This window comes from Pipistrellus kuhlii, unplaced genomic scaffold (assembly GCF_014108245.1).
Source record: "Pipistrellus kuhlii isolate mPipKuh1 unplaced genomic scaffold, mPipKuh1.p scaffold_m20_p_5, whole genome shotgun sequence".
NCBI classification, from domain to species: Eukaryota; Metazoa; Chordata; class Mammalia; order Chiroptera; family Vespertilionidae; genus Pipistrellus; species Pipistrellus kuhlii.
This window is the reverse complement of record NW_023425551.1, coordinates 81,699,866-81,836,420: the sequence shown is the minus strand read 5'-3', so window position 1 is coordinate 81,836,420 and position 136,555 is coordinate 81,699,866. Positions and strand designations below refer to the sequence as shown.

Sequence of the window (136,555 nt, the reverse complement as noted above, 5' to 3'; positions counted from 1 at the left end):
TCAGGCAGCAATGGGTGTGCACGCAGGGGCGCCAGGGCAGGCGGACCAGGGGCGGGGCGGCCTGACAGCGGGAGCTCGGCCTGGGCCAACGCCCTGCGGGGGAGCACCTGGGGCTGGGGACCAGGCGGGAGCACCTGGGGCTGGGGACCAGGCGGGAGCACCTGGGGCTGGGGACCAGGCAGGAGGACCTGGGGCTGGGGACCAGGCGGGAGCACCTGGGGCTGGGGACCAGGCGGGAGGATCTGGGGCTGGGGACCAGGCGGGAGGACCTGGGGGCTGAGGACCAGGCGGGAGCACCTGGGGCTGGGGACCAGGCAGGAGGACCTGGGGCTGGGGACCAGGCGGGAGCACCTGGGGCTGGGGACCAGGCGGGAGGACCTGGGGGCTGAGGACCAGGCGGGAGCACCTGGGGGCTGAGGACCAGGCGGGAGCACCTGGGGCTGGGGACCAGGCGGGAGGACCTGGGGCTGGGGACCAGGCGGGAGGACCTGGGGCTGGGGACCAGGTGGGAGGACCTGGGGGCTGAGGACCAGGCGGGAGCACCTGGGGCTGGGGACCAGGCAGGAGCACCTGGGGCTGGGGACCAGGCGGGAGGACCTGGGGCTGGGGACCAGGTGGGAGGACCTGGGGGCTGAGGACCAGGCGGGAGCACCTGGGGCTGGGGACCAGGCGGGAGCACCTGGGGCTGGTTACCAGGTGGGAGGACCTGGGGGCTGAGGACCAGGTGGGAGCACCTGGGGCTGGGGACCAGGCGGGAGCACCTGGGGCTGGGGACCAGGTGGGAGGACCTGGGGCTGGGGACCAGGTGGGAGGACCTGGGGGCTGAGGACCAGGTGGGAGCACCTGGGGCTGGGGACCAGGTGGGAGCACCTGGGGCTGGGGACCAGGTGGGAGGACCTGGGGGCTGAGGACCAGGCTGGAGCACCTGGGGGCTGGGGACCAGGCGGGAGGACCTGGGGGCTGAGGACCAGGCTGGAGCACCTGGGGCTGGGGACCAGGCGGGAGCACCTGGGGCTGGGGACCAGGTGGGAGCACCTGTGGCTGGGGACCAGGCGGGAGCACCTGTGGCTGGGGACCAGGCGAGAGCACCTGGGGGCTGGGGACCAGGCGGGAGCACCTGTGGCTGGGGACCAGGCGAGAGCACCTGGGGGCTGGGGACCAGGCGGGAGCACCTGGGGCTGGGGACCAGGCGGGAGCACCTGGGGCTGGGGACCAGGCGGGAGCACCTGGGGGCTGGGAGGGAGTGGGCGGGAGACTGGGAAGGAGGGGAAACGGGGTACTGGGCTGAGCTGACGTTTTATCAGTGACAAGTGACGAGACGTGGTTGACCTTCTGAAGGTCCCCCTGGGCCCTGGCCCGCAGCTCAGCTGGTCAGAGTGTCGCCCTGGTGGGTTGTGGGTTCCATCCCATCAGGCACGTGCAGGCAGCAGCCAGTGCATCATCAATAAGTGGAACAACGGCCGAGACCAGTTTGGCTCAGTGGATAGAGCGTCGGCTTAGGGACTGAAGGGTCCCGGGTTCGATTCCGGTCAAGGGCATGTACCTTGGTTGCGGGCATATCCCCAGTAGGGGGTGTGCAAGAGGCAGCTAATCGATGACACTCTCCCATCGATGTTTCTAGCTCTCTATCTCTCTCCCTTCCTCTCTGTACAAAATCAATAAAAAAATAAAAATAAGTGGAACAACGAACGGATGCTCCCCGCCCCCCTCAAAAATAAATAAATAAATAAATAAATAAATAAATAAATAAACAAATTTATAAATTTTTAAAAACTCTCTCCCTGCCCTGGCTGGTTTGGCTCAGTGGATAGAACGTTGTCCTGTGGACTGAAGGGTCCCGGGTTCGGTTCCAGTCAAGGGCATATGCCTGGGTTGCAGGTTCAATCCCTGATAGGGGGGCGTGCAGGAGGCAACTGATCAATGATTCTCATGATTGATATTTCTCTCTCTCTGTCTCTCCCTCTCTGGAATAAATAAAAACATTAAAAAACAAACAAACAAACAAACAAATTCTCCCCTGAGTGGAGAAGAGGTTGCGGGGGAGGGGGCGGGGACGGGGGCGGGGACGGGGGGGGGGGTGGAGCAGGGAGGCCCCTGGGGAGGCTGGGGCTGCGGGGGAGGAGGGACGCACCACTGTCTCCAGCACTAGGAGCACCTCTGCACCTTGTGCAGTGGAATACCCGCCCTGCCCCAGAGGCTGGAGAGGAAGAGGGTGACCTTGGGGTGTGGGGCCCCAGAAGGTCCCATTGAAGGCAAGTGGGCAGCTGATCATATATGTGAGGGCAACTTCAGCGTGTGTGTGTGTGTGTGTGTGTGTGTGTGTGTGTGGAGGGGGGACTTTGGCGTGTGTGCATGTGTGTGTGTGTGTGAGAGAGAGAGAGAGAGAGAGACCTGTGTGGGGGAGCGGGAGGCTGCAGGGGCGGTTGGCACCAGGCTGTGTGCTCGCTGAGGCGCAGCAAATGCGTCCCCGGAGGATGGGATGGGCTGGGCCAACGTGGGAGCCAGTGAGCCCTGTGCTTCCGCTCCCTGTGGCCCTGACCCTGACCCGGGCGGCCCAGGCTGGAGCCGGGTCGTCTGCTGAGTTAACCTGCCATCGACCAAGGATCAGCCACCTCTCCCTCCGTGAATTCACAGCCGGGGGGCGGGGCAGGCAGGAGTAACAACAGACCCCAACCACAAAGATCGGGTGATGTAACAGGTTTGGAGACTGAGCAGGGAGGAGGCTTGTGGTTTGGGCCGCAGGAGGAGAGGGGGGATTTGACAGGCGAAAGGAAGAGGCAGGCTTGTCCACCCCTCCACCTGAGCCAGTCCACCTGCTCCCCCCTTTGTTCAGGCCACCCCCTCACCTTTAACCCTTTGCTCCCTGCGGTCCACCCCTCTTCACACTTGCATTCTCAGTGCTTTGCTGGGCCCCAAGCCCAGCCACAGCTTTCCGATCCTCTCAGCTCTGCCCATCACTGCCCGGCTTCCCCGCTGCCCTCGGCCGCCCCCACCCACTCTGTAAAGCCCAGCTCCCAGGGCTTCCGGAGTCTCACCGCTCCCAGGCTCCTGGACAGAAGACACGTGTGAGGGCCAGCGGGGGACTTGTCCCTGTCTGAGATGCCCAGCATGCGGCTCAGCATGGAATGAGGGGGGGGGGGGCACACTGCCCAGATGGGAGGCAGCAGGGCTTGGCATTTACCCTCAGGCCCACAGAGGGCGGTAAAGCTGGGGGGGGTGGCATGGTAGGTGTGCCTGGAGGATGGAGTAGGGCAGGGGCTTCAGGACGCTGTCACAAATGTCCCAGTGAGAGGGGCTGAGCCTGTGCTGGGGCGGGGGGCTGGGGGGAGGGGGTAGGGACAGGAGGGCCCTCGGGCAGTGGATCTCAGCGGAGCAGTTCTGTCTGCCAGGCAGCATCTGGAGACATTATTGGTTTGTCACACTTGGGGGGGGTGGTTGCTGCCAGCATCTTGTGGGTAGAGGCCTCTATTGAGCTACTGTGACTTTAAAACATCAATCCTCTGTTCGAAGTTCTGCACTGGCTCCCCATCGCCCAGGTGAGACTAAAGCCCTGCTGAGGTCTGAGAGGACCCCCGTCCTGCTCCTTCCCCACATCCTGCTCCCCTCCCCGCCCCCTCCCTGCGTCCCGCCCCCTCTCCACCTCCTGCTCTCTCTCATCCCCACCTCCTGCTTCCCCCCTTCACCCCCCCCACATCCCGCTCCCTCTCCACCTCCACCTCCCTCTCATCCCCACCTCCTGCTCCCTCCCACCCCCTTCATCCCCCCCTGCATCCCGCTCCCTCTCTACCTCCCGCTCCCTCTCATCCCCACCTCCTGCTCCCCCCCACCCCCTTCACCCCCCCTGCATCCCGCTCCCTCTCCACCTCCCGCTCCCTCTCCATCCCCACCTCCTGCTCCCCCCCACCCCCTTCACCCCCCCTGCATCCCGCTCCCTCTCCACCTCCCGCTCCCTCTCCATCCCCACCTCCTGCTGCCCCCTTGCTCTGTGTGCTGGGGCCAAAGACCACACTCAGCCTACTCCTGCCGCAGGGCCTTTGCACCTACTGTGGCCGCCACCTGGAGGCTCTGCCCCAGGAATCCCTGTGATCCCCTCCTCACCTCCTTGAGGTCTTTGTTTAGCTGTCACTTTTTTTGGGGGGGGAGTAGTTATTAACCACTTGTATTTAAAAAATCCCACATTCCCTCTCCCCCCAACCAGCCGTCTTCCTGTGCCCCTGCGCTGCCGCCTGGCCCCGGACATGGCACCACTGGCCAGGCAGTGGCCAGGCCGGAACAAAGTGTCCTTCACTGGCAGTAGCTGCCCCTTCCAGAAAGTGCCTGAGGGCGGGGGCTCTGGAGGGGCGCAGGCTGCTGGGCAGTGACCCCTCAGAGGAGCAGGAGGCAGGGCCAGAGGCCGGCAGGCTCCCGCCCACCCCAGTTCCAGCACACACCACTCCTCACTCACCCACCGAGAGCCTGCGAGGGGGCAGCTGTGCAGGGGCCCCACCCTGGTGGGGAAGAGGGAGACCGGGGTGGGCTGCCACACGGGGACCGGCCACCGTGGGCGCTTGGCCTGGGGCGCTGTGGGCCGGGCTGGAAGCCTAGAGCCGCTTCTGAGACCATGGGGACAGGCGGGGCACCAAGGGGGCATCTCGCCTCCTGGCTTCAGGGAGGGTTTGGGGGGCCATGGGTTTATTCAGGCTTCTCTGACACCCCCATCCCCTTCTCCACCCCACCCCACCCCCATCCACAGTTCTTTCCATGGCTGACTGTGCTGCTTGGAAGCTGTCAATGGTTCCTATTGATTGGCCACAGCTCATCTTCTCAAGAGGCCTGAACCCCAAGGCCCCAGAACCAGAGTCCAGCCCCTCCCACCCCCACAGGACCCCTTCTTGCTCAAGACACACTCTTGACTTGGCCCCGCCCTCCCGAAGCCCTTTCCTCCCCGTGGTCCTGCCTCAACTTTCCCATGGTGCCTGCCAAGCCTGTGTCCTAGGTCACGGAGCGTAATACTTTCACAGGGTACAGAGGCCTCACACACACACACACACACACACACACACTCAAATACCCTGGGGCACGTCCCCAGACCCACCCCAGACCACCCCACCCCACGCTGCTGCCCGGCCCTGCCTTGGGCCTGCGGACGCCTGGCCTTCGCTGTGACGGGCGGGCATGAGGGCAGAGGCAGGTGCTGAGTGCAGAGCTCTCGATCCTCAGGGCTGTGTTCAGATCTGTAGAGCGGGTGCTGGCTTGAGGCCTCTTGGTGTCTCCCGGGGCCCGTGATCTACAAGGTCCCGGTTAGCACAGGGAGAGCCCCGGTCTGAGATGTCACACAGTTTAAAAACACGGCCAGCATCCTTGGACACACGTCCGGGAAGCAATGGGCTTTGTCCTTCTCCCTGGAGTCTGGGAGGGCTGCCACTGCCTCCATCTACGAAGGACAGTGGCAGTGACACTGGGTGACTGTGGAGGCCACGTTATCAAAGGCCACAAGGCCCTAACCGGTTTGGCTCAGTAGATAGAGCATTGCCTGTGGACTCAAGGGTCCTGGGTTCGATTCTCGTCAGAGGCATGTACCTTGGTTGTGGGCGCATCCCCAGTTGGGGGTGTGCAGGAGGCAGCTGATCGATGTTTCTCTCTCATCAATGTTTCTCTCTATCCCTCTCCCATCCTCTCTGTGAAAAAAATCAATAAAATATGTATTTTTTTAAAAAGGCCACACAGGTCCCACCTGCTTCTTTTGGAACCCTTGCTCTGGGATGAGCCCACCCCGTAGGGAGTCAGACCGCCCTGAGACCCAGCTGCAGGCGCCCAGCGCAGCTCTTCTCCACAGCCCCGCCCCCAGAGCCACGGCCCCGCCCCTGGTTCCTCAGCCCCGCCCCCAGCGCTACGACCCCGCCCCCAGCTCCGCAGCCCCGCTTCCAGCTCCACAGCCCGCCCACGACTCCACAGTACCACCCCCAGCTTCATAGCCCCACCCAGCTCCATCCCACCCCTAGCTCAATAGCCCCGCCCCCAGCATCAAGGCCCCGCCCCCAACTTCCACCGAGCCGGCCTGCCAGCCAGGAGGCAGCGCCAGCCTTCCAGAGGTTTCCAACTCCAGCCAACATCTGAGAGCAATCACAGGAGACCCCAGCGGGAGCTGCCAGCCAGGCCCCTCCCCAGTTAAAACAAGGAGTAAAATAAAATGGCTATTGTTTCACTCCACTAAGTTTTGTAGCCACAGCAATCAGAACACTGCTCCACCTTTCCTGCTGCTTCTATGGGTCCCCTTCCCACCTGGAGTCCAAGGCGAAGGCCTCCTGGACAGGGAGGGTCCGGGGCCTGGAGCTGGCCCACCTGCCCCCGAAGGGCCGGCTGACCCTGGGGGTGGCCAGCCAAGCCTCTGTTAACATAAAAAGGAATTCAAACCTGTAAAGAATCTCTGTGAGTTTACTTGGGCCAAACTGTCGACATATGCCGGGAAGCAGAACCTCAACGAATTGAGATAATGCTCAGAGGAATGGCAGGCTACATCTGTATTTATACACTGCAATCAAAGGAAAGGGACATAGGTGAGTTACATGAAATCCATTGGTGATGGACTAGAGAAGGGGGGTGGGGAGGGGTAACCCGGGGATTGGATAAAAGGTAAAATGATAGACACATACTTATGTGGGTGCAGGAACAATTAACATGGTAATGAAGGAATTTATGGTCTCTGTGGTGGTGCCCAGCACATTAGGATGTGCCCCAAGGGCTCCAGAGAAAGGGAAGTTACAAGTTACCCTGACATTTTAAGGGTGTGCTATCACAGGTGCAAAAAGACAGATGGGCTCAGTTAAGGGAAAGGTTGACCTTGTCAGTGAAGATACCGGCCTAGGAAGTAGCTACCCACCACCACTGCGTTTAAAGTTTAATTTCAGACCATCCTTTGTGGTTCCTTTAGGTCTCTGAGTTTGCAAGACTGTCATGCAGGCCTCCCCTGAGCCTGTCAGGTCAGCATGTGGCCCCTTTCCTTTCGCCTCACTCCCCATCCCCGAATCTCCAGTCCTGGACAGCCTGGCAGTCCTCCTGCCCTCTAACCGCTTTCCCTCCTGCTGTGCGATGTCTGTGGGGCAGAGAAGGTGCTAACGAATCCGGGGCATTGGAGTCCCGGCAGCACAGCTTCCTGTGGCCCACAGGCCGCGCCCACAGCTCAGGGTGGGGGAGCCGGGAGGACAGACGCAGAGGAAAGGTCTCTGAGGCCGCTGATGGCGGAGGCTGGAGGCACAGGCCTGGGTGCAGTCGCTGTCCCACCTGGAGGCTCCTCCCAGCCACCGCTGAGGAGGGGCGGGGCAGGGTCTCCGAGGGCACAGGACCAGCCTCTGACCTAACTCTGAGAATCGGACCCTCCCAGGTCCCTGCGGGGACCTCTGCAGAGTGAAGGTTGGGCCTCCAGGCTCTGTTTGAGTCCCCCTGTCACTTACTGGCCGTGTGACAGGGTCCCTCCCCCCATGAGCTTTCCTTATCTGCGAAACAGGGACGGAGGTGTGGGATGGCTGAGTTTGCTCCCGGGAGGGAGCGACCCATTTGCTGTCCCCTCAGCCATGGGAGCCTCAGTCTCCTCATCTGTAAAATGGCAGGAAGGGGGCCAGACGAATGCCCTAATGCAGCCACAGCACCGCCTAGGGGTGGGCGGCAGGTGCGGGCGACGGCTGATGGCTGCTTCCCCTCCTGGCTCCAGCGCAGTGCCTGCCCTGGGGACCCTGCTCTGAGGGCCGGCTGCTGTGCCTGGGCGGCTCTGGGAGTGGCTACATTTAGAAAGAGGGTGTAGAATGACGGCAATGCCGACCAATGGAAGGAGCTGCTGAGGGACAGGGGCGGGGCCTCGGGGAGCCCTCACCCCACTGCCCTGGCAGGGCCCTGCACACAGCACAGACTCTCAAGATTTGTCCAGGGCTGGATGCTGACCTGCTCCCCAGGCAGCTTGCCCCCCAAGGCCTCAGGCTGGGTTTGTTCCCTTTACCACATGTGTCAAACACAAGGCCCGCGGGCCAAATCCGTCCCACCAGGCCTTGCAATGTGGCCCGCACCGCGCTGTCATCACTGCACTCCGCTGCGTTTCCATCACAATGACAGTTTATGACTGTTCAGTAAACCATTCGGCCCGCGATTTAGGCTGGGTTTTAGATTTTGGCCCCTTCTCTGATTGAGTTCGACACCCCTACTTTAAACCAACGCGCTCCTTCCAGAGCGAAGCGGGCCCAGCGCTGAGGGCCCAGACCCAGGGGCTCCCGCAGCCCAGGCCTCGGGAGGGCAGCGCCCGCTCAGCACGTCGGTGCCCCTGAGCCCCCAAGGTGCCTGCCGTCTGTGGCCTGGGGCCTGGGCGGAGGGGGCTGCACCTCCAGGCCTCAGCACGGCTCAGTCTTCCTCTCAGGCTGGCCAGAAGCAGGGGTGGGGGTGGGGGTGGGGGTGGGCGGGGGAGAGGCTGATGCGCAGCCCAGGAATCCCTCTCCCCGGCCGCTCTCCATCTGGCCAGTGGCCTCCCCCGCTGCCGCCTTCCCGGACAAGGGCTCCAGTGTCTGCTCCGCTCCGGGGCACACAGCAGCCCTTTCTCTCCTGCCCTGTGAGCGCCTGGGCCGTGACCCCTCCCTGCCCTCGGGAAGGACACGGCACACCCACTGCCGCGTGACCTCTTCCTCCTGAGCCTTCCAGAGACTGGGGCAAACCCGGTGTGGGAGCGAGCCTGCGTGCAGGCTGCACCCCTTCATTCTGGCCGTTCCGAGCTGTGGCTGGCAGCTGGACAAAGGCAGTTCGCAGGCCTGGGTCCTGCCCAGGTGGGCGTGGGCGCAGCTGGCAGCCAGGGTGCCCTCGGCGGGCGTCATCCACGGCTCCTGCCAGACAAAGCTGCGCCAGCCTGGCCCTGGCCTCGGGGAGGGTTTTCACGCTGGCCCCTTTCCCGAAAGGATCACGGGCGGCCTGCTGACAGGTGAGCGGAGAGGCCTGGGCCGCTTCCCCTCGAGGTGCAGGGCCCCTTTCCTGAGTCTGGAAAGAGGAGGACGTGCCTGAGGCCCCGCTCTTCACAGGGGCTCCTTCAAGCCTCACAGGCAACTGGAAACTGGATGAAACAGCCTCCATGTAACCTCCTCCGCTTCCCAATTCAGGTGCAGAACTCAGGGGGTGGGGAGACTGGGTGCCGCCCGGCCCAGCCCCTGTACCCTCACAGCCAGGGCCCCTAATGGTCACAGACCGGATTGCTCTTTGGGGAGGGGACTCGAGGACTGATTTGTGGAGAACTAACTCAATAACACCTTGTCTCACACCTGTCCCCTGCTTGGTCATCCTATAAAACAAGCCCCACGGTCAGGCTGCCATGTTTTAGAAGCTCAAGCACTTCTCTTTAAAAAAAAAAACGTTTGTATTGCCGAAACCGGTTTGGCTCAGTGGATAGAGCGACAGCCTGCGGACTGAAAGGTCCCAGGTTCGATTCCGGTCAAGGGCATGTACCCTGGTTGTGGGCACATCCCCGGTAGGGGGTGTGCAAGAGCAGCTGATCGATGACTCTCTCTCATCGATGTTTCTAACTCTCCATCTCTCTTTTCCTCTCTGTAAAAAAGTCAATAAAATATATTTTTAAAAATGTTTGTATTGATTGTAGAACGGGAGGAGCGAGAGGGAGATTGGCTGCCTCGTGCACTCCCCCTGTCGGAGGGAGCTGCCGCCCAGGCAGATGGCGGGACCGGAAACAGAACTGGCTACCTTTTGGTGCTCAACCAATTGGGCCACACCGGCCAGGGCTCCGCTTCTCTTTCCTGAGAACCCTGAGGACCAGGAAAATGAAGACAATGAAGAGAGTGCTTGCTGACCGAGCTGAGTGTTTTACAAAGTGGTTTCCGCTAGACGGTCTCCATCCAGCCCCCAGGCCCTCTGACCTCTCTCCTGAGCGGGCTGTGTCCTGGGAGCCGCCCTGAATTCCCCGGGCTCCCGTGCCCTCTGGGCCAGTGGGGGGCACTGGTGAGAGGCGGAGAGAGCGTGCGGTGTGGGCTCTGCTGATCCTTGTCTGGCTGGGGGCACCACCCTGCAGTCGCTGGCTCCAGCGCCCTTCCCCTGCCCACACCTCTGCCAGCCCTCCCTTCACCCTCCCTTCAGCAGCCCGTGTGTGTGTGTGTGTGTGTGTGTGTACAGCTCCGTATTCTTATTGTTCACACCGAGTGAGCGAGCGCCAAGGCCGAGCCGGCGAGTGCCCTGCACATCCGGCGGGTGGCTGAGCAGACTCGTGGCCTCGTTCTAGGACTCGGCATCGCTGACTGTGGAGGTGCCCGGGGCAGGGCCACCCCTCACCTGCCAGCGGCCCCTCAGGGCAGAGGAGGGGCGAGGACAGAAGGCCTCGGCCTCAGGACTCCACACCAGGGGCTTCTCCTCAGAGGCCAGAGGCAGAGGGGAGGGGATGGCGCCTTCTTCTGTGAAGGAAGGAATCCCAGCACAGGGTTCTTTATCTCTTTCCCACCAGCCCGGGCCGCGTGTGGGCTCAGCTGGCCGCTTCCTGCTTGGCTCCTCTTTGTCCCCACATGTGGTGGGGTCAGCACCGTGTGGAATGAATGCTATGGCACCGAGGACTGGCGCCAACAGAAAAGGCTGCCTCCCTCCAGGTTCCTGAGAGTGTGTGAGTGAGAGTGTGTGTGAGTGTGTGAGTGAGAGTGTGAGTGTGTGTGAGTGAGTGTGTGAGAGTGTGTGAGTGAGAGTGTGTGAGTGAGAGTGTGTGTGAGTGAGAGTGTGAGTGTGTGAGTGAGAGTGTGAGTGTGTGTGAGTGAGTGTGTGAGAGTGTGTGAGTGAGAGTGTGTGAGTGAGAGTGTGTGTGAGTGAGAGTGTGTGTGTGTGAGTGAGAGTGTGTGAGTGAGTGTGTGTGAGTGTGTGAGTGAGAGTGTGTGAGTGTGTGAGTGAGAGTGTGTGAGTGAGAGTGTGTGAGTGTGTGAGTGAGAGTGTGTGAGTGAGTGTGTGTGAGTGTGTGAGTGAGAGTGTGTGAGTGAGTGTGTGTGTGAGTGTGTGAGTGAGAGTGTGTGAGTGAGTGTGTGTGAGTGTGTGAGTGAGAGTGTGTGAGAGTGTGTGAGTGAGAGTGTGTGAGTGTGTGAGTGTGTGTGAGTGAGAGTGTGTGAGTGAGAGTGTGTGAGTGAGAGAGTGAGAGTGTGTGAGAGTGTGTGAGTGAGAGTGTGTGAGAGTGTGTGAGTGAGAGTGTGTGAGAGTGTGTGAGTGAGAGTGTGAGAGTGAGAGTGTGTGAGTGTGTGAGTGAGAGTGTGTGAGAGTGTGTGAGTGAGAGTATGTGAGAGTGTGTGAGTGAGAGTGTGTGAGTGTGTGAGTGAGAGTGTGTGAGAGTGTGTGAGTGAGAGTGTGAGAGTGAGAGTGTGTGAGTGAGAGAGTGTGAGAGTGAGAGTGTGTGAGTGTGTGAGTGAGAGTGTGAGAGTGAGTATGTGAGTGAGAGTGTGTGAGTGCGAGTGTGTGAGTGTGTGAGTGAGAGAGTGTGAGTGCGAGTGTGTGAGTGTGTGAGTGAGTGTGTGAGAGTGAGTGAGAGTGTGTGAGTGTGTGAGTGAGTGTGTGAGAGTGAGTGAGAGTGTGTGAGTGTGTGAGTGAGAATGTGTGAGTGTGTGTGTGTGTGTGTGTGTGAGAATGTATGAGTGTGTGAGAGTGTGTGAATGAATATCGGAAGGAGAGAGAGAGTGTGTGAGTGTGTGTGCGTGAGTGTGTGAGTGAGAGTGAGTATAGGAAGCAGAGGGAGAGTGTGTGAGTGAGTGAGAGTGAGTAGGAGGTAGAGTGAGGATAGGAGGCGGAGGGAGAGTGTGTGAGTGAGAGTGAATATAGGAGGGAGAAGGAGAGTGTGTGAGGGAGAGTGAGTAGGAGGGAGAGTGTGTGAGGGAGAGTGAAGGCTCCTGGGTGGCACCCTGGCTTGGTACGGGCTTACTGTGGGCCCGTGGCCGCCCAGCCGCTTATGGCATGGGGAAGGAATTCTCTGGGAGCCCAGCGGGCCTGGGCGGGCCCCACCCCCACCCACAGGGTGACGGGCTGGGTGGCTGCTGCCCTGAGTCAGTCCTGTGGCCTGGCCGCCCCACCCACCCGGCTCTGCCGCCCAGCCCGCAGGGAGCGAGGGGCAGAGGCTGGAGAGCTCCCTTTGCTGTTGCCCCAACACGCGGTGGCACTCGGGGTCGGCCCTGCCTCCCTCACAGGCCAGGCGGCGCCTAAAGGGCCCTCAGAGCCTCACCTGAGGGGATGCGGACGCTGTGCGAGAGGAGCCTGCTGAGCAACACAGTGTAACAGGGAACCGGGCCCGGAGGCAGCTGCGTGGAGTGGGGCCTGTGTGTGGGGGGGCCAGGCCACGCTGCCCTCCCCCGCAGCCCTGGCTCTCACAGGTGCCCCGCCGTCCACTCGCTGTGCTTTCCTCTGAGCCCAGGGACAGGGTCTGAGCAGCACCCTCCCCACCTGCCCCGCCAGGGCTATGGAGACAGCAGGCGGGGCCCCTGCAGGCCTTCCTGGGGGCTCCTGGAGCCTGGGGTGATGCTGTGACATCTTTACTCTTACTCCTTTGGGTTAGAGGTTGTACATCCATACAGTCCAAAACTCCAATGTTTAAGTAAGAGATGTGGTAAAAAGCACTCCCCTCACCCCGCCCCGCCCTCAGTTCCCCGTCTGGGAGCCCTGCAGCACGGGCTCCCCTGGGTCCTGTGGGACACCCCCCATGCTTCAGGGCTGGCCTGGACCAGGCTGACTGTTTGCCATGGGGATGGTGGTAGCCTCATTCTGGGGCCTTAACAATATGCCACCAAGCTATGCAGGAGGTTTCTCCTCTCCAACTGCTTAACACACTTCTGGCTGCTCCCCACTTCCCACTTGGGGGGCCCAGGCGCCTGGCACCCCAAGCTGGCACTCAGCAGTCACCCTTTATCTCTGATATAATCTGCACACTTTCCCCACCGCTTTCTCCTCGACAGCTCACATCTACCCAGATCGCTCAGCACCGGTGACAGGCCCCGCCTGGCTGGCGACAGAGGGCAGGGACACAGCCTCCCGTCCAGAGGGAGGACCGAGGGCGGAGAGGCCGTCACAGGCCCCGGTAAACTGGAGGTTTATCAAACTGCAGTTTGCTTGTGGGCGTGGGACATCCCACGTTCAGGGCGTGGCTCAGGGGCACGCTCCTGGAGGCCGGCCCGAGGGGAGCTAGAAGGGCCACTGGGGGAGAGTATTTGTTGATTCTAGGAAGCTGAGCCAGCAATCCCGCTCTCAAGTCCTCAGGGCAGAAGAGAGGTTTTCAAACAGTTGACAGGTACCCTCAGTAGCACACACGGTTCCGGAACACACGCACCACTTTCTCCCGAATATCGCCCTCACCGTGCGTGATGCACCTGATATTTTCTAATCGATTCCGAGTGTTAAAAATGCTGATCTTGCCGGGACCGGTTTGGCTCAGTGGATAGAGCATCGGCCTGCGGACTGAAAGGTCCTGGGTTCAATTCCGGTCAATGGCATGTACCTTGGTTGCAAGCACATCCCCAGTAGGGGGTGTGCAAGAGGCAGCTGATCGATGATTCTCTCTCATCGATGTTTCTAACTCTCTATCTCTCTCTCTTCCTCTCTGTGAAAAATCAATAAAATATGTTAAAAAAATAAAAATAAAAAATAAAAATGCTGATCTTGCCCAGTGGTCAAGTATCAATCTGTGAACCAGGAGGTCCAGGAGGTCATGGTTTGATTCTCGGTTCTCAGGTTGGGGCCTGGGTTGTGGGCTCGGTCCCCAGTGTGCGGGAGCCAGCCGATCGATGATTCTCTCATTGTTGATGTTTTTCTCTCTCTCCTCCCTTCCTTTCTGATATCGATAAAAAAATACATTAAAAAAAAAAGCTGGTCTTCACCCACTAACTTAATTTCATGACTCATTAGTGCATCTTAATCCATAGTTTGAACAATGCTGCCCTAGAGATACTCATGTGTAGGAACAAAGAGACAAGAATGGTTCCTGCAACACTGAGAGAGAAAAAACTTAGGGCTTTGATGGTTACCAACAAAGTGGGCCAGCAAATGGTGATGTGGTCAGGAAGTGGCTGCCCCAGGGTAGCATGTCTGGAGACTGAACGCAGAGTGGCACCATGCGTGTGGAACGGAGAGCCTGCGGGTGATGGCGCACACCGCTAGGGGTACACAGCACTGCATGAAAGACTCCATCCAAGTCAGGGCAGTGGTTAGTGCTGGGGCAGTTAGGGAGGAGGGCGTAAGGAACTTAACTGAATTTTAAGGTTTCATTTAAAAAAAAAAATATATATATATATATACACATATATATATATATTTTATTGATTTTAGAGAGGAAGGGAGAGGGAGAGAGAGATAGAAACATCAATGATGAGAGAGAATCATTGACTGGCTGCCTCCTGCATGCCCTCTCCTGGGGAGTAAGCCCACAACCCAGGCATGTGCCCTTGGCCGGAATCGAACCTGGGACCCTTCAGTCCGCAGGCCAATGCTCTATCCATTAAGCCAAACCAGCCAGGGCTAAGGTTTCATTTCTTAAAAATATGTTGAGCCTTAGCCAATTTGGCTCAGCTTGTGGACTGAAGGGTCCCAGGTTTGAATCTGGTCAGGGCGCATGCCTGGGTTGCAGGCTTGATTCCCAGTAGGGGGCGTGCAGGAGGCAGGGGCTTGGGGGTGAGAGAGTGTGTGGTGTCAAGGAGCAGGCGAGACACGTTGGAGGTTTATCAAACTGCAGTTTGCATCAATTCTCTCTCATCATTGATGTTTCTGGCTCTTGCTCCCTCTCCATTCCTCCCTGAAATAAATAAAAATATATTTAAAAAATGTGTTGAAACAAAATTTGAAAAACATTAAAATTTGACAAAACTGGAGGGAAGATACAGGGCACTCACTATATTTTAAATACATTATTTTTATTTAATATTGTTACTTGTTTGAATATTTCATCAAGACTTTTGAAGGTGGCGCTCCATTACATCAGGGAAGGAGACTTGACCCTGACCATGGGGACCGGGGGGGGGGGGCGGCGGGGAGGGCACACAGGAGCCAGGGCCGGGCAGGGGCAGCTGAGCGCCTGGGGAAATGGGTGAACACGCCCGTCCTTCCTGCCTGGGATGCTGACTGACGGCTGGTCCACTTCCTCCCATGCTGGTACCACACTCTGCTCCTCTGACCTGTGAGGACACAGACGAGGACTGTGGCTGGAAAGCGGCAGGGCTGGGACTTGACCCTAGACCTACGAGAGTCAGCGCCTGCATGTTTTGAGCTGTTGACGGTGTAAACAATAATGTAAAGTTTATATTATAGACCATGCCACTTTATTATTTATGTATTTATTTATTTTTAAAGGAAGCCGCCGTAGAATGGAGTCACCGCCCCCGAGGAACTGCGCTGAGCGTCCTCGGAGGTTAAAGCAGCACAACAGCCTCTGCACGGCATTGAGCAGCCTTGCTCCCAAAGGACCCTGCAAAGATAACAAGGAAGCAAACTTCAGACTCCCGGACTGAAACTTAAACACATTGTTTAGGACTAATGCCACTATGTTCGCTTATCTGAGCCAATAGAAACATCTTCTTCTATGGATGTAATTATTTCCTTTTTCTTTTTAAAAATATACTAAGGGCCTGGTGCAGGAAATTCATGCAGGGGAAGGGGGTCTCAAGCCTGGCTTGCTCCCTCTCACAATCGGTGACTCCTTGGGGGATGTCTGACTGCCAGTTTAGACCCGATCCCCGTAGTCGGACACCCCTCTCGCAATCTGGGGCTGCTGACTCCTAACGGCTCACCTGCCTGCCTGATCACCCCTAACTGCCTCTGCCTCAGCTTTGTCTGGAAGGACATCCAGAATGATGTCCAGAAGGTTGTTCAGCAGTCTGGTTTAATTAGCATATTAGCCTTTTATTATTATAGATTTTTTATTTGTTTATTAAAAATATATTTTATTGATTTTTTACAGAGAGGAAGGAAGAGCGACAGAGAGCCAGAAACATCAATGAGAGAGAAACATCGCTCAGCTGCCTTCTACACACTCCCTACTGGGGATATGCCCGCAACCAAGGTACATGCCCCCGACCGGAATCGAACCTGGGACCTTTCAATCCCAGACCAAAGCTCTATCCACTGAGTCAAACCAGTTTCGGCCAGATTTTTTAAAAACTGATTTCAGAGATGAAGGGAGAGGGAGAGAGAAAAATCAATGAGGAGAGAGAATGGATAGGCTGCCTCCTGCCCACCCCTTGCTGGGGATCAAGCCCAGGGAACGAGACCACAACCCGGGCAATGTGCCCGTGACCGTAATCGATCCCGGGACCCTACAGTCTGCAGGCCGACACTCTAGCCATTGAGCCACACTAGCCAGGGCCCTTTCCCTTTTTCGTAAATGCCTTTGTCTCCTAATCAGAACACTACTTGGGCTTCTGCCTGAGTCACTGCATCCTGAATAGCTCTTCTTACTGACCTCAACTACATGCTGCTGCTTCTCACTTGAAAGCCTTTATTTTTAGGTGAACATGTCTGCGGAGGGAGCAGGGGGAAGGCGGGGCGGGTGGGGCCTGGAGTGCAGAGGGAGGGCGTGTAGGCTACTCTGCGGGGGATGCGGAGGTACAGGAGGGGTTCGAGCAGGGGAGCAGGGAGTGAACTGTTTGGAGCTGTCATCTGTTTAATTTTTTAACCCACTGAACCTTTTTTTATTTTCTTTCTTTTTAAAATATGTTTTTATTGATTTCAGAGAGGAAGGGAGAGGGAGAGAGAGATAGAAACATCAGTGGAGAGAGAGAATCATTGGCTATCTCCTGCACACCACCTATTGGGGATCCAACCAGCGTCCTCGGCATGTGCCTTTGACCAGAATCGAACCTGGGACCCCTAAGTCCATAGGTTGACGCTCTATCCAGTGTGCCAAACCGGCTAGGGCTGCTTCTTTTTTTTTTTTTTTCTTTTTCTTTTAATATTGAATCTTTCTTTAAACAAAATCTCTCTCAGAACCCAGTCATACAAAGGAGCTTCAGTGAAGCTGAGTTGGCAGAAGCAGTGACCAGGGCCTGGAGCGGAGGGGTGGCTCCTCTGGGAACACAGCGCAGACGCCATGTTCTGGAAAGATACCCGGGAGCCGTGGGGGGCTGGCGGGGAGGCCCTGCTGGCGGCTTCTCGGTCAGTGGGAGTTGTGCTCCCCGCTGGCTCCTGCTGCGGGTGGAGGGATGGAGGGTCAGGGACTCCCAGGCGGGGGTGGAGGGAGAAGCCGTGGTGTGAGAGGCCACAGCTGATAGGCTACTGGCTGAGAGACCTTGGCTGGTTCTGGAACCTTCTTTTGAGACCCAGGAAAGGCAGGATGTGGGGCCTGGATGCAGCTGGGACTAGGACAGCACATGACCTGCGTGCAGCCCGGGGAGAGAGTGCTTCCAGAACCTTCCTCTTCATCCTCGATGTCAGGATCAGAGTCCGGTGCCCCGCAGAGGCCTGGCACACAGTAGGCCCTCACTATATGCTTATGGAACAAATGCATAGGCTCCTTGAGGAGGCCAGTGGAGGCCTGACTCTGGGAGCGGGCGAGTCCTTCCCAGCAGGGCCCAGGGGCGGAAGGCGGCAGTCCAGGGCCGTGTGGGGTCCTGGAGAGGAGACTGGGGGCCGGGAGTCGGGCACTGGGCTTCAGGCTCCAGTGGCCATGAACCCACCCTGTGCCCTGTGTGACCTTGACCTTGGTTCGCCTTCCGTGGGCTTTGGGCCATTTCTTTTTGGCAGAAGGGTCTGGATGGGGTTTATCAAACTGCAGTTTGCAACCCCTTTGGCACATGTGAAAAAGCAATCGGTATTAAAAAACAAAACAAACCCAGAACAAGAACAGAAACTATCAGAGCCCATCGCAGGTCACAAGGGTAAGTATTGTTTTGAGGAACCATTGTTTTGCTTATGTATAGATGGAGGTGTGGGCTGTCTGATGTGAAATTTATTTGATACCGTGGTGCTGGTGAAAAGCTGTAAGCCACGGAGCCAGCGGCCCGGGAGGGGTCCTTCCCCCCCACATTCTGGGGGCCTTCCCGAGGTCACACACCCGGGGACTCCTCTCCCTCCCCGAGGCAGCAGCTGCCTCGCGCTCCCGGCCGCCTCGGCCCTCCCGCCTCGCCTCTTCCTGCTGGAGCCACTCGTCCCTCCTTCCTTTCTCCCTGGGACAAGCCTCCTGCTTCCCAGGAAGTCGGATGGGGGTTCCGAGGGAAGTCAGTGTGATCAAATGCGGGTGGCACCGGGCGCTCCGGGCCGGGAGTTCACATAGAAGTACCAGGAAGCAGACGCCCGAACGCCGGGCGCGGAAGAGAAAGCGGCGAGCGGGGCAGGACCGGGGGCCGGAGCCTGGCGGGGACCAACGCGCGGGGCCGCCGGCCTGTCCCCCTGGCAAGGTGCGCTGTGCACAGCGAAGCGCTTCCTCCCGCCCCTCCCCTCCCCCCTTTGGAAAGAGAAAACCCAGAAGTTTGAGCCAATTCTGGAGAGGGAGCGGCTGCACTGATTCGGAAGTTGGATCTCTCTGTGCACAGGAATGCGGAGAGAAAAAAACAAAACCCACCCATTGCTTCATTTCCCCTCCAGCCAGCGCTCTCTGTTGTGCAATGGGAGGGCTTTCCACGTGGAGGAAAATGAAGCCCGGTCTGCGCCGCGCGGAACGAGGCGCCTCGGGGCTCCGCCGGGGACGAGGGCAGCGCGGGGCGGGAGGCGGCCGAGGGCCCCGGGTCCCCCCGCGGCTCCGCGGGCTCTCCGCCGCCCGGGGACCGGACAGGAGGTGATGCAGGGAGCCCGGGGGCAGGCCGCCCGCCGAGGCCGGCCTCCCGGAGCGGCGGTCCGCCGCGGGCTCTGGCGCTGGAGCGCCGTCCGGGGAGGCGGCGGGGACCGCTCTCCCCCGCGTTCCCCGGGCGGGCGCCCCGCTCGGCGTCCGGAGGCCGAGCCCGGGCGCTCGGGGGGCGCGGGCGGGGAGGCGGGCCGCGCACGTGGGCGCCGGGGCGGGCCGCGGGGCGGGGGGGCCGGGCGTGGTCTCCCCGCCTCCCGGGCGGGATTTGCATGTGAGCGCGGCGGCCCGACCGACTTCCTGCTCCTTCTACGCGGCAGGTACGCGCCGGCGGGTCGGCGGGCGGCGGGCGGCGGGCGCGCCCAGACGCGGGCACCTCCTCACCCGGACGCCACCGCTGCTCCCGGCCGCGCCGCGCCGCCTTCCGCCGGGGCCGCCGGCCCTCCCGCCGCGCCCGGCTCCGAGGTGGGGTCGCGCCCCTGCCGCCCGCGGTCCCCTCGGTCCCCGGCGCCCAGCCCGCCTGAGCCCCGCGCACCGCCGCCGCCGGGCTGCCCCGAGGGCCGGAGCCATGAGCGAGATGTCCAGCTTCCTGCACATCGGGGACATCGTCTCCCTGTACGCCGAGGGCTCCGTCAACGGCTTCATCAGCACTTTGGGGTGAGTGCTCCGGGCGCCGCGGGGCCTGCCCCCGCCCCCCAGGCCCGGCGCCCCCGCCCGGGAGCGGCCCGCCCGCGGGGAGAGGAAGTTCAGTGTTTGCCCAGGTGGAGCGGTGCCCGCCGGAGCCGGCAGGAGCGCCCTCCTCCGCGAGCCTCCGCCCGACGGGCGCGGGGACTTCCTCGCAGGTGGTCCCGGGGGCGGGGTGCCGGGCCGGGCTGGGACCGGCGTCCGGCGGACCGGCCCGGCCCCGGAGGCGGGCGGAGCTGAGCGCCGGAGCGCCATCGGGGACCCGGGCACCTGTGCGAGGTCGCGCCTCCCCGCGCAGCTCTCCGGACCTGCCCGGGCAGTAGGGGCGTCTTCCCTTCCGGCGCCCCGGCCCTGGCCCGCCGCCCCTCCTCCCCGGCTCCCCGTCAATTTCCTGCGCAGCTCACCTGGCGCCCCTGGGTCTCTGGTCCCAGGATCTCTGAAGCGCTTGACAAATATTAATTAATTCTGGCCGCCACCCCCCAGGGTGTGGGCTGGATAAGCAGGGAATCGATTCAGGTCCCTGGAGAGGCCAGGCCTGAGGCTGGCACAGGGCGGGAGGAGGAGGCAGAGGGAAGGGCTCTCTCCAGGGAGCAGTTGGGTGAGTCTGGGGGTGGGGTGGGGTGCGGTGGGGTGGACTCCCCACTTCTGCAGCCAGGCCTGGGCAGGGCCTGCTCCCTTGGCCCCATTTTCAGGATGGGGACCTGCTAGGTTTGCCACTGATAGATGAAATAGAGAAGGCCGGAGACGGGGATGCCAGGACACAGGCTTTATTGAAGACAAGAGTACCACTGCCGGCTGCTTCCAGAGAGAGAGCGAGGGCCGTGTACAAGCACTTTTTAAGGGGAGGAAAGAGAGGGGATGGGGCTTAGGGCACTCAGCACACACTGATTGGTGGTTCCATGTAAGGCCTATGATTAGGGACCTAGGGACTTAGGAATCGGGGGCTTAGGGTATTGGCAGGTGCTGATTGGTGGTTCAGTGCTCAGGAATGTCTGGCCGCAGGTGGAGTTTACCATCTATCACGTCCTCTGCTGACCCTCCTCCGCAGGCGACCAGCCACCAGGCCCTCTGCGCTGGGAGTGGAGGACAGCCCAGCCCCTCAGCCCCGGCTCTCCCCGGCCTGGCTCACCCCGAGAGGGAGAGGGCTCACCTGTCCCCTTGCTGTCTCCCAGGGCTGATGGGAGTTTAGCTTTCTTTTGGTAGCGAAGGGAATCTAACAGGACGGGTGTGTGTGTGTGTGTGTGTGGGGGGGTGGCTGGGAGTTCCAGCAGACCCTGCTCTCTTACCTCAGCATCCTATCCCCCCTCCCCCAATCTCACTTCTTTTGCTCAGGCCCCTGAGGATGGGATAAAGGCACATCTGGGTGGCACCCCCAGCCCCCCAGCAATGACCAGGCTCTGGCTGCCCCTCAGGTCAGGCGCACAGCACACACCTCTGACAGGCTGAGGGGAGCAGAGGGGGTGGGCTGTGGGGGCAGCTGGTGGCAGCCCCCAACTCCTGTCTGAACAGCACTGGAGGCTTTAGGGAAATGACCGTCTTCTCTGATGCCTTGTGCCTGCTCCAGCCACAGCGGGCCTCGCACACGGCGGGCCTCGCACACGGCGGGCCACGCACAGGGCGGGCCACACACACAGCAGGCCACGCACACGGCGGGCCACACACACGGCGGGCCACGCACACGGCGGGCCACGCACAGAGCGGGCCTGGCACAGGGCTGGCCACGCACACGGCGGGCCACGCACACAGCGGGCCTCGCACACGGCGGGCCTCGCACACGGCGGGCCACGCACAGGGCGGGCCACGCACAGGGCTGGCCACGCACACAGCGGGCCACGCACAGGGCTGGCCACACACACAGCAGGCCACGCACACGGCGGGCCACACACACGGCGGGCCACGCACACGGCGGGCCACGCACAGAGCGGGCCTGGCACAGGGCTGGCCACGCACACGGCGGGCCACGCACACAGCGGGCCTCGCACACGGCGGGCCTCGCACAGGGCTGGCCACACACACAGCAGGCCACGCACACGGCGGGCCACGCTCAGGGCTGGCCACGCACACGGCGGGCCACGCACACGGCGGGCCTCGCACAGGGTTGGCCACGCACAGGGCGGGCCACGCACACGGCGGGCCACGCACACGGCGGGCCACGCACACGGCGGGCCACGCACAGGGCGGGCCACGCACACGGCGGGCCACGCACAGGGCTGGCCACGCACACGGCGGGCCTGGCACAGGGCTGGCCACGCACAGAGCGGGCCACGCACACAGCGGGCCACGCACACGGCGGGCCACGCACACAGTGGGCCACGCACACGGCGGACCACGCACACGGCGGGCCACGCACACGGCGGGCCACGCACACGGCGGGCCTCGCACACGGCGGGCCACGCACACGGCGGGCCACGCACACGGCGGGCCACGCACACGGCGGGCCACGCACACGGCGGGCCACGCACACGGCGGGCCACGCACAGAGCGGGCCACGCTCACGGCGGGCCACGCACACGGCGGGCCACGCACACGGCGGGCCACGCTCACGGCGGGCCACGCACACGGCGGGCCACGCACACGGCGGGCCACGCACAGGGCTGGCCACGCACACGGCGGGCCACGCACACGGCGGGCCACGCACACGGCGGGCCACGCACACGGCGGGCCATGCACACAGTGGCCCGTGAGATCTAGCAAATCAAGGGAAACACCTGCCCCCCACAGGCCTCAGCCCCTCGCAGGGATCCTCTGTTGCTGCCTCTCACTGGGCCCAGCGGGCTGCTTCCTCCGTCCACGCTGAGCCCTGAGGACAGGTGACTCCGAGAGCCTGCTCTCAGGCCGCCAGTCCCCGTGCAAACACCGCCCGCAGCTCCGACTCCCGCTGGTGGGCCCACCCTCCTCGCCTGGCATTCCAGCACCAGCACCTGCTGGCCTCAACTTCTTAATTTTGGGGCTTTGCCACCTCCCCCCCCAACCACCCCCCAACCACCCTGCTCCCAGTTCCTGGAACCTGCCCACCCCCAGGTCTCTTCACCGCTGCCCTCGCTGCCCGCCCGGCAGCCAGGCTCCGCCTGGGTAGCCCTGACCCCTCGCCCAGACCTACTGCGAACGGCCCCAACCCAGCAAAATCACCCCCTTTCCTCTGCTTCGCGCTGCTCTGTGCAGACTCCTCTCTGGCGTTCGTTGTGCTGTTTTACAATTAGTCGGAGGTTCTTTGTGTGGCCACCAGTGCTGGCACCTCGCCAGGATTAACTGCTTCCTGACACGTCCGTGCACGCAGCACGGCGCCCGGCGCGGGGCGCTTGGTGTCGGATGAGGGGCCGAGTGTCGCAGCTTCTCAGGCCTTGGAGTCCGTGAGAGGATGTTTCTAAGCACCGAGTCGTTGCTACTCAACGTCTAGTGCCTGTGGAGCCTCGTCAGCACACCTGGAAGCTTTAGAAAACAGATCTCGGACCTGCCGCCCCGCGGAGGCGGAAGCTGCACGCTGGTCCAGGGGACTGGGTGCCTTACAGCAGGGCGGGGTGTGTGTGTGGGGGTCCCCGAGGTCTGAAAGGTTGGCGGCCGCTGCCTTGCAGCGTGAAAGCATTTCTCTCTGGTTCTCTGCTCTGTCCTCACCGGGCCTTCCTGGCTCTCCTCGACCCTGGCCCCTTCCCCCAGCCCGGCTGCGGGTGCCCCTGTCTGGGAGCCAGGAGGCTGATGCACTGAGCTCCCAGGCTCGCCCGGCTGGAGGGAACAATGTGCTGGAGACAGGAGTGGCCTGGAGGGCAGGGGCTGGCTCCGCTGGCGGGTGGGAGGGGCAGCGGTAGAGGAGGGAGTCAGCAGCTTCCAGAATGCATCCAGCTCTGCAGGCCGGGCAGAGGGGCCGTTGGGTCTGCCTGGATAGTTAGGGCTCCCACTGAAGGTGGTCCATGAACTTTTGGAGGGGGGTTGTGGGGGGGGGGTCTGGGTGCAGGTGCTGGAGGGAAGCAGGCCGCCTGGTCTTGGCCGGAGAGTGGTCAGGGTGCCTCTGCCCGCCCACTCCTGGGTGTTGGGGCGCCATCTGCTCCCAGACCCGCCCAGCCTCCCTCCCAAAAGCTCATGTACAGTCTTCAGTGGGAACCCCCTAGTTACCACCCGGGCCTCGGGGAGCGCAGGGCAGGTCGTAAGGCTCCCCACTCGGGGCTCCCTGCCCACCTCGTAGCCGGATCCCCTCCCCAGGAAGGCTGGCATGGAGGTCAGGACCTGAACGTGTGGCAGAGGCAGGGTTCGTGGGAAAGAAAAGAACAGAACGTGGGGAAAAGCAGAAGTCGAGGGAAAAGAGGAAGACGGAATACGTGGTGGCTGACTCCTACCAGCCCCGAGCGGAGCCGGCCGGGCGGAGCAGGACTGCAAGGACAGGACTGTGTGAACATCTCCCTCGCAGCGTTGTGGGGTCGGAGTGGACTTGGTGGCAGGGGGCATCACGTGTGGAAGAGGCCCGTTAACTCTGGTGACCTTGGCAAGGCCCTGCTTCCTTCAGCCCAGCGCCCTCCGTGGCGCGCAGCTGGTGCCTGAGAATTCCCTGGGGGATCGAAAAAGCCCAGCTCCTAAGTCCTGTGTCAGACCAACTGTGTCAACATTTCCAGGGCTGGGTCTGAGGTTGGATTGCTTTTTTAAAAAAAATATATTTTATTGATTTTGTACAGAGAGGAAGGGAGAGAGATAGTTAGAAACATCGATGAGGGAGAGTCATCGACCAGCTGCCTCTTGCACACCCCCTACTGGGGATGTGCCCGCAACCAAGGTACATGCCCTTGACCGGAATCGAACCCGGGACCTTTCAGTTCCCAAGCCGACGCTCTATCCACTGAGCCAAACCGATCTCGGCCTGAGGTTGGATTGCTTTAAGCTCCTCGGGGGATGTTAATGGGTACCGGGACCAGGATCTCCAGTCTGAGAGCCCGCAGGCTGACAGGCAGGGAGGACGTCTGTCTGTGGAGTCTGTTTGCCTCTCGATCTGGAGAGTCCACCTCTCAGCCTTTGTCAGACCTCATTAAGTCATTCAACAAACATTTACTGAACACCTACCCTCTGCTGGGCGCTCAGTAGTGACTGAGACAGCACAGACTGCTCTAGTCCGCACAGCAGGGGCGGAGAGATGGTCCCTAGGAGCCTGTGAGCCTCTCGTCCGGACCTCGTAATTCCGGGAGGGGCCCCGCCCGCCCTGCAGCCACATCCCTCTGGGCGGATTGCAGACCTGCCCTGGGCTTTCACGTAATTGTGGTTTCCCTGGCCTGTGCCCCGAGGCAGGGCTTGGCCTCAGCTGGGCCAACCCTTGCCACTAATACACACTTGAGTGGCCAGATTATTATGCGTTCAGAGACCATCATCATCTGGCCACTCCGTGTGTACCTGATGGAGTAAATCTGAAAAACTCAAAAGTTACCTGTGACACCACTGGGACCCTTTGGCCTTCTCACCTACACACATAGGCACTCCCGCCCACAGGCCTTCGCCTCCTGGCTGTTGGGGGACATGCATTCCCGTGCCAGCACCCCGTGGCCAGGCTGCACAGCGTCCCGGGTGCGAGCACCCAGGTCTGTCTGCGCTGGGCACTCGGGTTGCTCCTCAGGTTTTGCCATGGCAGACAGCGGGCCCGGAGCACCTGATTCCGGACGTACCCGGACACTCACCCAGTTACTCTCTCAGGATAATTCCTGGAAGTGGAATTCCGAGGCCCAAGGGAAGGCACACTGGCCCCCCACAGGCTCTCTAACCCCCGCGTTTCTCTGGCAGCGGGAATGGGGACCCTGTGCCAGGGGCATGACCCAGTTCACGTGCAGCTGGAGTCTCGTACCGGGGATGTGGGGTGTAAGACCAGCCTCTGCTCTGGAGGTTGGGTGTGCGATCGGGGGAGGGGGGAGGAGGGAGGAGGGAGGCGGGTGGGGGGGGGGGGGGGAGGGCCTGGCGGGGCCGGAGTCAGCCCCGGGTTCCGCTGTGGGCTGGGGATCCAGGCTGTGGTGCGCTCCTGGCTCTGCCGCCTGAAGAATCTGCTGGAGCCACTTGCTCGCTCTGCCCTGCCCTGCATTCCTGACCCCACGTCCCCCTGGGCGGGTGGGGCAGTGGCTGGGGTGGGGGTGGAGTGATGAGCTGAGTTTAGGGTGGGGCCACCAGCTTTCTGCTCTCGGGGGAGGTTTCCGGGTTTCGATTAACCCCTGAGCACAGGCCTGATGGCCCTGCCTCACCCCGCGGGGGGCGGGAGGAGGGCAGAGGCCACACCTCTGGGTGTCCGTCAGGGGAGCCCTGAGCCCCCAGGGTCCCGCTGGCCCTCCGGCAGTGCCAGTGGCACCGGTATTTGCCGGGAGGGCCCGGCTCGGGGAGGCGGTGAGCAGGGCCGCAGCGCAGGGTCTGAGGGCTGCGGCCTTTCACTCCAGGGACCGTGGGCACAGCACTGAGCCTGGGCCCTGGCCACACAGAGCCGGGCGGGGCACAGTGCAGAGCGTGTCCACTTGGGCACAGGCTGGAGGCGCTCCTTGAGGGGCTGCGGGGGGGTGGGTGGGCTGCAGGGGGGTGGGGGGATGATCACAGTGGGGGGTGTGCGCTGGCAGGTGGGCAGAGCCAGGAGAGGCGGGGACCCTAAATCTCAGCCTGGGGGCAGCTGCAGGTGCTGGGGACACCTGTGCACATTTGGTTCGCAAATCACGGTCAGCCAGCCAACCGCCCCCGCCCCCAGCCGCAGGAGCGCCGGCTCCAGGGTGTGGGCCTAGACGTGGGGGCATGGGCACGGGAGGGGAGCCAGTCTGGTCCCGGACGCCGGCTCTGGCAGCGCTTTTCCAGCTGGCTCTGGCTCCGACCGCCACCTCGGCCCCTCACCGCCCGCCTGAGGCGTGAACATGACTCAGGAAAGGTAGAGCCATTTAGAGCACCACATGCCCACATCTTAGACTTAACAACTGTCTACAGTTTGGCGTGTTTTCTGCACCTCCTTTTCACTGAAGTATTTTCTGGTATTACACACCTCGTATGTCTTCACCTGTAAATACTTCATTATACATCTCTAAGAAGCCCCCTCTGGTTTAGCTCAGTGGCTAGAGCATTGGCCCAAGGACTGAAGGGTATCAGGTTCGATTCCGGTCAAGGGCATGTACCTTGGTTGTGGGCACATCCTCAGTAGAGGGTGTGCAAGAGGCAGCTGATCCATGACTCTCTCATCGATGTTTCTCTCTATCCCTCTCTCTTCCTCTCTGTAAAAAATCAATAAAATACTTTAAACAAACAAACTAAACTTTAATTAAAAAAAACATGGAAAAATACCCTCAGGTGAGGATTGACAAAATAAATAAATAAAAACGGCATCTCTGAGCGGTAAGGTTGTGTTCCTGTGTTTCCATGATGCTGTTATCGCACCAGTTCCTAGGTCTCAGCGGCATCGATGCCCGTCACAGCCGAAGGCCCCTCTGTCCTCTGTCTGTGACCACTGGTGTCTTTAATTCCGGACCCAGTCAAGGTACACGTGTGAATTGGATTCTTAGCCTCTTAAATGCCTTTCTTCTAAAACAGTGCCCCCCCCCCCCCGGCTGCCCCCACCGCGCTCCCACACAGGCTGGCGGCTGCGGACCGGGCACTCTCTGGGTTTGCTTTGCCCGGAGCTCCAGGGCGCCTGGAGTGGGCAGGGCGCGCCTCTGTGGGCCGGGCGGGCAGGCTGGGGCCGACTCCGGGTGATGGAGGGCAGGAGAGAGGCTGTGTGAGGCCAGGGCTGGCTGGAAGGCCCCTGTCTGCACCCCTTCTCTGCCTCAGCTTCCCCTCCGTCTCCCCTGCTCCCTGTCCTGCTCCTCGCCGGCCTGACAGATGCACCTTCCCATCCCGGCGGCCCTGCCAGACCCCGGACTCCCAGCGGCCACCCGATCCCGAGCCAGAAATGCAGGCTGGGGCCCGGCTCTGTCGGGCCTTTATCTCTGTGGGGCCACGGCTCGTCCTTGGCGCCCTCCATTCCTCACGGCGAACCTTCCGGGTCTCTCAGTCCTTTCAGGCATGAGCTCTGCAGAGCTGAGGCGGAGTGACCGTGCACACACAGCCTGGCGGCCGGGGGCCCGGTGGGTCCCGGTGAGAAGGATGGACCGCCCGGGCATGGCTGTCCGCGCAGGACTGCTGAGGTTCTCTGAGGAGCCAGGGACCCAGCCATGAAGCTGGGTTCCTATCCCTGCATCCCCCCACCCCACCTAGTGGGTGTGCCGTGGGGTGTTTGGGGAAGGGACCCCAAGTGCCCACCTACCACCAGCCAATCCCAGTTCTGACAGTGCCGGGTGCCGGAGCGGGTGGTGGCCAGTGCTCTGGGCCGAGGTCCGGAGACGGGTCTGGAGCTGGCTGCTCCTCTCCTCCCGGTCTCCCCCCCCCCCCCGCCCCCCCATTCTGCGTCTCAGGCTCTGAGCTGGATTGGGGGGACGGGATGTCTAGGGTCCCTTGGCATTTGCCCAATCTGTGATTCCTGCTCCTGTGACTGCTCCGCTGGGGGCCTGGCAGGGCAGGCTCTGTCCAGGCCCCCTGATCAGATGGTCACCCACCCCACTCCTAGCTCCTCCCCCTCCTTATCTAATCTTCCTGACCCCACTGGCCCGCCCGCCTTGGCTCCTCCTGGGTTTCAAAGTCCATCCCGGGCAGAGTGGGGCCAGTCAGGCCCTGGCACACCGCTCCCGTTCTCTCCCTCCCACCGAGGCGCAGACCCCAGGGCAGCCGGCACAGCGCCCTCCTTCATGCCCGTCCACCAGCTCCTCTGAGGGTCCTCGGGCGGGGGCAGGCACCTGGCGCGGGGGCCGGAGCTTCGGGGGTGGGCCCGCGCCCGCACATCGCCCGCTCCTGCAGGGAGGCTGGTCCCTCTGCTCTGAGCCTCACTGGGCGTGGTGAGAACGGCGTGGAGTCCTGGGTGCAGAAACGATCCGTAAAGCAGGACGTGCTCCCCGCCTCGGAGGAGCAGCCCTCCTGTGACCGAGGCTGGGGTGCCGCCGGCCTTAGAGGAGGTGGGGGTGGGGTGGGGGATCTCTGAGCAGCTAAGCCAGGCTTGAAGGTGGCCGCAGGACGGGCATCAGCAGAGGTGGGACGGCCGGGTCCGTGGCTGGCAGATGGGAGGAGCCCTCCCAGGACCTTGGGCGGAGGGGGTGCCCTGCAGGGGGTGGAAGTGGGGCCACCTCCCCGGGTGGAGAGCTCGGCTCTGGTTACGGCGCCAGGCGCCTAAGCAGCCGAGGCCGAGCGCCTGGGACGAGTCAGTTTCATAAACACAGATGCCCAGGAGCAGGGAGCTACTGCCCGGGACACGGGTGCCACCAGGCGGGGAGGGTCCCGGCGACCCTCTGCAGGCGGCACGGTGCCCACTCAGGTCAAGGGCGCGCGCCTGGCCACGGCCCGGCGTCCGGGCTGCGACTGGCCGTCCAGGCAGGCCTGGCCCCGGCTGCGCTGGGCGTGTGGGGAGGCGGTCGTTGGGGCACTGGGTGGGGTGTATGTGACTGAGTACGTGTGAGTGAGTGTGTGTGTGTGACTGAGTGTGTGTGTGTGTGTGTGACTGAGTGTGTGTGACTGAGTGTGTGTGAATGTGAGTGTGTGTGTGTGAGTGAGTGTGTGTGAGTGTGTGTGTGTGAGAGCGTATGTGACTGAGTACGTGTGAGTGTGTGTGTGTGACTGAGTATGTGTGAATGTGAGTGTGTGTGTGTGTGACTGAGTGTGTGTGAATGTGTGTGTGAGTACGTGTGTGTGAGTGTGTGTGTGAGTGTGTGTGTGTGTGACTGAGTGTGTGTGAATGTGAGTGTGTGTGTGTGTGAGTGAGTGTGTGTGTGACTGTGTGTGTGTGACTGAGTGTGTGTGAATGTGAGTGTGTGTGTGTGTGTGTGACTGTGTGTGTGTGACAGTGTGTGTGACTGAGTGTGTGTGTGTGAGAGCGTATGTGACTGAGTACGTGTGTGTATGTGTATGACTGTGAGTGTGTGTGTGTGGTGACTGTGAGTGTGTGTGTGTGAGTGAGTGTGTGTGTGACTGTGTTTGTGAGTGAGAGTGTGTGTGACTGTGAGTGTGTGTGTGTGTGTGACTGTGTGTGTGTGACTGAGTGTGTGTGAGTGTGTGTGTGTGTGACTGTGTGTGACTAAGTGTGTGTGTGAATGTGAGTGTGTGTGTGTGAGTGAGTGTGTGTGTGTGTGTGTGTGACTGAGTGTGTGAGTGTGTGTGTGACTGAGTGTGTGTGACTGAGTGTGTGTGTGTGTGTGTGAGAGCGTATGTGACTGAGTACGTGTGTGACTGAGTGTGTGTGTGTGTGTGTGAGAGCGTATGTGACTGAGTACGTGTGTGTATGTGTATGACTGTGAGTGTGTGTGTGTGGTGACTGTGAGTGTGTGTGTGTGAGTGAGAGTGTGTGTGTGACTGTGTGAGTGAGAGTGTGTGTGACTGTGAGTGTGTGTGTGTGTGTGTGACTGTGTGTGTGTGACTGAGTGTGTGTGAGTGTGTGTGTGTGTGTGAGAGCGTATGTGACTGAGTACGTGTGTGTATGTGTATGACTGTGAGTGTGTGTGTGTGGTGACTGTGAGTGTGTGTGTGTGAGTGAGAGTGTGTGTGTGACTGTGTGAGTGAGAGTGTGTGTGACTGTGAGTGTGTGTGTGTGTGTGTGACTGTGTGTGTGTGACTGAGTGTGTGTGAGTGTGTGTGTGTGTGTGAGAGCGTATGTGACTGAGTACGTGTGTGTATGTGTATGACAGTGAGTGTGTGTGTGTGGTGACTGTGTGTGTGTGAGTGAGAGTGTGTGTGTGACTGTGAGTGAGAGTGTGTGTGACTGAGTGTGTGACTGTGTGTGTGTGTGACTGTGAGTGTGTGTGTGTGAGTGTGTGTGGTTGTGTGTGTGTGTGACTGTGTGTGCGTGTGTGTGACTGTGACTGTGAGTGTGTGTGTGTGTGTGAGTGGGGGGATCTGGGTGGGAGCGGCGTGCTAGGCGACCACAATGCTGCTCTCCGAACCTGGTCCACCTGGGACAGAAGTCCTGGTCTTGCCCTCCGAGGCTCCCCTTCATCAAACTTACCCATCTGGCCCTGACTGGTTTGGCTCAGTGGATAGAGCTTCGGTCTGCGGACTGAAAGGTCCCAGGTTCGATTCCAGTCAAGAGCATGTATGTTGGTTGCGGGCACATTCCCAGTAGGGGGTGTGCAGGAGGCAGCTGGTCGATGTTTCTCTCTCATCGATGTTTCTAACTCTATCCCTTTCCCTTCCTCTCTGTCAAAAATCAATAAGATATATTAAAAAAAATAAAATAAAATAAAAAAACAAAAAAAACCCCAAAAAACTTACCCATCTGGCCCTGGCTGGTTTGGCTCAGTGGATAGAGTGTCAGCCTGTGGACTGAAAGGTCCTGGGTTCGATTCTGGTCAAGGGCACATGCCTGGGTTGCGGGCTCGATCCTCAGTAGCGGACATGCAGGAGGCAGCCCATCAGTGATTCTCTTTCATCATTGATGTTTCTGTCTCTCCCTCTCCCTTCCTCTCCGAAATGAATAAAAATGTATTAAAAAAACACACACACACAACAAAAAAACCAGTCTGGTGTCCTCTGCTCTCGGCTCCCTGGACTGCCCATCTGATAAGGACTTTCTTGCTTCTAGTGAAAGGCTCATGCAACACCCCTCCGCCCACTCCACCCTCCCACTCCACCCCTGCCCACTCCACCCTGCCCCATAGCACCTTCCTGGGAAGCCCAGCCCCAGGGAGCCGGGAGGCTGGAGGGAGGAGGCCGGGCTGCGGAGGGACCTCTGGGCTCCCGGCCTGCTGCCCACGGCTGCCTTCTCTGCCTGCAGGCCGGTCAGGGTTGCCCTAGCACCAAGTGGGAAATAAAAAGACAAAGGTGCAAGGTGCCACCCCAGAGGCCCCTGGGAAGATGCAGACGCAGCCCGGGGCTCCCAGGCCATGCTGAGGCTGCTGGTCCGGCCGGGAGAATGGGGTGTGGGGTGTCCGAGCCCGAGGAACCACTGCCAGTCCCACTGCTGACCTTGTCCTGATGCCTGGGGAGCCCCACGGCTCCTCCGTCCCCCTCCTACACCCCCATTCCCTCCTACACCCCCATCCCCTCCTACACCCCCATCCCCTCTACACCCCCATCCCCTCCTACACCCCCATCCCCTCCTATACCCCCCCATCCCCTCCTACACCCCCATCCCCTCCTACACCTCCTCATCCCCTCCTACACCCCCATCCCCTCCTACACCCCCATCCCCTCCTACACCCCCCACCCCCTCCTACACCCCCATCCCCTCCTACACCCCTCATCTCCTCCTACACCCCATCCCCTCCTACACCCCCCATCCCCTCCTACACCCCCCATCCCCTCCTACACCCCATCCCCTCTACACCCCCATCCCCTCCTACACCCCCATCCCCTCCTACACCCCCATCCCCTCCTACACCCCACATCCCCTCCTACACCCCCACCCCCTCCTATACCCCCCATCCCCTCCTACACCCCCATCCCCTCCTACACCCCCCCATCCCCTCCTACAGGCCATGTCTGTCCCCTCTGGGCTCCCAACCTCATTTGAAATTCTCTCTGCCCAGTACCCCCCTTTCTAAGTGGCCTTTGCTCCGCCTGCCAAGTGCTCTCCAGACCCCTGGGCGCTGGGAGGGGCGTCAGAAGCCGCCACCCGGGCGGCCAGCCCGCGGCACCTGCTTTGCATGGCTTTCCCGCAGGCGGGGCCAGGCGGGCGTTCCCAGGGGAGGGGTCCGGCCTGGGGTGGGCCCCTCTGACAGGGACTCTGAGGAGGGGCCCCCACAGGCCTTGTGCGTGCCTCAGTGGGGCTGGGCGCTGCCCTGTGTGCCAGGACCCGGCCACGGCTCTCTCCCCTCCCCCGCCAAAGCCTCTCCCCCTAGATAAGGGCTTTGCTAAGAGACGGCCAGCTAATCTGATTCACGAAGGTCTGACAGGAAATTCTATGAATTATTCAAGGCTCTGCACACTGCCTGTTCGTTCACACCTTTGACGATTGGCCAGACCCTGACCTCTCCCTTCCGATGCCCACCAGTCCACAGCTGGTGCCGCCAGTTGGCACCAATGCATACTCCTTATGTCATTAACTTCTCTGAGTGTGTGACCGCCTTCCCAACAAGATCTGGACTCCCCGAGGCAGGGGCCTTATCTCGGCTTCTTACGTACTTCCCTCCGCAGCCGGTAAACAGTTAATGCTCTCCATTCGGGGTTCCTGTGCCGGCGCTGCGCCCGCCCGCCGGGGGCTGGGTGCCGGGGGCTGGGTGCCGGGGACATGGAGCAGCACAGACACGTCCTTGTCCTCACGCACCTCCATCCTGAGAGGTCGGGGTGACGGCAAATAGCACAACGCGCAGCGGGCCGGCCGGGCCGGTGGGTGGGCGGGGAACAGTGAGGGAGCGTGGGAAAGGGCAGTCCACAGTCTGGAAAGGGGGCGAGGGAGGGTGTCCAGGGGATGGGGGTTTGAGCCAAGGTCTGAGGAGGGGAGGGAGGGAGCCCCGAGGGCACCTGAGGGCCGAGGGTTCAGGAGGGAAGAGGCAGGGCCAGGTGCCCAGGAAGTTTTGTGGGGCCCGGTGGGGGTGGGGGTGAAGCAGAGGGGAGCGGGGAGAGGAGCAGGGGGAGGAGACGAAGTCCCAGAGGCGAGTTTGGTCTGTGCTCTAAGGTGAATGGTTCCAGAGTTCTGAGCAGGGGACTGCCCTGATCTGACTTACCTTTTGTTTTTTATTTTCCTAAATATATTTTTATTGATTTCAGAGGGGTGGGGAGAGAGAGAAACACCATGATGAGAGAATCACTGATTGCCTGCCTCCTGCAGGCTCCACATGGGGGATGGAGCCCCACAGCTCGGGAATCAAACCATGACCTCCTGGTTCATAGGTTCATAGGTCAACGCTCACCACTGAGCCACGCCGGCCAGGCTGGACATACCGGTAGTTTTTAAAGAGCTCCCTCAGCCCTGGCCCAGCAGCCGTGGGTCAGAGCGGCCTCGGATACACCAGGTTGCAGGTCCCATCCCGGTCAGGGCACGTTCAGGAATCAGCGATGAGTGCATGGGTGAGCGGAACAGCAGGTCTGTGTCTCCCTCCCGCCCCTCTGCTGAGTGTGGAGGGGCAGGGAAGGGGCTGGGGGAGACCAGGGAAGAGGCAGCTGAGAAACGCAGTGCGGGCTGGGGGGCCGACGGGCGGTGACAGGGATGAGTCGGGTTCCGCAGTGTCTTGTGGGGCCCTCGGGGCTCCCCGACAGCAGGTGTGAGGGGCGAGTGGAGAGGGGAGCCAGGACCGGCCCCGGTGTTCGGGCGGGAGGGGTGGCTGGGCCGGGAGGGCTTCAGGAGGAGCCCGTGTAGACAGCAGACACAGGAGCTCAGTTTGAACCTCAGGGGAGGCAGCGAGACCGCCGAGCTGGCCTCCGGGAGGAGGGTGGCGGAGGGGCGCAGGATCATCGGGGAGGGTAGGGGTGCTGAAGCCTGGGAGTGGCTGCAATGACCCGGGCGTGAGCAGGTGGAGGAGGGGACAGCGAGGACAGCCCCTGCTGGCGGCTGGGGCGGGAGGGAGGGGGACAGCCGCCCTCTCGCTGTGACGGCCACACCGTCCCCTGCCCCGCACCTGCTCCATCCGCCCGGCTGGCCTCGGAGCCAGTGGCCAGACGGTCCAGCATCTCCGTGTGCCTGCAAAATGCAAACAATAGCCAAGCCGGTGGAGAAAATGAACAGGCCATATGTGGAGACTGGGGAATAAATCCGCTGGCTGTTACCATGACCGCGGACCCCCTGCTGGTGATGCCGGAGGGGGACACGGTCCTGTCTTCAGGGAACTCGGTGTGGGCACAGGGAGTAGCTGCCACAGGATGACCTGCAGCTGTCTGTTTCGGCACTAATATACACAAAAGGTTACACCTCGCCTGTTCTGCATATTTAACTCCCAAACCCAGTTTTCTCATATGTAAAACGGTACTAATGACTAGCCCTGTGGGGAAGAGGGTGAGAATTCAGAAGAATTGTTAAGTGCCGAGATGCAGCCGGTCTCTGAAATATTGGGTTATCATCATTGCTTTAGTCTAGAGGTTAGGGTGGCTTAGAAAACTTTTAAATATAGGAATGGATGGATGGAAGGGTGGGTGGGTGAGTGGGTGGGTGGATGGATGGATGGATGGGTGAGTGGATGAATGAGTGGTGGGTGGATGGATGGATGGATGGGTGGTGGGTGGATGGGTGGGTAGTGGATGGATAGATGGGTGGATGGGTGGGTGGTAGGTGGATGGTGTTAGGCGGGTGGATGGAAGGGTGGATGAGTGGGTAGATGGATGGATTGGTGGGTGATAGGTAGATGACAGTAGGTGGGTGGTGGGTGGATGAGTTGTGGATGGATGGATGGATGGATGGTGGGTGGATGGATGTGTGGTGGATGGATGGATGTGTGGTGGGTAGGTAGGTGGATGGTGGGTGGGTGGATGGATGGATGGGTTGGTGGGTTGGATGGAGGGTGGGTGGATGAGTTGTGGATGGATGGGTGGTGGGTGGTGGGTGGGTGGATGGTGGGTGGGTGGATGGATGGATGGGTTGGTGGGTTGGATGGAGGGTGGGTGGATGAGTTGTGGGTGGATGGACGGGTGGGTGTTGGGTGGATGGATGTGTCGTGGGTGGATGGATAGATGTTCAAAGATTGAGAACCGATAGCAGGGTCGCCTAAGACCATTGGAAAACAGATATTTACATTACGATTCATAACAGAAGCAAAATTACAGTTATGAAGTAGCAACGAAAATAATGTTATGGTTATTTCATGTTGGGGGTCACCACCACATGTGGGGCTGTATTAAGGGCCGCGGCGTTAGGAAGGTTGAGAACCACTGGTCTAGTTGGTGTCTCATGAGCTTCTCTGTGCACCTGTCGCCAGTTCTCTTGGCCTGTTTCTTCCCCGTGTGTCTTTTTGACTCTGTCTTTCCTGTCTCTCTCCCTCCCTTACTCCGTCTCTCCCTCCCTTACTCCGTCTCTCCCTCCTTGCCCTGTCTCTCCCTCCCTTACTCTGTCTCTCCCTCCCTTACTCCGTCTCTCCCTCCCTTACTCCGTCTCTCCCTCCTTGCCCTGTCTCTCCCTCCCTTGCCCTGACTCCCCTTGCTCTGTTTCTCTAGCTGACTTGCTCTCTTGGTCCCTCTCCCCCCTCCACCACCCACTGCCCTTTCAGGTCTGTGCACAGGGGTCGGCTTGTGACAGGAGTTACGCCCACGTGTGTGACAGCCCAGGCTCCCGGGGGGGCGAGAGGGGGTACATCTCCGTGCTGTTCCTGGGGCTCCCCCATCTCCGCTCCAGGCGGCCTCCCTTTCACCAGGAAAGGGGAGACTGGCTGGGGAGGGCGGCCTGGCGCCGGTGTCCTGGGACCGCCCGCCGGAGGGCTGTGGGGCTGGGTATCCTCCGCTGACCACTGCCTTGTCCGCAGGCTGGTGGATGACCGCTGTGTGGTGGAGCCCGCGGCTGGGGACCTGGACAACCCCCCCAAGAAGTTCCGAGGTAAGACCTCCCTCCTCCCCCCGCGAGCTCCCCCCGGCTGTGAGTCCTGGGCCTGGGCCAGAGTCTCAGCCGTTCGGCCCGGAGGCCGCGGGTCAGACAGGGCCGAGTCCTGGGCCTGGGACGATTCTCTCACCCATTCGGCCCGGAGGCCGTGGGTCAGACAGGGCCGCCTGGAGCCTCCCCTGCCCAGTGCAGAGCCCCGGCTCAGACCTTCGTCCCGCGGCCCGGGGCCACGCCCCCCTCGGCACTCCGGCTCCTGGCCCCGCTCCCCCCGGCTCCCCACCGGCCACAGGGCTTTCTTTGTCCGCTGGGCGCTTTGGGGGGCTGGGCAGGAAGAGAATTCCCGGGCGGCAGGAGGCCAGGGCGAGAGCCCTCCTCTGTGTCTCTCCTCGCTTTGGACCTGACGGGCTCCAGCCCCCCGGCCGGCTGTGTCCTCAGCCCTGTTTCCCGGAGACTCCTGCCCCCGGAGCTGGGGGACCCGTCCCGGCTCCGCTGAGCCACCCCGGCCGGGCCTTCCCTCCCGCCTCCGGTCGCGGTCGTGGTCCTGTCGGAGGCTCCTGGGCTCCGCCCTGGCGGCTGCAGGGAAGGGAGATCCCAGCCGTCACCGCGCCAGCCCAGCCGGGGAAGGTGTTACTGTGATCACCTGTGAGGCTGAGCCAGCCAGACGGCTCCCGGCTCCTGGCTCCCAGCTCTGGCTCCCAGCTCCTGGGCGGGGCGGGCGGGCGCAGGCAGGAACATGCCTGGCCGGGCCCTGCCCTCTGCTGCCCACGAGTGGCTCCTCCCGGGATGAGCTCAGTTGTCCCCAAGAGGGTGCTGGGAGAGGGTGCTGGGAGAGGGGTGCTGGGAGAGGGTGCTGGGAGAGGGGTGCTGGGAGAGGGTGCTGGGAGAGGGTGCTGGGAGAGGGTGCGGGGAGAGGGTGCTGGGAGAGGGTGCTGGGAGAGGGGTGCTGGGAGAGGGTGCTGGGAGAGGGGTGCTGGGAGAGGGTGCTGGGAGAGGGTGCTGGGAGAGGGTGCTGGGAGAGGGTGCTGGGAGGGGAGCGGGGAGAGGGTGCTGGGAGAGGGTGCTGGGAGAGGGTGCGGGGAGAGGCTGCTGGGAGAGGGGTGCTGGGAGAGGGTGCTGGGAGAGGGTGCTGGGAGAGGGTGCGGGGAGAGGGTGCGGGGAGAGGGTGCGGGGAGAGGCTGCTGGGAGAGGGTGCTGGGAGGGGAGCGGGTTAAGGTGACCCTGTGGCAGCCTTGCCTGCTGCCTTGTCCTCGCCCACCATTGGAGCCAGAGAAGAGGGGGTTCCCCCAGCCCCAGAGGGCGGGTCCCCGTGTCTGCTGTTGAGCTCCTGCTTCCGTCACAGGCCTGAGTGGAGCTTTGCTTGGGAGTCTAGGGGACACTTCTGTGTCTGGGAGCGGCCTGTGGCCCTGGCCTTTCCTCACACCTCAGACCCTCTCGCTCCTGCCCGTCCCTGGGGCTGGCAACCCCTTCCTTCTGGCAGCACCGGCTCCGGCGGCCCCTCCCAGGCCGCAGCCACGCCCCACCCGCACCTTCGCACCTGCTGTTCCCTCCACCCCCAGGTCCTTCCCGGTGTCCACACGCTCACACTCCCCGTGGCCTGGGGTCATGACCTCCCTGCACTCTCCCTCCCTGCTTTCCTTTCTCCAAAGCGTGCATCTGACCTACTGCTGCACGTGTCCAGTTACTCATGCACCAGCCACCCCTGCCCCTGCCCTGCCCCTGCCCCCCCCCCCGCCCCGCCCCTGTCCCCGTCCCCGCCCCTGCCCCAGCCCCCACCCCTGTTCTGGGTCGCCCCACCCAAGTCCCCGGTTAAGCCCGGCCTCCAGGGCCCTGGGCCCGGGTTCTGGGGACCTTGGGGGTCGGTGCAGCCTCCTGCGTGCGGTGCAGCTCTGAGCTCGCCTGCCCTGGGCCCTGGGTGCTGAGTGGGGAGGGGAAGGAAGGCGGTGGCTCCTCGGCCCGAATCAGGAGGGCTCTGAAGGCGCTGCAGGAGGGCGGAGGGTTTTGGCACCGGCTGGCAGAGCTGAGCGGAGAGGGGGTGAGGGCCAGGGTGGCTGTGCGGGCAGAGGGCCCGGAGGGAGAGGAGTGCGCAGTCTGTGCTGGGACGGGCACTGGCAGTGGGTGTGGCAGAGAGTTCAGTGGACAGAGTTTGGGGCCACTTAGCAGAACAGATGCTCCTTTGACTCGCTGCCCTCCTCCCCCCACTCCTTCCTGCTCCTCCCTCCTCCTTCCCCTTTCCCCCCAGCCTGTGCGCAGGCCCATCCCTGGGTCCTGGGCTGCGGGCTGCCGCCTCTGTCCCCCGCCAGCTCCCACCCTCTGCCCCCCCCCAGCTCCCACCCTCTGCCCCCCGCCAGCTCCCACCCTCTGCCCCCCCCAGCTCCCGCCCTCTGCCCCCCCAGCTCCCGCCCTCTGCCCCCCCCAGCTCCCGCCCTCTGCCCCCCCCGTTCCCACCCTCTGCCCCCCCAGCTCCCACCCTCTGCCCCCCCCAGCTCCCGCCCTCTGACCCCCCCGTTCCCACCCTCTGCCCCCCCAGCTCCCACCCTCTGCCCCCCGCCAGCTCCCACCCTCTGCCCCCCGCCAGCTCCCACCCTCTGCCCCCCGCCAGCTCCCACCCTCTGCCCCCCGCCAGCTCCCACCCTCTGCCCCCTGCCAGCTCCCACCCTCTGCCCCCCGCCAGCTCCCACCCTCTGCCCCCCCAGCTCCCACCCTCTGCCCCCCGCCAGCTCCCACCCTCTGCCCCCCCAGCTCCCCCCCTCTGCCCCCCCCAGCTCCCACCCTCTGCCCCCCCGCCAGCTCCCACCCTCTGTCCTCTGCCAGCTCCCACCCTCTGCGCCCTGCCAGCTCCCCAGATGGAACAGGGGCCTCATCCTCCACCCGCTGCGCCGTTTGTGGGCTTCGCTAGCCATCTTCAGAGCCTGCCTGCCCCAGCACGTCCTGCGGATTCTTTCCAGAGGCTGCGGGCCCTGGGCGCCGGGCTGCTGCTGCCCAGCGTGCAGATTGCCGTGCCCCCGCTGTGCTCCAGGTCTGGGGTTGTGGCCGCTCCCGCCCGAGCCCTTTCTCTCCTCCTCCTGCAGCTGGGCCCCTGACCTGCACCCCTGCCTCCCGCCTGGGGAAGCTCGGAGCTCACGCCCAGCTGCAGGGAGCCCGGAAAGGGTGGGGGCCTGACCCTCCGGCTCTGCTGGGCCAGGTGCTGGGGAGGGTGATGAGGTGCTGGCGGGCGGGGTTCCTCCACCCCCGCCCCATGCCTCCGCTCTGCCTTCCATTTTCCAAGCTCAGTTTATGGTTATTGTCATTATTAAGACATCAGCTCTACACCCATGTACCTATGCTGTGCTCTACCAGATCTTTCACCATTGATCTCAGGTCTTCTCGTCTTTAAAGGGAAGCCCCCAGTCTCTCCCTTCCCCTCCCCCCTGCCCCCCATTGGGCAAGCGCTCCCAGAACACGCAGGGACTGGCGTGGGCCTCGGGCCTGCATCCCGCCGCGGACACCTGTGCTGCCCCAGGCGTGAGGCGGGGAGTGACACGGGGACTGCGCCCGCTTTCCCCGCCGTTAAAGGTCTCCCCGCACCTGCTCCTCCGGCTACGCTGTTCAAGAGCCGTCCGTGAGGAGCCGGGGCTCCGGCTGCCTGTGCCATTCTGTGCCATTCTGTGTCATTCTGTGTTATCCTGTGTCATTCTGTGTCATTCCGTGTCATTTTGTGTCATTCTGTGTCATTTTGTGCATTTCGTGTCGTTCTGTGTCATTTCATGTCATTCTGTGTCATTCTGTGCCATTCCGTGTCATTCTGTGTCATTCTGTGTCATTCTGTGTCGTTCTGTGTCATTCTGTGTCATTCTGTGCCATTCTGTGTCGTTCTGTGTCATTCTGTGTCATTCTGTGTCATTTCGTGTCATTCTGTGTCGTTCTGTGTCGTTCTGTGTCATTCTGTGTCATCCCGTGTCATCCTGTGTCATTCCGTGTCATTCCGTGTCATTTCATGTCATTCTGTGTCATTCCATGCCATTCCGTGTCATTCTGTATCATTCTGTGCCATTGTGTCATTCTGTGCCGTTCTGTGTCATTCTGTGCCATTCCGTGTCATTCTGTATCATTTCGTGTCATTCTGTGCCATTCTGTGTCATTCTGTGCCATTCCGTGTCATTCTGTGTCATTCTGTGTCGTTCTGTGTCGTTCTGTGCCATTCCGTGTCATTCTGTGTCGTTCTGTGTCGTTCTGTGTCGTTCTGTGCCATTCTGTGCCATTCAGTGTCATTCTGTCATTCTGTGTCATTCTGTGTCGTTCTGTGTCGTTCTGTGCCATTCCGTGTCATTCTGTGTCATCCCGTGCCATTCTGTGTCATTCCGTGTCATTCCGTGTCGTTCTGTGTCATTCTGTGCCATTCCGTGTCATTCTGTGTCATTCTGTGCCATTCTGTGTCATTCTGTGTCATTCTGTGTTGTTCTGTGTCATTCTGTGCCATTCCGTGTCATTCTGTGTCATTCTGTGCCATTCTGTGTCATTCTGTGTCGTTCTGTGTCATTCTGTGCCATTCCGTGTCATTCTGTGTCATTCTGTGCCATTCTGTGTCATTCTGTGTCATTCTGTGTCGTTCTGTGTCATTCTGTGCCATTCCGTGTCATTCCGTGTCATTCTGTGCCATTCTGTGTCATTCTGTGTCATTCTGTGTCGTTCTGTGTCATTCTGTGCCATTCCGTGTCATTCTGTGTCATTCTGTGTCATTCTGTGCCATTCTGTGTCATTCTGTGTCATTCTGTGTCATTCTGTGCCATTCCGTGTCATTCTGTGTCATTCCGTGTCATTCTGTGTCATTCTGTGCCATTTCGTGTCATTCCGTGTCATTCTGTGTCATTCTGTGCCATTCTGTGTCATTCTGTGTGACAATGCTCCGCGGGGAGCCGGCCGCCAGCGCGCGGGTTCCTGCTGCCGGCCACTCAGCTCGCTCCCAGCGTGGTCGCGGCCAGCGCTGCTCGGCCAGCCAGGCCTCTGGGTCCTGTGGGGAAGGCCCTGCTGCCCTCCTGGGGCTGTGCCTGTCACCCCTCGCCCTGCGCACCCCCCTCACCCCACTGCCCGTGGGTGCTCTCGCCATTCAGAACTTTGTTCTTAATGTTTTTCTCTGTATAAAAGTAACACAGTCCAGCCAGCTTGTTGGTTGAGTGTCGACCTATGAACCAGGAGGTCACAGGCTGGATTCCCAGCCCAGGCACATGCCCGGGTCACCAGCTCGGTCCCTTAGGGAGCTGGTGAAATCAATAAAAACACATTAAAAAAAAAGCATTACAGAGAAGAGCTCCAGGATGAATGGAGCTGTGCCCCACCATCCTCACTCGCCTCGCTGCCCCCCCCCCCCCAGCCCCCTCCGGGGACAGCCTCGTTAGAAACCCTGGGAGTCATTTATTGGTCCAGGTCAGACCTCAGAGCATCGGGCAAGACACACAGAGAGCCTCCCTCCCACCACTGTCCCTGCAGGCCCCGTGTCCTTCATGCAAATACAGACATGTTCACATGACCACTTTCTTTACACAGAGGTGGCGTCCTGTGTACCCTGTGCTATGCTTTGCTGTTTTCACTTCATACACATTACTGTGGATCCTACTGGAGATCCCGATCCCATCCTCACCCCGCTCCTACTCCCACCTCGGCTCCCACCATTCTACTTTTCATCTCCATGAAATAAAAAACACACATATTTTATTGATTTTTTACAGAGAGAAAGAGAGAGGAATAGAGAGTTAGAAACATCGATGAGAGAGAATCATTGATCAGCTGCCTCCGGCACACCCCCTACTGGAGATGTGCCTGCAACCAAGGTACATGCCCTTGACTGGAATCGAACCTGGGACCTTTCAGTCTGCAAGCCAATGCTTATCCACTGAGCCAAACAAGTTTTGGCTCATCTCCATGAAATTAAAAAAAAAAAATGGTTTTATTGACTTCAGAGAGGAAGGAAGAGGGGGTGAGAAAGAGATAGAAACATCAGTGATGAGAAGGAATCACTGATCGGCTGCCTCCTACATGCCCCACACTGGGGATCGAGCCCACAACCCAAGCCCTGACCGGGAATCGGACCTTGACCTCCTGGTTCACAGGTCGATGCTAAGCCACGGGCCAGGCCGGCCGGCTGACTGTGCTGAGCACCTCCTGTCACACGCAGGCGGCGTGTCCTCCGTGGCAGGGCGTCACCGCACGGGGGCGTGCACCGGCCGCAGCCGCGTCTGGTCCCACCTCCCAGCCCACGGCATTGGTGCTGGTGCCATGGACCGGTCCGCAGAGGGACGCTGGGCTGTTGCTGATCTTTTCAGTCCTCACCTGACGATCTGTTCTTACGGACTTTAGAGAGAGAGGAGGGGGAGAGACATGTCGATGAGAGAGAAACATTCATCAGTTGCCTCCCGTTCGGGCCCAGCAACCTTTTGTTGTTTGGAGTGGACAGCGCCCCACCCACTGAGCCACCCTGTTGGTGGCTGGGCCTGTTGCTGCTGGGTACCATTCCTGTCAGTGCTGCAGGGAGGGCCCCTGCCCCCGTCATTTGTGCAGATGTAGGGGTGCTCTTAGGGTGAAGCGGGCGGTGAGTGTGGAGTGCACGGTGGGGCAGGCTGGGCTGCTGAGCTGGATTAGATGTAATTCTGTGTGTGTACAGCTGCCCACTCGGGTTGCGGGATCGCTCAGTTCGCGGCCTGGGCAGCGCAGCAGGAGGAAGCAGTCCCTGAGCTCCTGCCGCTCCTCCCACATCTCTGCCTGCTGCCTGTTCCAGAATTTACCCCCCCCCCCCCCCCCCCCGGCTCTGCCCGCCCTCCCCGCGGCGTCCTGCGCTGCTGTCGCTTCTCCTCACCGCCTGGACCTGCGCCCACAGCCTCCTGCCCTCGTGGGGCTGCGCGCACCTCCCTCACCGCGGGCACACGCCGGTGCAGCGCAGACGCAGGCGTTTCCACTCTCTCTGGGACCCGGAGCCCGGGTGTCCTTAGGCCGAATCTAAACGGTGGGAAAACTAAAGCCGCTGTTCGCACGGTTTGTACAGAACCCGGACTTGTGAGCGAGAGCTGTGTTCCCAGGCGATGCGTGCTTTTCCCTCTTCTCTACAGTGACCCGTTTGGGGAGTGTGTGTGTGTGTGTGTGTGTGTGTGTGAGTGTGTGTGTGTGTGTGTGTGTGTTTGTGTGAGTGTGTGTGTGAATGTGTGAGTGTGTGAGTGTGTGTGAGTGTGTGTGAGTGTTTGTGTGAGTGTGTGTGTGAGTGTGAGTGTGTGTGTTTGTGTGTGTGTGTGTGAATTTGTCTATGTGAGTGTGAGTGTGAGTGTGTGTGAGTGTGTGTGTGTGTGTGAGTGTGTGTGTTTGTGTGAGTGTGTGTGAATGTGTGAGTGTGTGTGTTTGTGTGTGAGTGTGTGTGTGTGAGTGTGTGTGAGTGTTTGTGTGAGTGTGTGTGTGAGTGTGTGTGTTTGTGTGTGTGTGTGAATTTGTCTATGTGAGTGTGAGTGTGAGTGTGTGTGTGAGTGTGTGTGAGTGTGTGTGTGTCTCTGTGTGAGTTGTGTGTTAGACTGTGTGAGTGTGTGTGAGTGTGAGTGTGTGTATGTGAGTCTGTGTTTGTGTGTGTGAGTGTGAGTGTGTGTGTCTCTGTGTGAGTTGTGTGTGTGTTAGTCTGTGTGTATGTGAGTGTGTGTGTGAGTGTGTGTGTGTGTGTGAGTCTGTGTGTGTGAGTGTGTGTGCGAGTCTCTGTGAGTTGTGTGTCTGTGTTAGTCTGTGTGAGTGTGTGTGTGTGTTAGTCTGTATGTGTGTGTGAGTGTGAGTGTGTGTGTGAGTGAGTCTGTGAGTGTGAGTGTGTGTGTCTCTGTGTGAGTTGTGTGTGTGTGTTAGTCTGTGTGTATGTGAGTCTGTGTGTGAGTGAGTGTGTACAGTTGCCTTTAGAATGCACCTCCCAGGCCTCACGCAGAGCGCCACGGTCTGTGGGCCCGGAGTCCCCGGTGACGTAGCAGCAGCAGCGGTTCGGAGTGTCCCGCACACGGGGTTAGTCTGAGGGAAGGACGGCTGATTCCTTAGTCAGCGGAGACCTTGTGGTCCGGGCCCCTCACCCACAGGTACCGCCCCCCCCACAGTGCTTCCCGTGGGGGCCCCTGCACCGCACTGCCCTGGCCCTGAGGCCGCCCTCCTCCGCCCGCGGTTTGGCGGGAAGGAGGTCGGGCTCCCTGGGGCTCTGACGGCGCTGCCTCCGGGCAGAGAGCTCGGCCAGGAAGACGGAGGGAGCCTGGCAGACATGGCAGGGCTCTGCACTGCTGGTTCGCAGGCACTGCGGGCTGTGGGGCTCCGAGGGCGGGTCCGAGAGAGAGGAAGACGACTTCGCGGGCTAGTGAGGCCCCAGAAAAGCTGGAGAGGAGTCGGACACACACACACACACACACACACACACACACACACACGCTCCGGCCTCATCCGTGGCCTGGGGTCCCCTCGAGATGTGTTTGTTCCCTCAGACACAGCTCTGAGCCCTCTAACGGGGCCCTGTCGTCCTCGACAGAATCGGGCAGAGTAGATCGCAAGGGTAGCTAGTGTTTCATTAACTGTTCTGTTCTCCTTAAAATATATTCAGTGAGTTTTAACACTTGTTGGTTGAAACCTTTTTATTTCTAGAAATTCCACTTGGTTCTTTTTCATTCAGCTGTGTCACTTAAAAACATTAAAAAAAAATTGTATTTAGAGAGGGGAGAGGAGGGGAGGGGAGAGGAGGGAGGGAGGGAGGGAGAGAAATATCGAAGGGTTGCCGCTCACAGGTGCCCGGCCACACCCTGACTGAAACCTGGGCATGTGCCTGCCCCGGAATCAAACCCGGCTGTGGCCGTGTGAGGGCCTGTTCTCTGCAGGCCCTCGCCCATGACTTAAGCAGAGCGGCACCCTGGCTCAGAGGGTGCCTGTCCGGAGCGTCCTAGCTTTGGTCCCGGTGTCCGTGGTGTGTCCTCCCCTGTGGCTCCTGGGAGTGCGCTGGCCCTGCATTAGCAGAACTGGCCCGAGTGGTGGCAGAGCAGGAGGGAGCACACCCGCCTGGGCGCCACGCCCTGCTCCGGGGAGGGGTGTGCACCCCCCAGGGGGCGCTGCAGGGCTGGCTGCCGGCAGGGCCTGTTCTGAGGGGCTGGGCTCGGATTCCCGCCATCGCCCGGAAGCGGCCCTGACGAAGGACGTCATTCCGGTGTCGGCACATTCTGCATCTCCCTGGTGCCCTCGCTCTGTCCGCTGGAGGGTCTGCGCCGTCTCAGGGCGTTAAGCCTTCAGTAACGCCCTGTGGGAGTTCAGTTGCTGCGTTTCTGCTTGGGTGGCTGCGTGGTGGGGTATGACCACGCTCAGCCCTGGCCCGGAGCCTGCACTCGCCGGAGGCCGGAGTCCCGGTGCCGGCGGCCTGCCTGCACCGGGAGCAGGGAGCCGGCTGTGGACACCAAGGAGCTCGCTGGCCCAGGCCCGGGGCCCTGGCCTCGCTGCCGCTCTGGCTCCGGGCTCCCGGCTCTCGGGCCCGATCGCCCTCCTGCTCAGCTCGCAGGCCTGCCGTGTGCCTGGTCTCACCGCCTCCGCTTTCTCCCTCTGCCACCACGCCTCCTTCTTCCAGGCTGAACCCAAGCCCCTCGTCTTACCGGAGGGGGCTGTTCGGGATCCACGTGTCCCGTGGCAGGCAGTCCGGCCCCTGAGCCCGGTTTGGGGGCCGGGGACACAGCGTGAGCCCCACGCGGCCCTGCCCGCCGAGCTGTGAGGGCCGCGGAGGCGAGCCAGCAGCCTGGCGCCGCGGCCCTGCAATGTTAGGAAGGGGAATCCGAAAGCAGTGTAACCGACCCACGTCCGTATTTACACAGTACGCAGCGTGTGTGTGTGTGTGTGTGTGTGGGGGGGGGGGGACCGGGTCTGAGAGAGCTGGAGCTGGTGATGACACCAGTATCATGCTCTGTGACAAAAAGAGAAATGAAAGCAGCATATGACACAGCCTCTCCCCCCTTTCTTCCCCTTCTCTAATGTAAGTGTGTGTGTGAGCGTGTGTGTGTGTGTGTGTGTGTGTGTGTGAGCGTGTGTGTGTGTGAGCGTGTGTGTGAGAGCGTGTGTGTGTGTGTGTGTGTGTGTGTGTGTGAGAGAGAGATAAATGGGACAATACGCGCTGTGAAAGTACACGTTGGGCCCAGGGGAGCAGCCAGGCCGGCCCCGGAGGCAGGAGCTCAGGCACCAGGCGCCCGGCGGGGCCGTGAGGGACGCCTTTTCTGAGAGCAAAAACCTCCCGGGGAGTTTGAGCAGCACAGAGGACAGTGTCCCGGTGTCCACCGGACCGGCCCCCGGAGAACTCAGCGCTTCCTGACCCAAGCAGGCGTCCTGCGCCCTCGGCCCGGGCGGCCACGCTGTCCTCCCCTCCCCCACGCGGGCGGCCGGTGGGCGCGGGGCAGGCCTGTGCCCTCGGCCCCGGGCGGCCACGCTGTCCTCCCGCACGCGGGCGGCCGGTGGGCGCGGGGCAGGCCTGTGCCCTCGGCCCCGGGCGGCCACGCTGTCCTCCCCCACGCGGGCGGCCGGCAGGCGCGGGGCAGGCTGTGCTGCGGGGCCTGCGTCTGTCCTGCCTCTGAGTGCCACTGTGACCTCCATCCAAACTGCCCCCCATTTCCAAACTCCCCTGGAGTGACCCCGCTTCCCGACTCCTGTGGGGAGCCGTGGCTCTGCCCGGGCAGGGGGTCCCTGCAGGCCTGGGAGCCCCTCAGCCTGAAGAGGCCGGACTCCTGGAGGGGGCTGCCGGCTGCTTGGGGCCGAGCAGAAGCCCACACAGACGCGCTCTCCTGACAAACGGTGCCCGGTGGCCGGCAGGGCGGCCCTGCTCCACTGCCCGTGCAGTGCCCCCCTCCCGTCAGGACGTCCTGTCTCCTCCGGACTTGGCCTCACTGGTTTCCCGATGGCCCCGGCCTCCGCCTGCTCCGCTCCGGCTAGTTTCACTTTTAGTTCCCTGGGCTGGACGGCCGGCGTTCCCCAGGGCAGGGCCGTGGCCTCCTTAGGGGAGGTGAGGGGCTGAAGGAGAGGCCCCCTTCCTGGGCCCGGCACTGTCTTTCCGGCATGTTCCATGCTCCCGGGGCGCGAGGCGGCTCTCAGAGGCCGTGAGCCCACCGGCCCAGGGTGCGAGTCCCTCACCGGCAGCCCCTGCTCTGGTCCGAGAGGCCCGGCCTCCGGTGCCAGCATCTCACCAGGACTCGACTGCCCTTTCCATCCCTTCTCCCCTCCCCCTGCCACACCCAGAACAGGGCTTCCAGCTCACCCCTCCTGTACACACAGAAGGCTGACACCTCCCGGAGTCTGGGCTTAGGAAACCCATGCGTGTCTGTGTGCTTCCCCTCATACAAATCGTTACAGTGGTTCTGTCCCTGGGATTTGGGACAGAGCAGGTGTGCGCTGTGTGTGTGCACTGTTAGATCAGGTTTCCTCTGATGGAGAACTCCCGAGGGGAGCAAGGGGCCTCGCTCACACAGGCGGGGAGTGCGGGAGGGGGAGGTTTCAGGGGAAGGGGGCCTCGGCCTGGCCCCACTGGGATGGGGAGTGACCGTCGCAGTCTCCGGAGGCCGCTGTCCCGACCGGAGGATGCAGCCTCTCAGCCCTCGGTGGGTGGAGGGAGGGCGCGGGCTGGGGTTTGGCGGGGGAGGCCCTGAGCCCCCAGCGAGCGTGTCCTTCCCGCCCCGCAGACTGCCTCTTCAAGGTGTGCCCCATGAACCGCTACTCCGCCCAGAAGCAGTACTGGAAGGCCAAGCAGACCAAGCAGGACAAGGAGAAGATCTCCGACGTGGTGCTGCTGCAGAAGCTGCAGGTGAGCGTGCCGGCGTGCACTGTGCGCGCAGGTGTGCACCTGTGTACAGGATGCACTATGTGCGTGCAGGTGTGCACTGTTTGTGTGTGCAGACGTGCACTGTGCACCTGTGTACAGGCTGCACTATGTGCGCGCAGGTGTGCACCTGTGTACAGGCTGCACTATGTGCATGCAGGTGTGCACTGTGTGTGTGTGCAGGCGTGCACTGTGCGCGCAGGTGTGCACCTGTGTACAGGCTGCACTATGTGCATGCAGGTGTGCACTGTGTGTGTGTGCAGGCGTGCACTGTGCGCGCAGGTATGCACCTGTGTACAGGCTGCACTATGTGCATGCAGGTGTGCACTGTGCACGCAGGTGTGCACCTGTGTACAGGCTGCACTATGTGCATGCAGGTGTGCACCATGTGTGTGTGCGCAGGCGTGCACTTTGTGTATGTGCAGGCATGCACTGTGTGTGTGCAGGCGTGCACCATGTGTGTGCCGGTGTGCACTCGGTGTACGTGCAGGCATGCACTTTGTGTGTGCGGGTGTGCACCCTCTGTACAAGTTGCACTGTGTGCGTGCAGATTGCACTGTGTGTGCGTCAGCCCGCAGGGCCACTGCTCGCCAGAGCCCGTGGCCCCGTGGGGAGTCCAGTGGTTTGAGCACCCAGTACGCAGAGGTTGGCGTTGGCTGCGGTGGAGGAGGTGAGGTGGGGGAGGTGTCCTCCCAGCAGCCCGCTCGGCTACAGGGCCCTTTGTCCACTGGGAAGAAGGTGCCCTCCGCCAGGCCTGTGCCCGGGCACACGGCTCAGTGAGCGGCGGGCGGACGGGGTTCAGCTCCCACCACGGACCCCACGGCGCCGTGAACAGCCCGCCCAGCTGCCGGCGGTGCCCCCGCCCCAGGAACCGCGTTTGGGAACTGGCGTCACTTCTCCTTGTTGTGAAGGGCTGGGGCCGGCCGTCTGAGGTCGCCCTGTGGTTTGCCGCGGGGCCTGGCCCCGGACGGTGCGCGGAGCGAGGGCCGGTGGTGGCTCCTGGCCTCCGGGGCAGTGGCCAGTTCACACCCTGGCAGTCCTCTGACAGCTCGGGCCGGGGCTGGCCGAGCAGAGGAGAGCGGGGGCTTGTCTGGGCCAGGCCGGTCTGCAGCTGCTTCTGAGCCCCCCCTTGGCCGGGGCCCCACCCCACGCGGCCCTTCTCTGAGGAGGGGTGTGGGTGGGGGAAGGGTGTGATGGGGCTGGGCGGGCCGCGTGGGGCCTGGCTGTTAGAATGCCCCTCGCTCCTGCTGAGCTGGGCGCTCACCGGCTTCCTCCCTGCCGGGCCCAGGCCGGGCTGACCGGGGTCTGGCCGGGGTGGGCCTCATGTGTGCACCGACACACTCAGAGCCACATGTGTGGCACAGCCACCGCTGTAGGCCTGTGAGAGGCCTGTGGACACAGGGAGGCTCCCCGGCAGCCCCTCCCCCAGCCTCAGGCAGGAGACCTGGGAAATGGTCTAAAGAGAGGAGAGGGGCAGAGGGCCCAGGCGCCCAGGGAGTGCCAGTCCGATGGAGGGGACAGAGCCCAGGCGCCCAGGGACCCCAGTCCAATGGAGGGGACAGAGCCCAGGCGCCCAGGGAGTGCCAGTCCGATGGAGGGGACAGAGCCCAGGCGCCCAGGGAGTGCCAGTCCGATGGAGGGGACAGAGCCCGGGTCCAGGACCACCGTCCGATGGAGGGGACAGAGCCCGGGCCCAGGGAGTGCCAGTCCGATGGAGGGGACAGAGCCCAGGCGCCCAGGGACCCCAGTCCGATGGAGGGGACAGAGCCCAGGCGCCCAGGGAGTGCCAGTCCGATGGAGGGGACAGAGCCCAGGCGCCCAGGGAGTGCCAGTCCGATGGAGGGGACAGAGCCCGGGCCCAGGACCCCAGTCCGATGGAGGGGACAGAGCCCAGGCGCCCAGGGAGTGCCAGTCCGATGGAGGGGACAGAGGGCCCAGGCGCCCAGGGAGTGCCATCCGATGGAGGGGACAGAGCCCGGGCCCAGGGAGTGCCAGTCCGATGGAGGGGACAGAGCCCGGGCCCGGGACCCCAGTCCGATGGAGGGGACAGAGCCTCCCAGTTTAATGGGACAGAAGTCCCTGAGAGGCTGTCCTTCACGGGACGCAAACAACCCCCAGGACCGGGTGGACCCATCAGAGGCGGGTGTGGCCAGTCAGGGCAGGCTCCCTGGAGGCGGTGGGCCGGGAGCACAGTTTTGGGAGGGAGGGCCACAGGGGGTGGGGAGGAGGGGTGGGGAGGAGGGCAGGCTCCCTGGAGGCGGTGGGCCGGGAGCACAGTTTTGGGAGGGAGGGCCACGGGGGGTGGGGAGGAGGGATGGGGAGGAGGGCAGGCTCCCTGGAGGCGGTGGGCCGGGAGCACAGTTTTGGGAGGGAGGGCCACAGGGGGTGGGGAGGAGGGGTGGGGAGGAGGGCAGGCTCCCTGGAGGCGGTGGGCCGGGAGCACACAGTTTTGGGAGGGAGGGCCACAGGGGGTGGGGAGGAGGGGTGGGGAGGAGGGCAGGCTCCCTGGAGGCGGTGGGCCGGGAGCACACAGTTTTGGGAGGGAGGGCCACAGGGGGTGGGGAGGAGGAGGCAGGGGCACCGGGCACGCCGGCCAGCCTTAGGGCTGGGGCACGAGGCGTCAGGTGGGAGGGGTAGTGAGGCTCAGCGGTGTCTGCAGGGCGTGTGGGAGTGGGGCTCGGGCTGGCTGACAGCCCCGCGGAGGGCGGTGACCGGGCCCGCCTTCACACGCTCAGCCCCTCAGCGGTGGGGGGAGCGGCTAGCGGCCTCTGAGGTCGCCCCGGGCGGTGCCAGGAGCCGTGTGTGTGTGTGTGTGTGTGTGTGTGTGTGTGTGTGACCTCGTGTGTGTGTCTGTGCAGCACGCGGCCCAGATGGAGCAGAAGCAGAACGACACGGAGAACAAGAAGGTGCACGGGGACGTGGTCAAGTACGGCAGCGTGATCCAGGTGAGCGCCCGGCGCCGCTGCTGTGGGGGGGGGGGGGGCGCCGGCACGCCCCGGGGGTCCCGGGCCGGCTCCTGGCTGCACATCTGCCTCAGCGTGGCCGAGCCCGGGCCTGGGCGTGGCTCCTGTCCCCTGCGCGGCCACCGGCGCAGATGCAGCCCAGGGCTGGCTGGCATCGTGGCCCGGACGAGGGCAGGCTCCTTTCCTCTGTACAGCCAGGCGGTGGCGGTGCCCTCTGGGTGCCGTCAGATTGTGTGCGATGATGCGTGTAAGGAATTTAGAGCAGTGCTAGCTTCTATTAAAGTTTTTTTTAAATTGGTTTCAGAGAGGAAGGGAGCGGGAGAGAGAGAGAAACATCAGTGATGAGAGACAGTCATTGATTGGCTGCCTCCTGCACGCCCCCTACTGGGCTCGAGCCCCCAACCCAGGCATGTGCCCTCGACTAGAATTAAATCCGGGACCCTTCAGTCCACAGGCCGACGCTCTACCCGCTGAGCAACACCGGCCATGGCGTAGCTTCTGTTTGGGATCACCAGTGCCTGGCTGGTGTGTGTGTGTCTGTGTGTCTGACACTGTGCATCCAGCTGTGGCCAAGGTCCATGGGCCCCCAATCCCCCCCTCCGCCCCCCGAGGGCTGGCCTCGGGCCCTCACCCACCCCGCCCGCCCCAGCTCCTGCACATGAAGAGCAACAAGTACCTGACGGTGAACAAGCGGCTGCCGGCGCTGCTGGAGAAGAACGCCATGCGGGTGACGCTGGACGCCACGGGCAACGAGGGCTCCTGGCTCTTCATCCAGCCCTTCTGGAAGCTGCGGAGCAACGGGGACAACGTGAGGGCGGGCGGGGGGCAACGGGGACAACGTGAGGACGGGGCGGGGGGCAACGGGGAGGCAGGGGGGCAACGGGGGCAACGTGAGGACGGGGCAGGGGGCAACGGGGAGGCGGGGGGGGCAACGGGGGCAACGTGAGGATGGGGCGGGGGCGGGGGGGGTACAGCTCGGGGCAGGCGGGGGGGGGCAACGGGGACAATGTGAGGACGGGGCAAGGGCGGGGGGAGGGGGCAACGGGGACAACGAGAGGATGGAGGGGGGGGAACAGCTCAGGGCAGGCAGGGGCAGGGGCAACGGGGACAACGTGAGGATGGGGCGGGGGTGAGGGGGCAATGGGGACAACGTGAGGATGGGGCGGGGGCGGGGGTGGGTACAGCTCGGGGCAGGCGCGGGGGGGGCAACGGGGACAATGTGAGGACGGGGCGGGGGGTGGGGGGGGCAATGGGGACAACATGAGGACGGGGCGGGGGGTGGGGGGGCAATGGGGACAACGTGAGGATGGGGCGGGGGCGGGGGGGGAACAGCTCGGGGCAGGCAGGGGCAGGGGCAACTGGGACAACGTGAGGACGGGGCGGGGGCAGGCGGGGAGGGGGCAACGGGGACGTGAGGACGCAGCTGGGGTGGGGGCAGGGGCCGCAGGCCCCAGCTCCGGGGACCGGTGAGGCCGTCCCGTTCTTAGATGGCAAACAGGCCAGAGGCCAGGAGGCCCCTTCCCTGCCTCACCCGCTCCGCCTTCCCCACAGGTGGTCGTGGGGGACAAGGTGATCCTGAACCCCGTCAACGCGGGGCAGCCCCTGCACGCCAGCAACTACGAGCTCAGTGACAACGCCGGCTGCAAGGAGGTGCGTGGCGGGGGCCTGTCTCCTGAGGGCCACCACCCACCGCCCGGCGGCAGCCCCAGGGCCCTCCCCCACGCTCGCCCTCAGTCTGCCCCAGGGCCGGGCCCTCCCCCACGCTCGCCCTCAGTCTGGCCCAGGGCCGTGCGGGCGGCCCTCCCCTCACACTCGCCCTCAGTCTGCCCCTCTCCCAGAGGCCGGGGCCTGCCTGCCTCACCGTCTCCCCCACCCCCACCCTTCCCCAGGTCAACTCTGTGAACTGCAACACCAGCTGGAAGATCAACCTGTTCATGCAGTTCCGGGACCACCTGGATGAGGTGTTGAAAGGGGTAAGGACGGGGTCCCCCTCCCCCCGCTGCTGCCCCACAGGCCCCCTCCCCTCTCCTCTCTGGCTCACAGCCCCCTCCTCTCTCCAAGTGCTGGCTGCCCAGTTTGCTCTCGTGCTAAGGGGGTGTCAGCAGCCTGGGGTCCCCACGTTGGGGTGGGCCTGGTCCTTGGAGCCTCTGCCCCGCCCCCCACGCCTGCTCCGTGGATCTGGGCCAGGGTCTAGGACATCGGGTTGACAGGCCGGAAGGGGTGAGCCTTGGTGGGGGGTGGGGATGGGGGCCACAGACGGGGAAATACCCAGGAAAGCCTGGGAGGGGCCAGGGCAGAGGGCGGGAGGCCATGGAGGAGCCCTGACAACAGAGCGGGAGGAAGGGGGCTCAGAGGCGCCTCGGGCTGCGGGCACGGAGCAGCCTCCGGGAGCAGGCAGCGTGGGGAGGCAGAGTTAGGGCTCCCAGCCGGGGCCAGCCGGTACCCTGGCCGTGGTGTTAGAGAGACAGGCGCAGGCCCCGGAGCGGCCACACCGGGAGGCCGTTCTCCCCGCGGATGCTCCCTGTGCCCCTCTCGGCCGGCCAGGCCGCTCGGTCAGACCTTCCCGCCCTCAGGCCGCCGTGGCCTCCTCGCCCTCCCACCTCCCAGGCTGTTCCCACCTGCCCGCGCTCTGTGCCTTTCCCTCTTAAACCTGCACGCGGTCCACACACCAGTCAAGGCTCAGCCCGCGTGCCACCGCCTCCCAGAAGCCCTCCCTGGTTACACGCTCCAGCTCCGAATCCGCGGAGCGCTCGGACAAGGACACTTCACGGGCTGTTCCCGGGGTGCTGCCACGTGGCTGGGTGAACCTGTCGTGGCCCGTGGCTCCGACGTGAGACTCCAGGCGGCTCTGAAGTGGCCTGCGCTCACAAAGCCCCCGTGTTTGCCGTCGCCCTGCACTGCCCGGATACAGAGGCACCAGGTTCTGCCATAGTAACGGGGCCAACCTGTGTGTGCCCTTCATTGCTGCGTTCGCCCACTGAGGCGTTCACTCCGCAGATGCTCTGAGCGCTGTGTCCGGCGCAGTGTAGGGGCCGGATGTGCCGTCAGGGACTAACGGGAGTGGCGGCCCCGCCCTCAGGGCCTGCGGGGCGGCAGGCGCGCGTGGGGAGTGTGGTGGAGAGGTGAGGGCACCGACTCCTGCCCTGTTTGTGCCACCTCTGCCCAAGTCTCCGCCCTGTAACGTGGGACAGCGCCGTGCGTGCTGGAGGGCTGGGGCGCGGGGTGGTGAGCAGCTCATGCCCAGGGCTCACGCAGAGCTGGCACGCGGTAAGAGAGTAGTGTCACCTCGTCATACTGACTAGGATTCACTTTCTGCAGGAGAGGAAAGTGAGGCTCGGGATGTCAGGGACTTAGCCGGGTCACGCAGCTCGGAGAGCGGAGCCGGGTCCACGCTCGGCCTCAGTGTGGGAAGCTGTGTGCCTGCACCGGGAGCGGGGGCGGGGGCTGGGCCGGGAGGCCCGGGCGATGCCGCCAGGCGGGCACCCTCCTGCCCTCAGGGAGGGGAGCCGGGGGTTGGCCTGTGGAGCCGGGGAGGAGGCGTCCGGGCAGGCGTGAGCAGGGGAGGCTGCGAGGGGCCGGGCAGGAGCGTGTGCCCCGCTGAGGGGCTCTGAGTTGGGGTCTGCCGCTCTGGAAGGGGCGCGTGGGGCCGCCAGCAGCCCCGCCGGGAGGCAGGGCAGCCGGAGGCCCGGCCCCTCTGAGCCGCCCTCCACCGCCGCAGGGGGACGTGGTGCGGCTGTTCCACGCCGAGCAGGAGAAGTTCCTCACGTGCGACGAGTACAAGGGCAAGCTGCAGGTGTTCCTGCGCACCACGCTGCGCCAGTCCGCCACCTCGGCCACCAGCTCCAACGCCCTCTGGGAGGTGGAGGTCAGCACCCGCCCGCCCTCCCAGCTCTGGCTCCCCCCCTTCCCCATCGCCGGGGGGCGGGGAGGTGGTCCTGCCCCTCTGAGCCCCCCCAGGCCCTGCCTGTCCCGGCCTCCCCGGAGCACCCCTGCCTGTCCGGGCCTCCCCGGAGCACCCCTGCCTGTCTGTGTCTCCCCCGGAGCACCCCTGCCTGTCCGGGCCTCCCCGGAGCACCCCTGCCTGTCTTTGTCTCCCCCGGAGCACCCCTGCCTGTCCGGGCCCTGCCTGTCCGGGCCTCTCCCGGAGCACCCCTGCCTGTCCAGCCCTCCCCCCCCCCCCAGCACCCCTGCCTGTCCGGGCCTCCCCGGAGCACCCCTGCCTGTCTTTGTCTCCCCCGGAGCACCCCTGCCTGTCCGGGCCCTGCCTGTCCGGGCCTCCCCGGAGCACCTCTGCCTGTCTGTGTCTCCCCCGGAGCACCCCTGCCTGTCCGGGCCCTGCCTGTCCGGGCCTCTCCCGGAGCACCCCTGCCTGTCCAGCCCTCCCCCCCCAGCACCCCTGCCTGTCTGTGTCTCCCCCGGAGCACCCCTGCCTGTCCGGGCCCTGCCTGTCCGGGCCTCCCCGGATCACCCCTGCCTGTCTGTGTCTCCCCCGGAGCACCCCTGCCTGTCCGGGCCCTGCCTGTCTGGGCCTCTCCTGGAGCACCCCTGCCTATCCAGCCCTCCCCCCCCAGCACCCTTGCCTGTCTGGGCCCCCCAGGTCGTCCACCATGACCCCTGCCGTGGAGGCGCCGGCCACTGGAACGGCCTGTACCGCTTCAAGCACCTGGCCACCGGCAACTACCTGGCTGCCGAGGTGAGTGGGCGGCAGCGGCGGCCGGTGTGCTCCCGGGCACGCACGCGCTTGTGTGCCTGGTGCATGCCACACGCCACACGCAGACACGTGTCTGGACCCTGCTTCTCTGCGCTTGTTTAGCACATACAAGTGACCGTGTGATGTAAACAAGCTGTGAGAACTACTGTGCCCTCCCCTGTGCCAGGAGCTGTTCTAGGCACTGGGGTACATCAGGGAGCCAACTTCCCAGCATGCACGTCTGTCCGTGTGGCACAGGCTCGTGTGGCCTGGGCACTGTGCATGCGAGTGTGTGTGTGTGAGTGTGTGTGTGAGTGAGTGTGTGAGTGAGTGTGTGAGTGTGAGTGTGAGAGTGTGAGTATGTGTGCGCGTGTGAGTGTGTGTGTGATTGTATGTGTGAGTATGTGAGTGTGAGAGTGAGTGTGTGTGTGTGTATGTGAGTGTGTTTGAGAGAGTGTGTGAGAGTGTGTGTGTGTGAATGTGTGTGTGAGTGTATGTGAGTGTGTGTGTGATTGTATGTGTGTCTGTGTGAGTGTGTGAGTGTATGTGAGTGTGTGTGAGAGTGTGTGTGTGCGTGTGAGTGTGTGTGTGATTGTATGTGAGAGTCTGTGTGTATGTGAGTGTGTGTGAGTGTGTGTGTGTGGTGTGTGTGTGTGTGAGTGTGTGTGTGAGTGTGTGTGTGTGATTGTATGTGTTAGTGTCTGTGTGAGTGTGAGTGTGAGTGTGAGAGTGTGAGTATGTGTGCGCGTGTGAGTGTGTGTGTGATTGTATGTGTGAGTATGTGAGTGTGAGAGTGTGAGTGTGTGAGTGTGTGTGTGATTGTATGTGTGAGTGTGTGTGAGTGTATGTGAGTGTGTGTGATTGTATGTGTGAGTGTGTGTGAGTGTGTGTGTGATTGTATGTGTGAGAGTCTGTGTGTGTGTGTGAGTGTATGTGAGTGTGTGTGAGTGTGTGAGAGTGTGTGTGTGAGTGTGTGTGTGAGTGTGTGTGTGAGTGTATGTGAGTGTGTGTGAGTGTGTGTGTGTGGTGTGTGTGTGTGTGAGTGTGTGTGTGTGTGTGATTGTATGTGTTAGTGTCTGTGTGAGTGTGAGTGTGTGAGTGTGAGAGTGTGTGTGTGTGCGTGTGAGTGTGTGGGGGAGTGTCACGTGGTATAGCTTGGTGTCTGAGAGCTCCCCTCATTGTCTCTCTCCAGGAGAACCCCAGCTACAAGGGCGATGCCCCTGACCCCAAGGCGGCGGGCGCGGTGAGGATGGGTGGGGCTCGGCGGGGAGAGCGGTGCATCGCTCTGGGGTGGGGTGGGCCGGAGAGGGAGGCCTCGGTGGGAGGCAGTGGTCCTGGGGCCTGGGGGCAGGAGGGCCTCCGCCTGAGCTGGTCTCCCCCAGGGCCTGCAGGGCCGCCCCGGCCGCCGGAACGCCGGGGAGAAGATCAAGTACCGCTTGGTGGCCGTGCCCCACGGCAACGACATCGCCTCGCTGTTCGAGCTGGACCCCACCACGCTGCAGAAGACCGACTCCTTCGTGCCCCGGTGGGTGGGCCGCGGGCGGTGCCCCGGGACTGGCTCTGAGCCGAGGGGCCGCTCACCACCCTGGGCGCTGCTCCGTCAGAACACCGCCTCCCGTGTCCTGGACGGCTGCTTGCCCCGTGGGTCTGGGCTGGGGGAGGAGAGGAGGGAGGAGGGGGCGGCCTGACTGTAAGGCCCCAACCCTGAGGTTCTAGGACACACGGGAGGCCCCCTGTGCCAGTCCGGCGTTAGCCTCGTGGGCACTCTCGCACATGCCCTGTCCCGGGACTCCCGTGCACCCCTTACCGGCATGGGTGAGCGGACACAGGCACTGAGGGCCAGGCCCCCTTGGCTGCAGCTCTCGGGGCAGGTGCTTTGGGGCTCAGATTGCGTTTTTGCTTCAGAAGGGCCGTTACATTTCATAGCCACAGCCCCACGCTTTCCGCTGTGAGAGCACACGTCCACACTACGGCCTCAGCTGTCCAGTGACCTTCGGTCCGAGTGGACAGCCTGGGCTCGGAGAGCTCTGGGCGTGGGCGTGGGGGAGGCCGGGCGGCCGGTGCAGCAGTGAGCGCAGGGCCTGCGTGCCTCCTGTCACCCGCCGGCTCCTCCCGGAGGGGACTTCCCGGGCCCGTGTGGCCCGGGGAGATGGGCAGCTTGGGGCAGACTGCCGGGCGTGCTGTGTACACAGTCCTCCTGCAGGAACTCCTATGTGCGGCTGCGGCACCTCTGCACCAACACGTGGATCCAGAGCACCAACGTGCCCATCGACGTGGAGGAGGAGCGGCCCATCCGGCTCATGGTGGGCGCCTGGGGCTGGGGCTGGGGCTGGGGCTGGGGCTGCCTGGGGCTGGGGCTGGGGCCTGGGCCCAGGCTTCCCGAGTGCCCGGGCTGACTCCTGTCCCTGCAGCTGGGCACCTGCCCCACCAAGGAGGACAAGGAGGCCTTTGCCATCGTGTCGGTTCCCGTGTCTGAGATCCGAGACCTGGACTTCGCCAACGATGCCAGCTCCATGCTGGCCAGCGCCGTGGAGAAGCTGAACGAGGGCTTCATCAGCCAGAACGACCGCAGGTGGGTGCGGGGCAGCTGCTGGGGTTCCCAGGTGTCCTCCTGGGGCTGCTGCTCGAGAGCCATGGAGCCCCCGGGCAGAAGCCGGCCGCGGGCTGGGGATAGGAGGGAGGAGCAGGGGGAGGACTGTCCCGCGATGCTGGCCGGCCGGCCCTGCCTCGCTGCAGGTGCTCCCGGAACGGCCCGGGGTTGATGAGGGGCTGAGGGGCCGGTGGAGAGACTCACGGTCACACAGTTTGGGTGGCAGAATGGAGACGCAGAGCCGCTGGCGCAGACGCCTGCCTGTGCCTGCTGCTCCCTCCCGATCCGTGTGGCCGCGCGGCTCGGTCCTGGGCGGGGGCGGGGGCGGGGGTGTGAGAGCAGGTCGGTGCAGCGGGAGGGGAGCGATGGGCTTTGTGCTTGAGGAGGCGTGTGTGGGACGTGCTGGCTGCCCTCGGAGGGGCCGGGGAGCACGGGCGGCGGGTCCTACGAGCTCTCCCAGGGTGGCTCCTCACTCGTGCCGTCTCCATGCCCTTGGTGAAGGTTTGTCATCCAGCTGCTGGAGGACCTGGTGTTCTTCGTCAGTGACGTCCCCAACAACGGGCAGAACGTCCTGGACATCATGGTCACCAAGCCCAACCGGGAGCGGCAGAAGCTGATGAGGGAGCAGAACATCCTCAAGCAGGTGCTGGGCCACCTCGGCCTGCAGCGGGGACCTGGGAGGGGTGGGGACCGGGAGCCTCTTTTGTTTGTTTGTTTTGTTAATCCTTACCTGAGGGTGCTTTTTCCCATTGACTTTTTTTAAAAAATATATATATTTTATTGATTTTTCACAGAGAGGAAGAGAGAGGGATAGAGAGTCAGAAACATTGATGAGAGAGAATCATCAATCAGTTGCCTCTTGCACACCCCCTACTGGGGATGTGCCCGCAAACAAGGTACATGCCCTTGACCAGAATCGAACCCAGGACCCTTCAGTCTGCAGGCCGACGCTCTATCCACTGAGCCAAACCGGTTTCTGCTCCCATTGATTTTTTGAGAGATTGGAAAGGAAGTAGGGAAGAGGGAAGAGAGGTGGGGAGGGTGGGGGTAGAGAAAGAAAAACACCAAAATCAATGTGAGAGACATACATGGATTGGCTGCCTCCTGCATGTGCCCCGACCAGGACCGGGGATGGAACCTGCAACCCAGATATATGCCTTTGACCCGGAATCGAACCCTCGGCCCTTTGGTTCCCAGGCTGACACTAACCACTGAGCACACCGGCTGGGGCTGGACCTCTAGTTTGCCTTTTCCCACCTCCAGTTGAGCTGCAGGCCCCCTGCAGTTCCTTGTCACCCCCTTTCATAAAAAGTCTCCTTATTGAGCGATTACCATGTGCCGGGCACTGCCCTATGGCCTGCGTGCACAGGCTCTCGTGACCCTCTCCACCCGAGGGCCCGTCACCACCCGCTTCCCAGGAGGACACGGGCACAGGGAGCAGCTCGCCGGCAGGCAGCAGGGCAGGGGGCACTCAGGAAGTGGGGCCCAGAACTTGTGCTTGACTTTTTTTCCTAAACTTTCCGTATGCAAGTTTTCAGACATTGAGACAGTAATGTAAGAACAGTGACGTGGACATGGCCTGCCCGCAGGGGCAGGCACCTGTGTCCCAGCGCCCTCCCAGCTCCCATTCCCAAAGCGGGCACCTCCCCCTGAAGTTTTCAGCCTGCACCTCCTAAGAACAGGACCCAGTCTGTTAGCACATCTAAGAAAATCAGCAACGGTACCCAATCTGCCTCAAATGTGCCTGGCTGGTGTGGCTCAGCAGTTGGGGTTTGATGTGTGAACCAGGAGGTCATGGTTTCAGGGTTGTGGGCTCGATCCCCACTGGGGGGTGTGCAGGGTCAGCGATCAATGATGGTCTCTCATCATCGATGTTTCTATTTCCCTCTCCCTCTCTAAAATCAATTTAAAAATATATATTTTAGCTGAAACCGGTTTGGCTCAGTGGATAGAGCATTGGCCTACGGACTGAAATGTCCCAGGTTTGATTCCGGTCAGGGGCATGTACCTTGGCTGCGGGCACATCCCCGGTAGGAGGCCTGCAGGAGGCAGCTGGTCGATGTTTCTCTCTCATTGATGTTCCTAGCTCTATTCCTCTCCCGTCCTCTCTGTAAAAAATCAATAAAAATATGTTTTAAAAATTTCAGTCCAGCTTAGAATCAGCTGCGGGTGATGTGGGTGGCTGCGGCAGGGGCAGTTTGGGCTAAGGCTCCTGGGGAGTTGGGGGTACAGCACTGAGGGATCCCTCCTCGCTCTCCGCCCCCAGATCTTCGGCATCCTGAAGGCTCCCTTCCGGGACAAGGGGGGCGAGGGCCCGCTGGTGCGGCTGGAGGAGCTGTCGGACCAGAAGAACGCCCCCTACCAGCACATGTTCCGCCTGTGCTACCGGGTGCTGCGGCACTCCCAGGAGGACTACCGCAAGAACCAGGTGCGCCGGCCGCCCGGCCCTGCCCCTGGCCCCTGCCCCCTGCCCCTAGCCCCCGGCCCCCGGCCCCCGGCCCCCCGGCCCCCGGCCCCCCCAGCCCCCGGCCCCCGGCCCCACGGCCCCCGGCCCCCCGCCCCCGGCCCCCAGCCCCCGGCCCCCCCGCCCCCCGGCCCCCGGCCCCCCAGCCCCCGGCCCCCCGCCCCCGGCCCCCCGGCCCCCGGCCCCCCGGCCCCCGGCCCCCAGCCCCCGGCCCCCGGCCCCCCGGCCCCCCGGCCCCCCGGCCCCCCCCCCCGCCCCCGCCCCGGCCCCCCGGCCCCCCGGCCCCCGGCCCCCCGGCCCCCCGGCCCCCGGCCCCGGCCCCCGGCCCCGGCCCCACGGCCCCAGCCCCCGGCCCCCCGGCCCCCCGCCCCCCGCCCCCGGTCCCCCGGCCCCCCGGCTCCCGGCCCCCTGCCCCCCCTGGCCCCCTGCCCCCGGCCCCGGCCCCCGGCTCCCGGCCCCCTGCCCCCCTGGCCCCTACCCCCGGCCCCCGGCCCCCCTGCCCCCGGCCCCCGGCCCCCCGGCTCCCGGCCCCTGCCCCCCTGGCCCCTGCCCCCGGCCCCCGGCCCGCGGCCCCCCCCCCCGGCCCCCGGCCCCCGGCCCCCTGCCCCCCAGGCCCCCGGCCCCCCCGCCCCCGGCCCCCCGGCCCCCGGCCCCCCGGCCCCCGGGCCCCAGGCCCCCGGCCCCCGGCCCCCCGGCCCCCGGCCCCCGGCCCCCGGCTCCCGGCCCCCCGGCCCTCGGCCCCCGGCCCCCCGGCCCCCCGGCCCTCCGGCCCTGCCCCTGGCCCCGGCCCCCGGCCCCCCGGCCCCCGGCCCCCGGCCCCCCGGCCCTGGCCCCCGGCCCCCTGCCCCCGGCCCCCAGGCCCCCAGCAGATACCGCCTGAGGCGCCACACGCCCACTGACTCTAGCGGCCTCCTGGGCCGGCCTGGCTCTGCCTGAGGGCCGGGGCTGGGTTAATGCTCCGCTGATCAGGGTCCTGCTGCTGCACTTAGCACGGGGCCCACAGTACGTAGCTGGTCCTGCCATGAGGCCCCTCTCTCGCTCGCGGAGGCCTGACCCCGGAGGGAGATAGCCCGCACACCCAATAGCTCCCTGTGTTATAAAGAGATCGTATGCAAGTTAGGCTGGGACATAGGGGTCATGACCAGACAGGAGGAGGGTGCGGGCTCAGGTGAGGCCCGGAGTGGAGACAGAGATGGAGACAGAGGCAGGGGGCCTGCCTGGGTCCCGGAGCGGGTACAGGCAGGGGGTCGGGGGAACCATGGAGCAGGCACAGGTCCCGGCCCCCATGGAGTGCCTTCTCCCACGGCGGGAGGCGGGCACCTAACCGCCCCTGGGCCTCGAGTGTTGGTCACCACCCCTTCTGCCCGGTGAGGGCTCCGCTCCTGGTGCCGCTGGCCCGGCTCGGTCCCTGCCAGCGCGGGGCCTGTCTCGGCGTCCGGGCAGAGCTGCCCCGTGACCCCGGCCCGCCCGCCCGCAGGAGCACATCGCCAAGCAGTTCGGCATGATGCAGTCCCAGATCGGCTACGACATCCTGGCCGAGGACACCATCACCGCGCTGCTGCACAACAACCGCAAGCTGCTGGAGAAGCACATCACCAAGACCGAGGTGGAGACCTTCGTCAGCCTGGTGCGCAAGAACCGGGAGCCCAGGTCCGCACCGCCCCCCCACCCCACCTGCTGCTGTCCTCCTCCACCGCCCCACCCCTGCCCAGCCCAGGTCCGCACCGCCCCCCCACCCCACCTGCTGCTGTCCTCCTCCACCGCCCCACCCCTGCCCAGCCCAGGTCCGCACCGCCCCCCCACCCCACCTGCTGCTGTCCTCCTCCACCGCCCCACCCCTGTCCAGCCCAGGTCCGCACCGCCCCCCCACCCCACCTGCTGCTGTCCTCCACCGCCCCACCCCTGCCCAGCCCAGGTCCGCACCGCCCCCGCCCTCCCCGATGTCCCCCCACCCCCTCCCCTGCTTAGCCCAGGTCCACACTGCCCCCACCGCTGTCCCCCCAACTCCCCTCCCCCGCCCAGCCCAGGTCCCACCGCCCCCACCATCCCCCCCCCCCCCCCACTGCTGTCCTTCTCCACCTTCTCTCCCCCACCCCTGCCCAGCCCAGGTCAGCCCTCCCCCTTCCCCCCCTCACCCCTGCCCAGTCCAGGTCAGCCCTCCCCCCTCCACCCCTCACCCCTGCCCAGTCTGGGGAGGGAGCCTGTGCAGCCCCTGAGGAAGGGGCGCCGCTCTGAGCCCCTCCCACCCCTGCTGTCGCCAGGTTCCTGGACTACCTCTCCGACCTGTGTGTGTCCAACCACATCGCCATCCCCGTCACCCAGGAGCTCATCTGCAAGTGTGTGCTGGACCCCAAGAACAGCGACATTCTCATCCAGACCGAGTGAGCAGGCGCCGTCCCGTCCACGCCCCCTGGCCGGCCGCCTCCAGCTTCAGGCTGGAACTGGCACCCAGGCTCTCCGCAGACACACACCAGTGCCTGCTGCGTGCCCAGCTCTGTGCTGGCACGGGGGGGGCGGGGGCACAGGAGAAGGAGCCACGGCCCTGCCCGCAGGAAGCTCACGGTTTGCTTGGGGTCCCAGCGGGAGGGGGTCCCCATGGCAGGCAGCACGGGAGCCGGGCTGGCTCTGGGCCAAGCCCCATGGGAAGAGGACGAGGCGGACGGGCTGCTCCGGGTGGGCTCTGGCGTGGAGTCCCACCCCGGCCCCACTCTTGGTGACGCCGGCTCCCGGTGATGCCGGCTCCGCCGGCTCCAGTGATGGCTGGCTCCCGGTGATGCCGGCTCCGGTGATGCCGGCTCCGGTGATGCCGGTTCCCGGTGATGCCGGCTCCCGGTGATTGTCAGCTCCCGGTGATGCCGGCTCCGGTGATGCCGGCTCCAGTGATGCCGGTTCCCGGTGATGGCTGGCTCCCAGTGATGGCTGGCTCCCGGTGATGGCCGGCTCCCGGTGATGGCTGGCTCCCGGTGATGCCGGCTCCCGGTGATTGTCAGCTCCCGGTGATGGCTGGCTCCCGGTGATGCCGGCTCCGGTGATGCCGGCTCCGGTGATGACTGGCCGTGGTCTGCAGGCTCCGGCCGGTGAAGGAGATGGCCCAGGCCCATGAGTACCTGACCATCGAGTACTCGGAGGAGGAGGTGTGGCTCACCTGGACCGACAAGAACAACGAGCACCACGAGAAGAGCGTGAGGCAGCTGGCCCAGGAGGCGCGGGCCGGCAACGCCCACGACGAGAACGTGCTCAGCTACTACAGGTGCCCGCCCCTCCCCCCACCCGTGCTCTGTGCCCCGGCCGCCTCGGGGGGCCCAGCTGCCCCTCGGGGTCAGCCCCCGGCCCCCGGGCCTCCTGCCTGCACCTCCCGCAGGCAGCGCACCAGGGCGGCTCCGAGGAGCCCTGGGCGACCCGCGGCCGGGCGCCGCTCAGGGACAGGCTGTGTCACCTGCCCCACACACGTCTTAGACACGGGTCAGACGTTCAGTGCTCCTCGCCCGTCCCGGCGTTCACCCAAACCCGGCCCCTGTGCGGCAGGCACTGCTCACCCTCAGCGCGGTCAGGAGACGGGCACAGGGAGGTGAGGGAGCTCGCCAGGCACGGCGGTGAGCGGCGCGCAGGAGCCCCTGGTGGGGGAGGCAGGGCTGAGGACCGAGCAGAGGGGTGTGTCACCCCGCCAACAGCTTCCTACCCCCCTGCCCACCCCCCAGGCCTGCCTTCGCCCTGCCCGAGGCTGGTTCCTGACGCACTCTGCTTGTACACCCCAGCCTTGCTCTCAGCCATCCCTCTTCCCACCAGCGCCTGTCCTGGCTGAGCCAGACAGCACTGGCGTCCTTAGCAAATGGGGAGCGATTTGCAAACACCAAAAGTCCAGGCATTTTCCATCCCGTCTCGCTCAGAACTGTGCCCTTTCTGTGACAGCGGCCCGGGCCTGGTGTGGCCCAAGCACCGTGGCCACTTTCTCATCGTCCCTCAAGCCCAGCTCCGCCAGCAGCCCCCGCCGGCCCCACCGCCAGGCCCTCACCGTGCCCCCTGCACGCAGGTACCAGCTGAAGCTCTTTGCCCGCATGTGCCTGGACCGGCAGTACCTGGCCATCCACGAGATCTCCCAGCAGCTGGGCGTGGACCTGATCTTCCTGTGCATGGCTGACGAGATGCTGCCCTTCGACCTGCGCGCCTCCTTCTGCCACCTGATGCTGCACGTGCACGTGGACCGCGACCCCCAGGAGCTGGTCACGCCCGTCAAGTTCGCCCGCCTCTGGACCGAGATCCCCACGGCCATCACCATCAAGGAGTGAGAGGGGTGGGAGGGCGGCCGGGCACGGCGCGGGCCGGGGGGGACCCTCAGGGACCCTCAGCGTCACCGCCCGCCCCCCCAGCTATGACTCCAACCTGAACGCCGCCCGCGACGACAAGAAGAACAAGTTCGCCAGCACCATGGAGTTCGTGGAGGACTACCTCAACAACGTGGTCAGCGAGGCCGTGCCCTTCGCCAACGAGGACAAGAACAAGCTCACCTTCGAGGTGGGCGGGCTCCTGCTCAGGGCCCCGATGCGCCCCGGGTGGGCGGTGGGGTCCCTGCCCTCACCTCCCTCACCTCCCTCACCTCCCTCAGCAGTGCGGGGCGCGGACTGCGAGGCTCCCCGGAGAGAGGCTTCTCCTGACCCAGGAGAAGGCTGCTTCCCCCAGTTCCCTCCCCTCCGCAGCCTGGCGGGGTCCCAGGCCACGGCCAGGAGCCACCCCCACGCCCTGCAGTTCTGCCCTCTCCCCCTCACGTGGCCTCCTTTGCAGGCCTCTCTTCCTCAGGAACCCGCTGGGGTCGGGTGGCCCTAGGTTCCATGTTCACGCAGCCCCACAGCCCGCAGGGGTCTTCAAACTACGGCCCGCGGGCCACATGCGGCCCTCAGAGGAGTCTGATCCGGCCCGCCAGGTTTTTTGGGCAGTGAGCGCAGCCGAGGTGTTACAGTAGGAATTAGTAGTTCATATAGTCCGGCCCTCCAGCTCTCTGAGGGACCGTGATCTGGCCCCCACTTTAAAAAGTTTGAGGACGCCTGGAGAGGAACCTGACTCCGTTACACCAGAGCGCCCTGGCTTCCCTGGCCGGACCACCTGTCCTGAGGCCCCGCCCACCGCGCCCGGCCCGCCCACCGCGCCCGGCCCCGCCCAGGACACACAGGCCCCGCCCCGCTCACCGGCCCCGCCCCCGCCCACCACACGCAGGCCCCGCCCGCGCTCACGGCCCCGCCCCTCCCGCAGGTGGTCAGCCTGGCGCACAACCTCATCTACTTCGGCTTCTACAGCTTCAGCGAGCTGCTGCGGCTCACGCGCACGCTGCTCAGCATCATCGACTGCGTGCAGGGCCCGCCGGCCATCCTGCAGGCCTACGAGGACTCGAGCGGTGAGCTCTGCCCGCCCGGCCCTGTGCCCACCCTCAGGGCCTCCTCTCAGCACCAGAAGTCCTGTCCCAGCCCCCCTCCCCGTGCAGCCCCCTCCTGGCTCTGCCGTGAGGGGGTCTTTCCCCCTGTCCCTTCCCCCTGCCCGGGTGCTGTGGACGCTGGTGCAGCTTTGTCTTGAGGGAGGAGGGGAGGGGAGACATCGTTCTGCCTGGGGAGCTCCTGGTCTGACCAGGGGACACAGTCCTGCCATTGGGGAGAGAGAGGAGCAAGGGGGCAGCCTGAGGGACGAGCCACAGCCCTGCCCTTAGAGATACCCCCAGGCGGTGTAAACAGGCAATGCACAGGACGGCACCTGGTCCCCGGTGCTCCCCCCGTCCACAGCCCCGGCCTGAGAGGTCGCACTGGCCTCCCCACCTCACCTTCCCGCCCTCCCTTTCCCCCGATGTGGCTCCAAGCTCGCCTCCCAGCCTGGCCCTTCCTGCGGGCTTTGCCTGCAGCTGAAGGGGAGGGTGGGGAGGGTGTGTGGGTGGCTGCTGTGCGCCCTCCGTGACCCCCCGTTCCCCACGCCTCAGGCAAGAACGTGCGGCGGTCCATCCAGGGCGTGGGCCACATGATGTCCACCATGGTGCTGAGCCGCAAGCAGTCCGTCTTTGGGGCCCCCAGCCTGCCTGCCGGGGCCGGGCCCGCTGAGCCGCTGGACAGAAGCAAGTTCGAGGAGAATGAGGACATCGTGGTGATGGAGACCAAGCTGAAGATCCTGGAGATCCTGCAGGTGCCGGGCTGGGGGTGGCGGCTGGGGGCGGGCCGGAGCGCGGCGGGAGGTGTGGGAATGGCAGGAGGGTGGGGGGGCCTGGGGAGGTGGGTGTGGGTGAATCCCCGTAGACCAGTGTCCCATGAGGGTCGCTGTGCAGCCTGGGACCTCAGTGCGGCCCTGGGACCGGCAGTGTCTGCCCCCCACCCCCCCTGGGGACTCAGAAATGCAGGTTCACGGGCGCTGCCCAGACTTAGGGACCAGAACACAGTCTGGGCTGTGACAGGCCCTCCTGCGATCCTGGCTCCACCCACTGCACAGGAGGGCAGGGCAGGGGGCGGGGCTTCCCCTCACACAGGTTTTGAAGCGGATCTGGAGCCCGAGATCGGAGAGCCAGCCTCCTGGTGGGCAGACAGTCTCCCCTCCTTGGGTCTCCTCTGAGATGCCCCAGCAACATGGGAGGGGGCCGGTAGGGCCTTGAGGAGGGATAGGACCCTTGCGTTTGCCTTGCTGCCCCCAGAGGATGGGAAGGGAACTGCAGCGACCTGCAGGGCGACCCCGTGGACCTGCCTGGGAGACTCAGGGCCCATTGGCAGGGCAGGGGGAAGGACACGAGTTGGCCTTCAGACCCGGAGCTCTGTTCCCTTTCCTGTTAGCGTCCGGCTGGGAAAGAGGCTGAGTGGTTTCGGGGGGGTCTTGCCCATTCTGAGAGGCGGTATAGGAACCGGGGAGGGGGCGCCCTGAGCCCCCCCGGGGGGGGAGCATCTTGATTGTTTTGGTTGTGATGTCCCGTGATCCCCCAAAGAGCTGTGCTGAGACCCCAATGCTGGAGCTCATTCGGGGTGCCTGTCACCCCAGCCCAGTCCTCACCCACCCTCTCCCCTTCTCCAGTTCATCCTCAACGTCCGCCTGGATTACCGCATCTCCTACCTGCTGTCCGTCTTCAAGAAGGAGTTTGTGGAGGTGTTCCCCATGCAGGACAGCGGGGCCGACGGCACGGCCCCCGCCTTCGACTCCACCAGTGAGCCCCCGCCCCCGCCCCCGCCCCCGCCCCCCGCTTTCCCCTGGCCCCCCTCCCCTGGGTCCACACAGCTGTGGGCGGAGCCTGGGTCAGCTCCAGACCTGCCTGCTTCCCGCCTGCAAAGGCCTCCGTCCCCACAGCCTCCCTCATTGCCAGTGAGGGGAGAGGCAGGAACCAGTCCCTTCACTCCTCAATGAGGCCACAGAGGGGCCGGAATTTGCCCAAATCATAGCCAGTCAGGACCTGAGCCAGACCCAGCCCCCAGCCCCAGCCCCAGCCCCAGCCCCGGCTCTGCTCATCCCCGCAGGACGGGCTGCGCAGCCCGTTCCCTGGAGGGTCCCCAGGGAGGGCAGGCAGAGGGGCTGCCGCCCACCAGGTGCAGACGGGTGGGGTGGGTGTCTCCCTCTCCATCTTCCCTGCCCTGGGCACCCACTGCCCCGTCCGCCCTCTCACTGCCCACAGCTGCCAACATGAACCTGGATCGCATCGGGGAGCAGGCGGAGGCCATGTTTGGAGTGGGGTAAGGCCGGGGGGACATGGGGGTTGGGTAGGTGATAGGAACGCAGGCCTGAGGCCCGGGGATGGGCTGCATTTCCCAAGGCCGGGCTTTCCGCTCTGGCCCTCCCTAGTCCGCCCAGTCCAGGAGTGTGGTCATGGCCTGCTCCCCGGGGCATGGTGCCTCTGCACCAGGACGTGGCCGGGGCGTGCCCCCGCCGCTGCAGAGGCTGGCTGGGAGGGTCGCCCGGGAGTGGGCTCGCCCGTTCCCAGGCCACGCCCCTGTGTCTCGCGAAGCCTTTGGGCCTGTGAGGTGGCATTTTCAAACTCACACGTAAAGCACATGAAATGACAGAGGAAACCAGTGGCATGAGGCACAGTTATCAGAACACTGGGAAGACACGCTTGTGTGCCAGCTGCTCGGCCTGGCTCAGCGGGTGAGCAGCGGAGGTGACAGGCCCTGCGGGGACTGGCACCCGCCCAGCAGCGTGGTGCCGGCGGCACTCCGCCCTCTGCCACCCTCCAAGGTGACGGAGACCTCTGGGCACAAGCACCGCCATCTCTTCTCCCTGAAGGAAGGCTGCATTTGGTTAGAGGCTGATAAAGACATTTCCCGCCCGTGTTCAGGGCCCAGTATCCGCCCACGATTGCCCTCAAAGCTCTGCTTCCGGTGCCACCAAGGGGAGCCGTGGGACCTGTGCGGGCGGGGCGGGCGGGGAGAAAACATGGGTAGTTTTAGCGAATGCTGCCGGGCGCACGGCCGTCCCCGCGTGCCAGGAGGAGCCGGCTGCCACGCTCCCCACATTCCCCCATGCCGCCCCTGCCCCGCCCGCAGGAAGACCAGCAGCATGCTGGAGGTGGACGACGAGGGCGGCCGCACCTTCCTGCGCGTGCTCATCCACCTCACCATGCACGACTACCCGCCGCTGGTCTCCGGGGCCCTGCAGCTGCTCTTCAAGCACTTCAGCCAGCGCCAGGAGGCCATGCACACCTTCAAGCAGGTCTGCCCGCTCCGCCGGCCTTGGGGGGGGGGGGGCGCGCCAGGAGGCCATGCACACCTTCAAGCAGGTCTGCTGCTCCACCTGGCCCGGGCTTGGGGGGGGAGCGCCAGGACCACCTGCTCCAGCAGGCAGGCTGCCCGGCCACACGCCGCCTGCGCGGGCCCTGGGGTTGGGGTGGTGGAGGAGGAGCTCACGGCACGTTTGGGGTCGGCCTCGCTGCGCTCCGTACGTCCCGGGCGCTTCCACCCTGGCCTGGCTCACGGCGTGTCATTCCGGTGCCGTGGACACACCGGCAGCCGGCCGGCTCTGTCTGCGCGCCTTTGCTGAGCGCTCCGCGGCAGGGCTGGCGCGCAGTCAGCCCTCAGCAGGGCTTCGTTACTGTGACTGGTGTGGCCTCTGCGGCTCCTGTGTAGTGCTGCTGGCATTTAGCAGGTGCTTGCTGTGTGCCAGCCTGGGTGTTGGAATTCGCTTACGGAATTCTGGCAGCAGCCCTGCAGCATGGTCCTGTCGGCTCCTGTGTTACCGAGGGGGTGGTCGGGCCAGGAGCCTTCCTCCCTCACCACTGACCCCGAGAGGGACGTGGGAGGGAGCAGCCCTCAGCGGTGCCAGTGTGCTCTGCCCGCCCTTGTCAGGGTCCTAGCGAACAGGTGAACAGGTGGCAGGCCGCAGCCGAGGGACTCGAGGCAGTGAGTGACTGAAGCCAGGGGTGAGGCAGCTCACGGCGGGGACCGCAGGAGGCTTCATGGAGGCGGTGGGCTTGTGAGCGTGGAGGGGATGATGGCGGAGCAGAGACGTCAGGGCCAGAAGCTGATCAGGGCAGGGCAGGGTGTCTGTGGGGCAGGGCCCCGGGCTGCCCTCTCACAGGCAGAGCCACAGGGCAGGGCGGGTGTCTGTGAGCCATAGGAGGGGGCAGGGTGTCTGTGGGGCAGGGGCCGGGCCGCCGTCTCACACCAGCCCCCCGCCTGCAGGTGCAGCTGCTGATCTCGGCCCAGGACGTGGAGAACTACAAGGTGATCAAGGCGGAGCTGGACCGGCTGCGGACCATGGTGGAGAAGTCGGAGCTGTGGGTGGACAAGAAGGGCAGCGGCAAGGGCGAGGAGGTGGAGGCGGGCCCCGCCAAGGACAAGAAGGAGGTGTGTGGGGTGCGGGGAGCGGGGAGCGGGCCGGGCCCCGGAGGCTGGGCCGGGCTGACCCCCCTGTGCCCCCAGCGGCCCACGGACGAGGAGGGCTTCACGCCCCCGCCCGGGGAGAAGAGCAGCGAGAACTACCAGATCGTCAAGGGCGTGAGTGTGGGGCCCCGGGAGGGTCTCAGCCCTGGAGCTCTGGGGGGTCAGGGGTGTGAGTGCGGGGCCCCGGGAGGGTCTCGGCCTGGAGCTCCCGGGGTTAAGGGCGTGAGTGCGGGTCCCCCAAGGGGTCTCTGCCCTGGAGCTCCGGGGGGTCAGGGGTGTGAGTGCGGGGTCCCCAGGAGGGTCTCGGCCCTGGAGCTCCGGGGGTTAAAGGTGTGAGTGCGGGTCCCCGGGAGGGTCTCGGCCTGGAGCTCTGGGGGTTAAAGGTGTGAGTGCGGGTCCCCGGGAGGGTCTCGGCCTGGAGCTCTGGGGGTTAAAGGTGTGAGTGCGGGGCCCCGGGAGGGTCTCGGCCCTGGAGCTCCAGGGGGTTAAGGGTGTGAGTGGGTCCCCGGGGAGGGTCTCGGCCTGGAGCTCCGGGGGTTAAAGGTGTGAGTGCGGGGCCCCCGGGAGGGTCTCGGCCTGGAGCTCGGGGGGGTTAAGGGTGTGAGTGCGGGTCCCCGGGAGGGTCTCGGCCCTGGAGCTCCGGGGGGTCAGGGGTGTGAGTGCGGGGTCCCCGGGAGGGTCTCGGCCCTGGAGCTCCGGGGGTTGAGGGTGTGAGTGCGGGTCCCCGGGGAGGGTCTCGGCCTGGAGCTCCGGGGTTGAGGGTGTGAGTGCGGGTCCCCGGGGAGGGTCTCGGCCTGGAGCTTGTGGGGGGTCAGGGGTGTGAGTGCGGGGTCCCCGGGAGGGTCTCGGCCTGGAGCTCTGGGGGTTGAGGGTGTGAGTGTGGGGTCCCCGGGAGGGTCTCAGCCTGGAGCTCCGGAGGTTAAAGGTGTGAGTGCGGGTCCCCGGGAGGGTCTCGGCCCTGGAGCTCCGGGGGTTGAGGGTGTGAGTGCGGGTCCCCGGGAGGGTCTCGGCCTGGAGCTCTGGGGGGTCAGGGGTATGAGTGTGGGGCCCCGGGAGGGTCTCAGCCCTGGAGCTCCCGGGGGTTGAGGGTGTGAGTGTGGAGTCCCCGGGAGGGTCTCGGCCTGGAGCTCTGGGGGGTCAGGGGTGTGAGTGTGGGGTCCCCGGAAGGGTCTCGGCCCTGGAGCTCCGGGGGTTAAAGGTGTGAGTGTGGAGTCCCCAGGGAGGCCGGCTTTCCCGCCTCCAGCTCTGCTGGCTGCTGGCCCTCACATAGACGTCTCCCAGCTTTCCCGGCGTTAAAACAGCGCTGAGTTCCAGATGGGCCTGCTGGGAGCGGGAGGAATGTAGAAATTCCCGGGCAGCACATCCTCCTTTGTACTCGCGGGTGGGGGTGGGGGTGGGGGTGGGGGTGGGTCCCTGCCTTGTTCCCGTGACCTGAGTCAGTGGCCACGGCTCCTGTCCGCCATGCGCGGGGACGGCTGTGGGGGGCTGGGGCGGGAGGCCGGCGGCGGGGGAGGGACCCTGGCTCACACCGGCCCCCCCAGATCCTGGAGCGGCTGAACAAGATGTGCGGTGTGGGGGAGCAGATGAGGAAGAAGCAGCAGCGGCTGCTCAAGAACATGGACGCCCACAAGGTCATGCTGGACCTGCTGCAGATCCCCTACGACAAGGTGACCCCGACGTCTGCCCGGCTTCGCCCCAAACCCCGGCCCAGCCCAAACCACCAACCCCGGTGCTGACCTCGCCGTGTTCATCCCGACCCGTCCCCGACACGCCTGAGCCTCACAGCATTTCAGCCTCTGACCCTCTGCCCTCAGCCTGATCCGCCTGACCTGGATTTGACCCCAGCCTCACTCTGATTCTTTTTCTTTTTAATGTTTATTATGTATATATTTTTATTTTATTTATTTATTTTTAATATATTTTATTGATTTTATACAGAGTGGAAGAGAGAGAGATAGTTAGAAACATCCATGAGAGAGAATCATCGATCAGTTGCCTCTTGCACACCCCCCACTGGGGATGTGTCTGCAACCAATGTACATGCCCTTGACCGGAATCGAACCTGGGACCTTTCAGTCTGCAGACCGATGCTCTACCGCTGAGCCAAACCAGCTCACTGTGATTCTTGACCCTGACCCAGCTTCTGTCTTCTTTGGTCTAATCCTGATCATTTCAGCTTCATCTTAACTTTTGAGCCTTAGCCTCTCCCTGATCCTCAGTGTCAACTCTGGCCTCACCCTGGCTCCTGACTTTGCTCCTCACCCCAACCTCCTCCTGGACTCCAAACTTAGCCCTATCCCAGTCTTTGACCTTTCCCCTCCTCACCTTGGCTGACCTTGATCTTTTTTTTTTTTTTTTAATACATATTTTATTGGTTTTTTACAGAGAGGAAGGGAGATAGAGAGTTAGAAATATGGATGAGAGAGAGTCATCAATCAGCTGCCTCCTGCACTCCCACTACTGGGGATGTGCCCGTAACCAAGGTACATGCCCTTGACCAGAATCGAACCCCGGGACCCTTCAGTCCGCAGGCCGATGCTCTATCCACTGAGCCAAACCGGTTTCGGCTGACTTCAGAAAGGAAGGGGTGGGAGAGAGAAAGAGAGAGACATTGATGATGAGAGAGAATCATTGATTGGCTGCCTCCTGCACGCTCCTCACTGGGGATCAAGCCTGCAACCCAGGCATGTGCCCTGACCAGGAGTCGAACCATGACCTCCTGGTTCATAGGATGCTCAACCACTGAGCCACACCGGCCGGGCTGGCCTTGGTGTTGATATGTCTCAAGCCTCTGACTCTTGACCCTGACATCATCCTGGCGTTCACTTGACCTTGACCCCTTAGCCTTGCTCCCCCACTCCCGCCTCCTCTGCCCCTCTGCCCCTCACATTGCCATATCCTGACCTGGAGCCCCAGCGTTCACCTTGAACCCAAGCCCGGACCCACCCCCATCCCCACCCCACCCCCTGTCCTCCCGTGAGCGCCCAGCACCCTCCCCCTCTGCGCCCAGGGCGATGCCAAGATGATGGAGATCCTGCGCTACACACACCAGTTCCTGCAGAAGTTCTGTGCGGGGAACCCTGGCAACCAGGCGCTGCTGCACAAGCACCTGCACCTCTTCCTCACGCCGGGGGTGAGCTGCGGGCGGGCGTGGGGGCGTGGGGGCGGGCGGGCGGGCGGCTGGACCCCTGGCCGCTGACGGACGCCTGCACAGCTCCTGGAGGCGGAGACCATGCAGCACATCTTCCTGAACAACTACCAGCTGTGCTCGGAGGTCAGCGAGCCGGTGCTGCAGCACTTCGTGCACCTGCTGGCCACACACGGGCGCCACGTGCAGTACCTGGACTTCCTGCACACCGTCATCAAGGCCGAGGGCAAGTACGTCAAGAAGTGCCAGGACATGATCATGACTGAGGTGAGGGCCCGTGGCCACGGAGAGGGCTCGGGCGGCGGGCGCAGGCGTGGGCGGCCGGAAGGGGCTCCGGGTGCTGGGTGTGGAGGGCCGCGGCGGCCGGCGGAGCGGAGCTCAGACAGCGGGCCTGGCGCTCACACTGTCACGTTATCGCTGACTGACACGTCCTCAGGCTCCGGGCGAGGGCCTTGTCCCCGGGGAGTCGGTGGAGAGTAAGTTTGGGGGTGGGGGCTCAGACCATGTCCTGTGCTTGTTGCCAGGGCCCAGCATGTGGCACACAGTAGGTGCTCAGTGAGCACCTGATCCAGGGCTTCATGCAGCGCGGGGCGGGCGGGGCGGAGGAGCCACACTGAGGTGCGCTCAGGAACTCGCGGAGGACACGCGTGTGCTGTGTCGTGCCGTCCTCCACCGCTGGTGCATTCCCGTGGGTGACGTCGTCGCTCACATGAGCAGATGCAGCATGGGCCCTGGACGGTGCACAGCACACGCATGGGCACACGGGAGGGGGCCGGGAGCCGGGCGGAGTGGGGTGAGGAAGGGCTTCCTGGAGGAGGCGCCTCTTCCCAGCGGGAGAGGGGAGCTCCTGGGCGCGGGGTTCAGTAGGTGCGGGAGGGGTGCCCGGGGCCCTGGGCCGGGGTCCGACGCGCCCGCCCGCCCGCCCGCCCGCAGCTGACCAACGCGGGGGACGACGTGGTCGTGTTCTACAACGACAAGGCCTCGCTGGCCCACCTGCTGGACATGATGAAGGCGGCCCGGGAGGGCGTGGAGGACCACAGCCCGCTCATGTACCACATCTCCCTGGTGGACCTGCTGGCCGCCTGCGCCGAGGGCAAGAACGTCTACACGGAGATCAAGTGCACCTCCCTGCTGCCCCTGGAGGACGTGGTGTCCGTGGTGACCCACGAGGACTGCATCACCGAGGTGGCCGTGTCCGCGGGAGCCGGCGGGGGCTGGGCCGGGAGGGCCAGCAGCCTCTCCGCCCGGGGTGAAGGGTGTGGGCAGACAGGATGGGAAGCGTGGGAGGGCGGTGGGACGTGGGCAGAAAGTGGGGTGTGGGGATTAGTGAAGTGCAGAGTGACCTGCGCGCCTGACCTCCGCCCCCTGCTCTCTGCCCTCCGCCCCCTGCCCCCCGCCCCCCGCCCCCCGCCCCCCGCCCTCCACCCGCCCGCGCAGGTGAAGATGGCCTACGTGAACTTCGTGAACCACTGCTACGTGGACACGGAGGTGGAGATGAAGGAGATCTACACCAGCAACCACATCTGGACGCTCTTCGAGAACTTCACGCTGGACATGGCCCGGGTCTGTCCCTGGGCGGCCGGGGGTGGGGTGGGCGGCCCGGGGCCGGGCAGGACGCGGGTGGGACGCGGCCTCTCTCGCCCAGGTGTGCAGCAAGCGGGAGAAGCGCCTGGCCGACCCCACGCTGGAGAAGTACGTGCTGAGCGTCGTGCTGGACACCATCAGCGCCTTCTTCAGCTCCCCGTTCTCCGAGAACAGCACCTCCCTGCAGGTGAGCCGCGGGGCGGCTCGGCACCTTCACCTGTGCTCGTCGTGCGTAAAGGCTACACAAGGGCTGGTACCACGTCCCCCAAGCTCCCGTCCCGGACGGCCAACACCCCGTTACTGACCACCGTCCGCAGGGGCACCGTGGCCTCAGGACTGCGCTCGGGGCCGACGCGGGCCCCTCCGTAGGGCGGGACTTCCTCGCTCGCTCCCTCGGGTGGTGGGTGCTGGGGCCAGGGCGCCTGGCTGCACTGCCTCGCCGCCGGAGGCAGGGGGCACGCTTCCCCCCGCGGACAGCAGAGCCAGGGCCAGGCCCGCGGGGGAGTGGCAGCGAGCGGGCGGGGAGTGGGCCCCTGACGGGAGGGGTAGACCGGCCAGCGCACAAGCTGCCACTGAGCCCGGCCCAGCCGACTTCACAGCCCGGAGCCCGGAATGGAAGGGCCGGGCGCCCGGAGGAAGGGGCCGCCACCCCCCCGAGTCACACAGGAACCCCGGAAGGGGGGGAGGGTGCAGTGGGCAGTGCGCGGAGGGCGGCCAGAGAACTGCTGGTCCCTCACAGCGAGGGGGGTGTCCTTGGACACCGAGTCTGGGCCCAGGACCCCTCTGGGCTGGGGGACTCTGGTCATTAGTGTCAGCGTCCCCTGCCCCTCTCCAGCCCCGGGCAGAGTGGGCGTGTGGAGGGGTGGGGTCAGACGGAGGGAGGGGGGAGTGGAGGCGTGGGGTCGGAGGAAGGGAGAGGGGGAGTGGAGGGGTGGGGTCAGGGAGACAGAGTGGAGGGAGTGGAGGCGTGGGGTCGGAGGGAGGCAGAGACTTCTCGGTGTGTGCCTTTTTATTACCTTTAAACCGGCAGACATGGCGGCTTGCACAGCGTTAGTTTATCTAAAAAGCTTCCGGAAGGGAGAAAAGGTCGGCTCCCGGCTCAGGGCCAGACCTGGAGCTGGGGGTCTCGGGTGCTGTGGGCGTGGGCAGGCTGTGCGCTGGGGGAAGGGGGGCCTTTGCAGCCGCAGACACAGGCCGGGGTCTCGGGCTCCGGTGCCGGCGGCTGCCGGGAGGCGGCGGCTCAGCGGGCGTTGCTTCCCGCAGACACACCAGACGATCGTGGTGCAGCTGCTGCAGTCCACCACGCGGCTGCTCGAGTGCCCGTGGCTGCAGCAGCAGCACAAGGGCTCGGTGGAGGCCTGCATCCGGACCCTGGCCATGGTGGGTGAGTGCCCTCGCGCCCGGGGCGCCCGCCCAGCCCCGCTCCCGGGCCTTCTCAGTGAGTCCTTGGGTCTAACCGCGCGTGGGCAGCGGAGAAGGTGTTCTCCCCCGAGTCCGCCCTGAGGACAAGGCTGGGTGGCTGTCCTCGGGGGGTGGGGGTGGGAGAGGGGCAGGATCCAGGGTGAAATTAGAGGCAGAAACCCCCCCTTTTACCCAAACAGAAGAGGCAGGCGGGCTCCCTGCACCTGAGCCTCGGTGCCGCTCTCCTTGTCCCCAGCGGGCAGCCCGGCTCTCCCTCCGGCTGGCTCAGCCCCCTCTCTCCCCCAGCCAAGGGCCGGGGCATCTCGCTGCCCATGGACCTGGATGCCCACATCAGCCTCCTGCTCAGCAGCGGGGCCAGCTGTGTGGCTGCCGCCCAGCGGAACGCTTCCAACTACAAGGCGGCCACACGGGCCTTCCCGCGCGTCCTCCCCACGGCCAACCAGTGGGACTACAAGAACATCATCGAGAAGCTGCAGGTGGGGGCCCGGGAGCTGCGAGGGGGGTGTGTGTGTGTGCCCGGGAGCTGCGGGGGGGGGGGTGTGCCCGGGAGCTGCGGGGGGGGGCCGGGAGCTGCGGGGGGGGGTGTGCCCGGGAGCTGCGGGGGGGGGGGGCCCAGGAGCTGGGGGGGGGCAGGGAGCTGCGGGGGGGGGGGGGGGGCCGGGAGCTGCTGAGGGGAGGGCCAGGAGCTGCGGGGGGTGCCCGGGAGCTGCAGGGGGGGGCGGGAGCTGTGGGGGGTGCCTGGGAGCTGTGGGGAGGGGGGTCCCGGAGCTGCGGGGGGGGGGGGCCGGGAGCTGCTGAGGGGAGGGCCGGGAGCTGCGGGGGGGGGGGGCCGAGAGCTGGAGGGGGTGCCCGGGAGCTGCAGGGTGGGGGCCCGGGAGCTGTGGGGGGGCCTGGGAGTGGGGAGGGCGGTGCTGAGGAGTGCCCCTTTCTGTCTGCCCGCGCCCTCCTCGGCCGCCCATTGCGGGAGAACCCGGGGCCACCAGAGGGGCTGTGCTCACTCGGGGTCCGTCCAGGCCGTGCGTCCCTGTCCTCGGTCTCGCGGGCCGGTGATGGTCCCACTGCAGGAGGCGGGCCCAGAGGGCGGGGCTGCCAGGGTCACAGAGCTGGAGGCCCGCAGCTCGCAGCCGGCTCTGAGCGGCCGGTCGGCCCGCTTTGTGCAGGGCCGGGTGGGGCGCCGTGGGCTGCTTGGTGGGGGAGAGACGGCAGTCACACTCCGTCGCCTCCTGGGCCCGGGCCCTGCATCTCCCTGCCCCCCTGCCCCCAGGACATCATCACGGCGCTGGAGGAGCGCCTGAAGCCTCTGGTGCAGGCGGAGCTGTCGGTGCTGGTGGACGTGCTGCACTGGCCGGAGCTGCTCTTCCTGGAGGGCAGCGAGGCCTTCCAGCGCTGCGAGAGCGGCGGCTTCCTGTCCAAGTGAGGGCGGGCGGGGCGGCAGGCAGGGCGGGCCGCCTCAGGCCGCAGGCTGGGGTGCCCGGTCGGGGTCGGGCGTGACGGAGGGGGACAGCGGCTGCCCTGTGCCCCCGCCCAGGCTCATCCAGCACACCAAGGACCTCATGCAGTCGGAGGAGAAGCTGTGCGTCAAGGTGCTGCGGACCCTGCAGCAGATGCTGCTCAAGAAGGCCAAGTACGGGGACCGGGTGAGTGCCGGGCGGCTCGGGCGGCGGGCGGGGGCTGGGGCTGGGGGCCCGGGGAGAGGGTGCGAGTCACTGGGCCTCCTCCGTCCCCAGGGCAACCAGCTGCGCAAGATGCTGCTGCAAAACTACCTCCAGAACCGCAAGTCCAGCTCGCGGGGGGACCTCCCGGACTCCATGGGCATCGGTCAGTGCCGCCTCCTCGCTGTGCCTCCAGGGGGCCCGTCTGCCCAGGCCCTGGGCCTGCCCTCTCGAGCTCCTACCTCATTCACCCCCTAAAGTGAGTCCCCCCTAATCCCGTCCCCGCTCCAGGCCTGGACCAAGACTGGTCGGCCATCGCGGCCACCCAGTGCCGGCTGGACAAGGAGGGGGCCACCAAGCTGGTGTGCGACCTCATCACCAGCACCAAGAACGAGAAGATCTTCCAGGAGAGCATTGGCCTGGCCATCCGCCTGCTGGACGGCGGCAACACCGAGATCCAGGTGCGGCGGGTGTGTGTGTGTGTGTGTGTGTGTGTATGTGTGTGTGTGTGTGTGTGTGCGCGCCGGCCCTCACCGCGGTGGGTGGGGCCTCCCCGCAGGAGGGGGCAGCGCCGAGATGCTGAGGCCTCGGGCCTCGCTGCCGGGCAGGGTGCTGGTGCAGCTCCATCTCCCCACCCGTCCCTGTGTCATGTGGACACTTTTCTTTTTTAAAGAATATTTTTATTGATCTCTGAGAGGAAGGAAGAGGGAGAGATAGAGACATCAACGATGAGAGGGAATCATTGATCGGCTGCCTCCTGCATGCCCGACACTGGGAATCAAGCTCACAACCCAGGCTGTGCCCTGACCGGGAATCGAACCATGACCTCCTGGTCCATAGGCTGACGCTCAGCCAGAGCCACGCCGGCCAGCCACGTGGCCACGTTTCTATCCACACCCGCCTTGCTCTGCTCCAGCCAGGCCTGAGCCGTGTCCCACACCGCGCCCTGCGTTAGGCCCACCTTCCTCCTCAGGCCTCCTCCTCTCCCACAGCCTCCTCAGCCTTGGTGCTAGAGGCCTGCCTCCTCCCAAAGCCCCCTGGGGCTGTGCCCACTCGCTCCTTCGTTCTGTCAGTGAGAGCCCGGCCTCTGCGCAGTGCTGCGGGCACTCAGGGGGCAGCGGTGAGAGGAGCAAAGCCACGTGCCCTCGGCACTCACGCCCAGGAGGAACAGCGTGACTGACCTCCATGTGACGGAGGGCATGGGGGGCGGGGATGGCTGGCAGGGCATCTTGGATGGAATGTGCGGGAAGGCCCAGAGGGCAGTGCTGGACAGTGGCAGGGTGCCCCGGGCAGAGCAGGAAGTGGCTGATGTGGCTGGAAGAGGCGGAGGAGGCGTGAGCGGCGGGGCCTGGGGTCGGAGATGGAAGGCTGTGGCCTGGCCTCCTGACGCTGGGAGCATGGCTTTTCCTCCGGCGAGGGGGCCACGGCAGGGATTCGAGCCGAGGGGGGAAGCGACTTAGATGTCCGAGGGACGCCCGGCTGCTGCGGGCACAGGTGAAGGCTGGGGCAGTGCCAGCCCCCGGCGTCAGTGGCCGTGTGCAGGGCTGGCCTGGCTCCAGCCTCAGTCTGGTTTGGGCGTGTCTGGGGCCCCTCTGTGCCCGCCCCTGACCCTGCAGCACAGGTCAGAGGACTCGGGCCTCCCCAGGGCTGCTGAGAGCCAGGCCCCGTGCTGAGGCTGCCTCCCGCCTAACCCTGCGCCCGCAGAAATCCTTCTACAACCTGATGACAAGCGACAAGAAGTCCGAGCGCTTCTTCAAGGTGCTGCACGACCGCATGAAGCGGGCCCAGCAGGAGACCAAGTCCACCGTGGCCGTGAACATGAGCGACCTGGGCAGCCAGCCCCGCGAGGACCGGGAGCCGGCAGACCCCACCACCAAAGGTCGGGGTGGAGCGCTGGCTGGTGGGGTCAGAGTGCAGGGGGAGGGGGCCCGGAACAGAGATAGAGGCTCAGGATGCGCAGGGGGCTCAGGGCAGGGGCACAGGGTGCGGGCCCGCCCGCCCGCTGGCAGCCCAGCCTCACCAGGCCTCGCCCTGCAGGCCGCGTGGCCTCCTTCTCCATGCCTGGCTCCTCCCGCTACTCGCTGGTCCCCAGCCTGCGCCGGGGGCACGAGGTGGGCGAGCGTGTGCAGAGCAACGAGATGGGCATGTCCGTGCTCATCATGCAGCCCATCCTGCGCTTCCTGCAGCTGCTGTGTGAGAACCACAACCGGGACCTGCAGGTGAGCGCCCGCCACGCCCGCCCTCCCCGCCCCCAGCAGCAGGGGCGTCCCCGGGGGTCCCCCGCCCCCAGCCGCGCCACACCCCTCGCCTGTGCCCGCAGAACTTCCTGCGCTGCCAGAACAACAAGACCAACTACAACCTGGTGTGCGAGACGCTGCAGTTCCTGGACATCATGTGCGGCAGCACCACGGGCGGCCTGGGGCTGCTCGGCCTCTACATCAACGAGGACAACGTGGGGCTCGTCATCCAGACGCTGGAGACGCTCACCGAGTACTGCCAGGGGCCCTGCCACGAGAACCAGGTGAGCGGCCGGGCGGGCGTGGCCCTGGGGGGAGCAGGCTGGCCCAGGGAGAGGCCCAGCCTCCGGAGCCACCACAGTGCTGAGGGCCCGGCCCCACGCCCGCCTGCTCCCGCCAGACCTGCATCGTGACGCACGAGTCCAACGGCATAGACATCATCACCGCGCTGATCCTCAACGACATCAGCCCCCTGTGCAAGTACCGGATGGACCTGGTGCTGCAGCTCAAGGTGGGGCACGGCAGCCCGCATGCGTGTGTGTGTGTGATGTGTGCATGTGCGTGTGCATGTGACCTGTGCATGTGCAAGCAAGGGGTGATGTGTGCATGTGACGTGTGCATGTGATATGTGCATGTGATGTGTGCAGGTTCCTTGTGTGTGATGTGTGTATGCTTATTTGTACACACGAGTGAGTGTGTGAGCAGACTCGCCGCGTGTACACTTACTCTAGAAGCACACATATGCCGTTGATCTGAGGGCCTCCTGTCTGTGCCTGCTGTCTGGGGGTCGTGGCTGCCGCAGCGCGGGGTGAAGGCTGTGGGTGGCCTGGACCCTTCTCAGCAAGCCCCCCGAGTCTGCGGGGAGGGGGAGGTTGGGAAGGGCTGATATGGAGGACTGGGGGGGAAGGGGGGCCCCTTGGACTGAGGCCTGCCCCCCGCCCAGGACAACGCCTCCAAGCTGCTCCTGGGTCTGATGGAGAGCCGGCACGACAGCGAGAACGCCGAGCGCATCCTCATCAGCCTGCGGCCGCAGGAGCTGGTAGGCGGGCGTGGGGGTGGGCAGGCTGGGGCGTGGAGGTGGGCAGGCTGGGGTGTGGAGGTGGGCAGGCTGGGGCGTGGAGGTGGGCAGGCTGGGGCCCCCACCGCCAGGAAGAGGGCATTCGAGCAGGCGCTGCCCCGCCAGGTGGACGTCATCAAGAAGGCCTACCTGCAGGAGGAGGAGCGTGAGAACTCGGAGGTGAGCCCGCGAGAAGTGGGCCACAACATCTACATCCTGGCGCTGCAGGTACCGGCCCCTCCCTCCGTCCCTTCCCCCACCCCCACCTGCCCGCGCCCCTGTCCCCACGCCCACGTCTCGGTGATGGCACCGCCTCTGCTCAGCTCTCCAGGCACAACAAGCAGCTGCAGCACCTGCTGAAGCCCGTGAAGCGCATCCAGGAGGAGGAGGCCGAGGGCATCTCTTCCATGGTGGGGGCCCCGGCGGGCTGGAGGGGGCGGGGAGTGGGTGGGCACTCACAGGGGTGAGGCTGGGATTTGGGGGTGGGGCCATGAGCTGAGGGCCCCACTAGGGGATGAGGTGGGGCGGGGCCAGGAACTCAGGGCGGGGCCTGGACCTGTAAAAAGCGAGGATCTGTGAGCGGAGCTAGAATTGGGGGGTCGAGCTCCAGGGGTGACGGGCTTGGAGTGGGAGCAGGGTCTCTGGTGCCCCTGGCCAGACTGCGGAGGGCACTGCCTGTCACCGACCGGCTGGGCACGGCTCTCCACCCCCTCCTACCCTTTTGGGGTGGGCTGTTCTGGTTGGGGGTCACTCGCTGGGTTGTAGTTCAGAGCTGGGTTGGGTCAGGACTGGGGGGGCTGCCTGGCCTGACCCCGGCGCCCCTGCCACCCCAGCTGAGCCTCAACAACAAGCAGCTGTCGCAGATGCTCAAGTCCTCAGCGCCTGCGCAGCAGGAGGAGGAGGACCCCCTGGCCTACTACGAGAGCCACACGTCCCAGATCGAGGTGCGCCTGGGGCGGGCGGTGGCTGGGGGGGGCCCGGGGGGGGGGGCCCGGCTGGGCGCCACCTCACCAGCCCCTGTGCGTGTGCCCAGATCGTGCGGCAGGACCGCAGCATGGAGCAGATCGTGTTCCCGGTGCCCGGCATCTGCCAGTTCCTGACGGAGGAGACCAAGCACCGGCTCTTCACCACCACGGAGCAGGACGAGCAGGGCAGCAAAGTGAGCGACTTCTTCGACCAGTCCTCCTTCCTGCACAACGAGATGGAGTGGCAGCGCAAGCTCCGCAGTGAGCACCCTCCTCCCCTCCCCTCCCCTCCCTTCCCCTCTCCTGCCCTGCCTTCCCCTCCCTTCCCCTCCCCTGCCCTCCCCTCCCCTGCCCGCCCCTGCTCTGCCCTCCCCTTCCCTGCCCGCCCCTGCTCTCCCCTCCCCTCCTCTCTCCTACCTTACCCTCCCCTCCCTTCCCATCCCCTTCCTTCCCCTCTCCTCCTCTCCCTTCACAAGCGGGAGGCTGGGGTGGACCTGCCTGAGACCCTGGGCTGCCCCACCCCACCCCACCCCTAGGAGGGCTCCAGACTCCTCTCTGACGCTGGGCCTGGCGCGGTGCGGGCGGCGGGCGGGCGCGGTGCGGGCGGCGGTGCGGGCGCGGTGCGGGCGGCGGGGCCGGCGCGGTGCGGGCGGCGGGCCCGGCGCGGTGCGGGCGGCGGGGCGGGCGCGGTGCGGGCGGCGGGGCGGGCGCGGTGCGGGCGGCGGGGCGGGCGCGGTGCGGGCGGCGGGGCGGGCGCGGTGCGGGCGGCGGGGCGGGCGCGGTGCGGGCGGCGGGGCCGGCGCGGTGCGGGCGGCGGGGCCGGCGCGGTGCGGGCGGCGGGGCCCGGCGCGGTGCGGGCGGCGGGCGGGCGCGGTGCGGGCGGCGGGCGGGCGCGGTGCGGGCGGCGGGCCTGCATGGGGAGCACGCAGTGGGGCTGCCCTGACACCGGCCTCCCGCAGGCATGCCGCTCATCTACTGGTTCTCCCGCCGCATGACCCTGTGGGGCAGCATCTCCTTCAACCTGGCCGTGTTCATCAACATCATCATCGCCTTCTTCTACCCCTACGTGGAGGGCGCGTCCACAGGTCAGGCCGGGCCGTTTGGGCAGAGCCGGGGGCGGGGGGTCAGATGCAGAGTGGGAGACGCACCCTATTGCCCTCGCTGCACACCCCATCGTGGCAGACAGGTGTGGTCCGTGGGGACAGGGCCAGACCTCTGGGGCCAGCTCACACGTGCACACACACGGGCAGAGACCGGCCGTGGCGGCAGCAGCTGGAGGGGCCTCCTGCCTTCGGCTGGAGGTGCGGGTGTGGTGGGGCCCTGAAACCAGGCGGCCAGGAGCGTCCGGGAAGGCTTCCAGGAAGGGTGTCCTCGGGGCTCGCTGGGCGGGGGCTGAGCGCGCCTCGCCCTGCTCCCGGCCAGGAGTGCTGGACTCGCCGCTCATCTCGCTGCTCTTCTGGATCCTCATCTGCTTCTCCATCGCCGCCCTGTTCACCAAGCGCTACAGCGTCCGCCCGCTCATCGTGGCCCTCATCCTGCGCTCCATCTACTACCTGGGCATCGGGCCCACGCTCAACATCCTGGGCGCCCTCAACGTGAGCCCCGCGGAGCCTCCCACTGCCCCGCCCCCCGCCCCGCCCCTCGCCCTGGGCGGGAACTCCAGCCGCATATGCCCCTGCGGTGGGGACCCCTCTGTGCCTCCCCGTCTTCCTGGAACAACCGGGACGCTGGCCCGCGATGGCCAGCCAGGAGCCCAGCTTCGGGGCCCGGCTCCAGGGCTGCTGTGCACTGTCAGCTGGGCTCGGCCCAGGCGCACTGCTCTGCTGGAGACAGCGAAGCTTTGTGCCTTCTGGCACTTTCTGACGGGGAACCGAAGTGCCTGGAGCCGGGCTGTCTTTCCTGACTTAGTCACTGTGGAGGCTAAGGGTGGTCTTCTCCGACCCACCCTCCCCTTACACCCCCCTTTCTTCCTGGGACTGGGGCACAGATGCATTCTGGGAGCGTTTTCATTAACGCGTCTGCCAGGCAGCCCAGGCCCACTCCACGGGAGGCGTGGCTTCTGAGCCGGGCACGCGTGGGCAGGGAGGTGGGGAGAGAGTCAGGGTGGGCGGTGGGACCCTGACCCTGTGCCCTGCACTCGCCCGCAGCTGACCAACAAGATCGTGTTCGTGGTGAGCTTCGTGGGCAACCGCGGCACCTTCATCCGGGGCTACAAGGCCATGGTCATGGACATGGAGTTCCTCTACCACGTGGGCTACATCCTGACGAGTGTCCTGGGCCTCTTTGCCCACGAGCTCTTCTACAGCATCCTGGTGAGCCTCCGGGGCCGGCGGGTGGGGCGGGGCCGGGCTCTGCCCAGTCCTCTGCCCGGTCCTCCTGCTGCTGGGCGGGACTGGATCTCCATCCTTCTCGGCTGGACCCCAGCCTGGCTTCAAGGCCCTCATGGCCACTCCTGCCCGTCTGACCCACTGGCCCTGGTCCTGCTGGTTTAAGCCTGGACTCTGGCACCAGACCATCCTAGCTGGGTGACTGCCCATGCCTCAGTTTCCTCATCTGTAAAACAGGGATGATTAGCGCCTGCCTTCTAGAATAATTGTGAGGCTGCAGGGTGCTCTTGCACATAAATAGAGCGAGCGCACATCAGAGCTGGCCGCCCCCTGCCTCTGTGTGCCGCCTGCCCCCGGCCCTCCCCTTTCTTGGACCTGGAGCTCCAGAGCCTCCCGAAGCCTCTGGCCCCCGGGCTCCGCCTGCCCGAGCGCAGACCCCGCGGAGGAGGCTGTGAGGCACTGGCAGCCCTCGGGCCAGCGCACCCCTCACGGCCCCGGCCCTGCCCGCAGCTCTTCGACCTCATCTACCGAGAGGAGACGCTGTTCAACGTCATCAAGAGCGTGACCCGCAACGGCCGCTCCATCCTGCTGACCGCCCTGCTGGCCCTCATCCTGGTCTACCTCTTCTCCATCGTGGGCTTCCTCTTCCTCAAGGACGACTTCATCCTGGAGGTGGACCGGCTGCCCAGCAACCACTCCCGAGGTCCGGGGCCTCCGCGGGCGGGTTGGGGAGAGCTCGGGGGTGGGGGTTGGGGATGGGGCTGCACCGGCAATTGGCCAGGCCAGGCCTGGGCCTGCTTAGCCTCCCGGGCCCCTCCTCAGTTCTCGTTCTGGGCTCTGGGGAGGGGTCGCTCACACCGTCCTCGTCCCTGGGCAAACTGAGAGGTGGGAGAGCCGTGGTCTCCGGCTCCTGAGGAGCCACTGTCGCAGACCTTGTCATTCGCGTCAGGCTCAGTGGGTGCAGGGGCTGCCTGGCGGGCCTGGGCGTGCACATGCGGCGGGCAGGGCCATGAAGACCCTCTGTAGGCACTCGGAGGGGACCGGGCAGGACCGGGCCGGCTTCCCGGAGGGGGTGACGCTGGGACGACCGAGGGGAAGACCAGGCAGGCGTTTGAACTGCCGTGGCCTCCATGTCCCCTCCAGCCAGCCCCCTGGGGATGCCGCACGGAGCGGCCACCTTCATGGGCGCGTGCAGCAAGGACAGGATAGACTGCGGCTCCGGGGTCTCGGTGCCCGAGGTCCTGGAAGGTGAGGCGGGCGCCTCGGGGGCCGGCGGGTGCGGGGCGGCAGGTGCTGGCCGGGTTCGAGCACACGCTGCGCTTGCAGAGGACGAGGAGCTGGACGGCGCGGAGCGGGCCTGCGACACCCTGCTCATGTGCATCGTCACCGTCATGAACCACGGGCTGCGCAACGGCGGCGGCGTGGGCGACATCCTCCGCAAGCCCTCCAAAGACGTGAGCACGCGCCCGCCCCGCTCCGCGCCCAGCCCGCCCTCGGGCACAGCCAGGCCGGCGGCGGGCCCTCAGTCTCAGTAGTAGCCCCGTTCCCCTTTCCCTGACTTCCCGCTCCGCCACCCCGCCCCACCCCGCCATCTGCTCAGACGCCCTGCCGGCTCCCTGCGGATGCTCTAGGGCACATGTGTCAAACACAAGGCCCGAGGGCCAGATCCGTCCCGCCAGGCCTTGCAATGTGGCCCGCACCGCGCTGTCATCACTGCACTCCGCTGCGTTTCCATCACAATGACAGTTTATGACTGTTCAGTAAACCATTCGGCCCGTGATTTAGGCTGGATTTTAGATTTTGGCCCCTTCTCTGATTGAGTTCGACACCCCTACTCTAGGGAGAGACCTGGGCGGCTGGCCTGGCAGAGGCCGGAAGGCGGGGAAGGTGTGAGTCAGCGGAGGGCGGGCCCCAGGCCACAGTGCTCCCTCTGTGAGGCAGAGTCCGCCTACCCCCCTCCAGCCCCCTTGGGAGCTGACTCAGCTCCACGGAGGCCTTGGCATTGGCCGGGCGGCCAGCTTTCCCAGAACAGCAGGCAGTCCCCGGTCCGAGGGGGTGAGAAGCCCTCTCCCTAGCCAGGCAGAGGGTTTCTGGAACTTGTGAGGCCTGGCGTGCTGAGGGCGGGCAGAGGAGTTCAAGGCTGAGGTTAGGGGCGGGACAAGCCTGCCCGGAGCCCCACTCCCAGTCCAGGGCTGTGCCCAGCTGGCCTCCCTTCGAGCCCGCTGTTTCCCAGCCTGCACTCGGGGTGCAGTTCTCGCCCCTCGGCGCGAGGGTCACCCACTCTGCCGTCTTCCTTCTGCCGTGGCTGGGCCCCTGACCCGCAGAGCCACCGCCCGGGGCCCACCTCCCTCCTCGCCCTGCAGGAGTCGCTCTTCCCGGCCCGCGTGGTCTACGACCTCCTGTTCTTCTTCATCGTCATCATCATCGTGCTGAACCTCATCTTCGGGGTGATCATCGACACCTTCGCTGACCTGCGCAGCGAGAAGCAGAAGAAGGAGGAGATCCTCAAGACCACGTGCTTCATCTGCGGTGAGGCCTGCTCCCGCCTGCAGGCCCCGGGCCCGGCCGGCCCTGGCTGGGCACCGTCTGGGCCGGGGCAGCCTCCATTGCCGTTCCCTGGGTCCTGAGCCCCTGGGGAACCTGCCCTGGGGCTGATGGCTGTTTGCTCATCTCAGAATTGGGACAACAGGCCCTGCCTGACCTTGGAGTAAGAGGGAGCGGGAAAGGGCCTCAAAGCCCAGTCAGCACCTCCAGCTTCTGGTCTCCCCCGGGCTCCCCCGCCCCTGTATGAGGTGCTGGTCCCTCCTGCAGCCGCCGCGGGGTGAGGAGCAGGTGCCGCCTGCAGGACAGCCCTGCTTCTCTGGGGCCTCGGGTGTCTGGGGAGGCTGCCGCGTGGGGGCAGGGCGATATCCAGGCCGAGTGGCTGCTGCTTTACTAGAGGTGGCCCGAGTGCCCGCGAGAGGGCAGTGCCCGCACTCGCCAGACCGGCCTGAGAACAGCAGGGTGTGTGCTGCCCAGGTGGCCCCCTGGGCTCCCTGAGGGGGGCGTCCCTCTCACGCTCTGCACCCCCAGGTCTGGAGAGGGACAAGTTTGATAACAAGACGGTGTCCTTTGAAGAGCACATCAAGTTCGAGCACAACATGTGGAACTACCTGTACTTCATCGTGCTGGTCCGCGTGAAAAACAAGACGGACTACACGGGGCCCGAGAGCTACGTGGCCCAGATGATCAAGGTGTGGTCCTGGGAGGTGGCCGTGGCCGCCTGCGCTGACCGCGGAGGCCCGGGGAGGGGCGGGACAGCGTGGACACGGTGAAAGGCCAGCAGGGAGCCGAGGCGCAGCTGGAGCCAGCCCTGGGGACACGGTGCCGGCCACTGGAGCCAGCCCTGGGGACGCGGTGCCGGCCACTGCCTGTGCCCATGGTCTGCTTGGGGTCACAGCAAACCTGTCAGCCCAGCGCGGCCAGGGTGCCGTCCCAGGCCGTGGGAGCAGGGACGCTGCGGCTGCTGCTCGGACGTTCAGAGGGAATGCACTAGCATGTTGGGGGTCAAGAACATCAGTTCAGAGGCTGTGTCTCCCGTGGCCGCACGGCAGAGCTCCCAGGCTGGAAGGAAAGACCGTTCAGGGAAAAGGGTCCTATTTGCTTGTGCATCTGCCATGTGAAATGATTGGCGTGAAGGTTTACCAGCTGCTCTGAGGACTCACAGCTCCTGTAGTGGGAAACGGGGCGGATGCAAGCCTCTGCTCCCTCCGCCCCACTCGCATCTTCCTGTAGTGTGCGTGCTGCGGGAGGGAGAGGGAAGGAGGGAGATGCGGGTCTGGTGCCGAGGCCTCTCCACCTCGGGGCTGAGTGAACAGACGGCGCTGATAGCGGAAGTCAGCCTGTCCGGTGCTGGGCTACCGCAGAGGGTGCACCGGCTTCCCCGACACATCGTGGAGGGTGTCACCGGGGCCTGGCCGCACTGCTTGCCCACCCGCTGGCCGTCTTTTTCAGAACAAGAACCTGGACTGGTTCCCCCGGATGAGGGCCATGTCCCTCGTGAGCAACGAAGGGGAGGGCGAGCAGAACGAGATCCGGATCCTTCAGGACAAGCTGAGCTCCACCATGAAGCTGGTGTCCCACCTCACCGCCCAGCTCAACGAGCTCAAGGAGCAGGTGCGCCCCGCTCCCCGGCACCGCCCGCAGCCCGCGCTGGGCAGCTCACAGCCCAGCCTGCCCTGGCGGGAGGGAGCAGGTGCTGGGCCTGCATGCCCCAGGTCCCCCTTTCTTCCTGCCCCGTCCTTGGGTCTGGGTAGAAGCCGGGTCCCCAACACACTCCCCTCTGTGGAAAGCTAGACTGGGGGTGGCAGCCCATCCTGAGCCCGAGGCACTGCCAGGCGGATCCGGGGGCACCCCTCCCTTGGGTAGGCGGCTTCCCAGCTGCAAAGCAGGAGCTGTGACCAGTGAACTGCCACCAAGGGTCTGGGCTACATGCTCGTTGCCCCGAGGGCCTTGGCCTGCAGCCAGCGCCGAGCAGCAGCGGGACCCTAAGCGGGAGGGTGGGCGCCAGCCCCTCGGCGGCATCTGTGCAGAGGGTTCCGGGGCCTGACCGGTTGCATCGTTTACCCACAGATGACGGAGCAGCGGAAACGCAGGCAGCGCCTGGGCTTTGTGGACGTCCAGAACTGCATGAGCCGCTGAGCCCGCGAGACCCGCCTAAGGCCTGGTGCTGAGCTGTGACTGGGTCGGGGAGGCCCAGCCAGCCCACCGGCTCTTGAACCAGGTGCCCACCCAGCCTCCAGCTCCTGCTCTGCCAGACTCCCCCAAGCCAACCCGGCCGCTGGCTAACACGGGGGTGGCCTCAGAGCTGCCAGCCTGCCTGGAGCCCAAGGACGCAGGAACTCACTGCGACTGTTTACCTTATTGCCTTAAAGAAAGAGGGCCCCTCAGCACGGCTGTGTCCCTCAAAGCAGTAACTGCCGTTCCTCTCCTCCTGGTGGGCGGTTAGGAGTGGGGCCCCTCTTTATTCCAAGCACTACATTTTGGTTGCTGCCCGCCTCCGGGAGGGGCAGTGATGCTGTAGCTAGGGACGCTGGGGCTTTGTTACTTAACTTATTCCGGTGCCTGCCCCTCACCCTCCTGTGCCTCAGGCTGCCGCAGACTGTGGACCTGTGTGTCCAGGGTGCACCTCGGCACAGCCCCAGCCCCAGCCCAGCCCAGCCCCAGGGGGCCTGCCGGCTGAGGGAGGAGGCCCTGCCTCTTCCTGGGCCTCTGCGGGGGAGGGAGAGGATCACAGGCTGAAGTGAAGGGGCAAGGCTGGGCACGTGACAGTGGCTGGTTTTTGACCGCTTGTTTTTTCTCCTTTTGGTGTAATGTTTTACAAATCCTTTGGCCTGAGAACTAATATGTTAATTGCCTTCAATAAATTAATAGAAATATAGTCATTAGAAAGGGCTGCTGTTTCCTCGGGCCCTCGGGGCTATGGGGCTCACCTTGGCTCTGGGAGACGCTGTCGGTGACCACACAGGGTCCCGGCACAGAACCAGCGCGGTACTGGTGTCGCCGGTTCTGGTCTGAGCCCTGTGCATGTTGTGTGCACTCCAGCATGCACTGGAGCCCACTTGGCTTCTCCCCGTGAGTGCTGTGGGTCCCACCCACCCTTCTCAGCTCAGTCCGAAATGGGAAGGCCCCAGTAAGAGCCACGGTTCCATGGAGTGGAAGGAGGCCTGTGTCCTGGCCTCCACAGAAGCCACCACAGCTGAGGCCCGGGCCACGGCCGTCTGCAGCTCCGCTGTCCCTTAAGCCACCGGGACAGCTTTCTGCGAGGTCGGGCAGAGGACCAGCTCCGTCCTGAGGCCCGGGCATGGGCCGAGCAGCTTCTCTGCCGACCACCTGCCTTCGTCCAGGCTGACTCGTTTGAGAGCTCCCAGCCAGACCCCCGCTGACGGGCTCCTATGGCCGCACAGGAAGCCCTGGCCTGGAGGCCCGGACCCCTCCCTTCCCAGCCTCCCAGGCCGGGCTGGAGCCCCAGCCTCCTCTCCCCCGGAGACGTCCCACCCTGACTGCGGGCAGCTGGGCGGGCAGCTTTCCCTGGAACGGCGTCCCCTGCGGAGGCTGGCGGAGGTCCCAAGCAGCGGGCGTGGGGGTCAGGGAGCTTTATTATGACGGCAATAGACTCCACTCAGGTGCGCGGGCGAGATAAGGACTGGGCCCAGACCTTCTGCTTCTCCTCGGAACTCGTGGCGGCGAACTTCTCCCGCAGTTTCTTCCACAAGCCTTTATTCATGTCCTTCAGCTCCCCCAGCGTGTCTGCAAAGGGCAAGGCAGAGGGGTGACGTCTAACGTCTGAGGACGGAGGTTGGCCCCACAGGCCCTCGCATGAGCAGGCCTTTTCACACCGTCTGCCCCGAAAAGGGGACGTGGAGCCCCACCTCAAAGCAAACCAGCTGGTCACAGGAAAACCACCGCCAGGGGGACTGAGCACTCGTGTACTGGGCTAAGCACACTGCGCCCTCCCACTCGGCACTAAGCCACGCCCCCGACGCCTGGGCTACACGTGGTGGGCAGATGGAGACGATAAGGTGGGTGTCTGCCACACACCGACTGTCTCCCTTTTTCAGATGCAGAAACACGTAGCGGGGGTTAAGCAGTTGCTCAGGTGGCACAGCCAGGAAGAGGTAGAGCGGGGACCTGAACCCGGGCACGGTGGGGCCTGTGCTGTGGAGCTGAGCAGGCACCGGGGAGGGAGACGGACTGCGCAGAATCCCTGCCCATCATTTCCTCCCCTCCGACAAGCTCCTTCCCCCTTTAGCCTCAGGGAGAGGACACACCTGCCTCACAAGCTGTGAGTGAGGATCAAAGGCAATCCTGGAGGTAACTCGCCTGGCACCCGGCCTGCACCCAAGAGGAGGGGCCATCTGCGCGGCTGTGACGGCAGCAGGGGCTGGTGGGAGGGTGAGTGCGCACACGCACACGCACACACAGGTGCACACACAGCCCCCTTGTTGGGGGGGTGACCTGTGCACTGCAGGAAGGTTAGCATCTCAGCTTCTACCCACTAGATGCCAGGAGCAACCCCCGGCTGCACCCCACTCCCAGCTCTGACCACTAAATGCTCCAGACATTGTCACCTGCCCCCTCACCCCCCCGGACCAAAACTGCCCCGTCAGAACCACTGGTTTAAAGTTCCTCCAGGGCTGAGATTCTATACCTAATCTTACCTGTATATTAAGTTTAGATTTCCTATAAGATTGTCTAAATGTCACAGCCTGGGTTTTTAACTGTTAATACAATAGCTTTTTGGAACAAAAGGCAGCACGTTATTAACACTGATGGTCAGTGGTCTCTTGACAACTAGGACACACAGCCCCCAGCCCCGAGCCCGGGAGTCCAGGCCCCTCGGGCACAAAGTGGGATGCCGAGGGCTGGGTCCCTGCCCACTTACAGGCCTCAGTCTCCCGGGTCCCCAGCCCACGGTGGACACACGGGACCCAGGCCCAGGCCCGGGGCCAGGCCTCAAACCCTCTCACTGCAGACACGGCAAGGTGTCTTCTCGGTCCCTCGGGAGACATCAGCAAAGCTGGTGGGAAAGGGCCACGGGCTTCCTGGAGCTGGCCACCCAGCCGACGGCGGGGAGCCTGCACCTCTGCACTGCGGCCTGAGGTCAACAGAGGGCAGAGGCTGAGAACTTGTTTCCTTTTCAGTTTCAAGTTCAAACTTTGTTGAAACGCGCCAAGTCCTCACAATGACCTTGGGCCTCAAGGCGGTAATTTCAGGATCCTGCCTGGTAGACAAATCTTTACCCAGTTTCCCCGGGCACTGTGATGGAAACAGGATCAGAGCTGGTACAATAGCAGGTGAGGCACCAGGTATGAATGCTTGGAAGGTACATTTTCTGGAATGCCAAATCCCTAAAACGTAGGAGTTGAAGACAGCCAGAGGATCAGGAAAGAAATTTCTCGAGTACCACAGAGGGTGACTGCTTCAGGGCCAGGCCCTCTCAGAAAAGGGCAGCCTATTTTTGTATATGATATCCTTGCAAATAAAAATAGTAACTTTCCAGAATCTGCCTACTTCGACCTAGGGCTCCCGCGGGGGACAATGGAGGTGCGGAAGTGCCGAGGGCCGGGCTGGCCTGGGCATTTCCTCTCTTGCTAATCACGGCCTATCCACGCCTCCAAGCATGCCCAGTTAAGCCCACATTGAACCCACAGCCCACGTCCGGGGCCAGATAAGGCGCCGTGGATATCTCTGTCCATGGGCGTTGAATGGCTTTTTGTTTAATTAGAAGCCTCATTGTTCAGAAAGCCCTCTCAGAACCATACAAATAAGATTATTTTCCTTCCATCCCGATGGCACTACTTCCCTTTGGCGATTGCGCAGTCCGTCCCTGCTGCTGAGCTCTGAGTTTAAGGCTCTAAGGGTGGAGTTTCTCTTTAAAACAACGCTGCTGACCTCCATAATCTATGGCCAAAGTACAGGGCTGTCGCTCCAGACTCTCCTCGGGGTGTCCCGCACTTTCCCGCACAGGCAGAGCGGTCTAACCAGAATCACCTGCGAACAAACCCGGGGCAGCTGAGCCAGTACCTGTGGAGAGGATCAGCTTGTACTCTTCCAAGGTCAGGCCACTGAAGCTCGTGTCCCGGGGCCGAGGGTACTGGTCGCAGGCAGCGGGGAGAGAGAAGGGAGGGGGGGTTAGTTCCGCAGCAGCACCACCTGGGACCTGCGATCCTGGAGAAGCCTGGCTCTGACCACACGCACTGGGCAGCGGGAGTGACGAGAGACCAGAGGCCCGGCAGGCAGCGCCACCTGGAGTCCAAGATGTGGCCTCGCAAGTACAGGCATCATCTGGCAGGCGGGCGGCGCACCCCGAGGGGAATGCTCTGGGCCAGTGCAGGCTGTCACCCAGCTGGCTGGGCCCACGCGGCTCCTTCCTAGCCAGCTCCCGGGGGCGCTGCTGCTCTGAGCCGCACTGAGCCGCCAGGACTAGAAGAAACCTCTTCCACGCAGCGAGGCACGGCCATGCCCAGGGTGGGGCCGGGCGGCGTTACTGGCTCATATGGAAGATAACACAATAATTAATAAGTAGCAACACAAGGGTAATCTTTGTGTACTCACAACCCTAAACCTACTTGGCCCCGCGCTGCGTATCTGGGGAATTACTGGCACAGCTTTCAAGGCTGTGAAAACCACACTCTGGGATTTGGCAGAAATCACTAAGGCCGAGGACGTCAGTTTGTCGGCCAGGACGTGCCCATCACCCATCTCTGTCAGCAAGAGCAGGGACACACTTCCACCAGAGGGCATGGTGCCAGTCTCACCCAGAAGCCCACACTGGCATGCAAATCACACGGCTTTTATTCAAGATTATAAACAGCTTCTGGTTAAGGGACCTAAAAGCCTCTATGAGGTGCCTTGGTTGGCTTGCTTGAAATTACTGGTTACATTTCAAAGTAGCAAAACCGACATTCTTTACAAAACGCTGCACAATCGGATTTTCACTTGTTCCTGGGACAGGAAAGACTGCCACTCACCTTGTGCTTGTAATAGTTTGAGTGGAGCCGAGCTAAGCTCTCGTACATCTCGTCGCAGGCCTCAGGCTCTGCCACCTGAAACACAAAGAGCCCAGGCAGTGAGCCTGCCGCCCTGCCTTCAGCACCCCAGCGCCCCTCCGCAGGACCCGCCAGGAGCCGCTCCCCCGAGGCAGGCAGCGCTCCGGGCCCAACCCCTCACTCCCCTGTTAGAAACCACCAGGCAGTGCTCCCCGGCCCAACCCCTCACTCCCCTGTTAGAAATCACCAGGCAGTGCTCCCCGGCCCAACCCCTCACTCCCCTGTTAGAAATCACCAGGCAGCACTCCCGGCAGTGCTCCCCCGCCCAACCCCTCACTCCCGTTAGCAATCATGGCTCCACATCTGGCAGCAAACTCCCGCCAGTTGCAAGGAAACATTTAAGCATCTGCGCCTGGTGAGCCACCACCCCAGCTGCAGTGGAGACACCACATCCTATATAATAACAGCGTAATATGCCAACTGACTGACCGAACAGCCGAACAGTGGAACGACCATCCGGGACCACGCTATGACACCCATGGCACCAGAGCCAAGGCGGGTGCGATGTGATTGGTCGGAGGCCTGGCCATCGCCCCATGATCATCCCATAGAGGGAGGTGTAGGCCACTGACCAGCGGGCTGTGCGTACGGGGCCTCCCTCTTTGAGGGAAGCCCAGGTCCTGGGTGCCAGCGGCCAGAGGGAAGCCCAGGTCCTGGGTGCCAGCGGCCAGAGGGAAGCCCAGGTCCTGGGTGCCAGCGGCCAGAGGGAAGCCCAGGTCCTGGGTGCCAGCGGCCAGAGGGAAGCCCAGGTTGCAGGTGCCAGAGGGAAGCTCAGGTCCTGGGTGCCAGCGGCCAGAGGGAAGCCCAGGTCCTGGGTGCCAGCAGCCAGAGGGAAGCCCAGGTCCTGGGTGCCAGCGGCCAGAGGGAAGCCCAGGTCCTGGGTGCCAGCGGCCAGAGGGAAGCCCAGGTTGCAGGTGCCAGAGGGAAGCTGGTGCCGGCAGCCGAGGGAATTTTGTGCGCCGGGCCTCAGTAAACATGTAACACAGGAAGGCGCACCTCACCAGGGGGTGCTGGGGCAGTGGGCTCCGGGAAGCCGGAGCAGGTGTGTCCCGGTGTGAGTGGCCAGTGTGGCAGAGGGTGACTAGCTGGCTCTGAAGGACACACAGGAGGCACCTTGCTGGCGGAGGGGTGGGTGAGCCGGGCGGAGGCGGCAGGAATGCTGGCGGAGGGTCTGTGTGTGCAGGTAAAGAAGCTGGCGGAGGAAAAGACAGCTCCTGGAGGTAAGCCTTCGATGTGAAATGTATCACCTAAAGATTCTTTTATGAAACGCAAACAGACTCATCTGTGCGGAGTGGGGAGCTGTTGGAATCTGCAGGGGAAAAACGTGAGAAACCAGCGTGTTGAGCGGAGACGGCTGCCCGGAGGGAACTAAGGGAGAGTGCAGGCAGGTCCTGCTAGGAAGGGCAAGGCCTGAACCCGGGGCCCTGAGAGTGGAAAGGGGAAAGTAGAGAAATATTGTGGCCCTGGCTGGTTTGGCTCAGTGGATAGAGCATCCGCCTGGGATGGAAGGGTCCCGGGTTCGTTTCCAGTCAAGGGCCCTTGACCCGGAATTGAACCCAAGACCCATCAGTCTGTGGCCGACGCTCTAACCACTGCGCCAGACTGTCCAGGGCTCAGTGAGAATCTTTACAGGAAAAGAAGCCCTTTGGCCCAGGCTCGCTACTGCCTTTACCCGCCACATGCATGTCTCTCTCGGCGGGGTCAGCACCTCGGCCTATCTTCGTCTTTTAAGTACTGACGCTTTTGAAGCGACTGGCCAACTTAACCTTCACCTTGTCCTTTCTGACAGGAAGGGTGATAACAGCCCTGCTTCTGAGCGCGGCGCGAGGGTGGGAGGCGATGCCGCCGCTGACTGGGCCCTGCACCCTCATGGAGTGAGGGTTAGTCTGGTTACCGTTAGCAGCCAAGGCTGTGTGAGCACAGGGACAGAGAGGAGGCCAGGAGGATCCTGGGGACGGTGGGTGAGGGTGCTGTGGGTACCGGGAGGTGCGGACACTGCCCAGGGGCCAGGGAGACCAGGCGGAGGGTGCCGGTCTCTGCAGGCACAGGACCGGGGAGCAGGCGCCCAGGGTGGGCAGTTAGGACAGATCAGCGGATCGTGCTGCCCTGTGACTGCTGGGGTGTGACGGAGGAACCGGAAATCAGATGTCACTGCCTCCCAACCCCCTCTCTCAGGGCTCCTGCCACTGCTTGTGGGTCCACCGAGACCGGGCATCCTCGTCAAACCACGTTCCCGCCAGATCCTCGCCCTCAGAAATCTTGCCAACACAAGCTCCTCTCCTGCTTCTCTGACTTCCTAAGGGTGGGCACGTGCCAGAGGGCTGCGCAGCCACCTCCTCCGCACCCTCAGCGGGCGAGCAGGGCAGCGGGGCCGAGAGGACAGACCCTTCCAGAGCACTGGTCCCAGGAGGGCGAAGCGCGGAGGGTCTGAGTGAGCAAACAGGGACCCTCGGGGCTCCCTGACCTCTACCACCCCTTCAGCAATGGAGTCTGTGAGCTATGGCACACAATGCCCGGAGCTCACCAAGCACCACCAGAGGAGCCGAACACTTCCAATCACCAGCTATCAGCTTGCCACCAACTTCCCAGCTGGGTCAGAGGTGTGTCTAGCAGGCTGTGGAAGTGCTTCGTGGAGGTGATGAGTTTGCATTTGCCAACGTCTAGCCAAGTTACTACGGCCCGATCTACGGAGCCGGCCCACAGCCACTTCCGGTTCCGTCACACCCAGTCAAGTTCAGCAATTAAAGAACAGTCCTGTTTACTACCTAAAGGGCCATCCTTCTCTAACGCCAGAAGGCTCAGCGCACACCTGCACCTGCCCTTACCCACGGCCTCCGGCACAAGCTCTCCCGAGTTTGGACATCCATTTGCCGGATGACAGTACGTGCACTTTTGGAAACGTCCTTGTGTACAAGCTTTAAATGACCCCATTTTGCATTCACACCTAATGAGATGGCGGGCATCTCGGGACGAAGAGCGTAGCTGCTGAAAAAGGCGAGTGGCACATTAAGAAAAAGTCAGCTCTGCTCCCGAAATGTGAATAAAATACATGCTCAACTGACGAAGTGCCCTCCACGGCTCTATTTTCGCTCCTTTGCATTTCGCCTGCTCAGCCATCAGTAGATTTCTCTTTACCATATTAAACTTTTATACTTAACAAGTACGTCGGCGCCGCAGGCACGGACTCCCATTTTCAAAATTGAATTTTGGGTGGTGACAGCAATCGGTACAGCGGCCCCTATTCTAGTCACACACAGAGACTCATAAGCACTTTGCGAAAGGGGGATGCAAATTGCTTTGCTAGTTAAGAGCTGGATCCAGTCCAGAAAGATCTACGAATAGCGGTCTTCACGACTTGGTAATGAACTTCTGAAATGAGCTCCCTCTGCCGGGGGCCGACTCCCTTTGAGCACCTATTGTGCAGAGCCCGCTAGGAGGCTGTGGGAGGACGAGACCCGCCTCAGCTCGGGAGAAACTGCAGTCACTGCGGAGACAAGATGGGCTCGAGTTAAGAAATCAAGCATGGCCTGGCGGCCTGTAACTGATCAGAGTGGGGGGTACAGATCAGAGTGGAGCGGGTGCCAGGCCTGGCCAGTGGGCAGCCGTGGCTGGCAGGCCTCACGTTCCACTGCAGTGACAGTGCAGAGTGGGGGGCAGCGAGTCCGTCACTTTGAGGGGAGTAGACTCTGCGCTAGACGTGGCATGGGTGGAACGGGGTCAGAGGAGTGACTGGGAGGAGGAGGCACAAAAAGGCACAAGCTGGTCCCGGCAGGGGGGTCTGAGCCAAGCAGTGCTTCAAGGACCTGGAAGCCACCACCTTCTTGGCAAGCCGTGTCTGCGGGGAGCACGGCGGTACCCACAGTGCACTGGACTCACAGGCTGAGGGCCACTTGTTCTATGGCCGATCGGGGAGGCAATGAGAAGACACCCTCGCTGAGGCAGGGCATGTGCCGGGTGCGGTGAGAGGTGAAACACAGGCCGGAAGCGGGGACCAGAGGGCAGTGAAGGCCCACGGAGCTGCCTGCCACCGGTCCAGGGGGCGGTGGGCAGAGCCCAGGGTTTCTGAGTAAGGGGAGACTCGCTGAAAGAGTTTACTCTCCAGGCCAGTGGTCAGCAAACTCATTAGTCAACAGAGCCAAATATCAACAGTACAACGATTGCAATGTCTTTTGAGAGCCAAATTTTTAAGCTTAAACTTATTCTAACGCCACTTCTTCAAAATAGACTTGCCCAGGCCGTGGTATTTTGTGGAAGAGCCACACTCAAGGGGCCAAAGAGCCGCAGTTTGACAAGCACAGCGCTAGGCCAAGGGCCATTTGGATGTAACATCATTCACCAGCCATACACAATAATCAACATAAGAATTAGCCTGCTCAATAAATAAAATAAGAAGCTGTCCTGCTATATTTCGTGACACATTTCATGCTCTCACCCCTTTGCCTTGAGGGCAGTTCCCGCCCTGCTCTAGGGGCACACGCCCAGGAGTGCCAGCCAGGCCCCACCTGCCTTCCCCACTCCAGCTCCCTCACTCTCTCACAACTCCTGTCCTGCAGCGGGTTCAACGTTACAGCCGAAAAGACCTGTCCCTGGCCACTCCTCAAGCGCTTGGCTTCAGGGCACCACACACGCGGTGAGCAACGCTGAGAAGGCGCCACCACCGCCAGGTGCCGGCCACACTGCAGAATGCTGCAGACCAGGCCTCAACCGGGCCACTGCGAAAACAAGACGATGTGAAACCTCTGAGTTCCGCTCTGAGAGTGGGAATATCATTGACGTCACTGCAAGCCCAAGACCAAGTTCAACTTCGTTCAACGGGCTGACTGTCCTGGAACTTGGGTAGCACCCAGAACCCACCGGCAGCTCCTCAGAGCTGTGCTCACGTCAGGGAGTGGTGCTGGGTGACAGGGCTCTCCAGGCAGCTGCTTGAGCTCATGAGGACTGGCTCCTCTCCCTGCACTCAGGTCAACAATGAGTGCTCCCGCCTCCCCATGCCGGGGTTCTTTGTGAGGCTCGCGGTCTGCAGGGAGCACTGTTCTCCTCAGTAAATGCATACAAGGGGCAAACCCCGCGAACAGGCTGCACTGGAGGGCAGAGGTGTAAGAGTGTTGGTGTGTCCCTGGCTGCACCAGAGGGCAGAGGTGTAAGAGTGTTGGTGTGTCCCTGCTTTCCACCTCCCGTCCCTCCGGGGGGTTTGGTGTGGCCGCGAGACTCCCAAAGGGCCATCTGAGGTGGAACAAATGGGGCAGTGGTTTTGGACTCTGGTTTTGAGTCTGAATGCACTCCTTTTCCAGCGAGTCTGGCTTTTCTGTGCTGTGTTGCACCAAAGCCCCGCTTCCTTCCCACCCTCGGCAGGGAGGAGGGGCTGGGCCAAAGAAAAGCAGGCGGGTCACCACAGGGAGATGTTCCATCCTTTGCCAAACCGCATGGTCTGAAGGTTTGAGCAGGGAATGAGGGCGGGAGAGAGGGCTGACGTCTATGGGAGAAGAGGCCTGACAACAAGAAACAGCTCAGGTGGCCAGCAGCTGAGGAGCCACTGCACCGGAGGCCACACCGGAGCAGCCAGGCCAGCTGGTCCTGCCACTCAGCTCCCAGAGGACCCTGGGAGGGTCGTTTTATTTTGCGTCCTGGCCTGTAAAATGGAAATAGCAATGGCTACTTCACTCGGCTGCACGCAGGATTAAATTAAATGAGATCATGCGAGCAAAGCGTTCAGTGTTACGGTCAAGGCGTAGGAGGCCTGAGGCTGCCCGCCCCTCCTGTGGAGGCAGGAAGGCTGTGGGGCAGAGCGCCTCCCTCCAGGCCTGTCTTTCTAGCATAACCAGGGGGAGCTCCCCTCTAACCAGCCAACTGGTCTAATGCCTGACTCCTTTCTCCTCAAGGTCTTTATAACTGACCCACGGGGTCACCGCGAGTGCCTCCAGCTGCTGTTTGCAATGCCAGAAGGGGCTGCTCCCTTCAATCTGGTCCAAGGCTTACTAAGCCTAAGCATGTTCTCAGGTGACATCAGCATGAGGTACCAGGACGGTGGTCACGAGGACAGTGCCTGCTGCCACCATGATGCCCTGGGATGCCTGCGTCAGCTGCTCTGGAGCCATGACCTGAGCCAGGACTGGACCTGCGGCCATGCCCCCTATCTGTGTGCCTCCCACTCACCAGAGCCACCGCCCTAGGGGAGACAGAGATGACGGTCCCAGAGGAGAACGCTCTCCCCTCCTTTTCTGGCTCCTCTGACTCAGTCCAGTAGGTGAATGTGACTCTCCCCTCTCCCAGGATGCAGCCTACGCTGGCCTCCCTGCTGGCTGCCTTCCACTTGCATTTAATCAGAGGGAAAGTCATGTCTGCCCACCTGTCAGCTTCTTGGACACAGGCCTCTTGCCCACGACAAGGGGACAGAGAGGCCAGGAGGGTCTGGTGGTGGTGGAATGAGGGTGCTGTGGGTACAGGGAAGGGCCAGATTCCGCCCCTCATCTGTGGTTCCTGCGGTGCCCCACACAGTAAGCTCTCAACTCAGCTCTCACCACTCAACCTCACAGGACACACCAACATCCCCTTCTCACCTCACTTCCTCTCCAGCTAGTTCTGCTACATCTGCAACTAGGTTCCAATGAGACGTCTCATCAGCCACAACCATTCCTTTATGTATTCAGACATTTATCCAATGTCTTTTACGGGGAATGTGGGGATAAAAATGGCAATATCTCTACTCTCAGGAAGTTCACACTACAACTATGTAGGGAGCAGAGTCCTAGAAAGTCTATTTGGGGCCAAAGCCAGTTTGGTTCAGTGGATGGAACATCAGCCTGTGGACTGAAAGGTCCCAGGTTCAATTCCGGTCAAGGGCATGTACCTGGGTTACAGGCATATCCCCAGTAGGAGGTGTGTAGGAGGCAGCTGATCGATATTTCTCTCTCATCGATGTTTCTATTAATAACTTTCTCTTTCTCCCTTCCTCTCTGTAAAAAAAAAAAAAAATCAATAAAATATATATTAAAAAAGTCTATTAGGTTTTCAGAGTTAGGGCTTGATATGATCCTTGCCTTCAAGATCTTTATGCTTTGGGACAGCAAAGACCCAGAGGCATGAGGGCCCTCAGTGTAGTGTGACCCCTGCACCCCCCTCCCCCAGCTCTGAGCCACTCCCTCCATGCCCACCACCCACTCAGCGATGGGTTTCAGTGACGCCACTGGGCATGTTCTTGCTCCAGTAGGTGGGCTGGCTTGGCTCTGATTTGGGCTAAGCTGCAAAAACCCTTACAAGTTCCTGCTTTGATAGGTCATGGCTAAACTTTGCAGAAGTCATCTCTTCAGGCTGCGTGTGTGTATCACGTTTCATAGCTGCCTCTGCCTAAGCCCCAGGCTCACGTATCCCACTGCCTACTGACATTTCCACTTGGAAGTAAGTCCACTCGGTATCTCAAGTTTAACATGTCTACTTCAAACTTGAGATGTTTTTTTCCACACCCCACCTGTTCCTCACCTGTCCTTTCCATCTCAGTAGATGGTACCACCTTTCACCCAGTTGCTCAGGCCGAAAATATATAGGTGTTGTCCCTGGTTCTTCTTTCTCTTCCCCCCACACCCACTGTGTCAGCAGCCCTGTGGATGCAGCTTTACATTGCAACTGGAATCCAGCCCCTTCATCCTGGGGTGCCACCCTCATCCCAGCCACCGCCTTTTCTTGCCTGGGCTATCAGGGTGGCCTCTGCTCCAGGCTTGTTTTATTCATGTCCCCGTAACCCATCCCCCACATACAACCGGAGCAGTCTTTTTAAAAAAACATAAATTAGGTCACATCAGTCCCCCGACTAAATACCCACCCACAATGGCTTTTCACTGGCCTTCTAATAAAATCCAACTCTTAACCACAGCCTGTAAGATCCTACCATGCCTGGCTTCTCCGACCTCAGTTCTTAGCAAACTCCACTTTCCTCACTACCCTCAGCCACTATTGCTGTCCTCTTACATGCCAATCTGCTTCCTGCCTCAGGACCTTGCACAGCCGGAAATGCCCTATTGTTGGCTTTTCTTAGGTCTAATCAGTGTGGCACCCCCTTAGTATGGCCTTATTTGACTATCATAACTAATATCCCTTTATCATGCTACTCAATTTTTTTTTTAATCCTCACCTGAGGATACTTTTCCATTGGTTTTTAGAGTGGAGGGGGAGAGAAAGGAAGGAAAATGTTGATGTGAGAGAGACACCTCGATTGGTTGCCTCCTGCATGCACCCCCATCAGGGCTGATAGAGCCTGTAACTGAGGTACATGCCTTTGACTAGGAATTGAACCCAAGACCCTTCAGTCTGCAGGCTGACCCTCTATTCACTGAGACAAACTAACTGGCCAGGGCTGCTATTCTATTTTACATCATAACAGTTGACCCTTGAACAACACAGGTCTGAACCACTTATACAAGGGACCATATCTCTCTATATAAAAGCCTAAGCAATCGGCCAGTAGCATGATGCACAATGACCACCAGGGGGCAGACGCTCAACACAGAAGCTGCCTAGCTGCCAAGACTTGGCAGCTGTGGTTCTTGGGTGACACACCTGGAACCAGAGAGGAGGGAGCACCCCTCAGGGGATGCCTGAAAGCTGGTTTCGGCCAAATCCCCGCAGGCCGGGCTGAGGAACCACCAGTGCATGTGCACTGGTCCTCTTGTATTCAATAAATATGTACAATACTGTAAATGTATTTTCTCTTCCTTATAATTTCCTCATTAACATTTTTTTCCTCTAGCTTACTTTATTGTAAGAATATAGTGTATATTACATGTAATATACAGAATATATGTTGACTGTTATCAGTAAGGCTTCCAGTCAATAGTAGGTTTTTGTTTTGTTTTTTCCAGGTGGGGATGTCAAAATTCCATGTGGATTTTCAATTGCTGGAGGTGGGTGTTGGTGTCCCTAACCCCAAGTTGTTCAAGGGTCAACTGCCTTATGTATGTATCCTTGCTTATTTTGTCCAGACCTAATACGTAAACTTAATTTTCATGTGGTAAGACCTCACCTGATTCATTGCTGTCTCTCTAGCACCTGGCACAGTTCCTGGCACATGCTGGGTGCTCAATAATACGGAATCTACAAATGACTCAATCCCCGCGCTGCAGCATCCCGGAGGAGAGCAGGACGGGAAGTCTAGGGCTCACAGGGGAATGTGGCTGAAGGTGCACAGTGGCTGCAGGACTTACAGGCGCCAGGGGAGCATGTATCAGCTTAGCGGGGCCTGCAGAGGCCCGTGGGCTGCGCTCAGGAAGCACACAGCACTGCGAGGGAAGGGGGGAAATAAGCCTACGAGTGTCACCAGTGGTGGTGTGGGTCTCCACCGGGCTGCACCTGAGCCATCTGGAGAGCGGTTTATCCCACAGATGCTGACTTCATATTGCTGCATGCTGCGGGCATTGGTGGGTTTTAAGAAGCTTCTCCGGTAATTCCCAGGCGCAGCCAGAGGAGCGCACTGGGTAGAGCAGGTCGTCGCTCTCTGGGGTTCCCCGGATGGCAGGTTCCGCGCGCACGTGCCGCCAGGGAGGAGAGGCGCGCGCATGCGCGGCCACCGCCGCCGGCCAACTAGTAGGTCCACCCCTACCTCCTTCTTCCCTCCCCTCGCCCAACCGCCGCCCCGCCGAAGGCGGACCCCACGGTCTGGTCACCTGGGTGTTCTCTCCCTCCCGAAACGCCTGTGCTACCCGCTGCCGCAGGTAAGCGCCCAAGTCCCGGCCCCGTTTGGTCTCGTCCACGGGCCATTCCTCACAGAGCTTAAGAAAACGCCGGTAGCGGCTGGCCGCCATTTTGGGCCCCGCTTGTCCCCGCCCTTGAGGGAGGAGTCAGCCGGCGCTTGCGCACTGAGGCCCGCAGCTCCCTGAAGGCGGGGCGGTGGGGGGGGGCGGAGTGAGCATGCGCACCTCGGCGCCCGGCCCTCCGGCAGGGGCGCTACCGGGCCGTCTCTGAGAGCAGACCCGACCGGGCCGCGTTCTCCTGGAACCCGCCCAGCAACCTGGGGCAAGTCCGACGCGGAGAACCCCAGGGACAGCTCGGCTTCTCTTTTTCAATGACTGCACAAGCTCCAGACTTAAAAACCCTCCCGGGAGAACCGTGCTGATTTGCATAAATGGATATATTTGCATGCAAATACAGGTTGTTATGGGATGAAGATGTGTTTGAACTTAATCACGCATTGTGCACACGCGGCTCGCACCTCACCTCCTGCCGCATTCTCCCCTCGCAGCCCCTGCGCCTGTGGCTGCCACTCGGTACTCTGTCGCAACTCCTCCAGTGCTCCTCGGCCTGCCCCTCCCAGCGGCCCCTCCCTCCCAGCTGGAGCAAAAAACCTTGGGAAAACGGTTTTTTAAAACCAAGCCTTCACTGTACATCTCCATGTGGAATGTCCCATTTTTTCTTTTAAAGAAATACCCGCATTTCCCTTGAGAAAGCCTCAGCCCCTCCGTGCCCTCCGTCCTGCTTCAGCCGGACTTCCCAGGCTGCAGCACCGGCTCCCCCAAGCCTTTCCTCTCACCCCTACTTTGTCCAGGGTTGACCAGGAGACTCCTGTCTTGAGCAGGGGGTGAATATACAGCCAAAACCCAAAGCTCAGAGCCCGAGGCCTTACACTGAAGCGTCAGAGAGTGCTGGGAGCTTGGAGAAAGACTTCCAGCTGCTCAAGGAGCAGCGGGCAGAGATCGGGGCGCACCTGAAGGAGATGGCCTTTGGCTGGGCCTTGAGGGCTGGTCAGGATTTGGGAAGTGGGAATGAAGGACACTGAGCCTCAGAGCCAGGACGTGTGCAGGATCCGGAGAGAGAGGAAGAGGAGGAGGCTGATTTGGGGAGAGATCAAAAGGAGGTTTTAACAAGGAACAGCTTTGCGCTGTTCTGGAGGCGGTGAGAGTGAGGGTCTATTGAATGAGAACCTCTGGGGACCCAGGGTGTGCACCGCCCACTGGAAGTGAGTTCAGGGAGGGGTGCCCACTGAGGTAAAGAGAGTTGGGGGTGGAGTGGAAATGCACGCAAGGGCTCCCCCACATGTTCCAGCCCAATTGTATCCCCTGCTCCATCCTTGGCTGCCCCATGGCTCAAGGGGCCAGGGTTCCATCTATTGACTAGGCCTGTGCCGGGCCTCAGCCGTGGCTCTGAACAGCACCTGACTAGCGAGGACAACTCCAGGGAGGCAGGGACGGGTCCCTCTGTCTTCGGCAAGAGGAGGAGCCACGTTAGGTGGCAGTGAATGGTTTCCACCCCCTTGAGCCCAGGTGCAGTGAGAGGCCGATGAGAAGAGCTGGACGCCAGGGGAAACACAAACCCGTGCCTCCTCTGAAGCCTCTCCCCCAGCCCCCAGCCCAGCGTCCGTGCTGTGGTCAGGGTAGGGTTGCCCCTGGTTCAGACTTACCCGTGCAACTCTTCCCCTCCCAGAGCGTGCTTCTGGCTTGGTGGTGTAGTGAGGCTTTGGGCCTGGGCTGGAATGTGGGCTTGTTCATTCATTCATACATCTAGGACTGCTCTGTATAATTTATGGAGGCTCCATGCAAATGAAAATGTGAAGCTCCTTGTTAAAAATTATTGAGAATTTCGGGACAGTAATAGAGAGCATTATACCAAAATTGGGGCCCTTCACACAGGTCACACACACCATGAGGCCGCCCTGTGCCTCGGTGGGTGAGACTGACAAGGGCCCTATTCTGGGGGCTTTACCTTTAAGTGGGGGAGACAGCCAGAGAGCACGCACTCACCATGGTCATAGCGCTTTGTATGTATGAAGTCGTTCACTAACTGAATAAGATAATTCAGATGTGGTAAGTGTCAGAGTGACGGGGAGGGTTCGGGTGGTGGAGGGGTTTGTGTGTGAGACCTGACTCCCCAGGCAGCGGGCAGCCAGTTTGGGGTGGCTTATTTAATCCATCTGAGCTTCAGTTCTTCATCTTAAAACGGGCTCACAGTGACCAGCTAACACTGCGTGTCGGCCACGAGCCAGGCGCTGTTCCCGATGCCTCACGCACTGACTCACGTAGTCCGCACAGTGGCTCAGAGACAGGTACCACGGCGGTCTCTGTTTTACCGAGATGGAAACGGGCACAGAGAGGCTATGGACTTGCCAAGGCTGCCGGCTGGTAAATGGCAGGCCCTGGGCTTCAGAGTCCACGCTGCTGCCCTCTTCGGCCTCCTGGAAGCGCTCTGGTTGTGGACTGCATGCGTGATGTGTTTCTGTGCGAGTCAGTGTCCTGAGGGTCCTCTCCGGTTTGCTTACGTGGTCCCCAGCGCCCACACCCTCATGTCTCCGTGGGTGGCTGGAGCTAAGTCTGGTCACTGGCTTGTGGGTCACCCAGTGCCATTCTGGGCACATTAATGGGCCCAGTCCAGGATGTGGCTTGGCCAGTGCCAGCCCCCAGAGAGTTGATGACCCTTTGACACCCATGTGCCCACTGTCACTCATTCCACACAGACTGCAGCCCCCTCCTGGCTCCTTGAAAATCCCACCAGGACCCACCTGCAGAGCCCCTGGGGAGGGGAGACTTGGGCTTTCTGGAGCTGTGACCGTATGGAAACAAGGCCCCGGCAGGCCAGGGGAGGGGGAGGGAGAGAGCGGCTTCAGTTTTCCAGTGCTGACAGCCCCAGTAATTGAGATGCCGGATTGCACGTGTAAATCGCTTGAAAGTAAAAATGTCTGTTTTTGATGCTGGTGTTAGTAACGCAAACATTTAAAAGGAATTAAATACTTAGCTGTATTGTAAGGCCTGATTGCCTGATTTTCTTCTTTCAACTTACGCACCTAGAGGAGATGATTGGCTGCTGCCCCAGAGATGTTACCATAGGAAGTGGGCAGGGACTGCATCCGAGCCGTCCCCTGAAAGGCGGCTGCTGCCCTCTGTGGAGGAAGCTCTTGTCAGGACACACAGGGTTTGAGGGGGGCTGGGATGGCCTCGGGGCTCCTGAAGTGCACCCTGTCATCTCCAGAGCCCGGGGCCCTGCTGACTATCTTGTCACCTGCCCTCCCTTCCCTCTGCTCTCCTGTCCATGTACCCAGAGAGGCCTCCGGGGCCCTGGCTGCAGCTAAAGTCGCAGCCCCACCCCTCGGGCCCTTCGCCTCACAGCACCAGCCACTCCAACCCCAGGCCCGGCTCAGGGTGGTCCCTCACTACGAGAATGGGGAGAGAACCCGAGAATAGGAAGCCAGGTCTCCTCACCCACTGTTCCCACCCTCACCCCGGCTCCCATAGCTTCTCATTCTTAGAGGCTGGGGAGCATGGCGAAGGGCAAACGGGAGCAGGCTTCTGGGTTTTGTTCTTGGATAAGCTGTCACACTTCCTGTCCCTTGTCAGGGCAGCTGCGTGGGAAGGGAGCGTTCTGAGCAATGGTAATGAGAAGGCCTGCCTGGTGCACTCAGCTTGGCATTGCCCAGAGCTGCTTCTCCTTCCCTTCCCCTCCCTCCCCCCTCCCTCCTTCCCTCCCCCCATCCCTCCGTCCTCCCTCTCTCCTCCCTCCCTTCCCTCTTGTTCTTGGCACCCACGCCTTCATTTCAGATCCTTCCCTCATCTAGTGTTGTATGTGTTTGGCCACAGAGGATACAGATTTAAATCAAGCCAGAGTTTAGATCATTTTGAAGAGCTGCTGATGAGTGTTTTATGAGGCTGCTTCCTGCCCTTTCCAGCATGGGCCAAAGGCTCCCCGCAGCTGGCAGGAGCGATGGGCTGCCAGGCTGCTGCCCGGAGGCCAGGGCTTCCCGACAGCATTGCCTTTAGCTCCCTCCTCAGTGCACGGGGACACCAGGCACAGAGGCGGGGCTGGGGGCCGCTCCAGGCTGCCTGGTGCTGCCCTGAGGAGGTCAGGAGCAGCTGCTCTTCCACATCACCTGCCCTGAGAATCAGCGTTCCTGTGGACTGTGGACGGAGAAGGAAGCAGGTCGGGAGATGCTAGTAAATCTAGCAGACTTGGGGCGCACTCGCCGCCTGAGGACACGGCGAGGATCAGAACTGCAGCTCTGGTACTGCCGGGCCTGCTGCCCCCCATGCTCCCTTTGGCTCTTCATGTCCCTGTTTCTCCCTTCTTCTTTTTCATTATTAAAAATATATTTTATTGATTTTTTTTTACAGGGAGGAAGGGAGAGGGATAGAGAGTTAGAAACATCGATGAGAGAGAAACATCGATCAGCTGCCTCCTGCACACTCCCCTACCAGGGATGTGCCCTCACCCAAGATACATGTTCTTGTCCAGAATCAAACCTGGGACTGTTCAGTCCACAGCCGGCGCTCTAACCACTGAGCCAAACCGGCTAGGGCGTGCTTCTCCCTCTTAAGTCAGGTTAAATCACTTCAGCATGAGGGTGATGGAGAAAGAGGTCACGGCAGAGGCCGGGTTCTCATCAAACCTACTTCCTCTTCGTAGGCTCACAGTTACGACATCTCAGCCCCTTGGCATCCGGGAAAGGCCACACGACTGGTTCTTGTCCATGGCATGTTCTTCTCCATGCTGTCTAAGGCTTAGGCCTTGTGGGTGAAGATGGTGGAGTCACAGGATGGAAGGGGCCTGGGTCCCTGGATGACTGTGTGGTTCAGAGTCCACACAGGATTGTAATGTTAAGCTACTGATATTGGAAAGTCTACCCTAGTACCTGTGTGTTTTCCAGTTCAAAAAAGAAGAGAGCTCCCAGTGTGGGAGCCTCTGGTATGGGAGGCTCTTAGGTGCTCCAGGCGAGGGGGACTGGAGAAGGGGAAGGTTCTGAGGTCTTTTCTGCTCTCATGTTCTGAGGTTTCTCCATTTCCATCTCACTCTCTCTTGTGCCAACACAGACCACATCCTGCACGGCATGCTGGGGTCCCCATTCCCGTGCTGAATCCATTCCTGGAACACCTGCCCTTTTTCACCTTTCAGACTTGCCTCCCTTTCAAGGCACAGCTCAAACACCACCTCCCTGACCACCCCGAGCGGCAGCGAGCTCTCCGCCTCTGCCCTCCTGGGAGCACTCGCACACTCTGCCCTCCTGGGAGCACTCGCACACTGCCCTCCTGGGAGCACTCGCACACTGGGAGCACTTGCACACTGCCCTCCTGGGAGCACTCGCACATTCTGCCCTCCTGGGAGCACTCGCACACCGTGGAGCACCTGTGATGCTTTCCTATGAGGGCCTGAACTCTCGCTAAGTCTTAAGGTGTGTAAGGATGACATCTCGATCCTCCCACTTCCTATTTCCTACTCAGGCCCTAGCACTAGGCCGTATGTACCAGGCACTCAGAAAATATTTCTTGGATGAATAGATGGAAGAAAGGAAGAAGGACAGATAACAGAACTCAAATGAATGAGCAACTTGGACAGATTTTTAAGTGCCTCCATCATCAGGCTCACTCTGTTTTTCTACTTTTCATTTTACTCCCAGTCACAAAAACCCCATTCCGAACGGGCTGGTCTGTCCACAGACTCATGAACGTGCCGGGCTTTTCCTTCACTCCACGCCCAACCCCACCAGTCCTCCAGCCCCTCCCCACCGTCAGCCTTCAGGGTCTAGGTGAAATCTCGCCTCCTCCAGCACTTTCTGGGACAACTCTGCTGTCAGCAAACATCTTCAGCTTTAAATTTCAGGATCGCTCCTCTGCACCGCACAGATCCCCCGTCCAGTGGGAAATGTCTTTGTGGTTTGTTGTCAGTTCATGTGTGTGATTCTTGCTTCCTCAATGAGAATTCAAGCTCCCCAGAGCTGGATCCTCCACAGTGCTGAGCAGAGGCAGCAGGGAAGAGCTGATGTTCCGTACAGGGACCCTGGCTGATGGCTGCATCTGGGCCTTAAGTAAACTCAGATTGCAGGTCAACTACATACACACCCCCATCTCTTTTTTCTATAACTTCCTGTTCTTCTCCCGTAGGCCCAGTGTGCAATAACTGGGTGGCTCATTCAGCTGTGTTGTTGAATCTGCAAAGCTTATCCAGACTCTGGACCATGGTGACCCCTCTGAGTCCTGTAGTCCAGTAAGAATGGTCTAAAGCTGGAGCCAGCTTTGTCTCTTGCAACAAATTACACTTTCGTTGGGGGCCTTTTCAGGAGGAGGTGGGAATTCGGGCTGGGCCTCCAGTGAGTGCGAGAGGAGGAGGAAGGCCAGACGTGAAGGGCACTGTGGGGCAAAGGAGTAGCCAAGAGTGGGAGCATCATGTGGGCAGGAATAGGGAGGCAGCTCCGAGAGTGGCTGCAGCTCAGTTAGTGATGGGTGGCCAGCCTGGACAGACAGATTCCAGCTGACCCTTCCCACCTCGTACTCGTCCTCGGGCAAGTCCCACAACACCAGGCTGCGGATGGCGGAGGCATCCGGAGCGACGCCAGGAAGCTTTGGAGTTGGTTGATATGAGACCAGGTTCTCAAGTAGCGAAGTGGCTCACAAAAAGCAGTATTTAGGGCTCCATTTTGAAATTAGCAAATATTTAGTTCCCGGCTGACTCCCTTTTGCCACCCAACAGGCTTTGACTTCGCTCTGCTGCATGAGCACAGAGCATGCACATTAATGGTCATCACCTCAGCCGAACATAAGGTGAGAAGTTAACTTGCTTTGAAATTCATACAGTGTATCACAAAATTAAACAAAAGTATTTTGTTAGCCAGGCTACTATTTCTTTCTAATAATACGGGGCTTTGGAAAGTTTATGGTAATTAGCCAGAGAATCCAGGAATTACTTAGTTTTGCATTGTATAGGCTCTCAGGAAAGCCGGGAGCCTGCCTTGTAGATGCATGCAAATCTTTTATTACCATTTCCCCCTGGGTCCCCGAGTAAACGGTTCTTGCTGAATACTCTAGTCACCCATAAATTGGAGCCAGCATACAGTGTGATGATCAGAATAAACAAACGGAAAGGGTAATAAGGCACACCAAATAATCACTGATGACCTCAGCAATTTTATTAACAAATTTATTTCCCTAATTTATTTCCCATTGCCCTTGAGTGGAGCATCTGTGCTCCACTCAAGGGCATTGTAATAGCTTGTGCAGCGCCGAAGAAGGAATTAATTAGAACCGGTTGCTCTTTGTTTCGCCTTCACACTCGTCCACCCACCGGTCTTGTAAACATTGCGCCTGGTTTCCTCCGTCCTCCAGGCTCCTCATTTATGACTCCCCCCACCCCCCCGGCCCCCTAAACAAACAGAAAGCTGAGTGTGTAGCTTAACACCAGAGGCTCCTCCGCATGCACATCGACCTCCTCTGGAAGCTGCATTTCACCGCCAGGTTCTGGCAGAATGGCTGCTTCCAACAGGAACTTGGAAGTCCGGAAAGAGACCTTTCCTCCGCAGGCGCAGTGGGGCTCCGGGTGCTGGTTTGCTAGCTTGGCGGGGGTTGTCCTGTCCGTGCAGAACCTGGCATGCAGCTGGTGAGATGGGCAGCGTGGTCCCCCTCGCCCTGCAGTGCCTCTTAGGAAGGTGAGAGGTGTTCCTCACCTGCGCCTGCCCTTGGCACAGGCCGCCCATGAGGCAGACCATGACCGGGAGCCCCTCTTCAATGAGGGTTTGCATCACAGCTGGCCAGGACGGCAGCGTGACAAGGAAGCATGTTAAATCAAACACTGCAGAGTCTCGCTGTGATGCTGCCTCTAATTCCTGCGCCGTCTCACCCGGACCATCCAGTCGGAGTGACCCGAGTTAGCATGGGACGCCAGGCTTGTGAGTTCTCTCCGGAGCTGCCTTCCTCAGCTTCAGCAGCTCTTCACTCAGCCCGAGTGGAGTGATGGCTCCTGGATGTAGCTATGATTGTGACGACAATGTCTAAGGTAGGGGTGTCGAACTCAATCAGAGAAGGGGCCAAAATCTAAAATCCAGCCTAAATCGCGGGCCAAATGGTTTACTGAACAGTCATAAACTGTCATTGTGATGGAAACGCAGCGGAGTGCAGTGATGACAGTGCGGTGCGGGCCACATTGCAAGGCCTGGCGGGACGGATTTGGCCCACGGGCCTTGTGTTTGACACATGTGCTCTAAGGGGTGTCTAGACTATCCTACAATAGGTCTCTGGATTCTATGCTGCAGAACCGGGTGGCCGCCACGCTCACTGCCCCTCCTGGATGTCCCGCAGGATCTGGATGAGGTTTTCCAGGCCGAAAATGTAGCCCGGGTCTGGTCCGTCATAGGTGCTGCGCTCATTCCGGGAGCCCTTGTATGTGGTGTGAGCAAAGTCGATCATCCGGATGTCAACTTTGGGGAGGCCTCCGGGGCAGCTGCCGGGCACCGGCTGCGGAGCCTCCTGAGGGTGCGGGCTGCCCGGGGCACTTTCCGGCGGCTCCTGCCCATCGTAGATGACCAGGAGGGAGCTGGAGTAGAAGCGGTATGAACTCTGGCTCCTGATGACCGAGAGGAGGGCCTGCAGCTGGCGCTGGATGGGCCCCAGCAGCTCTGTCCGGAGGCGGGTCCCGTCGTGCAGGAACTGATAGAGAGCTTGTCTGAACCCGTCGACGGAGAGTTTCCTTCCATAGTACTTGTCTTTGCAGAGAAAGTGCTTCTTATCCGTTTGATAAACCTTATGTTAAGAAAAAGAGAAAATTCAGAAAAAGAGAAAATTCGGAAACTACAAACAAAAAATTGCACCTGCCAAGCTCAGCGTCACAAGCTGACATGACATAAACAGACCCGGGGGCAGGGCAAGGATGCTGAGGTGCACAGAAAGTGGAGCTTCCTCCGTGTGCCCTCAGCTTTACATCTGCGCTGCTTCCTGCACAAACTCCAACGGGGATCCAGGGCTAGAGACCCTTCACCTTAAGGGGCGACCCCCACCCCGAGGAAGAGGCTGGGGCGCAAATTTCCAATGTCAACCCAAACCATGGTTTAAACCCTGGCCTCGGCCCTCCTCAAACAGCAGCAAACCCAAGTTAGGAAGCGTAAGCAGGAATCTGAAATCACAGCCAATGGCCTTGGGAAGCCAACTGGGTTAAATTTCCCCAACAAAGTTTATGAAGTCCTTCCTCTGGGGATTCTAAGGAAACAAGAATGGCTCCTGGGGTAGAGTGGGGTGAATATTTTGAAGATAAAAGACAGACTAGATCAGGTGAAGATGGAGTTTGGGGGCATCTGTGCAGCTGAGGGGAGCCTGAGTAGTGAGGGAGGGGCCAGCAGCTCTGGGGCTGTGGCTCCTCGCCTTGGCACCAGCTTCTCTCCCCTCCCGTCATGTCTGGGCCACCAGATGGGAGCAGGGAAGAGAGGCATTCATGGGATCAGCAGCAACGGCCCCCACTCATCAGACGGCACAGGCGGCAGCAGACTGACCTGAGGCCAGAGAATGGCGTGGCTGCTTGGCACACCTGGGAAGGGCTGCGTGTACCTGGCCAGCACAGTCTCGGGCCTCCCCTGCCTTCAGGGGACATGGTGTGTTTACAGAAAACCAGTGTTGGAAGATGTCAGAAGGATATGATAGACGTGGTTTTGCCTTTGGAGGGTTGGGGACGGGCTGCTAAATCAGCCCTCAGCAATACATGCCAGGCCCACCTTCTAAATAAGCCAGATCTGTTTCAGAGGGTCCAGAGAGATCCCATTTACACCCCAGCTCATCACACGTGTGCTCTGAGACTTCCAAGCCTTTCAAGGGGCATCTGTGCAGCCAATTTACAGACTCAGCTTCCGCTTCAAGGCGGCAGTTTCAGTTAAGGAGCGAGTGACGTTCCGTCACCCCATGCCTGGCTTTGGTGGATAGATGGTAAGAGCAAATCATGGAGAACGTTTATTTCCTCCCATCCTCGGCCTCTGCATGAGCCACACCGGAGCAGCACAAAGGAAGCATGGAGTCTGGGGCAGCAAAAAGTAACCGTTCCTTTGCCCAGGCTCAGGCTGTACCTTCCCATTTTGTTAACCAGAACAAGTAGCAAGAGCAGAAAAGGTGGCGTAAGAAGAGAGAACTTCTAATAAAAACTCAGAGACATGCCCACCAGTGGTTCAGCATCGACCTATGAACCAGAAGGTCAAGTTTATCAGGGCACATGCCCAGGTTGTGGGATCAGTCCTCAGTGAGGGGCGTGTAGGAGGCAGCTGATCAATGATTCTCTCTCATTGTTGACGTTTCTCTCTCTGCCTCTCCCTTCCTCTCTGAAATCAATAAAAATATATTAAAAAAACAAAAACACAACTTGGAGACAGACTGCCTTATGGTAAGTATCTGGGAAGGCGGAGTTCATAGTCAGAGAACGCGGAATCAACAGAGAGCTCTTTCTCCCATCTTCCCAGCCCCTGCGCTCACACTGCCCTCAGAGCTCTGCTCTCCCCGCGGCAGGACTGCGTGGCCTCTGGGTCTCAGCTGCCCAAGACTGTTGGCACCACTGTCCTGAGAGGCGCTCTTTAAAGACCCAGCGTATCAGACAGGATGTTTCCCTGGGGAAGAGGGGTGCCCGGCTGCCTCCTCTGATGCTCCCTCAAAGCCTGGTGTCCGGGTGGCGGCACCGTGCCCGCCTGGACCTGCGGGCCCCTGCACCCACCTGCATGCCGCAGATGCGCACGCCCAGGCAGGCCGAGGTGCTCTGCGCGCACTTCGTCATGTGGCGGGCCTTCTTCTCCTCGGAGGCGTCGTCCCCGTGCTGCCGGGTCCCCATCTTCAGGTCCAGCACGCAGGGGTGCTTGTACTGTGACACGACGTTTTCCAGCAGCAGGAACCCTGGGCACGCTGGTTAAGGAAGGTCCCAGGCCAGAGGCGCCCGCGGAGGCAGGCAGGTCCTGCGAAGGGCTTTCCCTCCGGGGCCGGGCCATGCGCACCAGGGAGAGACGCAGGTCGCTTCACAGCCCACCCTCAGGGAGCTGTGAGCAGGCACGCTTCTCCCTTTGCGCTGAGGTTGGAGTTTAAACGCAGGCCTGCTATCCTGGCAGGCTTTGCCCACTTTACTTTATGGCAGGAAATCATAGGCTAAACGCCTAGTCACTAAGTGGGCCAGTCCCTGTGGGGAGGTGGGTTGCAGGGATATTAATTTAGTGGAGGCATCATCCTGCTGAAGCCTCTCTGGGATTAGGGCTGCAGGTGGGTCTTAGCGAATCCTGGACACAGCGCCCAAGCGCAGGGAGGAGCGGGGGTGGGGGGTGTGTGGTGCAGGGGACCCACCCAGCCCTCTGAGGCCCCGTCATCCCCACCCAGCCTGGCAGTCGCCATTCCCATCTGCCCACAGAGGCCCCAGCGCTGGGGCAGACACAGGGCACCAGGGCACTAGGCTCCACCCAATTCCCAGTCTGGTTCTCACATCATCTCTGACTTGTTTTGGGAAAGAACTGATTTTTTCCCTAGGTCCCAGGTTTGAGGGCTCCTGCCTCCCTCACTGCCCCCTCAGTCCCCTCCCATCCCCAGCCTCCCCCCCCCCCCCCCCCACACACGCTCTTCATAGGTGCGCCTTCCTGCCCTGGGCCCCGTGGCAGGGAGGCTGGAAGGATATGGTGCTGCTTGTTCTCTGGGTACTCAGTGCAGAGGCGGGTCAGGTGGGCCTGGTGGCAGTGCAGACCCCACGGGTTGAAGCTCCCCCTCTTGGCCTGGTTCCCGTTAGCATCCTCCACCAGGAAGGCGACGTGGGTGCTGAGGTGGAACTCGGACCTCAGGAGTGCAGTGGCTGGGCTGCCGCGGAGGGAGCACAGGACAGTCAGGGCCGGGCCCGAGGCCTGGAGGGGGTCCTCCCCTGTGACTGCGGGGCCCTCCTGGGCTGGAGTCTGACCCTGATGGCCCCTGGCTCCTCTGCAGGACACGACGGGGCCTCGGATGCCCTTCCTGCCCAACCGCTCCGGCACCTGGGCTGGCCAGCTGCAGCCTGCCCTCAGCGGGGGTGTAAAGTCCGCCCTCAGAGGGTCTCACTGGGGGCAGGCACTGAGGGACAGCAGCCCCAGGAGCCAGGAGGCAGGGCTGAGGCCTTCCCCTTGAGCCCTCAAAGTGCCATGGGGAGGGGGGCGTGGTCCTGGGCCGTTCTCCTGCCCGCTGCACCTGGCTGGCTGTGAACTGAGACAATGGGCCTGGCTTCCTGACTGAGCCGACTTGGCTCTGCGGTGCTCCTCGGGGAAGGGAGATTTCCTTGTAAGAGCTTGCATTTTCCCACGGACATTAACCCCCAGGAATCCTTCTCATCTGGAAAAGGTCCAGGGTTTGGAGACTCTCCGGGGCCTTCCCTCCGCCTTGTCTGCTGAGGAAAGGTGGTTTCCGAGAGGGGCCGCCCTTCCCTCATCTCCGCTCTTCCGGGCTTCTGCCCAGAGACGCTTCATGGTCTCCGTGAAACAGGAACTTAACTAAGCAAACAGCACAGAGCGCCTGCTCTGCCTGGGGCCCTGCATGCTCACCAGGTGCCCGGTGAGCGCCCCAGCCCTCCCTCCAGAGGCACGGACAATGGCGCCCTCTTGTCTGGACAGAGCCTCACCAGGCTCTCGCGCTCCGCCCGGCCTCCTGGGCGCCCTGGGCCCTCGCACAGGAGGGAGCGGTGCTGGTCCCGCTGGGGACGAGCTCCCAGCTCTGCCATCCGCCAGTGGCCTCACCTCTCCTGGAGCGCGCGTGCCAGCTGGGCGTGATGCCACTGGGAGAGGGTCCCCGCACCACTGCCGCCACCGCCGCTGGTCTGCTGGAGCTTCTGCCATATCGCCACCACCGCCGGCCCCGCGGAGACCTTGAAGGACTCCCGGTTCTCCCGCAGGGGGCTGGCGACCAGGCTGAGGTGGCCGAGGCTGTCCTTCTGTAGGTGAACCGTGATGGTGCCTGCGGAGCACATGGAGGGGGGGGGGGTTGGAGGAACCAGAGGGGATGACAAGTGTCGGGCGGCACCCTGCTGAGCAGTTTAATGGTGGTGGTCACCCTTCCCTTTTCCCAGCTCCTTTCTCACGCAAGAGCGATGGGCACGGCCTGGTTTAGCCTGAACCTGACCTGCTCCAGAAGCCCAGAGCTGGAGCCCTCGGAAATAGCCGCGAGCTGACCTTGGCACAGCCTCTGCTCTGGGCGCTTGTCTGTGCCTTCATGCATTGAACAAAGCAGCCTGTACATTCTGTCCTCGCATCCCAGGCCCTCTGTGCACAGCCACCCCTTCCCAGTCACACCACAGCTGCCCAGCTGGCCCAACCTCGGGGCGTCAGAACTGGTCTGCCAAGAGGGACCCCCGCCAGAGTGGCAGGGAGGGGGGGCATTCCTTCCTGCCCCTGATCTGTGTCTCCTCCATCGTCCTCTCTCTCCCTCGTTGGTATCAGGCAAGCCTGCAGGGCTCCTGCTCATCCACCCTCCCCTTCTCTGGCCTGGACAGCGGGGCTCACGGTTCCTCTGGTTACTAGTAGCTGCTCGGCCCATGAAGATGGTGGGAGGAGTGTGGTGCTTTGGGCCTGAGAGATGCCCCAGCTCACAGGGCCTCCCGGCCACTGGCGGTGCAACTAAGGCTGGACGTCCCCTCCTCCCGGGGAGTGGCGGGCGAGCAAATCCAGCGAGCCGCGCTGACTGGGCTCCGCCGCCCGCGGCCACGCGGGTGATCAGCCCGGCCGGCCGGTCACGGCTCGCAGCCCCTTTGGGTTTCTCACTCCCGTGGCAGAGTCCCGGCCTCCGTGCCTGGGGCTGGCGGCAGCGGGTGCTGGCCCTCCTGGTCATGGCGCAGGAGACCGCCGCGCAAGGTTTTGGGAGAGCCAGGTCTCAGTGCTGTGGTCCGCACTCGGCCTGCAGACCTGGGGGTGACAGCTTTCCGGGGTCCCTGTGGTTCCTGAGCCCCTGTGCTAATGGCTCCTTTAAAGCATGCTCCTCACGTCAGCCCTTTGCAGGGGCCTCTCATCCTCTGCTGGTCCCTGACTGAGGCGGGCTGCCTGGGCTTCCGGATATTTCTTTCCTGCCTGGCCACAGGGCCACCTTGTCAGCATTCAAGGTAACGCCGTGGAAGCCACTCTGAAGGCAGCTGAGCTCCTGCTTGCGTCCCGCCTGGCCCTCCGAGGCTGGTTGGGCGGACACTCAGGCTGTCCCCTAACTCAGCAGCCGCTCTCCGGAGCCATCTGCCCAGCCAGCGCCGTCCCGGGGGTCCTGCCACCTCAGGTTCCTGGTGCCCTCATTCTGCAGGCCGAGAGTGACGTTCATTTCCTCCAGCTCCTATAAATACGTACTCTGCTCTCCTCAGCTCACCCGGGCTGTAAAGCCAGTGACCCTAACGGTAATGCTGTACCGAACCCCACAGTTCAGTTTTCCTGGAGACCAAGCCCGCAGAGCAGGGCAGCGGCAGGCAAGGACTGCGACCCCATCGTCCCCGCAGTGACTGCCACACCCTGCGCGGCCTCGTGGGCCTTCACCTGTTACCAACGCTACGGTCAGGGGCCTCGAGAGACTGAGTACCTTGCCCAAGGTCGGAGGCCTGGCGCCCTGAGGAGCCGCCCCCACCTGGCTGTGGAAGGAGGACAGCTGTCCCAGGGGGCCGAGGCTTTCCTGGGAGGCGCCGTGCGGTCATAGGGCAACCCACGTGTGGCCGAGGACACCCGCCCTCCCGGTCATGTTCGTCCTGGCCATCCTGTCTGTGGAGCCAGCAGGCTGCGCCCCGCCGTGCTGTGAGGCGCTGCTGCGCTGGGAGCCGCAGGAAGCCGGGGCCGGGGAGGTGGCCAGCCCTGGGTCCTTGGTGGGGGTCATGCTTGTTCTAGGGCGGGACACTGGCCTGGACACCATCTCGGGCCTGAGCCCACCCTCTCCCCACGTGAGAAGGGGTGAGCTCACTTGCTCCATGACTGGCCTTGGGTGCTCAGAGCCTGCTGGCTGCCTGGAGCCAGGAGGTGTGTGGCCAAGGGCAAGGCCCTCCTGGGTCTCATGAAGGTCAAGTTACCGTCAGGCGGCCCCTGGCCTTTCCCACCGAGGCGGCTGTGGTGAGGGCCCTGCCAGAAACCAGCCCTGGAGCCTGGGCCTGAGGGATAAGAGTGTGCCCTTCACCTGCTTCTTCAGGCTCCAGCTCTGTCTGATCTCATCTGTGCTGAGTGTCTGAACAGATGGAGGCGAGCTGAGGTGCAAATAACCCCAAGCCAACAAAATCCAGTCATCTCTGTTTCTTGTATCTCCGGAGCTACACCCAGGCTCGTGTCCCTGCCTCCTCGCTCGTCTTCCTGCGCGCCTCTGGCTCTGGCTCTGTCTCCGTTGGCCTGCCTGCTCTCCCCCCACTCCGCTCCCTGGCTCAGCCCGGCCCTTCCTTCTGAGGCCTGGCGCAGATCAGGCCCTGGAGCAGTCTCGAGCTGCCTCCTTGACGGCCTCCTTGACGGGAGCAGGGTGTCGGTGGAATCCAGTCTGCTAGAGACTTGGTTCTTTTCCTCAACAGCTCTGCCTCCCAGGCCTGGCCTCCCACTTGCCCTGTGTGTCCATGGGGACGAGGCCTCAGAGGCCCATGGGTTCCCAGAATGCTGCCCCTGCCTGGGGAGCCCCGGCTGCATGCTCCCCAGTCCCCCCAAGCAGCTCGACCTGCCGCCGTGCCAGCTGGACAGACGGTGCCCCCTGCCACTATCGCCACGCCACTGTCTCAGCAGTTTTGGTTTAGCTGAGCAGCTTCCTCCGCCGTGAAAATTCTGTCATGTGTTTATTTTTAAGCTCATGAGAGCCTTTGTTGGCCGCTCGCTGTCTGTAATCTGAACCAGGCTCATCCATGAGCCAGCTAGACCCCGAGCGTGTCCTCACTCACCCGAAGCCGGCGGGCAGGCTGGCAGGCAGAGGCACGCAGCCCCAAGACGCTGTCACAACCGGGAGCCAGCAAAAGCCCAGGGTGAGCGCCTGGTCGGGAGGCTGCACCTGGGAGTGAGGTCCCGGCAGCCCCGAGGCCATCTCAGTGCCGGCGGTGGTGACAGGCAGAGGCGTGCCCCATGGCACACAATGGCTGCTTCAGAAACAGCCCCTCACTCGGGGCTCTTCTCCGATTGGGGAGGAAAAGGGAGGCCCCATAGCAGCCTGTAGGCACTGGAGTGGCACCGGAGGTCGCTAGCTCAGTGGCCCCAGGCACGTCCCATCCCTCCCTCCCTGGGCTGGGCGGCCCTGGCACTGGATCTGGGGACTCCATCTCTTCAGCAAGAGTAGCTGCAGGAGCCAGAGCTTCACTTGGGAGTCAGACCTTGAGGCTTTGGATCCCGGCTCTGCCTCCCACTGGCTGTGCCCTGAGGCAAGTCAGGTGACCTCTCTGCCTCAGTGCCCTCACCTGGGAAATGGGGCTGCTGGTCCCCACCACGGAGGGCTGCTGTGAGGATTGGGTCTGTACCCGCAGACTGCACAGGGAGTTGTGCTGGGCACCGAGGGACCACCAAGGGTGAGCAGATGGGACTCTAGTGTGAGATGACGTGCCCAGCCGAGAGCCCTAAGGGTCCCCTTCCCTCTCCCCACCTCAGCTCCCTGCACTGAGGGCGAGGGTCCCCCGGGGCCCACTCCAGTGTCTGTAGGTGTGAGTTTCCTTAAGTGGGCCCCGAGTGGTGCTCGTGAATGGGTCAGCGTGTCTGTGTCATTGGACCTCAGACTGGGTGTTGCCCCCTCCCCCTCCGCAGGGCTGCGTGGTCTCACCTGGGCGGTGTCTGTGGTTCCCTGAAGCAGATGTCAGGAAACACCATCTCCAGAGGGAAGCCCAGGGCGGGGACAGAAGGTCCCGTGGCTGGTGACGTGTGTAGCTCTGCTATCACCTTAGCAGAGCCCCAAGCCGGCTGGATATGGGATGGGCCCGCCCAAGGGACAGTCAGGGCAGGGGTGGGGTGGACAGTAGGCTGGTGCCCGAGGGTGGTGCAGTCTCACCCTGGAGGATGGGCACATGGGGATGGGACGGGGATGGCAGCTTCGCTCACTCTCCTGCCTCGCCAGGGCCTGCGCTCCAGAGCTGTGTGGAAGCGTGAAATGCCACTGGCAGGAGGCCACCCATAAAGGACCTGCCACCCCTTTCTGGGTTGAGTTGTCTCAAAAGGACAGACATTCATTCTGACAAGATGGGCAGTGACCACGGAGCCCCAGAAGGCCCCAGGGGAGGCCCGCCCAGGCTCACCCCCACCCGTCTAGTGTCTGATGCCATCATCCAGTCTCAGACTCTCAGGAGGGCCCGGCAGGCCAGACTGAAGCAGTGCCCAGGGCTCAGGCCTGGGCCCCCAATCAGTGGTCTCAAATGGGGTGTTCTGATTCCCAGGTCTGGGGTGGACCCTGGGAACCTGCATGTCCCTTCTCTCTCTCCCCCACTCCCCGCAATCCCAGCGACTCGGGTGCAGTGTGAGATCAGCCGCACTGGGGCGCCGATGTAGATAGCCCCCCCCAGGCTCTCAATCACTGCGATGCACTCTGGACACCTGGTCACATCTGGACCCTCTAAAGGAGGCCTTTTTGCTGAGTCTGCATGCCACCGGGCTTGGGGCTGGCAGGCCTGGTTGGGCCCGGGAACCTCATGTACAGAAGGCTGGGCGTGGACCACAGCCGAGGCTCTGCCGGGAGGTCCTGCCTGGGCCCGTGTGGGCAGCCCCGGCCAGCCTTCTCCTCCAGAGCCCCCTGGTGCTCAGGGCAGAATACACATGCTCCGTGCCCGCCTCCCCAGGTCCTGCTGGAGGCAGCCCACGCCCCTGCTTTGCCCTGGACGAGCCTTCCTAAACCTGCGGTGTGGTGCCCCAGCCCCGCCTTGTCCTGTCCTAGGCCCGGGCAGGAGGCCCCGCCTGCCCTGCCCTGTGTTTCCCAGCCACGCGCTCCCAAGCCCAGCCGCGCGCCCACTTCACTCAGTTCCTAATTCCTCGAAGCCGGTGCTTGAGCTAATTTGGAAGGACTCCAATTGCTATTATACTCCAGACCCGGAACTCGAAGTTCTGAGAAACTAGGCCAGCGAACTGGCTGCGGGAGAAGGGCATGTCTCCACGGCAACCGCCACACACACCAGACCGGCCGGCCCAGTGCGGTGGCCCCAGCGCGTCTGCGCGGACACTCACCTCTGTACTGTGGGGTGAAGCGCCTCATGGCCAGCGGCAGGGACTCGTAGAAGCGCTGCTCCCGGGAGACCAGGGGCTTGCACACGGTGTCCTCGTCGTACTGCATCACACTCAGGTGCCCCCCCACCTGGTGCAGGAAGGGCTGCAGGAGCACCCGCCCGGCGTCCCCGGGGGCCGCACTGTCCTGCACAACCATGTCCTGAGGCAGCAGCTGAAGCTCCAGGACAGAAGGCCGGGCGTCAGAGCTCCCCACCTTTCTCCTGGGCCTTGGCCGCTCTCATAGCACAGCTTTCCTCCCAGCGGTGGACGGCGGGCCCCTGGAGAGCAGAGGAGGGCGGAAGTGACGCGAGCGACACAGAGCCCCCCAGTGCTCACCCCCAGCCACCGGGAGGGACACAGAGCCCCCATCCCCCACCCACAGGGAGGGACACAAAGCCTCTCAGTGCTCACCCCCACCCACGGGGAGGGACACAGAGCCTCTCAGTGCTCACCCCCACCCACGGGGAGGGACACAGAGCCCCCCCTCCCCCACCCACGGGGAGGGACACAGAGCCCCATCCCCCACCCACCGGGAGGGACACAGAGCCCCATCCCCCACCCACCGGGAGGGACACAGAGCCCCCCATCCCCCACCCACCGGGAGGGACACAGAGCCCCCATCCCCCACCCACGGGAGGGACACAGAGCCCCCATCCCCCACCCACGGGAGGGACACAGAGCCCCCATCCCCCACCCACGGGAGGGACACAGAGCCCCCATCCCCCACCCACCGGGAGGGACACAGAGCCCCCCATCCCCCACCCACCGGGAGGGACACAGAGCCCCCATCCCCCACCCACGGGTGGGACACAGAGCCCCCCATCCCCCACCCACCGGGAGGGACACAGAGCCCCCCATCCCCCACCCACGGGGAGGGACACAGAGCCCCCATCCCCCACCCACCGGGAGGGACACAGAGCCCCCATCCCCCACCCACGGGGAGGGACACAGAGCCCCCCAGTGCTCACCCCCACCCACCGGGAGGGACACAGAGCCCCCCTCCCCCACCCACAGGGAGGGACACAAAGCCTCTCAGTGCTCACCCCCACCCACGGGGAGGGACACAGAGCCCCCCCTCCCCCACCCACGGGAGGGACACAGAGCCCCCCATCCCCCACCCACGGGGAGGGACACAGAGCCCCCATCCCCCACCCACCGGGAGGGACACAGAGCCCCGGGGAGTGAACAAGACCGTAAATGGGCATCGATTACTTCTGGAATAATTTGTTACAAGAAACTAGGAACAGTGGTTGCCCCCGGGGAGCAGGCTGAGAGGGAGACTTCTCTACTAGTAAATATACTTTCGTACCTTTTGCATTTAAATATTCAAACATTAAAAACAAACAAACAAACAAACAAAAAAACAGTACACATGACTATAGGTTCCAGAGTTTGCCTGCCTCCCTGGGGGACACGGCCCCAGGCCCAGGGCTCTGCTGTCGGGACTCAGCATCCACAGGCCTGGGCGCAGAAGCTTCACCTTCGCAGGGAGAGTGCACCATGGATTTCCATCCTGGCTCCACAACGTAACTGCTGTGACCGTGGGCCTCTAAACCTCTCTTGGCCTCAGCGTTCTGAGGAATGGGATCGTAATGGTGCCTGCATCATGGAGTTAGGGGCAGAATTGAGATAACAGGTGGGCCCAGGGCCCAGAGCTAAGTGCTCAATAAATGTGATTGATCATGAGTATTTCTGGCATTACTGCCTTGGGAAAGGCAGGCTCTCTCACCACCACTTTGCAAATGAGGAAAACGAGGCCGGAGCCTCCTGGCTGGGGTCCAGGAGCAGAGGCAGAAGTAAAGCAGACTCCCCGCCTCTGGGCCTAGTCCTCCGTCAGCTGCTGCTCCCCTTTCCTCCGAAGGGTGGCTTGCTGGGCCTCCGGCAGATGCTGGGACTTGGCTGCATGCAGCTCCCACAGCGTCCTGCCCTTGTCTCGGGAGGGTGCCCAGGAGACACTTCCTGAGGACGCTCTCACAGCGGAGCCTGTCACTGCCGCGTTATTAACACTCCCCTCTGCGGGGCTCCGGCCCAGGAGGTGACCAGGCTGGGCGGTGCTGGGCATGATGGACCCTCCAAACGACCTTCAGCCAGACGGGGAGTGGCCAGCTGACTCCCAGCACAGCAGTGCCTGTCGCTGTGTGTGGACCCTGGCCCATTGGGCCTCCCTAGCTGCCTGCCAGAGGGCGCTGAAAACCCCAGCCTGCTCTCCTTCCCCAGGGGCCTCTCCCATCTGCTACTGCTCCGAGCAGAGTGCCCGTCCCTTAGGAAGCGGCAGGCGTGTTCCGCCTGGTTTGTGCATTTGCTTTCTGGGTGCAGGGTGAGGCGTCGGAGCTGCCTGCGTGGCTGGGGCCTGGCTGTGCAGGTGGGGCTGCTGGGGAGGCCTTGGGGTGAGGAGGCCAGGCCTGGTGGCGAGGGGGGTTGTGCCTAAGACCACAGCCCAAGCCTTCCCCTGCTCTGCTCTTAGACTGCAGAGGTGAGCCCACCTGGGAAGGCTTAGAAAAGCCTTCTGGGAAGAAGAGAGAAACTGAGGTGGCCCGACACCCCTCCTCTGGCCAGGCTGGCCCGGGGCATCCTTTGCCAGCTCTCCTGAGCCTGGGGCAAAGAGGCGGAGGCTCTCCTGCCATTAGAGGGACAGCAGATCGTAAGATTCACTTACAGCCACTCCTGGAAGGAACCTGGGCCCCGTCCCTCACAGTCTCCTGGGTCGGGCCCAGCACTAACCAGGCTGGCCCAGCTAAGCGGCCCAGCTCGCTGACACCCCCGGCAGCGCCTCAGCAGCCCCCCACAGCCCCCTCCTGCACTGGACAGGCCACTGCCGTCCCCCCCCCCCCCCACCTCCCTGAGGGCTCTAAGCCCAGGATGGCAGCTCACAGCGCAGCGAGGGAAGGAAGTGATGCTGGCGGTGACAGCCCCTGCGTGGGCCGGCAGTGCTGCAGGTGCTTTACATAGATGAGCGGTTAAAGCATCTCCACCACCGGGACCCAGTGTCATCAGCCTACTTCACAGACGAGGAAAATGAGGCACAGAGAGGCTAAGTAACTTGCCCGTGTGCACCCAGCTAGTGTGGGGAGAGCGGGGATTTGAACACTAGCCCAGAGCCTGCTGCCCCGCCATGCCGTGGGCCGGCTGAGGCTACTGTGATCTCTGAGTCAGGAATGGAGCCCCAGGAAGGCTGGGACTTGATCAGTGACCCCAAGTCGCTGTCTGTGCTGGGACAAGACAAGTTTTCTTATCCCCAAGTTGATGTCACAGCTCTTATCTCTCCGACCCTGATGAGCTAGTGGGCTCCTCGCCTCAACCTTCAGGAGTGTCAGTGCTCCTAGAGCCTGGGCCGCAACAGACCCGAGAGGCGCTGCCATTCCCAGCCGCCCTCGGGGCCCTGGCTGAGCCTTTCAGAGCCGGGAGGGGCCCAGGCTCTCCCGCCCTAGGTGGGGCGAGGTGGTAGCAACGGATGTCTGCTGGGCAGTCACCCTGTACTTTTCTAAAAGCTGGCCTGGAAGCCGGGGAAGCCGAGGCTTTCTCTCAAGGGTCCTCCCTGCGTGTATCTAGGAGACGTCTCCTCAGACCGGCTGACGGGCTGGGGAGCAGGAGTGGCGGGAGGGCAGCGGGCATGGCGTCAGCACGGACCACCTTCTGCGGAGGAAGCTGACCCTGGATTCCCAAGAAGCCGGAGGTTTCCTCTCTGTCTGGTGTGCAGCCTCCTGCTCTGGGACGATGCCAGGGAAGGCCTCCATCCCCATTGCCCCTCGGAGTCCCAGGAACTAATTCAACCCGCAGACTCTGGGCCCAGGCCTCCCTTTGGTGCGCAGGCCCTCGTCATTGGCGCGGGCCTTGGCCGGGCTCAGCGCCTCTGGGCCCTGGGTCTGTCCTCACAGCACTGGGCAGGGAGCAGGAGCCGTCTGCCCGGCCCCCCAGCTGGCCGAGGCCCCGGGACGCACTGGGCTCCCTCCCACCGCCTCGGCCTGGTCACGATGCTCCAGGGAGGCCTCTTCCCGCGTCCCCACGCGTGCCCATCACTGCGTGGGGGACTCTCAGCTGACTCAGCCTGGTCTGGGAGGGCAGGCGAGGCACTCGCCTGAGACGGCCCTCACGCCTCCGACACAGCCCTCATGCCCTCTTCTCCGACACAGAGCTCACGCCTCTAACGCCGCCCTCACGCCTCCGACTCGGCCCTCATGCGGCCCTCATGCCCCCGACCAGGCCCTCACAATCTCCGACACAGCCCTCACGCCTCTAACGCGGCCGTCACGACCTCCGACCCGGCCCTCACGGCCTGCGACCCGGCCCTCATGCCTCCGACACAGCCCTCACGCCTCTGACATGGCCCTCACACCCCCGACGCGGTGCTCATGCGGTCCTCATGCCTCCATCAAGGCCCTCACCACCTCCAACACGGACCTCATGCCCTTCCCTCCAACACAGACCTCACACCCCTGACGTGGTCCTCTCGCCCTCCGACGTGTCGCTCACGCCCCCTACGCAGCTCTCACGCCTCTGACTCAGACCTCACGCTCCTGACAGGGCCCTCACGCCCTCCGACGAGGCCCCCACGCCTCCGACACAGACCTCACAGCCTCGCCTGCCCCTGGCGCATCTCCCTCTGGATTCTGGGTCCCGGGTCCCAAGCAGGCGCTCAGGCCAGCGTCCTGTCCCAGGCCCCTCCACGCGCTGTGCCTCGGCGGTGGACATCAGACCTGGGAGCCTTTCAGGACCCTGGCCGCTGGGCGTGCGGGGCCACAGCGGGCAGCATGCCGCCTGGACGCTCCCCGGGAGCGGGCAGGTGGGCTATCGGTGCCCGGGTGAGGGTGCCCGCCAGCCTGTGGAGGCCTTGCCCAGAGCCGCAGCAGCACCCGCCTCCTCTGCAGACTCCACACAGCCACGGAGCACCATCATTTCTCAAGTGTATGCCAGCGCTTGGGTGATTACCGAGATACAAATTCATTTAAAGGCATTATTACATTCCTAGGCGTTTTTATCATCATCTATTTTCTCAATCAACAGATACTAAAAGTGTAATGAGTATCGCAGGGGGACTCGTAGGGAAACATTACGCTGAAAATGGGCCTAGTTAGAAGGGGGAGGGGTGTCGGCCTGGCCCGGGGGGTGGTGGTGGGGGCGGGGGTGGTGGTGGGGGCTGTCTGTGTGCAGGGAGCCGCAGGGAGGAGGGAGGCTGCTCGGGGAGGAGAGGCAGGATGCTGCGGGGCCTGGCCGGGTTCATGGCCCCACACTTGCTGGACATCGTGAGGGGACAGAGGGCAGCTGCCGTGCGATCAGAGGAGCCTGTCCCCGCGCTCACTGCAGGGAGGAGGGGCGCTGCGATCGCGGGTGGAGCCTTGGGGGCCAGCTCCCTATAAGCCCAGGAGGGGCATCCTGGGAGGGGACAGGCCATGGAAGACCGAGATCTGAAACTCGGCAGGTGTGGCCTGCGGGTTCACAGCGGAGCCGTGGCCTCTGAGGCCCGCCGCCCGCCCGAAGGCCTCTCGGGGCCAGAGGCCGGCGCAGGCACCATTCAGCGCCCGCGATGCCGGAGCACCTTCCATCGTGAGGGAGGAGGGGCCGGGAGCCGTGGGGAGCCGCTCAGGTGGTGAGCGGGCCGTCCCGGGGGAAAGCACAGGATGATTTCCGGAGGAAAAGGCACCTGTTAATCCGTTCTAAAATGACTCGGGGGCTGTGGGCCTGTCCTGCCTGGACCCGGGGGGACCCCCCTCGTAGCCTCCCAGGGGGCCGAGTCCAGGCTCTACCGCAGAGCCAGTCCTCAGCGGCAGCTACTCACGTCCGGGCTGGTTCTGTCCCTTCAGAGAAGAGTCTCTCCTTTTGTCTTAACATTTAAAATCTCCCTATGTTCCTCCAGCTTGGGACCGAATGTGACTTTATAGGGCGACTGCTGCAGCACGGCAGTGCTCTGAGCAGGCTGTCACGGAGCACGGGGCCGGCTGGCTCAGACGCCAGCGCAGGAGGGCCGCTCTGGGGGACCGGGGCGGGGGGGGGGCTTCTCCGCCCCCTAACATATCCCCCCTCAGACAGCCAGCACACCCCCTGGAAGCCACACCCAGAGCCTGGACACTGCCACACCAGACCTCACACTCCCGACTCCGGGCACCCACCCACCCCACCTCCCCCTTCCCTCAGGCCCAAGGGTCTGAGCAGCCGCCACCTCGTGGAGACATGGAGCCGAGGTGGAAGGTCTGGCCCACGGGGAGCACAGCTACTGCGGCCGCAAGAGAAACTGCTGTTTAAGGTCAAGACACAACAGGGGAGCAAGGGTGCCGTGCAAGTGTGTGGTGAGTGTGTGAGTGTGTGAGTGTGTGTGTGAGTGTGTGTGTGTGAGTGTGTGTGTGTGAGTGTGTGAGTGTGTGTGTGTGAGTGTGTGTGAGTGTGTGTGTGTGAGTGTGTGTGTGAGTGTGTGAGTGTGTGTGTGAGTGTGTGTGTGAGTGTGTGAGTGTGTGAGTGTGTGTGTGTGTATGTGAGTGTGTGAGTGTGTGAGTGTGTGAGTGTGTGTGAGTGTGTGAGTGTGTGTGTGAGTGTGTGAGTGTGTGTGTGTGTGAGTGTGTGTGTGTGTGTGTGAGTGTGTGAGTGTGTGTGTGTGTGAGTGTGTGAGTGTGTGAGTGTGTGTGTGTGAGTGTGAGGTCCTCAGGCCACAGAGTGAACGGGCCAGCTGCAGAGGGAGCCTACCGGGGAGAAAGGGGTGAGCGAGCAAGCCTTTCGCCAGCAGAGGGCAGCCGCCGCCACGGCCCGCCAGAGGGAGCAGCCAAAACCTCAGCCACAACCACCGCGGGTCCCCTGGCACCAGGCACATTCCTGACCAGCCTGGCTCTCGGCAGCCCTCAGGCAGCCCAGACGCCCGTTTTAGCTCAGAAGTTGACAAGATTGATCACCTCAGGCTCCCTGCTTGCCACCCCTGCTTTTTCTTTTTTTAAAGGGTGTTTATTTTTATTTGTTTTCAATCCTCACCCAAGGGTATGTTTTCATTGATTTTAGAGAGATGAAGGGAGAGAGGAGAGAAACATTGATGTGAGAGAAAAACATCTATCAATTCCTCCTGTATGTGCTCCGGGGCACTGCACACCCCGGCTTTCGGGGAGGGAAGAAATGGGGTGAGGGTGCTGGAGACACATCTGAGCAGAGTGGACCAAGTCAGTACCTCCACTCAACAGGTCCCCTGGGGCCGGCAGGTCCCACAGCGGGAGGAGGAAGAGTAACCAGCATAAGGTGAGGGCGGCCGCAGTGGGGCTGGTGTGGCCCCTCCCTGCCCTCCCACCCCACACCCCTCCCTGCCTTACCCGCCCCCCCAACACACACCTCCAGTCGCTGCCTGGGGAGCCCTATTCGATTGGTCCCTGTGCTGCTGGTCAACAAGACAGCTCGGGGGTTCTGCCGGGAAAGGAGTTATTCACGGCCTGCTGGGCCTGCTGGGAGCGGGAGAGAGCGGGGAGCTGCTGCTGGAAGGGCCCGGGGGCCAGAGGCCATGGCAGGCGTTTCCAGGTCGGGAGGGAGGGAGGCTCCGGAGGAGCTGGGGTGTCCCAGCCTGCGGTGGAAGGGCCTGCTGGGGTGGGGCGCTGGGACGTCTACAAATTATTTCAAACACTCGGCCCGAGCTGGGCTGGCTGGTTAAGCAAACACGGCCAAACACATCTACGCTTTAGCTCCAGGAGTGGGGTCTTCACCTCCAGGGGTGGGCTAGGCAAGTGCTGCTTACAGCTCCCTGCAGGCTCAAGTCCCTCTCAGTAAAACAATAGCCCGCGGCTCTAAGCGCTGGAGCCACAGCGCTGATGTCATCCCAGCCCTGTGGTCCCCCCGCGAAGGGTGAGGCTGCGGGGACAGGACATTCCTGGGCCCAGGGGACAGTGCCACTCCTGGGACAGCTGCTCTGCTAAGGGTTAAACCCAGCGCCGAGTGTGAACCATTGGCTCCAGCCCTGCCCCTGCCCCTACAGCTTCCTCTGTCGCCCTGCGCAGCCAGCACCCCCACTCAGCCCAGCACCCCCACTCAGCCCAGCACCTCCACTCAGCCCAGCACCTCCCCCCCTCAGCCAGCACCCCCCTCAGCCCAGCACCCCCCCTCAGCCCAGCACCCCCCTCAGCCCAGCACCCCCACCCTCTCAGCCCAGCACCTCCCCCGCTCAGCCAGCACCCCCCTCAGCCCAGCACCCTCCCCCACTCAGCCCAGCACCCCCACTCAGCCCAGCACCCTCCCCTGCTCAGCCCAGCACCCACACTCAGCTCAGCACCCCATACCCTGCCTTCCTGCAGGGGCCGCAGGAAGCAGAGGTGGGAATTAGTCCAGGGGAGGGGGCCAAGATGGGAGAGAAGCAAATGACAGAATTTCTATATTGCTGAACTGCTGGAACTTGCCCCCCACGTACACAGACAGACACACAGACACACTGCCACCTCCCCGGGCAGATGCTTAATCAGCTTGGATGGAGGCGAGGCCCCCTCAGACCGGTGGCCCCGTCAGGGGCAGCGAGCCCACGCCCACGCCCACGCCTCCCCCAGGCCGCACTCACCAGGGCTCCTTCCGGGACAGCGAGAGCGTGGAGGGGGGTCCGGCCTGCTGAGGGCGGCGGGCACAGGCCTTCCCGGGCCCGGGGAGGAGCCACTGTCCACGGTGGCAGCGTGGAGAGGTCTGCGCAGAGGGCCAGGCTGTGGTGGCCGGGCGGGGAGGTCACCTGACCCTGAGCTGGCAGGCCTGGCGCACCCCGCTGGCCAGCTGGTGCTAGCTGCCCTGGGCAGGAGGGGACGGAGGCAGAGGGGGAGGGGGAGTGGGCCGGGGGGAGGGCTGCCCCGCTGCCCGGCTGATGTCAGGTCCTGGCAGCCAAGGCCACTTGCCAAGGCCCCTGGTTGTGTTTTGATCCTTAGCTGATGAGGCAAGGCTAGGGTGGGAGTCACATTTTCTCTCCCCCCCGCCCCCCGCCCCCGTCTCCCTGCCCCACCCTCGTCCCCACCTCTCTGCGTTTGCCCCAGGGGTTTTCCCCAGGCCAGCTGTCCGCCCAGTGTGCCTGCACCCACTCCGGGCCTGGCACAGCACAAGCTGCGCAACAGATGTCTTAGCAGCAAAGTACAAGGTGTCCTGGGACGGCCTCAGCAGGGGCTGACCGCCCACCGCCCAGCTGCCCTTCCTGTGATGGACTTCCCGCCCCGCCCCACGTCCTCCCCACTCAGACAGGGCTGCGCCCGCGGCGTGAGGGGGCTGGTGTCCTGAGGCCCCGTTTAAAGTGAGTGGAGGATCCCATGCCCCTGACCCCCAGCCAGGGCGGAAGGTCGCATTTCACCAGGCGGCCGGGAAGCCTCCTGCCTGCTCGGTCCCTGGCACTGCCCAGCCTGGCCCTGGAAAAGAAGGCGTGGCCTCCTTCCCGCGCCCCCCCGTCCCCCCTGCTCCCTCCCCACCTGGCTGGGAAAGTCCTGGGAGCCCTAGAACCTCCACTGGCTGGGCCAGCGGCCCTCGGGGTGCGGAGACAGCTCAGGTCTGGGTGAGCCTGGACCACATACTGGAGGGTCTGAAGTGTGCCAGGGTGGCAGTGAGGGGCTGAGCCGGGCCAGGGCCTGGAGGGTCAGGCCACGTGCCAGGACCTGGTTTCTGTGGCTGTTTTGTTGTTGTAAAGAGCCAGACACCACACTGACTTCTTATCCACTCACTAACAATAGTTCTGGGCCCCTGATATGTGATCCGAGACACAAATACACACAGCCCCCTGCCAAGGGCCAGCGGCGACCTGGCATTTCCTGTTACGCCCCCCCCCCCCCCCCCCCCCCCCCGGGGCCCTCACACCCAGTTTTCCGCTCTGGAGACGACAGTTCCTGGACATGTCATCACTCCCTTTCCTTGGTACACAGCGTGGCTGCCTCCTCCCTGTGCCAGGCCCAGCGGGGCACACCGCCTTCCCTGGCCTTGCCCTGCGGGGCCTCCAAGAGCGGAGTGGAGGTGCCAGGGGAGGGAGAGCGCACTCCGTCTACAGCACCCACACTTCTCTGTCTCCCCTCCTGCCTGGTCCTTATTTCTCCGGCTGTCCTTTTCTCTCACATTCTCTTGTTACTGTTTCTGTTTTTTTGCTGTTCTCATTCTGCTGTGTCCAGCCATGTGTGAGTGCAGTGTGAGTGCACATGTGTGCGCACCAGCATGAGTGTGTACTTGTACAAGTATTCATTCAAGTGTGGGTGTGAGTGCCTCAACTCGGGAAGCATTTGGGGCTGAACAGGTGTGTCCTAATTAGTGGGTCTTTGGGAATGGGGGCGCTGGGGAGGGCAGGTAGAGGGTTCTGCCCAGAGTCTGGGCACTGAGGGACCTCACACAAGCATTGGGTGCCCACAGCAAGTTCCCAGAGATGGTTGATGCACTGAACTCACTCACCTGCACCCCCAGTTTCCCCTGAGGGGCTGGGCCACCTCCTCCCTCCCTAGAAAGCCAGGGTGGAGCGTGAGCTTCGGGGGTCGCTGTCCAGAGGAGGCTGGTGGCTCCCCAGCAGAGTCCCGGTTCCTGACCCACCTTGGAACGTCTAGCTGGATCCTGGCCGGCTCTGGCTGGGCTCCTGTTGGCTCCCCTTGGGGGAGAAGGGCCCCAAGCCACACACAGAAGCCACTTCCTACTCCTTGGCCTCCACCTGCCCAGGGAACCCCAGAATCTGAGGAGAGTATGCGGGGGTGACCTTGAGCCCTTGGTGGGGCACCCTGGACTAGGAGGCGGCGATGTCACCACCAGTCCTGGGAGCCTCCCGCACGCCAGCCCCGTGCTGGTGGGATTGGGGCTGGACAGCGACCAGAGAGAAATGAACTCCCAGCACGTCCCAGAGGCCGCCTGCTGCCATCTTCCATCTGACAGGAGGGCAGAGACCGGGCAGGCTGCAGAGGGGAGGACCTTCTCAGAGCTGCTGCTGCCACTTCCTGGTGATGTGACCTTGGACAAGCATGTTAGTCTCACTGAGCCTGCTTCCTCTTCTATAAAGAGGGGCCATGTTCTTAGGGTTACAGTGGCATTTCAATGACAGAATGCTAGTAAAACGCATTTAGCACAGGGTCTGACCGGACACAGGCCTCCCAGTACTGGCTGCCGTTAGCATTACAAATGTAGCAGGCCTCAGGTGGGATGGCCTCAGTCAGGGCGGGACCACAGGGACTGCACTTTCCAGCCCCGAATTCAGACCCAGGCCCTCAGGTGGGTATGGGACAGTGGCCCACGGCATTTGAGCTGGGACAGCCCCAGGAACCACAGAGGCACATAGAGGTGCTGTGGGAGCCGAGGACGGAGAAGATAACTCTGCTGCCTGGGGAGGGGCTGGGCTTCGGGCTCCCCAGGGGCGGGGCGGGGCGGGGCTCCCAGGGTGGGCCTTGAAGGTGCAGGCAGAGAGGAAATGGAGGGAACAGTGAGAGGAACAGAATCTCATGGCACGGAGGCACAGGAGACGTGGCACAGGAGATGTGGCGTTCCTGGACATCTTCAGGCTCTGCAGAGGGTGGTGGGGCAGGTGGGAGGGGACCCCGGTCTCTCCTCCCTTTCAGGAATGTTCACATTTTGACCCTGGAGCTGGGACCGCAGCCTCTTGCAAGAGCAACACTTGCCAGCTCACACAGACGTTTCCGTCATTTCACAGATGAGGAGCCAGAGGCCTGCGGGGGGCCGGCTCCCCAGAGAGCCGCAGCCGGGCAGGTGGAGCCCGCGGGGCCCGGATCTGCTGGAGGCTGGCCGTCTGAGGTGGGCGGTGGGAGCCAGGGAGGATCGGAGGGTGGGACACCGGGGCCGCGGCCTGTGCAGCAGGAAGGTCAGGGCTGGGCCTGGGCGATGGGCAGGGATGACTGCCCGGGGCTGCTGACGCCTCTTAGTTATGCCTGTTTCTCTGCGAGTCCTCCAGGGCCAAGAAGGTAATTGAATAAGTGCGTGTGAGCCAATGCAGGCGCTCATTTCATTTGGCGGAAAATGAAGTTAGCTGCAGCTGGGGGCCGCCAGCCCTGATCTGCTGAGCTGGGTCTGCGGGGCTGGAGCGGCTGTCCATCCTAGGCCTGCCGGCCTGTCCCTGCCGGCCTGCCTTGTGGGCAGGGCCTGGGAGGTCGTGGTCAGGGAGTTGTTCCCTGAGGGCCCGGGGGCTGCAGCAGTGAGGGCACTGGGAGGAGCAGAGGGCCGGGCGGGGAGCCCTGGTGTGCGGGCGCGGCCCCACCATGAACCCCCGCGGCCGCAGGCCCAGCCAGCTGTGAGCAGTGCGGTGCGGTCCCCGCTCCACCGACGAAGAAGCCTTCTGACTGCCGTGCCAAGAAGCCCCGGGGACACTGAGATTCTGGGCCCCCTCCGGGTGGTGTGGGGGCTGCAGCAGCAGGACATAGGACCTGCCACGAGGACCCCACAGGGCTCTGCAAGCTTTTCCGTCCCCTGTTGTCCTGTTTCAGCCTGGCTGGCCACCACTGCCTGCCCCTCCAGGCAGACAGGGCAGGGCCTGGGCCACGTTCAGGCTGGGCCCCCACTGCCGGGCTGCGGCCTTGGCCCCTCTGTGCCTTCCCAGCCCTTCTGCGGTGGCAGAGAGAAGTAGGCCCGGGACTGAGCAGCCAGGCCGCTCTCCCCGCTGGGCAGCCCGGTGACCAGGGCCATGCGGGAAGGGCAGCCCCCTGGCCTGACGGAGGGCCCCGCCGGGTGGGGCCGGTCCAGGCTGAGCTGCAGGAGAGCTCCGCTTCCCTGGCTTCCGGCATGTCACCGCCGCCCTGCCTGCAGGCCGGGCCTCACTGCGTGTCACACAGGATGTGAATGCTCCCTGCGGCACTCACTGGGAGCCCCCGCCTGCCCCAGCGAGGAGCGCCTCTCCTGAGCACCTACTGTGCGCTACACTAAGTGCTCGGTGCTGTCACCCATCAGAGGCTCGCAGGGAGCCCGTGGGGTTATTGTGCAATCAGCTGTGCAAGCCCCACGCCTGTACTGAGCTCCTCTGTGCCAGGCACAGATCTGGGCGGTGGGGCCCCAGCAGGGAACACAGTGGACAAGAATCCGCACGGTACCTGGGGGACGGAGTTAGAACAAGTAAACCAAATGTGAGTGCTAGAGCGAAAGCAGAGTGGGGAAGGCGGGGGTATGGGGAGTCCCTTTTTAAACAAGGAGGTTCGGAAAGGCCGCCCTGAGAAGGTGTCTTTGGAGCAGAGATGTGAGGTAAGATGGTAGCTGTGGGAACAGTGGGCAGAGGATGCGCTGGAGAGGCAGGGCAGTGCACAGGCCCTGGGGCAGGAAGGAGGGGGCCAAGCAGTGGTGGGAAATGTGGTCAGTGGTCAGAAATGTGTGTGTGTGTGTGTGTGTGTGTGTGTGTGAGAGAGAGAGAGAGAGAGGGGTGGGGGAGAGACTTTGGCTTCTACTTTGGGTGGACAGAAGCCAATTCTAATCCCTTGGGTAGGGTCTTTAGGCCTGGCTGGTGATCAGGGCCTGTTGGGGCTTTCCTTCCCCCAGCTGCCAACAGCTGGCCCTGCCCCTGCCGCTATCACTGCTGCCGTCTGTGCGGGAATGCTCCCCTCCCCCACCACAGGTCACCGCCCTCTGTGGGAGACAGGTGTAGGGTACCATCGCTTGGGCAATTGCTGGCCGGCCCTGCACACGCACCACAGCGTCGCAGTGGCCTGGGCCTCCCTCTGTGGGGTGAGTGACCGAGGGGCCCACAGATCCATCGCCCTCAGAGGGAGGCCCGCCCTCCTGGCCAGGGCTCCGCCGTTGATTGGTGTGCAGAGGGTGGCCTGGGCCTTCCTCTTTGGAGTGATCATGGAGCGCCCTCACTCCCTCCTCCACCCCTCCCCAGCCCAACTGATTGCCCTGCTGGCTGGTGGCTTGGACCTCCCTCTTTGGGTGATTGATCATGGAGGCCCCCATTGATCGCCCCACAGAGGGTGGGCTGGGCCTCCCTCTTCAGGGTCATCGTGGGGCAATGGTGGGCACCCCCCTCCTCTTCCCAACCAATTGCATCACACTTGTCTTGGCTGGCCTGGCACCAGTGCGTGTCATAACATGGGCATTCTGCTGTTCAGTTGTTCAGTCAATTTGCATATTATTCTTTTATTATCTATAATAATATGCTAAGTAGACCGGATATCCTTCCAGATGGAAACTGGGGCTGTGAGGGAAGCCGGGTCCTGGGTGCCTGCTGGCAACCTGAAAAAAGCCGGGTTCCAGGTGCCAGCGGGAAGCTGGTGCCAGCAGCCGGGAGAAGGAAAGCCTACTCTTGCACGAATTTTGTGATTGGACCTCTAGTTATAGATATAAAAGCCTAATATGCAAATCATCCCCACGGGAGTTTGACTGGGAGACTCATTCCTACTATGACATGTGCTGACCACCAGGGGGCAGCGCAGAACAAAGGAAGGCCCCAGCTGGCAGCCAGAGGCTTCAATTGGCCCTGATGGCCGGCCAGGCCTCGGGACCCTACCTGTGTATGAATTTCATGCACCGGGCCTCTAGTGTGATCTATAAAAATGAATCAGAGGAGCACTTCCACTTAATCCACACAGTGGAGTGGCCCTTTGCCCGGGGCCAAAGCTGTGTGCCCACAGGACGGAGAGAACAGGTGAGGA

At 62.9% G+C, this 136,555-nt stretch overlaps 3 protein-coding genes across 3 annotated transcripts; 1 reads left to right on the top strand and 2 right to left on the bottom strand.

The window, feature by feature from the left end:
* Positions 1-19,017: 19,017 nt before the first annotated feature.
* On the top strand, positions 19,018-90,009 carry ITPR3 (inositol 1,4,5-trisphosphate receptor type 3). Its single transcript, XM_036414609.2, has 58 exons — positions 19,018-19,381; positions 35,794-35,864; positions 47,534-47,655; positions 50,529-50,615; positions 51,283-51,441; positions 52,185-52,283; positions 52,523-52,606; positions 54,352-54,498; positions 55,231-55,326; positions 56,516-56,566; positions 56,706-56,848; positions 57,527-57,626; positions 57,735-57,895; positions 58,415-58,556; positions 60,180-60,341; positions 61,855-62,027; positions 62,639-62,758; positions 63,445-63,627; positions 64,408-64,659; positions 64,745-64,889; positions 65,622-65,763; positions 66,334-66,533; positions 67,404-67,533; positions 67,996-68,053; positions 68,864-69,029; positions 69,998-70,162; positions 70,238-70,312; positions 71,740-71,865; positions 73,209-73,331; positions 73,413-73,613; positions 74,280-74,531; positions 74,784-74,909; positions 74,992-75,117; positions 76,194-76,314; positions 76,638-76,828; positions 77,617-77,765; positions 77,881-77,989; positions 78,080-78,170; positions 78,296-78,465; positions 79,709-79,883; positions 80,042-80,223; positions 80,325-80,525; positions 80,642-80,752; positions 81,185-81,280; positions 81,425-81,526; positions 81,622-81,708; positions 82,132-82,242; positions 82,332-82,524; positions 83,223-83,348; positions 83,686-83,858; positions 84,411-84,575; positions 85,101-85,293; positions 85,734-85,838; positions 85,917-86,044; positions 86,954-87,119; positions 87,663-87,823; positions 88,584-88,745; positions 89,202-90,009. The coding sequence occupies exons 1-58, from the start codon at positions 19,293-19,295 to the stop codon at positions 89,268-89,270; spliced, it is 8,013 nt and encodes a 2,670-aa protein (XP_036270502.1). The 5' UTR covers positions 19,018-19,292; the 3' UTR covers positions 89,271-90,009.
* A 701-nt stretch (positions 90,010-90,710) lies between these two features.
* Positions 90,711-104,009, bottom strand: LOC118705685 (ubiquinol-cytochrome-c reductase complex assembly factor 2). The gene is made up of 4 exons (XM_036414724.2): positions 103,834-104,009; positions 94,103-94,177; positions 93,156-93,225; positions 90,711-90,878 (listed from the first exon to the last, which is right to left on the bottom strand). Exons 1-4 carry the CDS (start codon positions 103,969-103,971, stop codon positions 90,751-90,753), a joined length of 411 nt encoding a protein of 136 aa, XP_036270617.1. The 5' UTR covers positions 103,972-104,009; the 3' UTR covers positions 90,711-90,750.
* Positions 104,010-111,029: 7,020 nt separating this feature from the next.
* On the bottom strand, positions 111,030-130,739 carry IP6K3 (inositol hexakisphosphate kinase 3). The gene is made up of 7 exons (XM_036414681.2): positions 130,540-130,739; positions 121,995-122,311; positions 116,613-116,829; positions 115,535-115,710; positions 114,596-114,771; positions 112,114-112,653; positions 111,030-111,901 (listed from the first exon to the last, which is right to left on the bottom strand). The coding sequence occupies exons 2-6, from the start codon at positions 122,188-122,190 to the stop codon at positions 112,186-112,188; spliced, it is 1,233 nt and encodes a 410-aa protein (XP_036270574.1). The 5' UTR covers positions 122,191-122,311; positions 130,540-130,739; the 3' UTR covers positions 111,030-111,901; positions 112,114-112,185.
* Between the last annotated feature and the right edge of the window lie 5,816 nt (positions 130,740-136,555).

Coding starts and splice junctions, on each gene's coding strand:
- ITPR3 (XM_036414609.2), top strand. CDS start 19,293: ATGAGCGAGATGTCCAGCTTCCTGCACATCGGGGACATCGTCTCCCTG. Junction 35,865..47,533: donor CCCCCCCAAGAAGTTCCGAG/GTAAGACCTCCC, acceptor CCCGCCCCGCAG/ACTGCCTCTTCAAGGTGTGC. Junction 82,243..82,331: donor GCCACACGTCCCAGATCGAG/GTGCGCCTGGGG, acceptor GCGTGTGCCCAG/ATCGTGCGGCAGGACCGCAG.
- LOC118705685 (XM_036414724.2), bottom strand. CDS start 103,971: ATGGCGGCCAGCCGCTACCGGCGTTTTCTTAAGCTCTGTGAGGAATGG. Junction 93,226..94,102: donor CAAACTATTACAAGCACAAG/GTGAGTGGCAGT, acceptor GCCTGCGACCAG/TACCCTCGGCCCCGGGACAC. Junction 90,879..93,155: donor CAAGCTGATCCTCTCCACAG/GTACTGGCTCAG, acceptor TGCCCTTTGCAG/ACACGCTGGGGGAGCTGAAG.
- IP6K3 (XM_036414681.2), bottom strand. CDS start 122,190: ATGGTTGTGCAGGACAGTGCGGCCCCCGGGGACGCCGGGCGGGTGCTC. Junction 116,830..121,994: donor CTTCACCCCACAGTACAGAG/GTGAGTGTCCGC, acceptor TGTGCTCCGCAG/GCACCATCACGGTTCACCTA. Junction 114,772..115,534: donor CCCAGAGAACAAGCAGCACC/ATATCCTTCCAG, acceptor CAGCGTGCCCAG/GGTTCCTGCTGCTGGAAAAC.